This window comes from Topomyia yanbarensis, chromosome 2, assembly GCF_030247195.1.
Source record: "Topomyia yanbarensis strain Yona2022 chromosome 2, ASM3024719v1, whole genome shotgun sequence".
Classification (NCBI taxonomy): Eukaryota; Metazoa; Arthropoda; class Insecta; order Diptera; family Culicidae; genus Topomyia; species Topomyia yanbarensis.
The window spans coordinates 461,734,567-461,872,607 of record NC_080671.1 but is presented as its reverse complement, the minus strand read 5'-3'; the positions used below and the strand labels follow the sequence as shown (position 1 = coordinate 461,872,607).

Genomic DNA, 138,041 nt, shown 5'->3' with positions numbered 1-138,041 from the left:
TCGTTTCCGCTTTTTTATGTTGGAAACAACAAAAGTACAACGGAGAGCCTTTCTAGAGAAGTTTAATGAAAAAAATCTCACTAACATTCATGTTTTTTTTAAATGTAAAGAAAGGCTTAAGCAAGAATGTGCAAGTTTTTCATTATATTGTTGACCAAGTTTTATTGTATCGTAATGGACGATGAAACATACGTCAAGCAGAGTGTATGTAAGGAGAGTGAAGACAACTGTCATGATTATCTGTCAGTAATATTCCAAACGAACAAATGACCTCTCAAAATACATGGATTTGTCTCGTTTGGAATGACACTGACAAATAATCATTGTTCCAATTTTGACAGTGTCGTCACTCTCCTTATATGCACTCAGACGTCAAGGAGGATTTGAAGCAACTCCTAGATTAAAAGTTTTATACGGCTCTCGGCACAGAACAGCAGAAAAATGAAATATTTGTGACAAGTGACACTATCAATCTCGATATTTATGTCAAGGAATGTTTGCAAAAACGCCTTTTTGTTCTGTGCCGTTTTTGACATTTCCACTCATTGATGACGTATGGTTTATGTACACTGAGAAATAAAAATATGCAGCGTTAGCACACTTTCAATTTCTGTCTCCTATTTTGCTGTGATTTCTATGCATTTTCTAGCATATACTTCTAGTAAGCATCCAATGAGTGAATAGACCGAATATGTCCAATGCATAAAATTTACAGCAGAAGAAACAAGAGGCAGATAGAAAAGTATGCTAGCGATGAATAAATAAAGTTTTGCGAGTAGTCATTTTTTCAATACAATCAATTTGGAAGAAAAATGAAGCATAAATTTATAGCAATAATTAGGGAACGATTTAAGCTCAGTAACATTTGTTGGGTAATCACTGATAATGTGCTTCAAATAATCTAGTCCAGTAACAGAAAATTACGAATCAAAATACTTTGAGATTTGCCTTTAAAAGCTACCTCTGAACTATAAGTATCTCTTGCTGCATTCTTCCGTATCTTTTCCAATAATAAAAACATCATCCAGATAGCAAATAACAACTTGTAAACCATTGAGAACTTGGTCAAAAACTTACTGAAAGATTAATGTGAAAGAAGCTCCTTGCGGGAGTCCGTTATATGCAAATAAAACTTTCCATTAATAATCATACATTTAGACAAAGAAAGTTGAGTATAAGACACTTCCAAGTCAAAAAAAAACTTTGCATGCGAAAAGATTTGTTAATAAATATTGAATCAATGATATTAACCACGAAAGCACTAAACAGTTGGAAAATAATTATCAATTTTGTGTTACATTTCGAAGTTTGTATGACTTCTATAAATAACGCAGACACTAATTTTCAGGAAATCTTTCGGAAAAACAGACAGAGCCTTCAATCGAATATTAGGAAGTTATAAAACTTTCGCATGTATTTTTGTGCCTCATATTCGACGATCGGTAATCGAGCGAGAAGCATGTCGCTGTACGTTCAGATGATGTAGTTGGAAGAACGCATGCTGGATTTCCGTCGTCCATATGAGTCTACAACATTCCCAGTACTGATTCCTTTAGGAATTTCACAGTTTATCCACACTGACCCTGTCCGGGAAAGTACCGGCTGCTGTCAGACGACGACACGGTGAAGATGATTCTTGAGGGCGACCCTACAGGAACAAGAAGACGGGGCACACAGCGAGCGCGGTGGATAGACCTACAAGAGGCCTGCGGACCCTTCGAAGACTGCGAGGCTGGCGACAAGCAGCAATGAACCGAGTGGAGTGGAGACGGCTTCTGCATACAGCAAGAGACAACAAGGCTCTAGCCTGAACGGTAAGGTAAGATAAGGTAAGGATGCTCGTAGCACCCAGTCACTTTCCGACTTCGGCGCACACCTACTGATAATCGGAGTTAAAAACTTTGTATATCCATCAGTTCTCTCTCGGATCAAAAACAACAGCCGCTCGTGCAAGGAAAAAGCCCTCTCTCCTGAACCTCAACCTGACTTCGGTTCTACCGGACCCCATCGACGAGAGCAAACGTACGGCCCCGTAATTATTGTGGAAGAGCCACCGCACAACCCATCCAACTTCCAGGCCGCACATCCAATAACAACACCGACACCACCTGAAGCAGCTACACTGCCGAAACAGGAAGCCCCCTCCTCTGCACCGAACATCAATGACATAAGGAACAATGTCGGGGATATGCAGAACATAATCGCTCGCTCCGAGCCTTTCTGCCTCGCCACATAAAAACCCACCTGCACACCCGTGTCGGCCCTTCTTCTTCATGGCTTGACTACAAATACGAGTGGGAGATTACTAGAGGTGTAAAAACCATCGAACCATCGGTCTGGGTATAAAGGCGGAACTACTATTAGCGCACTTCCCCCTCAACACCAAATATCGACCCCTATCCGATTTTCCACCATCTGCCTTTACATCTCAACATACACCCCCTTCGTCGTCATGGGGAACCTCAACGCTCACCACACGGGTTGGAGTTCGCCCAAATGTTGCCACCGAGGCAACGAGGTCATCCAGTTCATCGAAGAAGTCGATGGCATCATACTCAACGACGGCAGCACTACATTCATCCGCAGTAAAACCTCATCTACCCTTGACGTCACCTCCAGCTCCATACGGCCAACAACACCGCTGAGAGCGACCACTGCTTCATCGAAATAAATATCAACCGCCCCCACCCGGCGCAGACGTTGATTATACGACAGGGCCGGCTGGGACGCCTTCGACAAACCCCAAGCGCCGACGAAGCCCTGTCTGCTGCCTTCGTCCAGCGCAAAAGCAGACTACAAACCTCTCCGACAACCTTCACGCCCGACTCAATAGGCAGCTACAACAAACCTTTCACCGAAATGGAACTCGCCGCCGCCCTCAGTAGCGCCCGCGAAAAAACCGACGGCTTCAATGGGGTAGGCTATCCGATGCTCCGGCATCCCTCCGTCGCGGTGAAAAAAGAGCCCTGCTAGATGCATTCATTGTTATCTGGGAAGACGGGTCCTTCCCAGATGAATGGAAATAGGCACACGTAGTACCCATCCCCAAAAAATGACAAGGGACGTGCACCACAGGCGACTTTCGGCCAATCAGTCAATATGCCTTCCGAAAGAGACTCGGAACCGGAGCTCACCTAGGCTCCCTCGGTGAAGTGCTCGAAAAGGTCAAAGTTGAAAACCTTAACGCCGACATCGCCATACTTGATGTGGCAAAAGCCTAGAACACAGTGTGGTGTGAAGGCGTACTCCAGGAGCTCAAACGATGGAATCTGCTGGGAAACCTTGTCTGATTCATCCAGAACTACCTTACCAATCGCCACTTCAGAATCTGCATAGACGGAACCTTATCCCAGGAGTTTTGGGAAACCAACGGGGTGTCGCATGGCTCAGTACTAGCAGTGATGCTATTCATTGTGAGTATAAACTCGCTCTTCGCCGTGCTACCCGGTGGCATCTACGTATTCATCTACGCCGACGACATCATCCTGGTAGCCCTGGGAAAAACGATCCCGGGAACCCGAATGTCACTCCAGGCGGCCGCCAACGCGGTCGGTCACCACTGCGACTCTCACCGCCTAGCGAACTCCATGCCAATCCGCCTTAACAACATCGTCGTTGTTCTAACGGTGACGCCCTACTTCCGTTGACTAAAAAATGATTTCGAAAGCAGAAAGCGGCTGCTCCTGTCATCCCAAAATAACCGCAGAACGGCGCTGAATGTCGGACGATCCCTAATTCCCTGCAATTTTTTTTACGGGATCGAACTAACGTGCTGAAACCTCGAAGGGCTCTCCACTATTCTACGGAGCGGTGCGGTTAGCCTCCGGGCTACTACCAAGCACCCCTGCCGAATCCACCTGCGTTGAGGCCGAAGTGTTAGCCTGCCGCTGCGAAGTGGCGATGACTAAAAGGAACCCTGAAGCACCAACAGTAATCTTTACCGACTCCATATCTGTCTTGAGAGAACTTCCATCGGGCACTCCTTCGCACCCCTTCGTACAGGCCATCGAAGCTCACTCTATAATGAGTCCACGGCCACATCGGCATCATAGGCAACACCGAAGCCGACCGTCTTGCCCTACACGTCCGAACCCGACTCCCAGACGCGATATGAACCTCCGACATCTACTGGGAGTTCAACACAAATCTGCTGTACTGATTCACCAACCACTGGCGGAGATCCCGAGGTCACAAACAAAAGGCCAAGGGATCAACTGATAGGTTGATCGACCGGGTCAACCAAAAGGAACAGAAGATACTCTCCCGAATCCGAGTGGGACACACCAGAGTGACCCAGGCACACATGTTCTCCAAACCTTCCCCACCAGAATGAGAATCGTGTAACACTCACCTCTCCGTCGAGCACTTGATCTGCAACTGCCGGGAACTCGAGAATCTTTGGCAGCAATACAACCTGACGGGATCACTAGGCGACGTGTTAGCCAACCACCTGATTCCTGAAGGACACCTATACGACCGTATATAACCAAAAACATTAACCGAGGGCGACACCCACTAAACTACCGGGAGTTGTGAGGATGTTTCAATTAGTCCTGAGGTCAACGGTACAACATATCCACAACCATCACCATAAATCAATGGGCCTTCTGCCACGCCACCCCGGTCTTAGTTCCGGTGCGTTGGAGGGGTTCATGTCCTTGGGTACGAACTGACCCCGTTGGCTTCGTACTGCTCCAGGACAACATTTGTATAGTGGCATGAAGCTAGATCCGGCCAGAAGATCGTAGGGCTCTCGAGTTGCTTCAACAAAGGAAGCAGACACTTCTATAGACACTCCTTGAGCTAGATATCCCCGTTTACAATCGCGGTTATCACGAACGGCGCACTCCCTTTGTAACATGAGCAGATCGCTGACCAAATCATGTATTTATTGGAAAACTTTGAAAATTTCTGCTCCTGACATCCTCCGGAACAACAAACTTGTGATGGGCGGTGAAGAACAGTAGCCCCGGAAAATCTGCCGCAAGTACACCTTGACGAAAGTCGAATCATCCATGAGGAGACAATGAGGCTTCGTCAGCATCTGGGTGTTCAGCATCCTGGCCCGTGACTTTCCCATCGTATTTTGCCGTTCGTCACGATTTGGAGACTTCTGCGCTTTGTACGTATACAGTCCCACCTGGCAGATTCAAGATGACCTCCCTATCACGATACTGGGTGTCGCAAACCTGGTGGAGTGGCATGTCGAATAAACAACCACACAACCCCGAAAAATGTAATAAAAGATACAGGATGGGATGATCGGCTGATGACATGGAAATGTTCAATGAAATTTGAGCCTGTTAGAACCTGCGAAAGTCACCCTACTTGTTCAGGAGCTGCAAAAAGTGAAGGTGTAGATCGCAGCCCTTCAGGAAGATCTATGACGCGGCAATTGAGAACGATAATTCCGCGCAATAAACCCAATAGTTATGATGGCCACGATATTGAGGTAGTTGATGAGTTCGTGTAACCACCGATAACGACACCAGCAGAGAACTTCACAGAGGCATTCTAGTCCTGTTATCTAGAGAGAAAAAAAGGCTAGCTGACCCACTAACAAAAGCGAACAGAGTTCCTGAGGTAAAATGAGAAATGTGCAGACTTAATGCTCAACCGTCGTGGTTTCTCTTCCGTCCCTTGGGTGCAGAGGTTCCGGCGTTCAGCCAGGGTACAAGATTATCCGCCACCTCCCGCACGTGGCAAATTTGCTGATTTTTCTGCTTGTCACACTTGAGCCGAGAGCAATTCTTGACGTTCGCCGCCTCCCAGATGTTGTCTCGTTCCACAGCAGCACAGACTACAAAAATTTTCTGATGACTTCTCCGATGTCGTCCCGTTGAACTCGTCTCTCGATTACTTTTAGTGCGTGTGTGCACCATAAAACAGAGCGGCCACCTTGAAATTGGGTGAACAAAAACTGGTTTCTCCTGAGATTCGCTCCCCTTCGCCTTTTCTGGCACTAATTTCAAACAAACACAATATCGTTGTTTTAATTAAACCATGGAGAACACAGCACCGTCCTCGCGCACACACTCCTCTTCGATGCACCGACACTGGCGACGAGCGCTCAACCAAAAGAACGAATTTTCACGTGGTGTGCCGTCCGCACTCCACCAGCTCAGAAAATTTTATGACCATGCGGTTTGCTTTTTTGACAGCTCCAGTGCTGCCGTTATTCCGACAACCCAACGCGGGTGTGGTGCGTTCACGCGCGTGCTACACACTCCCGCCTAACACCTCATTTTTGCACTTATAATTACACTTTACCCACTTTAAACGTAACAGCCCTTCGGTCAAACAAAGTACGCTACCACACGAAGTTAACCATCTACAAAACGCTCATTAGACTGGTTGTCCTCTACACCACGACTCCGAGATTATGCTGGCGGAGGACCAACTCGCTCTCAGTGTTTTTGAGTGGAAGGTGTTTCAAACGATCTACGCTAGAGCGTATGGAGGGTACAGGTGGAAGATGGGATGTGTGGACGACGTATGAATCACGAATTGCAACAGTTGCTAGGAGTAGTTCAGTAGTAGTAGAGTAGTTCAACATCAATTTCATGATGAATCAACAATTTGCCTCCACAATACTCGATTTGTAGCTGCAGCTATCCAACGTCGGTCACGCCCAACACTCGCCAAATCACGTTCCACCTGGTCCGCCCATCGTGCTCTCTGCTCTCCTCGCCTTCTTGTACCAACCGGATCATTAGCGAACACCATCTTTGCAGGATTGTTGTCCGGCATTCTTGCAACATGGGGCATGGGCCCACCGTATCCTTCCAGCTTTGGCCACCTTTTGGATACTGGGTTCGCCATAGAGTGCAGCGAGCTCGTAGTTGATCCTTCGCCGCCACACACCGTTCTCTTTCACACCGCCGAAGATCGTCCTTAGCACCCGTCTTCGGATTTCACGGCTCACGTTATTGTCAGCCGTTAATAAGGATCCTAGGTAGACAAAATCCTCCACTACGTTGAAGGTATCCCCGTTGATCGTAACGTTGTTTCCTTGCCCGATACTGTCGTTTTCGGTTCCGCCTACCAGCATATACTTTGTTTTGGTGGTAACCAGTCCGACCTTCGCTGCTTCGCGCTTCAGGCCGGTGTACAGATCACCGTTCCAAATGTTCGGACGATAATGTCCATGTCGTCTGCGAAGCATACAAATTGGCCGGATTTCGTGAAGATCGTGCCCCGGCTGTTAGACCCGGCTCATCGCATCACACCTTCCAGAGCGATGTTGAATAGTAGACACGAGAGTCCATCACCTTGTCTCAGTCTCCGTAGAGATTCGAATGAACTGGAAAGTTCACCCGAAATCCTTACGCTGTTTTATACACCGTCCATCGTTGCTTAGATCAGTCGAGTCAGCTTCCCGGGAAAGCTCTACGCGGTCTATACTGTCGTATGCGCACATTGAACAGGTGATGCGTTGGGACCTGGTATTCACGGCATTTCTGGAGGATTTGCCGTACGGTGAAGATCTGGTCCGTTGTCGACCGGCCATCGATGAAGCCGGCTTGATAACTTCCCACGAACTCATTTACTTTAGGTGATAGACGACGGAAGATGATCTGGGATAGCACTTTGTAGGCGGCATTTAAAATGGTGATCGCCCGGAAGTTCTCACACTCCAAATGATCGCCTTTCTTGTGAATGGGGCAGATCACCCCTTCTTTCCACTCCTCCGGTCCGGTAGCTGTTCGGTTTTCCAGATCTTGACTACTAATCGGTGCAGACAAGTGGCCAACTTTTTCTGGCTCAACTTGATGAGCTCTGCTGCGATACCATCTTTGCCAGCTGCTTTGTTATTCTTGAGCTGTTGGATGGCATCCTTAACTTCCCTCAACGTGGTAGTTGGTTCATTCCCGTCCGTCAAATCCTCCGTTGCCTTGTTCATCTGTACCTACATTCTTCTCGCCGTTCAGGTGCTAGTCGAAGTGCCGCTTCCACCTTTCGATCACCTCACGGTTGTCCGTCAGCAGGCTCCCGTCCTTATCCCTACACATTTCGGCTTGCGGCACAAAGCCTTTGCGGGATGCGTTGAGCCTCTGGTAGAACTTCCGTGTATCTTGAGAACGGCACAGCAGTTCCTCGCACTCCGCTTCTTCCAGGCGACGACCTCCGCTTCTGTTTGTATCGTTCCACATTCTGTCGGGTTCCATGCTGCAGCATGACGGCTCGCGCTGCATTCTTCTCCTCCAAAACCACTCTGCACACCTCGTCGAACCAATCGTTCCGTCGTCTCCGTTCCTCGTACCCGACAATGTCCTCAGCTACGTTGCTGATGCTTGCTTCTACTGTTCTCCAGCAGTCCTCTAGAGGGACCACGTCGAGCTCTCCCTCGTCCGGCAACGCTGCCTCGAGGTGCTGCGCGTACGCAGTGGCGTCATTTGGTTGCTTCAGTCGCTCCAGATCGTACCGAGGCGGCCGTCGGTACCGTACATGATTAACGACGGATAGTTTTGGGCGCAATTTAACCATCACCAGGTAGTGGTCAGAGCCGATATTAACGCCACTTTAGGTCCTGACGTCGATAATGTCGGAGAAGTGCCGTCCATCGATCGAGGCTGTGCTGGAAGAAGGTGCTACGAATGGCCATGTTCCTGGAGGCGGCGAAATCAATGAGTCGAAGGCCGTTCTCATTCGTCAGCTGGTGAGCGCTGAACTTTCCAATCGTCGGTCTAAATTCCTCCTCCTGGCCCACCTGAGCGTTTAAGTCCCCAATGATGATCTTGACGTCGTGGCTTGGGCTGCGGGGTCGTATTCTCGTTCGGGCTGCGCGTAGACACCGTCTTTGTCATCATCGGTGCTTCCGGAGTGAGGGCTGTGCACGTTTATTATGCTGATGTTGAAGAAACGGCCCTTGATCCTCAATATGCACATTCTATCGTCGATCGGCCACCAACCTATCACGCGCCTTTGCATATCGCGCATCACACCTCTTGCAGCGCTACGATTCCGAACCCGGGGTCCTTGAGATCATCGGCGAGTACGCGGGTGCTCCCGATGGAGTTGAGAAATCTGCAGTTCCACTTTTCGAGCTTCCAATCGCTAGTCCCTTTTCGTCGCACTGGTCGTTGCCATTGGTATCGGTTCGCATTCTTATCTTGTTGACTTTTCGCTGCAATTGTTTTTTTACGACTGGCTCGCAGTTCCTGACACCAACCCCCTAACTTTCCGGAGGACCATAGTGCACAGTTGAGCTTAGAGTCCTTCACTGGCACCCGGACGATGATCAGCCGCCCCTAACATGGGGAACAGACGCTGTTTTGAGCCGCTCCTCCTGGAGATCAGACGTTCAGGCGCTCAGGCTTGCAGCAGCAAAGTTCCGACCAAAGTTCCCACCGGGGTTGGTTACCCGATCTTCCCTAAGGTTGCTCGTATGTCCCGGCCAGTACCACGGGGAGGTAGGGATAGAAGTTGCTGGGAAGAGGCTCTGTCTTACACGATTTGGAGGAAACTTTAACTATAGCTCGATCACTGTCTACACGCTTCCCAACGACAAACCCGATGATGAGAAAGATGAATTCGGAGAAAACATGGCGTAAAATCGGTGGCACAAATCCATAAGTCGGATGGGAAGAATTCTTTCATCTGATTCCTGGCATGGAACGCTTCTACTGATCAACCAACAACAACGGCCTAAGATTGATAAATAACGTTGCAACCCGGGGCATAGCGTAGCTTGCAAATCGACCATGTTTTGATGGATGGCTCGCATGTCTCCCACGTCATTGATGTCAGGGCCTTCCAAGATCAGGCTAACGTCGATTCCAACCAATATCTGTTTGCGTATAAAATTCGTGCAAGACTGTCCAGCATAACCCGTTCCAGACGTGAGAGAACCATGCGGCTGAACATGCATCGTCTGTTGGCTGAGGATGTTGTCGAGGATTATGGCCGAAAGCTCGTGGAAACCAGTGAAATGGCTGGTGCGATACTGAGGGTCATAGAGCGACGGACGAGGAAAATCAGGCTAGAAGCCGAATGCTTGCAGCGGCTACACGTCAGAATAGAGATCGATATTGTGAACTGAGGGCAGCTGAGAAACATTGGCATGACGAAATGCTACTCGGGAAGATTTACGAGAAATGACGCGCGGTTGTTTTACGAAATGATCAACAACACGGAACATCACCTCGACCCCGGTCATGATTAACGCCAGACGCAGCCACAAACGAACGCACAAATTAGTAGAGAAAGCACAACCAGAATGTGGATTGGATATGATGATTACATAGTGCGAAAGATTTAATAGGTCATTTAACCGAAAGCTGTTTGGCTGAACGCCGTTTGGCCGAAATACATTTGGCCAAAAGGGCCATCCGGCCGAATGCTGTTTGGCCGAATGCTATTTGACCGAAAGGGTCACTTGGCCGAATGCTATTTGGCCGAATGGGTCACTTGGCCGAATGCTATTTGGCCGAATACTATTTGGCCGAATGGGTCACTTGGCCGAATGCTATTTGGCCGAATACTATTTGGCCGAATGCTCTTTCGTCGAATGTCATTTAGCAATATAATTTTTGGCCCTATACCGTTGACTAACCGATCATTGGTTGTGTGGAATTGAGATAAGTAACTAAAGTTGTGACAGCGAAATTTTAGTCATATTTACGGTATTGAGTCGTAGAGAAAGAGTTTGAAATATTTAACGGAATTTTTCAAATACAAAGATTAATTTCAAATTCAATATAAATTCATTTTTATTAGCCCATATTTAATACAATATATATCAATCCTTAAGCAGATTTGAGGCGATGACTTTTATATAGTCTTCGATAGTATACTTTTCATAATTATCAACTACCTTTAGAAGTCTGGCATCCCTGCGCTGATATTCCTTCTTTTTAATAGTTCCCCCTCCTGCCAAAAATACGTCTTCTCGAGCTACTGAATAGCTTTGCTCTAGTTGTATTTCTGCCATCATTCTGATAGGATTTACATGTTTTTCTCCTACTATCTTTGACCATCGGCTATGCCAACCTTCGATTTGGTTGATTGTCCTGGGCAACCCGACTTTTGCATTTTTGAAGACCGACCATAAAGATGGAGATACAGCGGTTTGCAGCGTTCGGATTTATTGCTCGCTTTTACTCGGCCAAGAACGTAAACTTCTTGAAAATAATCCATCACCGGACGCATAGCCTCCGGAATGCGACTAGATACTATCTCCAAACCTCGGGGTGTATCACGAGCAGGAAGATGCTAGATGCTAGATAGAACTCGCTATCAGATGACCCAAATAGTGGTACCAATTTTTGTTCTTGTACACATTTCCATAAATTTTGTGATAAGTGAAAGAAGCATCCTGCTTGTTTGGCATCTGGGAATACATGGTGAAACGCATTAATGATCGCTTTTTCGAAATCGGTTAGAATAAGAACAAGAGCTAGATCCGTTTTAAGAGTGTTCGCTGTGCTCAACATTTCTTTGAGCACTGGTCGATATAAAATTTACGTTTTTGTGGTCATTAAAGCGTAAAACATTGGAACCGTGTTGACATGATCCGGACCAATACTGGCGTGAACAGTGAACAGCTGCCGAAACAATCCAGGCACAGTATCAAATGTGCCATCTGCAACCCAGTAGCGTGCAAGACCCTAATCTCCGGATATCTTCATCTGACCCGAAAAGAAAAGCTACATTACCTTCACTTTCGATTTTGCCTCTATAGAATTGTGCACCCGCTAGAGTAAGCTTATATTTGTCTGGAACAGTGAAATTGGTCAACGTGTCAGGTGCAAGCTTGCTAGCTACCGGCCGAGATCGCTTTATAATTTTCATTTGCGCGTTTTGCGAGAGTCGGTGCTGCACCTCCGGCGTAAAATTGGCTCCAATTTTCCTTGCAATCCTGGCAGGAGGCCCACTATCTTCCGCTGCTACTCCCCAGTTAAACTCATTCCGGAACCGGTTCGGATTTCTTAATGGAGTCATTATGGATTCCAAATCAAATGCAACAACCGATTCCGACTCAGAATCGGTTGTTGCATTTGATTTGGAATCCATACTGACTCCATTCAGGATTCCGAATCAAATTCCGAATGGTTTGACCGGGTCGTTTCACCGTGATTCGCAACCTCAACTCTTCGATTAAAGTTGGATCAGGCTCATGGGGATGACTATTTTGGCCTTGAGTTACAACAATGTGACCTTCACCGGTGTGCTTGGTTATTATTCTTGCTGATCAGTTTTTGGTGGGATTTGAAGTGTGATTTCTTCGCTTACATTCCCAATAGTGCAGATCATCAACCTAAAGTTTTACATTTTTTAGTATTCGGAATTGCATGAGAAATTAAACAATTCAAACTTACACATTTGTTCCTAATATACCTACAAGTATCCATTAACCAACAGAACGTCTCCACCCCGGGAGCTCTTTAATAGTTCACAGGCACGATTTTCGTCCTCCATCGTCTAGAAATGATCTTCCGTTCGCTATTCAGACCGAACAAATAATTTTTACCTCTTTGCAAACATTGTTTCGTTATTCCATGGCAACCTTAAATGGTTGCTAATGAAAACGGTTGCGTTGATGAAGCGTACGTTGCGTAGTGACGTTAGGTAAAACAAACAATATTTGAAGATTTAATCATAGCAATCTTTGACAATATATTTCAAGCACTTACAACACGTTTGTTTATTATTAGCACAGTAATGAAATTGTCTACTGTTGTTCTACGAAAACCTGTGTTAACATTCATTAAAGAATCATGAAAAACCAATTAGAAAAAATGTCACCTATTTACAGAAACGCTGAAAACTCAAACGATATCCTTTTTACAGTTCAAGATGCGATTGGACCGGTATATTTATGGCCACCATACATACGGAAAATTATCATGTCGCGATTGCTGAACTACAGTGAAAGGTTAAAAATAACGACATTTTTTTGGGTTAATGGATTCAGGAATAGTGAAAGCTGGATTGCCTTCTTCGTAAGAACTAAGGGTACATTTTCTACAAAAAAATGACGATGTCAAAAAAAATATTACTGCGTGCTGCTGAAAAAATATGTATATTTAACCGGCGAGTTACGCTGTGTAAGACAATAAAATATAGGTTTGCATCTATCTGGTGTGTTTATTATCGACTAGAAAAGGAAAACATTGCAGTAAGTTCATGCAGCAAGAACAACTCATGTTAAAAAGAAGGAAGATAACACGATTTTTTAGATGAACTTCACAAATAATACAATACAAATAAATCGAGTACGATGTCAATTAGTGTGATTTTTCCCACTAAAATTATGAGGTCAAACAATCGCGTTGTCATTCGATCATGTTTTATTCAACTAAACACTCGTATGGGCTAAATGGCGTTCGGCCGAATTGTATTCGGACAAAAGGTATTTGGCCAATCGATATTCGGCCGATCGACATTCGGCCAATTGGCATTCGCCCAATTGCCATTCGGCCAATCGGCATTCGGCCAAATGGCATTCGGCAAAATGGCATTCGGCCAATTGACCCGTTCGGCCATTTGACATTCGGCCAAATGACCTCTTCGGCCAAGTGGCCTTCGACCAAATGACATTCGGCCAACCAGCATTCGGCCAAATGACCGGACACCGTGCGATAGGCTATACAACGGTAAGGCTGGAATCGCAGTCGAAAAGTCAGGAGCGAACGACTATAAAAAGCAGTTCTCTGCATAATCGAGGTAATCTGGGTAGAAAAAGAAATGCTTTCGGACTGGTTGGATGGTCTCAGGGCCAGTAACTATCGAGGCATAGCGATCCTCAATGCCGTCTACAAGGTACGCTCTCGTGTTCTGTTTAGCAGACTCGTTTGTATGAAAATATCACAGCGGGTTTTGAGAAGGACGATCACTGACTGATCAAATGTTTATCCCTTGAACAAACTTTGGTTAAATTCCGGGATTACAACTTGCTGACGCTCTTTTTGTGGATTTCAAGGCGACGTACGATTCAGTCAAATAGAACGAAGTGTAGAACTGGAACACTACTGGGCCGTTAATGGTTGGATGAATCTTTTCAGGTTGGTTATCACTTTTATTATCCATTTTATCTTTCTTCTTACGAGTGGTACTGTATGTTTTCCTTGCAAACGGTAGTTTCCGTGTACTAAAAACGAACACATTTAATCACAAGTTCAAGTATCATAAAATTACTACCCAACAATGATTCTTGTTTATGTAGTGGATGTAGTATTATAGTTTTGCGTCATAAAGATTGAGCCGACAAAGTGTGACCACCGCACAAATATGTGATTTATTGACACTTTAGATGCAGTTTACAACCAAAGCCGACGCCAGTCGGTCGGGTCATGCAATTTTGCACGAACATACACGAGGAATGATTGAGCATGCTACTAGTACCTCAAATCAAGTGAAATCCCGCACCAAATAAACAATGCAGAAATAATTCAGCTATTAAAAAACGAAATTGCAACATCATACATAGAGTGAGTATGTATCGTTTTGGCAAACCCAAAATCGATCCGCACCGGTTAACGATTCCGTGCACGTTTCCCAAGCCATCGGACTCTCACAACACATCAGCGTTGATGGGAAACAATAAACCCTCTGCGAAGCAATTACCTGTAAGACGATGACGCCGCCGCACGTGGAGTGTCAATTTCATTTGCAAGCTACGGTCACCGTTAACGGTTGCAACTATGCATGTAGTAAAATAACCAATCTAAACGGGACTCGACATATGTGGTGTAACATTCCAAGCAAGATTTTTTTTTGTTTTGGATCCCAGTTAAACTCAAGCCACTCAAGGTTGAATTCAACCCAGCGAATCTTCCGCACATTCAACCCCAAAACACACGCAGCAGGCCATGGCAGCGGCTCAGTCGGATTATCGCATTTGAGGTCGGTATTATCTTGTCCTACCTACAAAATCTGTAACGCTTAGCCTACTTTGATAGATACCGCCAAGGCGTCGCTTTTTCGGGTGGATCATTGAAGATTCCGGCGAGTAGTGTCAAGCAGGTGCCGCTGCTGATTTCTGGGTTGCGCTTAGATAATATGTTACAAAATCCCTTGCGGCTGACGTACGCGAGAATCCTCTAACGCTCGGCAATGTTTGGCTGTCCGTTAATCTTGGGCATGGACGTAAGCACTGGTCAGCTATCGGCTGATAGCAATCGACGTATTGGCAAAACTGTACCAAGATCCATAACCGAATGAGACTAATCTTTATAATTCCAAGCTGACAAGGCGATTTCTTTGCGATGTTCAGTACCTTTAAATCTTGATGCATTCCTTGGATTAAATTCCATTTTTAGCCATTCAGTAGATTATTCCGAGTTTCGAATGAATTTTTTTTTATGATTGAGACTTGAAATGTGAATGATTGCTTGTGAAACGAGCCCCTTACTTTGTTGACACAGTTGAATGGTCGAACTATCATGATAAATAGTAGTGATTCATCATTTGTTTTGTCATTGTAATAAGCAGTACTCAACATTCAAAAAATAAAAAAACATATTTCCAATGACAGAACCTTAAAATTTAACAACTGTTAAAAGGTCTTATCTAAGAGTGCACAGCTCGGGTGCCCCAAGACCCATCACAGTGTCCTGATGTGTTTTTTGACACTGGAAATGTACGTGAATTGTTGGAATAATGCGATTCGTAAACTGGCTGATGACTTTGTTATCGTTGCGGTCGTGCCGATGAACGACGACGGTCTGATATGCGACTAATTGGAGGTGCTCCGTTTTGATTGATTGTCCAATTGTGCGTCAAAATGGGGCATTTATTTATGGGCACGGAATTAAGTTATTCCTCCCGGGCTGTCAGTATATTGCGAGAAAATAAACGACACGCGGATTTGACAATTTCGGTAATCGATTGGCTTTTTTCGGTGGTGTCCATGAACAGAAAGATACAATCTTATATTTTCGGTAGATTCTGTTAAATCCGATTTCGTGTAAAGATTAATATTTCATCGAACTCACGCGTGTTTATTTTTTAATCGACTCTATGCCAAATTGAAGATATTTCACATCCATGTACAAGAATGAAATGCTTCTGGTTTATTCGCAATCTTCGTAAAATACGAGACATTAAATGAAATCGATTTCTACGTTGCCTCGCAGTAGGCCAGAAATTTCTCCATTAACATTTTCAAACCATAATACCGAACGGTGAAAATATTATTTCGTTTCCAGGCAACCACGCTAGAACAGGTGTGTGGTACATTTCATAGGTGGCGCAGTTGGTAAATTAGCGCGCAGGTAAGAGGGACGAGAAATGCACAACGCTGCTGGATAGATAACAAATACGCTCAGCGGTCAGCACCTGAAGGTTGCTAGTATGATTTACAGGTAGTATGAGCGGCTCATACGGTGACAGAAATATTGATAAGTTTAATTCTTTTTTTGTGTGAACGATAGATCTTCTCGATAGGAGATTGTTTGTTAATGAAGTCACGAGAAATAAGTCATAGGCGACGTAAATCTGTTTTTTAACTACTACATGACATGTTTAAACGATCAATTATCGTCTTGTTAAATGATGCATTTAGAAATACTAGTTTAAACTACTTGTACTTGCTTAAGCACCCTCGCAGCAATTATCGGTTTCAAGCTTTGGATGAAAAAGTAGCGGCGGAAGTCTTGGAGAACTGTGCATTTCCGGTGTCTCTGGTCGACTGAAAGTTAAGTATATAAGAAAAATTAAAGGGCTTAGTACAAGACGTTGATTTTTGAAAGAAATTCTCCAGGAATAGAAGAAGAAATGATAGTTTTTAGTGACAGGGCTGCCAAATATGCATTTTTTTCAATTTTATCAATCAATAAGTGAATTTTCATCGCAATACTTTTTTTTAATTTAAATTTTGTGCCATCATGTTTATCGGACAGTGGTTCATAAAAAAGACCATAAACCTCGATATAATTCGATCCGATTTCGAGATGGCTTTGAAGAAGAAAAAAATCATTCTTTTGCTTTAATAGAAGCCACATCGTGTATCAGATAGCAAGCCATGTGCTTCGACCTAATTATAGAGAGTGATCAGGATCATTTTTTTCGAATAACTTACGAATAAACTACAGCATTGCGATCGGCCGATACGAGTTGTTATTGGAGGCTGGTTTTCTAGGTTTTGGATTGGCAATGATTCTCACCCTCCTCCAATTACGAGGAACAAAGTAACCCTCAAGAAGCTCGTCGAATAAATTCCTGATTGGTCTTCTACGTCACTACAAAGTACGGCAGAAATCGTGAAATCGAACATCCAGCGCGGTTGGAATAGTCCACGCTTGTATTGGTGCAGTTTCGATTGCGCTGTGTGCCACGGAGTGCTCATCGATGTTTGTCTTGATATTTCTCCAAAAACCGGCACCTCCAACCGAATTTTATGGCTTTCATCGTGCTCTTCATATTCAGTGAACATGTAGACAGGCCTTGTCAAAGAGGGTATAATTAAATAAAGCAAACGCGGGAAGTTCATCCGATAATAGCCTGAGTTGACATAGGCGACTGATGCTGAATGAAATCGGTAACCACGCCATCGATCTCGACTTCGTTTGCAGGTATTTAGGCACGGTACTATTTCGTAAAAAAGCCCGTAGCAAGCAATACCATACACCTGCTTTAGACTGGTTACCACCATCCTAAGCTTATCAGGGCGCATCTTTGATATTTCGATCACGCCGAAAACAGTTGCGGGGGGGGTCTTGAAATCTACAACGGATTTTGAATATTTGTCGAATGTGGAAAGACCGATTGAGCCGAGGAGTTGCTTTTGTTTCAAAATCCATTTGACTTTATTTTGCACGGGTATAGAGTCCGGTGAAGGATGGTTGGTTGCATGGATATAGGGAAGGTAATATAATGGTGGTTTAGCTTATATGTTGATAAAGCAAATTATATATTATATGATTTATTTTTCAAGAGCATTTTCTGACAGTAATTCTTCAATTATAAAAAGACAGCTTTTTGAGCGATTTAGTGGAATGTCTCAATTAAGTTAAAATGTACTTGCATTTCGCCATCAATCAGACTAGTATTTCCATTACAACGTATAGTCTTCTTCAGCGTTTATATCAGTTTCAGCGACTTTTTTGTGGTGAAATGTTAGTACATTGTATTATTATTATAGTAAAATCAAGCGGACATCTGTCATAAGAGGATTTATAACCTTTTCTTCATAAGGACGAGAGGTTAAGCGATTCTTATAAAGTTTGAAATAGTTGATATCCACAGAAAATTGCTCCGTGGAAAAGATAGTGTTCCTGAACAAGTTATTTGCTCGAAACTATTGTACAAAACAAATCAGAAAAAATTGGCTCTAATGGCAAGTTCAATATGGACATCACCGATGTTAGCAAAACTGATCATCCTGATTCTCACTTCCTGAAAAAAATATCACGTTGACTCAGCCGGAACATGGGTAGTATATTTCTGTACCGGAAAGGTATCGGCCAATTTATTGGAATTATTTTTCGAATGCTCGATACCCGGCCCTAACCACAAATAACATATGTTTCGAGCAAACAAGATAGATGTTATAGTGAATGACTTCGACCAGGCAAGCAAAAGTGTCCCTGCGACTATTTTATATGGAGTTGTCACTTGTCTACGTGCCTGCCTAGACAGTAGAGATCGACGGTGTAATAATCAATTCGGATCTAAATAAAATCTGGATCTGAAATACGGCGTTGACTATGTTAAGGATCCCTCCATTTAACAGGTTAAAAATTTTGGATATCAAGTAACTACATCTTATTCTCTATCGGATTAGCTTTGGGTGACGTTCACTGGGTTATATTTTCTTTACTATATACTTTTAGAGAAGATTCGACTACCTTTTCTCCCGTTTATGCAGCAGTTTATGAGCTTGGACGACACACAGCCATCTATTGTTGCAATAAGAAACGGTGCGGCAAATGCTTCTAGTAGCACTGAAATTGAAGAGTGTCTTTACTGCGCGAGGACTCCGCGTGATCTTTTGTCATGTTCAATGTTTGAGGCGAATGTGTAGTATCTAATCTGTTGGCAGGGTTGCAATATTCACAGATTTTTCTGTAATGTCACAGATTTTTTTTTCACAATTTTTGCGGATGGCAGATTTTTGGCATATTGATGAAAATTTCAGATTTTTGGAAAAGATATAAAATTGTTTTAGATTCTTGTATATTTATAGTTTCGATATATTATTAAGACTGCTGCATTTGTATGCGTACTTTATGAAAGTTATAATAATGGCAAAATATAACTGGAAAGACATGAAATGTCATTATATTACCTAAAATTTGATTTTTCTTCATCGTTCCGGATTTTTTACCACACAAAATCGAAAATTTTTTACAATTTTTAAAAGCTGAGTTCCAGATATTAGTTCGGTAACGGTTTTCTGACTTCTTTCTTCAGATCTTCTCAAATAAGTTTGATCGGATTTGATCATCTACTACAAATGAAATGACCTGATAACAAGGAAGGTCTATATGTGACATTCGATGTTTATTGGTTGTGCTCAAACTATACGTAAGAAATATATTTGATTTGTTATTACTCTACATGTACTAAGAAAATAAATATTTTACATTATATAGTATAGTCCTACGTCTACAGTTCGTCCAACCTCAAAGGGCTGCCCATTGTAATTTTCTTCACAGTTTGAGATATGATGCAGAACTCAACTTCCACGATTGCAATACTGTTTGACTGGATCTCGGAAAAACCCCACAGCTTCAGGAAGAACAAGACGACAGTGAACAGCTCGATGAAAGTAAAGAAAAATGCAATTATTGGCGCCGGTTTGTTTGATAGGTTAGCAAGAGAAACATCGGTGAGTTCTCTTCGGGTATGATCCGAAGCATGCACAACCGAAACAATACCAACAAGAGCATGGAATATTGAAATCACTGGATTATCACTTCCGCCAAGAAGCTCTGTCCAGAGAACCGCGCCTGGATCAAGGTTTTAAATTATCCATCTGAAACTCGATAAAGGAAATTGCATGGATTCCACTGTTAGAATTAAAACTATGTTGTTGGGTAGGGTCGCCTTTAGACCTTAGATCGATCAAGTAACAATAATATCCTGGTCCCATTGTGTTAGTTAATAGTGCTTGGATAGAAATGAGCGATTCAAAAGAACAAAAGTCTGTGACTGTGGAATATTAACGCAACGGTGTTGGCTTTTCAAAGACCCTTATAACCGCCCGTCGCTGCTACAGATAATGGTACACAAGTTAACTAACAGAAAATCGTTAACTATAAGATTCAAAAACAGAGCAATAGAAGATCAGCATTTTTACTAGACTAAACTATGCTACACATAGAAAAAAATATTTGTAGGTTCAATAAAAATATAAAATTAAATTCAATAAATTAAATTATTGGTCGAGAGACAATAAATTTATTTATTGAACTCAATAAAATTTATTTATTCTTTCAATAAAAAGATTTATTGTCCTCTTTTATAATAATTATTTTATTGAAATTAAAACAAAATTATTGAAATTAATACTGTTTTTATTGAAAGGAAAAGTTTATTATTGTTCTAATAAAAATGTTTTCAGAGCAATAAAATCATTGGTTGAATAGTTAAAAAACAATAAATGATTGGATCCAATAATACGAATTTTTGGTATAAGTAGTCTTAATTTTTCTACGCGAAGAGAAAATTAAATTTTGAACTTCAAATCTCCCAAAAGGTAGCACAATATTATTTCAACATTTACAGCAGGCTGTGACTTTTTCCCGTTTGAAAGTGAATTTCGAAGATATGTGTTTTGTTGCGGCAACGATGGCAGTGAGGAAATTTGAAACACGTGTAAAGTCATGACGTTCTCATGGAAAATTCTTAGTGGATGAACAATATGCAATTTAACCGTTTCAAGAATATTGGAGTAGTTCAAGGGCTATTCAGATGACGAAACTGAGATTAGTGAGACATCTCCTAGCCAGCCTAGGCATTGTGAGGCTGGATATCCCTCAGGTCAGTTCCACCTTTACCAACCCTCTCACACGTACTGTTGCGCTGAACATTTTTAAAGATACCTTCCACTTAGACGCCTGGCACCCCCCGGTACCCTCACCCGGTGAATACCTCAGATACTCTGAAACTCCACCGCCGAAGAAGCAACCGAAGAAAATTACACACGGCCATTTCCCAGTGCCAGTCACTGTCGGTAGTTCTGGAAGTAATCGTGCGGTATTATTGACAGTGTCTGGATGGACTGGATATCTCACAGGATAGGTCCATTTCACCCCATCTACGAACGGAGTTTTTTGCGTCTGATCCCGTTACAAATGAGACCAGCATGCATCGAACTAGTAACCGGTTTGCGGAAGAGAAGAAGAAAGTAGCTGCAGCACGTGTTTCGCCCACTTTGAGCGTAAATATAAGTGCAATAATGAGGCGGTAGACGGAAGTGCGTAGCACGCAGTCAAAAGGCAGGAGGACATGAACGCACCCCACCTGCGATGGCTCAAACAGGAAAACTGCAAGTTCAGAAGTTTTCATCCGTGCTGCGAGAGCAAGGTACGTTTGGCCGGTGACGTGCTTCGTGCGTAGAGAGTAGCAGTGTATTTTCTCATATTCGCTCTTTCAGGACTGTGGCAGAGACAGGGTTACCATATTCACAGATTTTTCTGTAATATCATAGATTTTTTTCACAATTTTTGATCACAGATTCTTTTTCACAGATGACAGATTTTTGGCGTTTTGATAACAATTTCACAGATTTTTGAAAATATTGTGATTTTTTACAGATTTATTGAAAATTTATCACAGATTTTTTTTCCTGTTTTAGTCATCACAGATGGTAAGGAAATTTTCTTGACCGAAACACAGATTTCAATGTGGCAACCCTGGACAGAGATTGCCCACACGGACTCTTTTCCTATGTAGCGGATTACCGTCAGCAAATTCACGACTCCCGTCTTTCGTCGTTTGCCTCGAGGTTGGCGTCAAGAATGAATGACAAGCCACTTTGATAGGAGAAAGAAGAGTTGCGTTGTCGCCGCCATTTTATTTCGGTGCTCACAATTGATACTTCCCCGAAGGGAGTGCAAAATCTAATTTGACCGAGAAGTGAGTTTTTATTTGGTGTTTATAATTACAATAATTTATAATTTATTTATAATTTATTTACATTTATTTATTTATAATTACATTCCCTACCTGCCGTCAAAATTCAATTCACTTTCAAGGAAAAAAAGTTATTGGATAAAAAACTTTTTCTTGTCCAAACTGAATTTTTTTCAGTGTATTTTTATCGAATATTAAACCAATGAAAGTAATAGTTATCTCAGAATCCATTTTTGATATATGCGAGATTTAACTAAATACCACTTGGTCGTGTACGAAGAAGTATCCTGGCTATGTACCCGCCCTGGACAGTAAAGATTGATGGTGTAGTCTCCAACAGGGGTCTTAATTGCGAAGTATGGGGTTCGCTTTATCAAGAACCCTTCGCTTCGGAAAGTGAAAATTCTGGTTCTCAATCGTTGCTAGAATCTACCATATTGCCTGAATGTATCTCGTTCACCTCACGCTTTAATTCTTCTAATTATTTTCATAGCTTACTCCACTTTTGATATGTCGAGCACACGAACGCCAGAAAACTTCTGATCCCTGCGAAGTTTCAGAAGGATGTTTTCTGCCTTCGGTAGCGTAAAATTTTGGCGGTTTTTCGTTAGCTTCTGTGGGCAAGCTTTGGGTGTCTCGCGCTACCATTTTTCGCCTGCCGTATAACAGTTTTTCTCGCGAACATGTTTCCAGTCTTTAAAAAACAAAATAAACGAGACATAAATAACTATTACGGAATAACTTTGTTGAGCGCTGTCTCGAGCTGGTGATTATTGAACCACTTCAACTACTAACCTGCCGTGTCTAACATCATACATAACAGGCAGTATGGAACGTCGCACTAAAGCTGATATTTATTTAGATCCACCTATCTACCGTTTTTTGAAGAACATTTGCAATCGACGGTAATTATTTGCAGTTATTTAGATCCTAGCTCCCATATTAAGAGATAATGGTTATCATTTAAGTTTGCTGGTCACTCACATTTGCTTTTACACCGGGTATAGCCCAGGGTAGTAACTTGGAACCGTTGATGTATCAACTTTATTTCAATAATGTGTATTTAGTGCTGAAGAATCCTCGTCGATGTGTCGCAGACGTTTTGAAAATATTTTGTCGTATTCGCTCAATTGAAGATTGCACATTTCTCCAACAAGTTTATAATCTTCGTTGATTGTGGTGTAGCAAAAACCGCACGTGTGTAAATCCGAATAAGCGCTAGGTAATCAAATTCTCATAGAAGACATTCTGACAGATCTCTGAGCTGAGCTGACTCTGAAGTTTTACTCACTTGATATGGTCATCCTATCCAATCAATCTCTGCTGGATTCCAGATTCCGTTGGCATCCGTTTCGTGGATTATAGGACCTCAAATAATCAGTTATTTTGGGGATTCATATACATTTCGTGGATCAATAAAATCGGAAATCCAGTAATTCAGAGCTTCGGAAATTCCGAAGTTCTATGACTCCGAGGCTAATATATTCAATGATTGAAGATTTATAGAATTCAAATATTGAAATCTTATAGAGATTTGGAGATCCAAATATGCAGAGACTCTGCAATCAAGCAGTTCATGGATTCGGAGATTTGGGGAACGTATGGATTCAGTAATGCATCTATTGATTATTTCAGTTAGTAATATTTTCAGATTTCCTGATTTAAATTATTAAAATTCAATACAGATGTTTAGGGAAAAAATCAATATTGCAAAAATCTCGTGATTCAAAGATCCGAGGTCTCTAGAATTTAAGAAACCTGTTTCATATAAACAAAGCTAAACGAAAGAAGTAGTAGTTCATAGCAAATAAAATCTGATGATTGTGCTAATACAAATCTCATAGTCAATTAAGCTTGAATGAAAAACCTTCTGAATTCGGAAAACAAAACAGACCTCCATCCACCCGAAACTGTCATCCGCCCGATTGGAACATTGTCGCATTTCCTCGAACAAAATACACCTGCTCACGAACTGTATGCGGAGCCATTTAGCAGTTTTGGGCAACGAAAATAATATTATTAAACCATCCTTACCTGGCAAAATATTTGTTCCGCTTCGATTCATCCAAACGATGCGGATTAAATTCATCACGATCAGCACGATAGATGTTGTCGCGGCGTCGCGGTTCCGAATCGGGTTCGTCGGTTGCCAGGGAAACCGATTCAGCACCGCATGTGTGATACATATAAATTAATGTGCTTTTATTAGCAGGTGGCTTACGGTACAAAGGATGAGAAGAAAAACAAGTCTGTGGCTTTTCATCGTTATAATTTGTTTTTATTTTTCACAATATTTTTTAAGATTGGATTTTTGATTCGCAGCTACAATGATCAAACTGGTTTGATTTGTGTAATGCCGGTTCAACTGGCGTTTAAAACTAAATTGTGTGTGTGTGTCTGTAGTTTGCGTATCGTTCATTGTAACAGTTGTATCATAACTTCTTGTTTCGATTATTACTAATGATGAATGTTTTAAATGGTGAACGCGATATTCTGTATACTGCAGCTGTTGTTGTTGTTGTTTGATTCAGAACAAAAATAAACACATCCATTTCTAAGTAACTGAATCGAAGATCATTATATCGACTGCGAACAACTTTGTTTACTTTTCAAGGAAATATGGGTTGGGATTCTTGGTTTGATGAACAACATTCACTATAACTTTGTTAGCTTATTTTCAGAGTAGTTTTGCCCGCGTCAACTAGTGTATATTGTTTGCTTTCGTTCTGTAAAATTTCAGCTTCACTGTGTTCATAAATATTAATACATGTTCTTGTTTTTTCTTCTTTAAGTATATTTAAGGTAATAGCAATAATTTAATAACTTTTTGAAAAGTTCAATGATAACTATACTTTAATTATTGTATCTGATTTCGTTATTTTTAGATTTTTCGTAATAATATGTTTTATAGCATTTGCATTTAGTATTATTTGCTTTCCTTCTTTAAGTATGATCGTAAACTTTATTCGTCTTTGATTTGTATGGATTTCAATCTGCCAGTAGCGCTCTTTAGTTTGTTTTATGTATTATTGCAATAGTAACTTGCTCTCCTTTCGTGTTGCACGTTTTTTTTTGTTCACAACTTTTGTACATAGACCAATACTTTTCATATATATAATATTAATATATCAGTAAAATGCTTACAATTAGTAGGTAATTATTCAATAAAATAATAACACTATTATTGCATTTATCCGCATTTCATATATATATTTAGGTATTTTTCTCTTTAGTCTTTGCTAAAATCTTTTCTGGGTTTTCTCCTCGAGCTTACCCTATGCGTCGTTATTATAATATATATACTATATTCAACAACACGATTTAGCACAAACCATACTTACTAACGGTAACGAAAACACATTTAGTCTTAAAGGAATTATTTTATTGAAATGAAAAACATAAACAGTAACAATGTGAGCATGGCTGTAGGTGTATGATTGCCTTAATAACACTGAAAACGAACAGAATCCGATCAAACGTCACCTCTACAGGGTGGGGAACAAAAAACAATAACGGATTTTGCGTTTCCGCTTCCTACCATTTAAAAACTGAACCGCGACTGTTACTCTCACTGTTTGCTGATTTGTATAAAATCTGTGTTTTTTTTTCTTTGCACGATTATTTTCAATAACAAGTCTGAATTTTTTTTTATTCCTATCCCTCCGGCTAGAACAGCCACCTCAATTCTTACAGTTAATATCTTTTGCTTGCACCCGCCGGCATTCAAGGATGAGTTTGCAGATATGTCATTTCTTCGTTTCTTACTGCGGTTGCTATGTTTTGTTTGTTTGTTTATCGTTGCTGTCTTACTTTGTTTGTTAAGTATGAATATCGCACCAGTGGGGTACGCAATGGGGAATTAGGTGGAATAGTTTTGCTGTAACAGGGTAAAATTTTTGGCTAGTGATACTGGATTAGTAGGCGTTGAAATTTTGAACACTAGGAATTGTCAACTTTTAATCACTGCTGTATAGCAAGAGTTTTCAACCTTTTTCGTTTCATGTATTCCTTTTATATTGATGCTTATGATGTACCCCTTTATTTACCTTTAATTACCCTCTCAGAAAAATATGATTTCCAATTGGATGAACACCATACTTTTCCTATTAGAAACCTTTCCCTGAGCACTCTCAGCAAGCATCTCAATTCTAGACACACTGAATCAATATATAAAGACAAAATTCCTACGACAATACTAGGATAACAAGTTAAAATTTATCCCACATAATTCACCCCCTACAATAGTCTTATTTACCCCTGGGGGTGAATTCACCCCCGGTTGAAAACCACTGGTTTAGGGATTTGTTTGGTGAAGAGCAGAACGGTCAAAGGCGACTTGGGAAGAAAGAGTAGATTTTACTGACCATATTAACGCACGTTCATTGTTTATACTAACTATGAAGACGACCTGAGAACGTACATTTTTGAAATGGATCGTTGGATGTATAATAGAGCTATCACCTTCCTCATCCAAACCAAAACATGTTTGCATCTATCGATAATAGGAAATTATAAGTGAGTGCGGACAGACAAGTTTCTTCCATAAAAGCACTTAGATTGTATAAACACACTACAGTAAAGCGTCGCTTGTGAAGCTTGGCTTTTATTTCCGAACTTTACTGATGGCACAGCCTACTTTAATGTGATGAGTTTGATAGTTTCCTTTCATAAGCTATGTTTATTCCATTGCTGCTCGGACGGAAACTCATAGACCACTTGGTTGACACGATATCAAATGTCAAAAAGGAAACACTTTTGCAATCAGATTGTCACTTTCCGAGAATTGTTCAATCGGAGCACATCACAGTGTGCACCGATCGACGACCTTCAAGCACCTATCATCTTTTCCGCATTTTCCACCCGTCCGTTCGTACAGGAGGAGGAGGAAGGAGGCACACATTCGCATGACTCGCATGTCGCTCATTTTTCATCAATAATCAAGCATAACTATCGTGTGCGGTACCTGTTGTTAGATTCGTCGCTGGAACACCGCCAACCACCAGGTCGCAATTTTCCCGCCTGCCCATAAATCAATCATCTCCCGCTGATGTTCTCACCAGGCGAGGCGGTTGCTATATTAGCGGCGGGTTCGAGCAAAACGCGATTTCCTGCGAACACGTGGAAATCACGGACGGCTGTCACGGGCGGGTATTATCGAATGCAGCTGAAATTACCTCGGCCGAGAGTCGCTGCTGATTGGCGGTAAAAGTTATTAACCTGTTGCGGGTCGGCGGGAAAAATGCAACAATATCCAAGCAATCGGTAAAAAAGTTTGACAGCGACCAAGAAGCGTCGCTTCATTATCACCGACACAAATCGGCGGGGTTACGTTTCACGTGTATCTTTAGAAAAGTCAAATTCTTCCAATCTACGTTTGTTATTCACGATACGGCATCTGGACAACCAAGGGTTAATACCGAATCGTACAGCAACAATGAAAAAGCGGAACCCATTAAACGATGAGTTCGTTGCTTGCTTCCTGCACTGCCCGGCAACAGAAGACGATAATTGAGCCACCCTATTATTTTCAGTTGATACTGACAAATAATAAAAATAAAACGTTCAAGTTACATACAGAGGAGAATCACTTAAAAAATCATGTTTATGATGGCCCGTTGTTACGATATTGCCGCTGTTAGACGCTATCATTATCATCAAACGAAAGTATGCCTATCAGTCAGTAATCTATATTTAATCTGCGCAATTGAACCACCGGGCAGTTCTGCGGTAAAACGTGCGCGATTTCATGCTTATATTATTCAAGTATCATCACAACCGGTGTCATTGACATTTTCTCTTCGATTCAAGTTCCAATGTGTAACGTATAACTCACTGGGACGGGGTAACAACATATATTTTTAAATATATAAGCCCATATGATTTGTTATAAATTTGTTTCCAATTATGACAACAGCGATGGGTATGACAACTCCGTATTTCGACCGCTACGAACCAAATCCCTCAAACTCGCTACCCTATTTCTAAAGGCGATGTATCTCTACAGGAAACTAAGCAGGCGTTGCAAAATTGCATCGGAAAAGATGACATCACTCTTTACGCGTTGCTTGTTGATAGTTGTCGGCCGGTGCCATTTGAATATCTTTTGTCAAATTCGTGCGATTTTCATGTTTTTCCTAACAAATCCTCGACTAGTGGAAGTATGCATGAGAATTTGGTTTACGCGGTGATTTTGAGTTCGGTAAATCTTGAAAGATTTAGTGAAGTGAGTGAAGAAATAATAACTCAGTGTTTTCGGGTTATGTGATAAACGTGAAAGTTTTGGAAGATCATTAAATGCCAATAATTGTGCAAAAGCATGGCAAAACCTGTTCTGAGTCGTCGCAGAGAAGTCCAAGGTAAACTATTTAACCATAACGCAATTTACAAGCTGAAAAAGAGCATTGGTTGGAAAATGCCGTCTGTCAGTAGCCCTTTTCATTTGACAGCTGTTGCTCCATCCATTTCGAATCAATTTCTCAAAGCTTGCTGCCATCCCAGCAATCTACTATAGATTACACGTGTCGTTACACCTGTTATGTTTGTGAATTTTCTTAAGCTTCCAAGCCTTGAAGCATGACCGATAAAAGGATGTTAGCAAACTCGAACGCTGGATGACGGTACAAATTGAAGAAAAGAAACTCAAACCGCGCGGGGGCCAGTTGCACAAGTTCTCCACACGCTTTGACCTCATCTGTCATCATTCGTTATACTTCTGAAAACAGATTCCATTCTTCAACAACCTAATTTACAATCAACAGTCAACAATGGAGTACTTATCTTGCACTGCGTGTGTGTGTGTGTGTGTGTGTGTATCATGGTGCCAGGGAGGAGGAAGGTATTCTTTCAAAACGAAACCTTCACGCATGTCAGCCAAGTGATAAGAGCGAACAGAACTGGAACTATACGGGCTGGATGCTAATTTTCAAATACCTGATCTCTTGTAGAATATATCATAGTAGGCGCATTCGTCAAGTTTTTTTTAAATTCACAACAGTACACGCGCTGGCAAAATGACATTTGCAATCTTCACTAACTTTCATTAATACTGAACAATGAGTGACCGACAACTGATTCTTTATCGGATCATCACGGCATTCACCAGTGCAGCGTGTTACGTTTCATTCATATGACTTGTGTGACGCGTCCGCTATGTTATCACCTACATTTTTTATGACTGACCTGACGAAGGTACTTGAAAATGAGAGGGTGTGTACATTCCGTCAGGTTCTTTGTGTGTTCTTGTTAGTATTTTAACTTAGCAACTGTGTATCGGAAATCGGGATTAGTTTTTCCACATGATAAAAAAGGGAAGCCATTTCGCTGAGTTCATAATTCCAGTGGAAACATTTGCTCAAACATTACTAAATAGATGGAACATCCCAAATCCCTCTTATCGTGAAGGTATTTTTGGAGTAGTAGGCTTTATCTAATCAACAGCCATCCAAGACAGTTACCGGGGGAACGCTAATAGAAGATAAACAAACCGCGTGCGTTTCTTAAGATCCGGCATTTTCTGTTTGACTCTTCCAGTCATGGCATGCTAGATATTTTCCATCAACTTCCCATCGCTAAACTAGCTCAAATGTCAAACTGTTCAAATACCCCCGGAGAGAAGTGTTTATCACCTCAAGGTACTGGGGGAGTACAAAACAACAACATCAGCAATTACTACTTTTCAGATGAATTGTAAATATTTTTTCCATAGCGCACCGCATCTTAATCACTTCATTGATCGGCTGCCGGCGCTGACCGGCCTGGTCGCGTCACGTTTTTCCAATATTTCCCCGTAGGTAATTTGGCCGCCGCTATAGCATGATCGATGCGATTCTATGGAACTGTCGCTGTCTCCAGTCGTCTGCCGAGAAAAAAGCCGACTGCCGATCACAGGCCGACCGAATAAGTTAAGATCTTATAATAGCATGTGTATGCACCGCACCCGCCACATGCCACATCAGGGTTTCGTATTTACTGGCATAGGTATTACCAGTAAAGCTGACTAAAAAGCTCCGTCATAACCGTTAATTGCTTGCAAATTGTAACAATTGATTATAGAGCTAATGCGATTGATTGGAGTTTATTGAGGTCTTTGATCGAGGTGATACACCTTGTCTTGTCTGAGGCGATTGTCATTTGCGTCGGTTGGGCTTATCGTTTACACGGATGCGAAGGTCATAGTAACCCGGTAGTTTGAGGAAATATTCGAACTTTATCGGCGAGAATTGGGATTTGAGTTTCCGCAGCTTTTCTCATGTAGCCAGTGATTTGCTTTTTCCGTTCGCGAACGAGGGAAATTCCGCGAGTGAGAGTTTAATATCGAATGGTAGGTGCATTATTCAGCATTTTTGTTGTACACAATGTAGACCGGTTAGTGATTGGTTGATACATGGTAAGTGATTTGAAGTGATTTGGTACTAAGTATACTGGAGTGTTTTGACAACAAATCATCGAGATGTTTGCCGAACCACAAGTGTTCGCAGTCGTAGGCACAATATTCGTCTTTCAATTTAGTTCAGTATCAGTTTCTTGTTTTCAATCAAAAGTAGTTCTGGAATGTTCTGAGAAATCATCGTTGATTTTCAGTGACATGATGCCATTTCAGGCCAATCAATGCTCATGATATGATGAGGCTTTGTGTAAGCCAAGCATGATGTCTGGATACTCCTTTCATTGTAGATTTATCCGTTGATAGTACCAGATTCGAAATGTACCCCAATTTTGCATTATCCGCAAATCATTTAGACGTTCTTTTAAGAAATTATTTTGTAAATTAAAGTATATTAACTGGTTAACCAATCCCGGTGGAATCTTTAATGAAAGAGAACCAAAGAGTGTCTGTTCTTGATATGCAATTACAGCGTTTTTGCAATTTTCTTCAAAGTAATGTAAACAAGATAACAAGGTATGTAAAAAATTTGCAAATACATATATCCCATTGATTATAATTTAATGCTGTATTTTTTAGCAATGGCTACTAACGGAAATATTGCGTAATTCAATTCACGTAATCACGCGATCGCACTGAAAACTGTATTGCAAATGAGTGCTACCGTTGAAAGTTCATCAGTCTCATGGAAGTGGGTAAAATCACCTGTAACAACACCAGCATTAATCAGATTCTATCAAATTATAGTGATCCGAAATCCTGTAAAAATGAAAAATCGCAAATATATCCGAAAAAGTATTCTGATGCGATATTAGGCGTTAGGCTGAAGCTTAGTAAAGCAACCCTAAGCGATTTGAAAAAGGTGCGTCCGTCATTTTGTTTTCAGGTGAGAAACAGCGTTTTCAGAAACCGTACTAATATTTATATTTTTCCAGGAGAGCCTCTGATGTTCCAGATACGGCTAAGTTCACATTCCAAACCAAGCAACCAATCGGTGTGATTGTATTTCGAATAGTATAGGTTCCGATGGCAAAAATGATGTGTATCATATTTGAAGATATTAATCTTGCGTTGGTCTTCTGGTCTGACGATTCAGAGGATAAGGCGCTGGTCTCATAAGGCACTTGTCCGATTTTGACTGTAACCTTATCGATCAGCTTTTGAACTCACTCTCATTGATAACAAATCGAATGACTTTGAATGATAAGATCATTGTGTTTGGCGGCGTCCAGCTTTCTGACATTAATCGAATCAGCTGCTCACCTAATTAACAGTATCCATGTATGTATGAACATGTAGCTTGTTTTTCAACAATTCACAACATTTGAAAACTTATGGATGACTATGACCGGTTCAGTTCTGTTGAATAACTATTGTGATAGCAGCAATCCTCTGCTTTTGCAGTTAATATTTGTTCATTAGGCTGATAATAGCTGATGCCCTACATTCGCTTGTAAAAGCTCGTCACCATCATCCACTTCAAACAACTATTTTAAACTTCGTATCCTTATTTTCAGACCTTTTTTCTGCATTTGTGGACAGACAAAGTGCACCAAAATCAAACGGTAGCGTGCGCCGTCGATGGTATCTCTCTCTGAAAAAATAAGGACAAATTTTATGTTTTTTGTAGCACACTCCGGCCCAAACAATTACTTTCTGGTCGTGCAGTAGTGTTTGATCGTTTTTAATGTAAAGCACTACGAATTCAGCGCGTTCCTTTGGTGTCAATCGACTTATAGCTAAAATAGCACTTAATAACGTTTCATAATTGTATTTTTCTGGCAAAATCGGTTGGAAAATGGCGGAGTTGTTCAATGTTTAAATAGGATACATCCAGATGACGTACCCTGTATTTTCAGTGACACACAGTATATTTAACAAAGAGTCAAAACCGAATGTGCGGTTGATTCGCTGTCATTGGATAAACAATAGAGCTAACACCTACTACGTCCCAAGAAGAAATTGATTGCACGGTGTGACCAGACCATATGCAAAATTTTGTTTTTCATAATACCACTGCTTGACATATATGCTTATAAAGGAAGTAGCTGCAATATGTGCAGTGTGTCAGCGATTCGGATTTATGGTGTTGGATTTTATCACTCATAACTGCCGTATGTCCGAGACCCAACGACCAACTACTACAAACTTAGCCTCCTACACATCTAGCGTTATTCAATTCTCTTCACAAGTACGCCTTCAAATAGTTACCCTACCAAGTAGCATTTAAAGTTTTATAGCATGCTACAAGTGCAATCTAAGTTTTAAGAGGCTCTTTAAGAGTACCTTAAAATCACAATTGTTACTTGGGCTATACACTGCCTTCTGCGTGGTTCTTAAGTTAAGTAGGCTTGGATTCAATGGTTCTTTTTCTAAATTGGCTACGTTCGTATCTGACCGAATGGGAAATAACAGTAAGAATGACAGTAGAGACTGCATGACATGTCTAATTACTAGTAGTCAAGGTAGTCATCTCGGACCACTTATATTTTAACGTTATCTAAACAACCTTTTGTTGAAATATACAAAACATTCATTTGCTGATGACTTCAAACTCGTCCGTTTTGAAGCAAAGACGCAGAATTCAAATGGGTTGTATGCCAATAAGATGACCTCCAAATTTCGCCCACAAACTATCGAAAATAAATTCGACTGTTCTCAAACGGGAATTTGGATTTGGGACTCCAAAGTGAATTTCAAGCACCATATTCAACTCACGATATTCAACTCATTAAAGTTAATCAGCGCAAATTTGTTCATATCGCTTTTCAACGACTTCCTTGAAGGACCCCCTGTAACCATCGCACTTGGCATAAGTGGCTGATACTGTTGAATATTTTTAATCAATAATATAATACTTGGCCATGTCCTTATGATCGCCAGAAGTTGGATACTAGCTTATTGTCGCGCTTACAATAAAATCTCACATTGCGGGCGTCTGAAAGGCGCATCAAATATAGCCGCAGTTGCTCCGCAAGCCGATTTCAGTGGAGCCACTAGACAATGAAACAGTCGAACATAAGCGAACTATAGGAGGGATAATTAGTCTCTATTGCAAATGAATGTAGAGGATCTTCTCATGCAATGTTTGTTTATTTTTCTGGAGGCTTGGTGCTTTTAGGCGATTTTCGAGATGCAAATATAATTGCCGTTAAACCATCAACTACAAAGTCCTTAGCATAATCTGCGTTGCGAGGGAACATTCTAGTTTCGACCCACTAGCGGGTTTGTGGAGATTTGGAGTTGTTTCGAGGAATCCATTGGAGTTGTCACAGTAGCTCTACTGATGCGTACACCGTACTTCTTGAGGAATCCATTGGAGGTATCACAGTAGCTCTACTGATGCGTACACCATACTTCTTGCAGCAAAAAAGACGTATATTGTGGACAGAAAATCTTCCATTTACGATCTTCTGCTCCTCGTTCGTGAACAATTCCTGTACCCCTATGTGGACTTTTTAGGTTTATAAATGGAACCAAATCTTTTCAATTGTATAATATCCCATCACCATGCTAACGATTTACGCTTTTAGTGTGTTATGTACACTTCCAGGTGGTTTTTTCATCAATTGAAAGAATAATTCAAGTGTATAGGTATATTAAGTACTTCAAAAATTGATTTTAAAGCACACCCTCAAAATTACTCGAATCTATTAATGCGTGTGGAGCAATTCATTTAAGCGTCATCTTTACATGAACACTGGGGAAAATAAACACCAAGTGCGCGTAGCTTTTCGTTTTTAATTTGTCTGCGCACACAACTGCACATGTTTAAATCAGGGTATAATAGGATGTCAATTGAATAAGTCGGTGCTCGATACTGGCACAGCACGATACAATAAGTCCTTCGACCAAGAATAACCAGCTTTTTAGTATTGCTTCATCAATTTCAGGATGAAGTTTTAGGTGATATAAAAGCATTAAAATCATTACAGAAAAAGTGGTCTTTTTCAGGTCGATTATATTTTTGAATAAAATTGGTAATTGAAATTTATTACAGTGAAACGCACGGTTGTAATGTCAGAGCACCTTAATACCATTATAAATGAAAATGATGAAAAAAAATCTCTCATTAACCATGCTATTGGATCATGGTATCTATTGTCAATTCAAGGAACGTTCAGTTCATTCGTCGCTTCACGCAACATATTCGGTGGTGTCCCTGTTCAACCACACTACACAAGTTTAATATTTGAAAAAGTAGCACAAAAATGTTCGCACTTTTCCTACAAAAAAAAATTATGGGATGAGTTCACGTAAACATTTGTCATATTCCCATCTCACTTCCCATAGACAGGCGTTGACCTTTTCTGAAACCCTCTAAATTATCCATGTGGTATATGGATGGCCCCTTATATACCACATCACAAACGAACATTCTAACGCGATTATAAAAAAAAACTCGGACAATCTTAATTGACACACCTCAACATGGGCCTTTTCAAACCGTAACGTGGGTGGCGTCGTGAAAACTGTCGAATAGGAGTTGATAACATAATGAATTCTGGTGCTTAAAATTCAAAAGCTTCCGGAGCTCTGGCTAGTTCTCTATATTAACAATTTCAGATTCGGGTTTGGTTTCTCAAATTTAAAGTTTTTGAGTTCGAATTTTTCAATTTAAACTCTTCGTCCCCAACTCCCATTTCATTGTAAATGTTTGGTGTATAGAACACTAGGCGTACGACCAGACAACATGTTTAATGTCGCGATAACCGTCACCGCAAGTGCAGAGAACGCTCTCCACGACCCCAATACGCCGGAGATACACATTCAACGTATTGGACGCAATTATTAGGCATGTCCCGAGATGCCACCCGAAGGAAGTCACGACGTTCATCCTTCTTTTTACCCAAGGTTGGTTGATACCTTTGGGATTCCTAAACTTCCATTATCCCCCAAAATTTGCCAATTTTCGAGTGTCCTCTAACAAGAAATACTGAAAAATGTGAATCTACGTGGAATGCTGTTGTCACCGAAAAAGGATTCTTAGTTCCGTGTATTCCGATCAAAGGTCGAATCGAGTACACAACGCTACTAGACGAAATATTGTTTCTCTCGATAATCCGTTGACGAACCGGTGCCAATAACCGCGTTTTTCAGTAATAAAAAAAATAATAGGACTGAAATATAGAGACACTTGAAGTTTTGGATGTCCCATGTGGACTTTCCGAGACTTACTTCGGTTTTGTAACAGCACCCATCAAGGTACACTTTCAGGTCTTTACGATTAAATCTTGCGGAGGACATGATTCTCATCTTTCGAAAACTATTAGGCACATTAAAAAATGTTTCCTCAACGGAATTGTCGCTCTTTAGTTGAACAAGGAAGCGTAGAAATTAGTCGTGGCCGGTGCTTTCTTTAACATTTCTTACCACCGTTTCGCAATAAAATGCTTCAATTTTTCTCCGTATAATTTATATGCGGGATATGTCGATAGTTCATTCGAAGTCTCTCCACAGACGAAAAAGTTTTCTTGATACTCTCCGCATTTTTCACACCGCGCCTTATTTCTACAATGGGCTCATTGTTTGCAACGACAGCAGTTCATGCCCCACGGTACAAAAAGGCGAACAAGTAGACGAGCCCCGTTCAAAAGAACAAATTTTGGAAGAACAAATCCGGGAAAGGATCAAAACGAGGCTGTTGAAAAATAAGTTTTCTAATACTGCTCTTTTTTTGCTTGTCTGAAGCACAGGGATCTAGAAAAAACCTTATTTCGCAATTAAAGCCCTTATAGGAGACTACACCATCAATCTCTACTTCCTGGTCGGATACGTAGACAAAATACTTGTTCGTACACGGTCGAGTGTTGTTTAGTTAGATCACGCGATATATCGATGACGTTAAATGGCTTGTCTTTGGTCCGGAAGTAGACCATCCTTATTTCGCAATTAAAGCCTTTATAGGGTCGGTTGTATTAGATATAATTTGTATCGAAAATGAGATTTACCGTTATTATTTTTGCCATCGGAGAAATATTCAAATCGACCTCCACTAAGCCTGAAAGGATGTGGGTCGCCGGAGAGTCAGCACAGTTAGAAAAAAACCGACACGGAATAATGGTGAGGTATTTCCGTCGGAGTTAAATTGAATTTTTTTCTATCACGGACGTCAACAGCAAGGTAGCCACTGCACAAAACATTAACAGTCCTTTCCGTCTTGTACGGAAAGCAAGACCTATAGTTCCGCCTATTCTTCCTGAATTCGGGAAGAAATCCGCCGTAATTTTGGCTGGTTTGAATCGATACTAATACTATTACTGGAATCGTCAGTACGAGGAGAAATCACTTCGAACCTTACTACCTACTCGGGAAAGAGGTGTTTCGCTGGCCCTGCCTGGTTTTCCGGCAAAGAGGACACTTTTCAACCGAAATTCAAAAAGGGCCAAAAGTGTCCACTTTACGGATGAACCCTATTCCCGCAATACCCCGGAGGGTGACCATTTCATCCAAATGCTCTCAAAATGGCCTTCAATTTGCTTGTTTTGCGAAATCATGAAGTTTGAAGTGCTGCAAGATGAGTTTTGAAATTAGTAGAAAATCGACCCTTTTTACCGGTGGAACCAGGTTCCCAGAAAATCCCGGGTCCAATTTGACCAAAAGCCCTCAAAATGGTCTCCAGTGCCCTTATTTTGCAAAATTATAAAAATATAATTCTAAAACTAGACCAATTTTGTGGTCGTTTCACCGCAAAACCGCATCAAATTTGGTTGAAACGCGGCTGAGAAGCATTATTTCGAAATTGAACATTTTCAAGGAAATGGGGGCTGGGGACGTAAGAGTTGAAATTCTCGGGTTCGGGATGGGGTTTCCCAAATTTTGTATTCTCACGTTCGGGTCGAATTCGGTTCCCATTTTCAAATTCTTCGATTAGGGTTCGAGATAAAATGAAGCCATGCTAAAACGGACTTTTTTCGTCGGACCTAACACCGAGATATTTTATTAACGAGAATAATTAGCAAAAATCCAAATGGCTTTCGTTTGTTAGCGGTTTATCATATAATAGATTAATAAAAGTGAATGAGTGGCGAATTCATGTTATATTAACCATTAAGGTGAAGATATGTGGAAGCCAGCAACGCACGCTTGTTGCTAGGCACCGACGTGCTTGTTTACATTGAGAAAAAATGGAATTCGAAGTGAAAATTCAAACGCACAAATAAGAGTTTTCGGACATTTTCCTTCGGTAATCTGCAATTGGCAGAAAATTTGAAGTTTAGTTAGTAAACGACTAAAGTTTCGCGGGTGTTTTTTCAGTGGTGTGTGATTAAAGTGCATTTGAAAAAGTGTTCTGAAAATGAGAAGAAAAATAAAAGAGTTTCGATAAGAAACCCCAAGTGAAGAGGGGTGATATTTTCGCACAAAATAAGAGCTATAGCTAGAATTCCGTCAAAAACTCGGGTTGATTGTATAGGAAAATGTTCTAGCTTCCTTAAGTAGCAGTTTCGTGGTACACCGGCAAGGTTAGTGTATTGAAAAACGTATTTTTATATTTGCTCATGTCAGATACATGGTTAGGCAGGGGAGAGGGATGTGTGCGGCGTAGAAGCTATGTTGTGGCGCGCATGTATAATGTCCTTAATTGAAACGTATTTACATAAAATTTTAAAAAACCCATTGAAAGTACTGTTACGGAAACATTTTAAGGTTTCCGTTAAAAAAATGAGAAACATTTCCACACGAAGGACCTACTCAAATCTGTTGACATGCCGGCAGTTGCCATGGGACTAAAGTAAATATGATCGTTAAAAATTAGACCAAGTTCCGTACGGCCAATCGAAAAGCTATAAACGATATTTGTGAAACTAAGCCGGCTGTGTCAGTTTTTTTCCTAAATGGAATTTTCGAATCCGCTCCAGTACCCGTAAAATGCCCTAGACTGCGAATAAACAAATATTGGTACTGCCGTAGTTACTCAGACCCGATGCTCTGCTCGACAAATCTTGAGGGTGCACCAATTATCACCATTGGCCGGTCGCGATCACTTCAGAGCTCAGTCAAAATTGACACTCGCAGAGAAATCGATCACGAAAAGCAGCGCTTGCTGTGTGTTTATTTCGTCAAAATAATACTCCCGTTCAGACCACTAGTCACTGACTGACTGACTATGCAGAACAAATAATAGTGATCGAGTTAGCACCTTCTTCCCCGCTTCGCTCGGTTGACGATAACTTTTGCGAAGATGCGACCAAATATCGTCATCGCAATCCGTCACGCCGGGTTAAGTGATACTGTACACAAGCGCCTTCGCATCGCGGTGTGGCTTGTCAGCCAAAAAGCAGAAGATTAGACCGTTTGCCTAAACCACCATACGCTTTGTGCAATCATTCACGATAATTGAGACTGAATACGTGGAGGGAGGTAAACTGGATTAAATTTTCAACAAAACCTCTATTTGAACATGATATAAATGTAACCTTCAACGTGTGACAACGTCTTCGACGTCGTTGACGACGACGATGGTGGTAAAGAGAATTATTTGCAGTTTGAGTGATGAATCGACAAGTAGCAAAACTATTCCACCTTCATTCCCCCCTATCGGAACATTCTTACGTTCGACGCGACTTCTACAACTAATCAAACAATAACGGTAGCTACAAAGAGGATCGATGAAATAATCAACGACCGCCAAATACGAGTTTATGTATGTATGTATGTACATAGAAACATTAGGACCTATATTAAACTTAGGCAGGAATTTCGTAGCGAAACAAGAACCGAAGGACGAACAGAAAGCGCTGAGATATGGGGAAATCCAGCAATAGACAACCAAACGTGGTGGTGGTATATTGTTCTGGTTCTGATGGGACACGGTAACTGATTGACTATTATTTTGAGCGATTGATTACTCTGTGGGTAGGTTAACGCCTATTATTATAGGTTTTGCCAACATACGGGCGACTGACTAACTATTTTCACTTTCCTTTTGCTATGCGCTTTGCATTCATCTGTTGTTGTTGTTTCTGGCTTGTCTCGTTCATATGTACACTTGGGAGTCTTCCGTTCAGTGCAATTCAACAAATAACGCTATATGGTAAATTGATCGATTAATTAATAATGACGAATACTTACATTACTGATTCTCTGCTTTGTATGTTTGTGTATGTATATATATATGGGTGTGTGTGTTTTACGATCGCACAGCGTTCTTTAAACAGCACCTTCACAACTAGTTAGTTATCTCTCTTTCTCTCACTTTCGTTCAAACGGCTAATACCTACAGTGCAGTACCTTCCTAGACTATGATAAAGTGATAATGACTTTTTGACGATGGCTACGACTCGATCTTGACGTTGGTGGCGAGGGCGAACTGCAGCTCCGACTGTAGCCGCTTGTTCTCCGTCAGCAGCTGGTTGATGCTTTCCTTCAGCTGCAGGTTCTCCAGCAGTATCTGATCCTTCTCGGCAAGGCACTCGGTCAGTTTGTCGCTGGTGTCTTTCAGCCGGGTAATGTACTCGCAAGCCTTCGCCAGGATGCCCCCCTTGGACAGGTTATCACCCGTGCCACCGTTCTGTTTGTTTGCCTGCGGATCCTGCGGCGGGCTGTTCATGTGCTCCGCGGGGATGATCTTGTTCAGCTCGTGGATCCAGTTATTGATCTTGTCCCGCCGCCGCCGCTCGATTTCGTTGTGATTCGCCCGACGCCGGTCATCGCGCTGCTACGAGGTTGGGGGAGGAGAAGATAAAATCACCATTTAGTTACATTGAAATTAGTAGTTAGTTGAGAGCATCAAAAAAGTACAATCATATTCTCGGGTAAAAATGTAGCACAACGATCCATAGAACAAGACACGATTGGAACATAAAAAATATGAAACCACTTAGGAGTTAACAGGGAAAATGGACTTGATCCTCGGCATATTCAATCAAATAAGTGATTATCTACTTCATCGATATTAACACTCACAGATCAACACATTAACAAGTTGAATGCGACTTATAGCGTTTTTCAGTGTTCATCTCATTGTACGAAGACTGAATACTGTTAAAAGACTACAAGTCGTAATCAGGTTAATATTATTATTATATATTATTATATACACAGAAAAATTGAAGCGACAGACTTTGTCTTGAGTGTTTTAAAAACTTTAATGTAAAGAATTTACGAGGCTCTTCCTGCCAGACAAAACAAAAAATCACTAATGCCACCCGCTACGATGGTAATTAACCCTTTTAGTGACATCATGTTCATTTTCTGTCATACATTTTTAACTAAATTTAAACACGGCAAATCAATCATCACTTCATAGAGTACATAAAAAATTTAATGAGCTTAGTTTATTTTTACGAGTCCAGCTTCTGTTTATTTTTACAATGCAGCTTCTGTTATAAGTTGAAATTAATTGCCTGATTCTAATTCGAAATGTGTGTTCCTAATATTAATAATTATGTATTATTAAAAAAACACAAAATAGTCGAAAAGAGTTACACCGACGTATCATTCAGTGCAGATTTTTAAATTTATTCAGTTTTTCAAGTGATTTATTCACATTTTTAGCATAAATATAGATTCAAAATAATCAACCGTTTCATGTTTATATTTTTCTATAAACGTAAACGTAAAGCAACTATGACTCTATCCCGCCCTGTGCAGGAAGAAAAGTTTCCATAGCTTTGGTTAAAGAGCTGTATTTCCACAAAGAAAAATTCGATAAAGAAAACTTCTATGTTGGAGAGCTACTCGTAACTCGTATTCGTAGCTTTTAACAAAAATGACATGACAAATCCACGTGAAATGTCTCGGGCGTGCATAATATCGGACGTAAACAATGTGCCAAAACCTACAATTACACTTTTTACAAATAATTTAACTATTCAATTTTTTTTTGTTTATTTTTTCTGAAAGTAAAATTTAAAATAAAGACATATCTAGCCAAACATGTCAAATGGTCCTAAGTGCAAATGACAGTTTCTCTTTGTTTACTTTCTCTTTTGCTAGTAACTCGGCTGTTTATACGTTTGTTACTCAACTCTTAACATAATTAGATAGTCGAAATCAGAGTTTTTCGATGTATCCTGAAACAATATTGAAAAGCTTTAAGATGACGCCGTAATAATCGAAAGAGAAAGTAAACAAAGAGAGGCTCTCATTAGCACTTAGGACCAATTGAAATGTTTTGTCGAGATATGTTGACAGTCTTTATTTGGCACTATCAGAAGCATTTGACATATCGAATTTCAAATGATGCCCTGTCAGAAAAAAATGAATACATGTTTTCCCGCAGGGTTATTTTTATTGGACATAAGCACCCTCCAATGCATATAGTTTTTTCATTCTGGGTGTTGTCTTGATAAGCCAGATGTAAACAACCGCAGTTTTCCTGTGTATGGTTGTCTATGTTTACATAAGATTTATTTAAAAAAAAACAAAAAAATCGTTTTTACGTATTACAACGAATTTTTTTTTTGAAATAATGTTATATTATGAATATATATATTATGATGGCTGTTCGGCCATCTATGGAAGTTGTCCTTCAATGTCAGCTTCTTTCTCCGAACAGCCTAGATAAGCCGTGTAGTATCGGTAGTGGTTGTTTCAACCGGCTAAGAATTACACTATGGACTACCTGTTCCAGTGGTAAAAATCCACCAAACAGGGAACCCCAATTCCATAGTGTCATGCGAGCCGCGCTATGGGTAGAATTGTTGAGGGGGCTAAAATATTCTCAATGGCGAACGGAGCCTCGGAAGAGTTGGGCGAACTCCCCAGTATGCTGCATTACGCAGCGGAACGTTCACTCCACGCACCGAAGTTTTTTCACCGATGATCCGCTTAATTTTGCCGAATTTTTGTTGGCTGGGGGTTTACTGAGACTCTCGGCTGATGGTAGTTCGGTGAAGTTTTGTTGAGTTTCGATTATCAAATATCGATGTGTACAGATGAACCTGCCCAGAGGCCGTGTGGTATCCGGCCAAGAATTGAGCCACTGGGGTCCTGCTCCCATGTCGTAGGAGGCGACTGAAAGGAGGAGACCCTAAGTCAAGGTGTAGTTCCGTGCCGAGGACTTGACGACTGGAGGGTCTAAAATATACCAGACGCGCACGGGGCATTTTGGGTTTTGCCCTTACTGTGTTATGCGAATCTCTGACACAGTGGACCATTATTTTCTTCGCAAATCGTGGGAATCAGATGATCGTGTCCCATTTAAACCTGATATGGCTCGCTATATGCGTTAACATCCCAACTCGCTTGGTGTCCTCTAGTTGTTGTGCAATTTATGTTGAAAATGAAGTGTACAGTTCTCTAATCAACAATGATTAGAATAGCACAAATCATCTCCAGCATAAACGTACAGCAACTATGAATTTATCTCGACTCATACAGGAAGGTAAAGCTTCCATAGCATTGGTTCAAGAAAAGTATTTCCATAAAGGAAACTTCTATTTTGGAAAGTTACTTAACACTGCCTTTATTGCTTACAACAAGACAGGCATGACTAACCCACGTGAAATGCCTCGTGCTTGCATTCTTGCAAATAAGGTTATTGACGCGTGTCTCATATCGGAGCTCACAACTCGCGATATCTGTGTTGTCACAGTTACACTGACTGTCGGAAACGTAGACAAAAAATATATATATTGCTCAGCATATCTACCGCATAACGAGTCATCTCCTTCTGATGGTTTCAAAAGCGTTGTATCATATTGTAGCAGAAATGAGCTTCCGCTCATTATCGGCAGTGATGCGAATTCTCGTCACATCATTTGGGGCAGCTCAGACATCAATCTGAGAGGCTCTGAACTGATGGAGTACATAAGTAGTACAAATCTCCATATTCTGAATGTGGGAAACCGACCAACTTTTGCGAGATCTCGGAGGGAGGAGGTGTTAGACAGAACACTTTGCTCTGATAGAATTTTGCATGAGCTGGGAAATTGGCAGGTTCCAAAAGAAACTGAACCGTCTCTATCCGATCATAAATATATATTTTTCGATCATTTTGATGTCACCTTCAGTGTGGTAACATATCGTAATCCTAAATCTACAAAGTGGGACCTCTTTTTGGAAATTTCATGGATATTTTCCAACAATTAGTCAACTAGACGACTTAGATGACGTCGTGGATACGACGAACTCATTCATATTAGCATCCTACGAAGAAGCTTGTCCACTTCGTACTGTTAAATTGACTAGGAGAACCCCTTGGTGGAGGGCTGAGCTTGTAAGAATGAAGAAAGTTATGAGAAGAGCTTCGAATCGGCGTCAGCGTGATGACTCCAGGGCTTTCAGGTCAGCTCGTAGCGCATATAAGAAATGTCTTAGATCTGCAGAACGGGCTGACTGACAAAACCTATGCACTAATGTCTCTAGTCTGAACGAGGCTAGCAGGTTAAATAAAATTCTCTCCAAATCGAATGATTTTCAGATGAACTCCTTAAAAACCAGAGATGGTGTTTACGTGACGGACGAAAAGATGTTCTTAATTGTCTCTTCGACACACACTTTCAAGGTTGTATCGATTCGGAGCTGAACAATGTTCACAGATCTCATTCTGGTGATTCGGACTCGTGGGCGTTAGCACGCACATTGTTTTCCACTGAATCGGTCAAGTGGGCAGTTGATAGCTTTGCTTCTTTTGATTAAAGACCTCGAAAAAAATAACAGTTGTGGTCCTGATAAGATCCCCGCTAGTGTTCTTAAGAGTAACTGTACTACTTTTGCAAACATCCTAACCAAAGCTTTTAATTTAATAATTCAAGCCGGTAGGTACCCAGACTGTTTAAAAATAGCCCGAGTAATTCCAATTTTCAAAGCTGGTGATCCAAACCAACCTTGCAACTATAGACCAATTTCAACATTGTGCGTTTTCAATAAAATTCTTGAGAAATTGCTCATCACTCGACACAACGTAATTTACAACTACCAATATGGGTTCAGACAGGGCTGCAGCACTTTAATTGCAATGACCGAACTAATTGACTCCATCATTAGTCAAATTGATAGCAAAAGAATTGTTGGTGCCCTTTTTCTGGACCTAAAAAAAGCATTCGATACTCTGGATCACTCAATCCTGCTTAAGAAGTTAGAATGCTATGGTATCAGGGGATTAGCAAATCATATTATTCGTAGCTATCTGTCGCATAGGAACCAATTCGTATCTATTGGAGACTCGTGTAGCTCTTATAGACCAATAGAAATAGGAGTGCCCCAAGGCAGTAATATTGGGCCACTGTTATTTTTATTGTATATCAATGACCTAGGTAGACTCGGGTTAAAAGGGACTCCTCGTCTTTTCGCGGATGACACCGCGTTGTTCTACCCGAACAACAACTGCCTGGATATTGTACGCGACATTGAATCGGATTTAAAAACACTACCGACGTATTTCAACGAAAACCTTCTTTCCTTGAACCTATCAAAAACTATATATATGCTGTTTCGTTCATCTAGAAGAGCTATAGGGTCTGGATGCACCAAGAATGGGACAGTCTGTAATTCAGGAAACTAACTGCTTCAAATATTTAGGACTTCACTTAGACCCCACACTCTCCTGGATTGAGCATATAACATCTATAGAGAGAAAAGTTGCATCGTTATGTGGGGCTATGCGTAAAGTATGCTCTTTTGTTCCCCAGCATGTACTTCTAAAATTTTATTATGCGCACATCCACTCATTGCTGAACTACCTTGTATCTGTGTGGGGCCGTGCCAGTATTTCGAACCTGAAAAAGTTACAAACGCTTCAAAACAGATGTCTTAAAATTATTTATAAAAAACCATTTATGTACCCTACTATTTTGTTATACAATAATAATGCCCATAACATTTTACCTTTGCTTGGGTTGACTAACTACCAAACAATAATGTACATCCACAATGCTTTGCATAATACTATTGCTCATAATAATCTAGAATTTACGACAGGAATTCGAGCTCACAGCACCAGACAAGCCAATCATTTATTATACTCCAGAGTATCCACGAACCTTGGTCAAAGACGCATTTCTTTCATCGGACCTAAGTTATTCAACCAGCTTCCTACTGATTTAAAGCAAATAACATGTCGCACTCGTTTCCAAGCAAAATTGAAACTAATTTTAAAAAATAAAATAGGAGAATTTTTAATATAAACTTCGTTCACCACCAATCGAGCTTATTCCTTTAGTTATAATTGGTTAACATTTTTTTTAATAAAAACAATTGATAAATGCATTTTTTCTAGCAATAAGTAATAAATAAATTCAAATTATTATGAGCTTCCTGAAAAGCTACGATGGGACCCTTAAAAGGATTCTTTTCCGCTGGGTACTCGCCGTAGCTTCTTGTCAAATTTTGTGTTTTGTCGGTCTCGTATTGTTTTTTTTTGTTCTCAGCGTTTCCGCGATTCGTAACTTTGTTTTGTTGTGCTGACCTTTTTTTTGTACGCTGAGAACTGATGTGTCCACTACCAGGGGGCTCCGTTTGTGAGCTTTTTGGTGTGGGGGTAAGAGGCGGGCTATTAAAAAAAAAGTTGAAATTAATTGCCTGATTCTAATTCGAAAAGGGTGTTCCTAATTTTAATAATCATGTATTATTAAAAAAACACAAAACAGTCGAACAGAATTACACCGACGTATCATTTAGTGCAGATTTTAAAATTTATTCAGTTTTTCATGCGATTTGTTCACATTTTTAGCATGAATATAGATTCAAAGTAATCAACCGTTTCATGTTTTTATTTTTCTATAAACGTAAACGTAAAGCAACTATGACTTTATCCCGCCCTGTGCAGGAAGAAAAGTTTCCATAGCTTTGGTCAAAGAGCCGTATTTCCATAAAGAAAAAATCGATAAAGAAATATTGGAGAGCTACTCGTAACTCGTATTCGTAGCTTTTAACAAAAATGACATGACAAATCCACGTGAAATGCCTCGGGCATGCATAGTATCGGACGTAAACAATGTACCAAAACCTGCAATTACACTTTTTGTAAATAATTTAACTATTCAATGATTTTTTTCGTTTATTTTTTCTGAAATTTAACTGATAATAATGTTACAGATTCCGGTCGAACATCGCGGCGAAAATATAATGGGTTGGGGTAAATCTATAAAATATTTCAATTTTACGATTTTAATAACAGTTATATAAATAATGATAACCAAACACTTTAAACAATCTCTCTAAATTTGATGAAATTTTGCAAACCCTTGACAGTTGTAAGACTTCCACGACCTCGAAGAAATCCATTGGAAAAAACTCTTAAAGACTGTATTCCCATCTTGGGCGAGAATCTCACTCGTTTTAAAGTTTCAAACCCCATCTTACCCCGAATAAAGTAGCTCCCAAAAGTTCACAAACCCGGAAATGAAATCAGGGAAATTATTTCATCAATGGTTGCCCCAACCCAAAAAATTGCAAAATGGCTAGTACAAGAATTTCAAAATATGCCAAAAAAGTTTTCCAGCCGGTCCATCACCACGAGAATTCACTCTCCAACTTCAAAGCTCAGGTGAAATCAAAGACGATGAGATTATGGTATCCTTTGACGTGACCGTACTATTCACAAGTGTCCCTGTAAAAGATTCGATTAACTTACTAGAGGATTGGTTATTACAACAAAATAGCAACAGTATATGGAAAAGCAAAGTAGGATCTTATATCAAACTTACTCGCCTTTGCACGGAAGAAAATTATTTCACATTTCGAGGTGTCTTCTATAAACAAACCAATGGTGCTCCGATGGGTAACTCACTCTCTCCATTTCTTTGTGAACTTTTTATGGCAAATTTAGGAGAATGTTTAAAAGAAGAAGGTGAGCTACCAGAACGCTGGTGGCGATACGTTGACGATATCTTCTGCATAATCAAACGTAAAAATTTATCCCGGATGTTGGAAACCATTAACAACATCCATAAAAATATCAATTTTACCCATGAAGAAGAGAAATTGCCCTTTTTGGATGTGCTTGTAAAAAGAGAGGTGGGGTCCTTGACTTTCGAAATATATAGGAAACCTACAAATACCAAGAGAATTATACCAAATACTTCAAATCTGCAAATCGGGGATATACAAAATATCATGTTCACATTGCGATAAAGTTTATATTGGAAAAACCAGGAGAACATTAGAAATTCGATTCAAAGAGCATATTGCGGAAATAGCAAAAGTTTCTAGAGAATTTGATAAAGATTTACCATTTCACTTCAAATCCAAGGTAGCAGAACACGCTTTTTAAGAAAAAACATAACTTAACTATAGGAGATATTTAAAAATTCAGCGTCAAGTCTCTAATCCTTGGAAATAAGACGTAGCTGTAAGCCTGGAAATTTTCAAACATTCGTATCCTGCCTTACTAAATCGAGACCAAGGTAACGAATATTCATGGCTCTTCGAAATTTTATCTACATGCAAAAAACGGTCAACTTCATGCATCTAGGTGCCCACCGACCACAGCCTAACCGGTTCCCTAGATAAAACGACTTTACAATCCCGTAATTTCCTATAGACTAATACAAACACTTAAGAAGATTACAAGTAGTAATCGAAATACCGGTATCTGTTAAATAGTGAAGTGCAAGTGCATTTAACTAACATCCATTTAATACCACTATGTTTAAAACACAGTGGAGTTGAATGGATGAAAACTTTTGAAATATTACTTCCATAGATGTTATTGTGATTGGTGATGGTTAAAATACGACGATACCACATTTTAAAGCATTTATCGCTTACAGCTGTGTATGTGTATGCTGTATCAAACATAGAATAGTACAAAACTACACCGCAGATGAGTTTCATCACATCAACATCGTAGTTTATCAAAGGACAGTTTTATGATGTGCATGGAATGTACCGTCCTCCTAGCTTTGATTGCAATGATTTCTCAGCCTATCTAGAAAATTTGATGTGTTCAGTCCAACCGAAGCACTCATGTAAATATCTCAATTATTCTTGTTAATAACACTATTGTTACTAGTTTTAAAACACTCCTGGAATCTTCACTTGTGCAATATTTTTACTACCAGACCAATTGGCCTTTTTTATTACATTCATCGTTAAAGTTGATTTTCGTGATTACAACAACGTTGTTTTCCAACTCAGGAAACGTGAAAATAAAATTTAAAATAAAAATATATGTTGACAGCCTTGATTTGACACTATCAGAAGCATTTGACATATCGAATTTCAAATGATGCCCTGGCAGAAAAAATGAATACATGTTTTCCCGCAGTGTTATTTTTATTTGACATAAACACCATCCAATGCAGATAGTTTTTTTTTTCATTCTGGGTGTTGTCTTGATAGGCCAGATGTAAACAATCGCAGTTTTCCTGTGTATCGTTGTCTATGTTTACATAAGATTTATTTAAAAAAAAAACAAAAAAAATCGTTTTTACGTATTACAACGAATTTTTTGTGAAATAATGTTATATTATGAATATTGGACCTAAAATTTAGCGGATGGAACGGAAAACTATATATAGCTTAATGACCCAATTAGCGAAAATATACTTTATTTTGTGCTATGTAAAATGGATGATGTAAATCGAGTACGAAATGATACAATATTTAACAATCTAAGTGACCGTCCACTCCCAGATTATATCAACTAAAAATTACAACTTAAAAGGATCCAATATTATTAAAAAAAGGTTACCCATCGCCAACTTAATCACGAGTTTTCCAGCTTCAGTTGGCGCTGAAGCCACTCTTCAATCTTGAAACTACGTACAACTCATTACTTAAACGTCATACGAAAACAATAAATAAAATAGTTAAAGTAAAAGATACTCACTGTGCTTGGATAGCTTTGGATTTGTAGACTCTAGTAAAAATAAAAAGCAATTACCTTCAGCGTTTCAAAAGTAATCCCGCGGAACAACATCTCAAGCAAATGCTATTGCATGTATCCAAAAAGGTCGATACCACATAACGACAGGTAAATATTTTTTTCTATGAGAACCTTCCTACTAACACAACTCATGCAAAACTATGGAAAACTCCAAAAGCACTTTTAGTTTAGCAAGAAAACACGACCAAATAAACCTAATCATCCTTGGTAAAAAAAAACCAACGTGTCTTCTTCCTAGTAAACTGTCAAATGATATCCCCACCACCTCTAACATTTGTCCTTTCATGCCCAACTTTTGTCTAGTGCATGTAAGGTTTTTATTTTCCTTGGTTGGATCAAGAAATATGAAAAGTTTTTTTCATAACGATAGATGCTTCCCTCGCAGTGCTAGAAGCTGCTCAATTTTTTCCTTCCAATGCTAGTTACAATTGTCCTAGAATATTTACATTTAGTCCAATTGCGTGGAAAAAGTTGCCAATGACAGTTTAAATTGATAAGATTAATCAGTTTTCAATAATATTGTAATATAATGAAGATATTTAAAAAAAATCATTTTCCGTCGTCAAGGTAAACTGTCCCTGGCAGCACTGCTCCACTGGAATCCACTCAGACTAATTGCAATAACTTCAGGTCTAGAGCTGATTCTTGTAACTGTTAATACTTTATTTGCCTTACTTATTTTTGTGAGCAAATCTTGCCTCATTCAAAAATTATAGTTGTTTAAAAATATTGTTGTCCACAAACAACATGGGAATAAATTTTCGTCGCATTCATAAGTAAATGTTTTTGCGTCCTTCTTCAACAAACGAAGTGTTTATGCTGATACATAGCCTAGATAATAAGAGTAGTGGCTCTGATAACATGTTAAAAGGAAATTGTAGCACCTTCGCTAGAATCCTTTCTCAATATTTCAACGAAATTGTTCAATCCGGGTTGTTACCCTGACTGTCAAAGTGGACTCCCTATTGTTAATTCAGGTGACTTTTGTGATTGTAATAATTATCGTTCTATATCTACACTGTCCGTTTTCAACAAAATTCTCGAAAAACTATTTGTTGCTAGACTATTAAAATTTTTGAACAAACACAGCGTTCTCTGTAAATTTTAGTGCTGGTTAAGACAAGGCTCTAGCACCTAAACTGATATAATAGAACTAGTTGATCTAATAATAAGCGCAATCGATCGTAAAAATATTGTTGGTGCCTTATTCCTAGATTTTAAACAAGCATTTGACACATTGGACCACACAATACTCCTGGCCATGCTTGGATGTTACGGTATCAGGGGCATTGCTTATTCTATTATTCGTAGCTACTTGAGGAAAAGAAAGCAATCTGTATTTGTGGATGGTGAACGTAATACCCTTGCTCCCATTGGAATCGGTGTCCCTCAAGGTAATAATGTAGGACGTTCGTTATTTCTGTTGTATATTAATGACCTAGGTAACTTGAGGCTTAACGAAACTCCCAGACTGTTTGCTGACGACACAGCTCTGTATTATCTCAAAAACGATGTCAATACTATTATTAGCACGGTTAATAACAATCTAAGTGCTATCGACCAACATTTTAATGCAAATTTATAATTACTATATTAAAACTAAGTACATAATCTTCCGTTCTATACGAATAACTTTTCCAGATACATCACCGTCCCAAACTTAGGAGTTGTACAATTGAAAATGTGGACTGTTTCAAATATTTGGGTATATACAAAACAGATCCCTGAAAATTATATTTAGAAAACCACTGTTCGACTTTGTTGTTATACTCTGAAAGTACCCATCATATTTAACCCATAGTCTGGTTATGTGACGTCCAAACACTATTATAAGCATAATTTACATTTTACAACTTTAACACATTCTCACGCCGAAATAGTACCTTGCAACACAGTCGTGCAGTCACAAACATTGGCATGCAGAAAATCAACAATCGTACCATACCTTTAAGATTGAAACAGTACCCCAAACATACCCGAAGGCTAGTCAAATCAAAGTTTCCGAACCAAAAAGTGTCTGTTTTAGAGTAACCATCAAAATCAACGGATCTCAATCCGATCGAGTACTTATGGGAGGATCTCGAGCAATGAATATCATACCGGATGATCGTACGGAAGAAATGGTGTAAGAATGAGCGAAAATACCAATTGATCAATCTAACCATATTTTTACCATTTTTTTGTTAACCATTTTTGTTAACGACCTATTGAGTTAATTTGTCAACAGTTTTTTCGGCATTTAATTAGCAAGGGACTGGAAGGTGAAGTATATTTTTCAGTATTTAGAGCCATAGTACTCAAGGGAGAGCAAGGTGTTGAAAGGAGAAAGTTTAGAAAAGCGTGGAAGGATCATATATGCAAGCTTAGAGCTCACCGGCGACTTAACCCTTTGTCTGCTACCGTAGTGGTCAGGGTCTTTTGGCATTAGAAATGCGAATCACCTGAGTCTACGGCATGTCCGAACAAGCGTAAAGTAACTTGTTACTTCATGCTGTCGGAACCGACAAAAAGTTAAGTCACGGTAAACTTCCACACTAAGCATTTGCGGCGTTGAAACTCATTGAATGAGCCAGTTTTGTTTGTTCCCTCACCAATTGCCTGTCTGAGTGATTTTATTTTATCGACTATTGTGACTGTCTCAGCGTGTGTGACAATATGGTCACATGTGTTGCTGATTTGCACGGTGTCGGCAGCTTTCACCCAACGCTGCAACGATGAATCCCCATCACGGTAAGTTCTATTTTTACCATTTTTTTGTTAACCATTTTTGTTAACGACCTATTGAGTTAATTTGTCAACAGTTTTTTCGGCTTGTTCGGACATGCCGTAGACTCAGGTGATTCGCATTTCTAATGCCAAAAGACCCTGACCACTACGGTAGCAGACAAAGGGTTAAGTCGCCGGTGAGCTCTAAGCTTGCATATATGATCCTTCCACGCTTTTCTAAACTTTCTCCTTTCAACACCTTGCTCTCCCTTGAGTACTATGGCTCTAAATATTGAAAAATATACTTCACCTTCCAGTCCCTTGCTAACTAAATGCCGAAAAAACTGTTGTCAATCTAACCACTCTGCTCAATTCTATGCCAGCCCGCTACGCAACAGCCATCAAATCAAATGGCTACGCAACAAAGTACTAAGCTTAAATGATGGAATTCTTAAATAAAAGAACTTATGGTTAAATTCTTAATTTTTTAAATTAAATTTTGCATAACATAAACAGGAAATATGTCTACGTAATGAATCATCCCCTTCTGATGATTTCAAAAGGGTTGTATCATACTGTAGCAGAAATCGGTTTCCCCTCATAATTGATGGTGATGCAAATGCCCACCACATAATTTGGGGCAGGCATGGAATTGACGGAATACTTAAGAGATTACATATGTTGAGGTCGGTTAAACTATTGAATTATTTTTTATTCTTCTATCGTAAGGTTCAGATTGGCAAGAATGTTATGTCTAATGTTTATAGATATCGGAGAAGTAGGCGCAAAGTTATAGCGTTTTTCATCTTGCGGAGGCATGGCTTGTGCTTGAAACTTTAAATGCGACTATCTCGGAGTTATGTTTTCCCAAAAACATCTTTGCGGTGACTACGTTTGCCGAAAAAGTTTTCAACTGATCTCAAAACTTTTTTTTAGCTTGTTCGTAAATTAACTGCCGTGTCCTTGTACGATCGTATTTTTTCGTTAAAATTTTCATGATAATGTTATGAATTTCGTAATTATTTTTTTCAGGTGAAAATAGTGTTTTACATTTCTTAAAAAAGAAATGTATCGGATTCGCTCAAACTTTGTAATTTTTTTCTGAGGCTCGGAGGGCCGAGTCTCATGTACCAATCGACTCAGCTCGACAAATTGTGGCAATGTCTATGTGTGTGTATGTATGTACAAAATGTCATGTAATTATCTCAGCAATGGCTGAACCGATTTTAACCAACTAGTTTCAAATGAAAGGCCTAACGTTACCATTTGACACTATTATTTTTGTTTTTCGATATGTTGTTTACTTTCTGAGATATGAGTCATTTTGTCAAAACATTACAGGTTTTTAGCAAATAACTTTTGAACACAGCCATGTTGTCCTACAACCTGCGCATAATCAGAAATCTTGTAAAAATACCTTTCGAGCAAGCTGTATATTGTCAAAATCCGTTCACGAGCGACGGAGATATTAAACATTTTGTATTTTGATTCCTCTCTTATCAATTTTCACCAATTAAAAAGGAGACCGTTTCATGCAGAGTATTGCTTTACCGGTACTTTAGGGGCAAAACTAAACCGATTTTGAATATCAGTGAATGAAAACACATCTACGTGGTTCAAGGAATTCGATGGTGAAAACATTTTGTGAATTATCTCTATAATAACTGAACTATTTCTCAAACATCAATATGTAAGTTCACTTCAAAAACAAAATAATGTGCTCATAGTGAAATTTGTTCTAGAGTTAATGTATTTATCCCTTGGAATAGGTGTTGCGTTCAATCGTGAAGTAAATGTTGGATGGTATATTAATAAACAGATTAGCAAGTAATTCACCTAGTAGTGAGATAAAAGATTTCTCAAATAATTATACTCGTGCATCACCGAAAGAAACTTGTGAAGGTTTGAGAAAACAAGACTATTTTTAGTCTGCTGTTACCCTATTATTTTCTTTGCATTTTAGTGTAGAAGAGACTACACGGACACAAGTTTAATAATCCATCCTACACGACAAATAAAATATTTGTAGTCCTGAGAAAATTTGCAAAATTTTTGCATTATGGGAAAACTATAGTTATATATAACTATTTTCAAAATGAAATAGGTATCCCTTCGACACGTTGCACTATGGGTAGACAGGTGACCATAGAAAACTACATCAACTCAAATTTAATTCCGTTCTATTCAAAGCTACACAAATTCATGGCTTTCTCAGAAAAATATAATATGTATGTTTGACGATGAAAATTTTCAAAAGAGACGTGCGATATTTCAACTCTTCGTATCTCTATTGAATTTTGAATGAAACATATGCTCCAGTATGTCATGTGAAAACTAAGAACACCTTTTCCGTGATTATATTATTGAAAATGCACATACATTGTATTGGTATGAAATTTCATGAAAAATAACGTATCAAAGCCAAAAAATATCCACGAATTAGATCCGGGAAAAGAAGTCTCCCACAGTCCCCGCTCTCGATAGGGGATGCAAGTACAATGTGTCTTCTAATTTATCTTCGTCCATTTCTGCTCTATACTGAGTACACTTCAATTGATGTTTCAATGGCCATCACAATTATCAGAGGCATTGGATAATTCAGCACAGATTCGTTCGAGTTTTTGGTTTGTATAGGACTTATTTTACCATATTTCCTGAACGAGAATTCCGAACGAAACAATATGCAAGCTATAAGGATGACTGGAATTTGACTGCATTGTAATCACATTATTTATTTTAATGCAAATGGAAACTTTGAAATATCTACTTGTCTCTTTTACGAATCCCATTCTTCTTCTTTCGCTCATGTGACCTTGTCTCACTTTACTATATTCAAAAAGGAAACTTTGATTTCCAAAGTAAATTGAACGTTCCAGGTTCCTGATAACTAATTAAAGTCCATCAATAATGTAGAAACACCAGATAATCTTAACACGACACCGTCAAGTAAAGAAGCGTGAAAACGAGAAGACAAAACAAAAAAGGGATGGAAGCCCTAGAAAACCCACTGTATATTAATTACCCTTTTCTCAGAAGATAAGATTTTCAAAAACATTTCATACCTTTCTGATGCAATAGTTCTCAAATTCAAAATTGGGTTATCTATTTTCAAAAATGCTTTTAAACTTGAACTTTAAATGGTCATTGCATTTTAATTAATTATTTCATTCAGCATCTTTTTAATAATTTTGTTCATCTGCGTTCATTTTATCTACTTTATTCTTTTCATCATTTGGATTCACTCTGACCAGTTTATTCTTTTCTTACATTTTACTCATATTATTCATTTAACTTATTTTATTCATTGTTTTAATTCAATGCATTCTATACATTTTTTCTTCAATTTATTAATCTGAGTATTTTTTCAATTCATCCAAATAATTTATTTGACACAATTTATTTTTTTCTATTAATTTATAATATTTCAAATCCTTTAATTTTTCATTTCAATCAATGCAATTTATTCTGTCGATTTCCTTTTTTATTCATTTTATCAATTCAGCTCATTTTGTTTATTTGATTCGTTTGTTTTATTTATTCATTTCATTTATTTTTTATACATTTATTTTCTTTGTTCATTCCATTCTTTTTATTCATTTGATCCATTACATTCATTTGATCTCCATTGTATTCACTGCATTTATTAAATTAAATTGATTCATTTAATTCATTTGATTCATTTGTCTCATTTGATTAATTTAATTAATTTGATTTATTTGATTCATATGATTCATTTGATTCATTTTGATTTTTTGATTTCTCAGAAAATAGCAACACTATCTGACTATCGAAGATATTCGTGGAACTGCTATTCTGAAGCATTAATTTTGAGAATTTAAGTTGTTTCTTTGTTCTTTGTAGAAAGGAGATATAACGTGTTTCGTTGTTTTGCCATTCTCAAAACAAAAATCATTATAATGGAAAAACCGTGACTAAAGCAACAAATAAAATAAAAAAAATAAAAGATAAGTGTTTTGGAAAGCTTGAGGCTCCTATTTTATGGAATAATTTTTGTTTGGGTGAAAACACAGATATTTTCGAGACGCTCACCACTTTTGTGCGATATGAACGTACGGGGCTATTCGGACTCCTTATTCCGTCAACCGCCGTTCAGCGGCTTGCGGCTGCGCATACCATTGCACACGCCACAGCAAAGAAAATACATGGCCCGCCAATCGACAGCAGGGATATACCAGATTAAGTTTTTGTAAAGCAATTTATTTTTTTTTTTGCTTCTTAAGGAGTGTCTCTTGTAACTAAGTCACAGGTAAACATAATTCCATTGTAAAAAAAAATTAAGAAAAATGACGGTCTGAATTACCCCTACACTGTAAAAGGATGGAAAAACGTAGAGGTTTGCAAATCTTCGCCTAGCGCTGCCATTGAGTGGTGCAAATGAACTTTTTATGGCACCAAAATGTAGCTGAGGTTTCAAACTAACAATTTTGACCGGTAACTTTTTTCACATCTATCCACCTAAAAGGACGATTTGCTTAAGTAGGTCCGAATAGCCCCGGGTTCCCCTATGCTTTCAGTTGAGCTGTTGGACTGGAATCGTAGTCACGGCAAACCGCTTTAAAAAACGCGTTTTGCGGAAATTACTATAACTTCGACAATTATTAATATTTGTTATGTTCTTAAGTAGATTTTGCAAATTGGACATATCATAAAAATTTGGCTACATAAATTTATTAAAATTCAAAATTTTTCCCTTTTTTCCCGCATCTCAACAACCCCTTAATTACTCAAACTGTGTAAATTTATTTTTTTTCGAAATTCTCTGATTTATATAAATTCTCTAAATTCTATTGGCTTTATTCTATAAGCTCCCTAAATTTTATCAATTTTCTAAACTTCCAAAATAATCAGAAGAAGCAGCGAAAATGACAAACATACTGAGGATCCAACCCACGCTATACAAAGTGAGGTTATTCGAGAGCAGAAAATTGTGAGGCGGCAGAGAAGGATAGAAATTTCGAGAAATCGAAAATCTGGGATGGAATAAAAAATTTTCTGGATGGGAGCATATGTTATTTAATGCTGCCTATAAAATACTCTTCCGCCTTCTGTTTAGCATATTGCGCCTGTCGACAGAATTCTCTGTCGACAAATACCAATGCAGCTTTTAATAGCGGACAATGCGACAAATCCTTGATCATATCTTTCAGATTCATTATTTATTTTTTAGATAGCCAGACAGCATAAGTCCCAATCCGACAGTGTTAAAAGATCGTATTGAAGAAATTTGGGAAAAATTTAAAAAATATATTAAAAATGTATCTTGTTTTTCCGAGAAAACAACCCGATAGTTTATAAACAAATATTTAGTCCGGTAATGCTGTATGCAGTGCAGATTTGGTTGTTTTGCTATCAGGAAAAAATGCTCCAATTAATTTAGAATAGGGTAAGTTGGGGCAAATCCGACCGTTGGGTAAACCCGACCCCCCTCTGTTACCGAAAATCAGAAGCACTACGCGAACTAATATCAATGGTGTCGTGTAGAGCATCGAAAATAATAATAATGGTGGCATGACAGCATTTTATTAATCTACATTGAGATGCTCAAACGACAAAAAGTGTGTTTTTACAACTTTTGATTTGACTTTTGTGCATTATTGTCTACAGGATATTTCTGATTGTTAAAGTGATTGCAGAAAAAATGTAAGTGGATTTAAATTATTTGATTAAAGTCCTACAAAGTGCTTAGATGAATTTGGTTCAACATTTTTCATAACTTTTTTTAATTGCATCGTAATGAAAAATGACGCGGTGGGGCAAATCCGACCGCTTTTTTGCTAAGAAAAGGTTTATTTATCAAATTGAAATATTTTTTATTATTGTACATTATTTTTATGAAAAATGGTTCATAATTACAAACGAAAGACACAAAAACGTGATGATTATAGTATTTGTCAAGCAATTGCTCCAATGCAAATGGGAATATCATTACGTGCTACTGCTCCTGATTTTAGCATTCCAAGACTGACATTGAACTCCATTTTCTTCATGTTACAATTCAATAACACAACATTCATTGATTTATCATTGAAAAACCATAAAATTTAGGTAATATCTGCACTAAATCAACCAAAAATATAGGGGGTCGGGTTTACCCCACTATTTTTGAAAACAGCAAAAATGAACATTTTCGTAAAACGCTTGTATCTCAAAATATTCCCAAGATCCGAATAAAATGCTATATATAGAAAGTTGCCCAGGAGTCTAACCTTTAATTTGCTATATAAAACGATGTCCGATGATCCTATGTAAAATGAGCATTTTACAGCCAAAACCATTTACTAGGTCGGATTTACCCCACCTTACCCTAATATTCTGAAAATTATTTGTTGGTGTCCTCCCTGATTTTCTTACTACAACATCCAAATTATGACGAATCGTATTATGAACAATTATTATATTTCGCTTAATTTTAAACACGTACCTCGTGGAATTTCTATATCCAAAAAAACTTCCGCAAACCCATACCCATTAGCAGTACCCGCAGTCGGCTTCCTATCAAAACAAAGTTGCATATATCCCCGGCTTAAAAGGCGCTTAGTATTATCAATGTCACATCAATCGTCTGCGCTCGCCCAACTCGTATGCAGAAAGATACCGGAGCTGACCAGAGTTGCGCATTAGATATGCTATCAGGTCAAAGCCACCGGACCGAAGGCAAACTTCGATACACCGTGAGGAGTGTCGTCGTACTCAGATACGTTGCATTGTGAGATGAATGGGGTTCCTTGCAAAGCCTCAATCAGGTCACCGATGATAGCGAAGAACTTTCGCTGTTCGATTCAAAGGAAATGGGTACTTAAAAATCGGTATCACCTCGGGCGAGTCCCTCAAGTATCGGATCGAATTGGTTCGAGTAGCAGCTTTCAATGACCGTCGGAAACCGAAAACATTTATCATATTATAGTCGCGCGTATTTTGTTACTCCTAACCTCATTCCCGGCATGTGTACGCAGTGTCTGGCCCATGCAAGTGCCACCGTGATAGAGGTATTTCAAAACTTCGCTTCGATTAATTTTTTTATCATTGCAGAACAGTATCGATTAGTAATTAATGATATTCCCTCAACCCGTCCACGATGACCGGTTCCCACGCACAGTTTGTCTGTCAGCTTAAACCCAATGGCTCCCTCTAATGGCGGTGTTCCCATAGCCCCGGCTACCGTCATCATGGGTGTATGAGTCAGTATGACTACAGGACAAGTATAACATGATGAATGTGTTGCAAGACAAGACTGACTGTCTATGTCCTCATATCACTCCGCAATAACCGACGGCGAGTTGACGTTGCACGACCGGCAAAAAGCATTATTTCGCGCTAATTTACAACACAAATTACTGCAAGGTTATCATAATTTTATAAAGCCAATTACATAATTTATTGTTCACGCGCCCGCTGTCATTTGGCCATGTGCGGATCCGTCACACAGTCGGCAATGCAGACATTCGAGCTGGATCCGCTCCAATGACGACATCAGGCAGGGGTCTCGCTTTGAACGCATTAGAATAATACCGCTAAAAGGCGAAAGCGTTCTATAGCAGGCCATGAGCTAGCTGACCACGAAGGTTCTGATTTTGATTGATTTTCTGTCATTTCGATGCAACTAAATCGCGAAAGCGTATGATCAGATCGAGTCAAGTACAACAACAAAGTTAAACGCCACTATCAAAGTGCACTTTGCGCAGGGGTTTGAACAAAAGGTAAACCCCAGGACGGCGCGCGACGGTCTTGAAACAACAATTATATTGTTCGGCGCCTAACCCAGGGAGAATTTAATTAAAAGCTTTTTTTTCGATGATAAGTCACCGGTGGAAAGTGCGTTCTAGCTAGCTAAGCCGTAAAAACTAAAATTACACCACCATCACTCCAAGTCCGCCCGTGAGGGTAAGCTCCGCGGTGTGATGGGCACCTTAGGGGCGCTAATTTTTCAGTTTCGAAACCTGATCGTCGTACTCACTTTCGATGGCTGCGCCATTATCACTCTTCTGATGTGTCGCGCATTTAAGTAGTAGGCATGGACGCACGCGCGAATGGCTCTAGCAAATTATCGTCTATTATCGGGACATGATGGTAGAGGAGTCACAGGCACACTTTCCAGCAGCACACGTTGCCTCCGAATAATGATAGGCGAGCACTTGCCAAGTCGGTGTGTTTGTGTGTTCGCCATTATAGGCTCTCAAAAAGTGGCAAATGGTATCGTTTAGCTACGCTCCAGTGAACGTTTGATGCGGTGTCAAAATGTGCTTAATGTTTCGTCTTCTAGCTAGAGGGTAATTGGTAGAGATAAAATAGTTTCACTGATGGATTTTGGTTGAATAAGCGGATCTAAGAAGGCTGTGGGATGTTTGTGTGGTTTTCAAATGAGAATTTATATATTTTTTTTATCTCGCCAGTCGATTTTTTGCACATTTAGCTTTTTTTTTGTTTTGTTTAGAGCTCCGGACATTTTGGAACATTGGATCCTAACAAACGATTGTGGCCCCATTTTACATTTCTTACAAAAGAAATGTATAGGATTCGCTCAAACTTTGAAAACTTTTTCCGAGGCCCGGAGGGCCGAGTCTCATATACCAATCGACTCAGCTCGACAAATTGAGACAATGTCTGTATGTGTGTGTGTGTGTGTATGTGTGTATGTATGTATGTACAAATTGTCATGTAATTATCTCAGCAATGGCTGAACCGATCTTAATGAAATAAGTTGCATATAAAAGGCCTAACGTTGCCATTTGACACTATTATTTTTGATTTTCGATATGTTGTTCACTTTCTAAGATATGGGCGATTTTGTCAAAACACAGCAGGTTCTTCGCAAATAACTTTCGAACAATACAGTACTGTCCCACAAACTGCACATAAATAGAAAGCTTGTAAAAAAACCTTTCTAACAAGCTATATATTGTCCAAATCTGTGCACGAGCGGCAGAGATATTAAACATTTTGTATTTTTAGTCCTCGATTGCCATTTTCCACTAATTTAAAATGAGATTGTTTCATACAGAGTATTGCTTTACTGGTGTTTTAGGGGCAAAACTAAACCGATTTTGAATGTCGGGGTATTAGATGTTAAGAACATTTTGTGAATTACCTTTATAACAAATGAACTATTTCTCAAAAATCAATATATAAGTTCACTTCAAAGACAAAATAATGTGTTGATAAAGAAACATTGAGTTCTAGTATTTATTCCTTGGATTAGGCATTGCGTTCAATCATGAGGTAAATGTTGGATGGTATATTAATACACAGATCAACAAGTAATTCACCTAGTAGTGAGATAAAAGATTTCTAATATAATTATACTTGTGGCGTCACCGAAAGCAACAGTATGTTTGAAGCCCAAAAATCTAGCGAAAATTTAGCTCTTTTGCAAGATTTAGGTTATACTGGTTATGGCGCAAAAATTACTACTTACATTATTTATGATAAGAATGTAAGAATCAATATATCATAATAATATACCTATAAAAATAATGTCACTACATTAACCATCATTTGACATTCCTCACACGCCCTCCATCTCTCTCTCTCTCTCTCTCTCTCTCTCTCTCTCTCTCTCGCATCTATCTAGCTATTTCTGTATCCATTTCTAAGTTGTGTGATAAGATCTTCTGCCAATCTGAAATATTTATTAATTGTAATTGCCAAGGTTTGAGAAAACAAAACTATTTTTTGTCTGCTGCTACATCAACTCAACTTTAATTCAATTGTATTCAAAGCCTGTATCTACACTATAATTAAGGAAATTCATGGCTATATCATCAGTTTGACGATGAAAATTTTCAAAAAAGACATTCCACGTGCGATATTTAAACTATTCGTATCTCTATTGAATTTTGAATGAAATATATGCTCAAAGACTGAAAGCTGAAGCCAGCAGGATTGGAATTGCCATCAACGTTTCGAAGACAAAATACATGGAGGAAGAGGTTCTAGAGACGACAATGTGAACCTCCCACCCGAGTTCGGATTGACGGTGACGAAATCGAGATGGTCGACGAATTCATGTATTTGGGCTCACTGGTAACTGACGACAATGATAACAGCAGAGAAATTCAGAGACAGATCTTAGCGGGAAATCGTGCCTACTTTGGACTTCAGAGGACGCTCCGGTCGAACAAAATTCGGCGCCGCACGAAGTTGATTATCTTCAAGACGCTGATTAGATCGGTGGTCCTCTACGGCCACGAGACCTAGACTATGCTCGTGGAGGACCAACGCGCCCTTGGAGTTTTCGAACGAAAAGTGTTGCGTACCATCTATGGTGGCGTGCAGATGGAAGACAGAACGTTGCGCAGGCGAATGAACCATGAGTTGTATCAGCTGCACATTCGTTGTATTGGTACGAACTTTCATGAAAAATAACGGATCAAAGACTAAAAATATCCACAAATTAGATCCAGGAAAAGAAGTCTCCCAAAGTACCCACTCTCGATGGGGGATGCAACTACAATGTGTCTTCTAACTTATCGTCGTCCATATTTGGATATACTGAGTAGTTTGAACCATTTCTCTTTCACAGTATTGGTCTGTATAGGACTTATTTATCCATATTTCCTGCACGAGAATTCCGAACGAAACAATATCATCAGCTAGCTGTTGAAAAGTTGAGCGAATCGGATTTCCGGACTGGCTGACCAATTTGATCTTCTCGTACCTTACAAACCGCAGTGCATCTGTGCGACTTGGAACTATACTTTCAGACCCATTCGACATCACATCGGGTGTACCTCAAGGGAGTCACCTTGGACCTCTTCTCTGCGTGCTCTTTGTGAATGACATTTGCAGCGAATTGACATCGTGTAAGGTGATGTACGCAGATGATCTGAAAATTTATCGCATCATAACAACTCTGGTAGATTGTTGTGCACTTCAGATGGACATAGATAGGATCATGAGTTGGTGTGATAGAAACGGAATGACTATAAACATTCATTAATGCAACCTTATCACATTCACACGAATACTCTCGGCAATTAAGTTTGAGTATGCAGTTTGCGCTGCCCCAGTAGAACGAGTTTCATCAATCAAGGACCTTGGTGTTATACTTGACCGTAAGCTACGTTTCATCGAACACTTCAATGCAGTAACTGCTAAAGCCTATGCAGTACTAGGACTCATCAAACGAAACACCCAAGATTTCAACGACGTCTACTGCCTGAAGGCACTGTACATCAGTCTGGTACGCAGCATTCTAGAGTATGGAGTTATCGTTTGGGCCCCGTATCACATCGTACACATTAATCGCATAGAACGGGTGCAAAAGAGCTTCGTCCGGTATGCCCTTCGACGGCTTCCCTGGCGAAATCGATTTGAACTACCACCGTATGAGCATCGTTGTGCTCTTATCAACCTGCCTACGCTACGAAACAAGAGAGTTTTTCTGCAGCTACTTTTTGTGTTCGATCTTCTCGATGACAACATTGACTCTCTGCTTCTCGCTAAGCTAGACTTCAACGTTCCTGATAGGTCTCTGCGGAGAATGGATTTCTTTCGGCGCTTTACTCATCGCACGCAGTACGGCCAGAATAACCCGGTAGATGTTTGCTGTCAGCTCTTCAATAGCGTTTTTTATCATTTTGACTTTAATTTAAGTAGGGAAATGTTCAAATTGAAAATAAGTTTAAGTTAGTACAGTATTTCAATCTGTACGAAAATTATTAATTCGAAGATAATCTAATCTAATCATATAATCTAATCTAATATGAAAGCTATAAGGATGAATGGAAAGAGACTGCATTGCAATCAACTGAAAGCACGGCTTTTATGCTATCGACATAGCCTAGACACTTCACACTATTTACTTCAATGTAAATAAAAACTTTGAAATATCTACCTGTCTCATTTACGAATCGCATTCTCCCTGTCGTTCTCTGTTTAAGGGGCTTGAAAGCACATGTGACCTTGTCTAATTTTACTATATTCAATTGCACGTTAATTTTAATTATTTCATTCCGCATCTTTTTATTCGCTTTGTTCATCTGCGTTCATTTTACTTATATTATATTTGGATTCACTCTGATCAGTTTATTCTTTTTGTGCATTTTACTCATATCATTCATTGTTTTCATTGTACGCATTTTATTCATTTTTTTCCAGTATATTCATTTTGTTCAGTTTCTTCATTTTAATAACCTGACTACTTTTTCAGTTTCAATCATTTCAACCAAATAATTTTTTTGATTCAATTTATTTCTTTATATTAATTTATAACCTTATACCATGGTTCAGTTTTTCATTTTAATCAATGCATTTAATTCTGCTCATTTTCTTCTTTTTATTCATTTTATCACTTCAGCTCATTTTGTTTATTTGATTCGTTTGTTTTATTTATGCATTTCATTTATTTTTTGCTTTATTCATTTTGTTCATCCATTATTTTTATTCATATGATCCATTTCATTAATTTGATTCATTGTATTCACTGGATGAATTAAATCAATTTGATTCATTTAATTCATTTGATTCATTTAATTAATTTGATTAATTTGATTCATGTGATTCATGTGATTCATGTGATTCATGTGATTCATGTGATTCATGTGATTCATGTGATTCATTTGATTCATTTGATTCATTTGGTTCATTTGATTGATTTGATTCATTTGATTTATTTGATTTATTTGATTCATTTGATTCATTTGATTCATTTGATTCATTTGAGTGATTTGATTGATTTGACTGATTTGATTGATTTGATTGATTTGATTGATTTGATTGATTTGATTGATTTGATTGATTTGATTGATTTGATTGATTTGATTGATTTGATTGATTTGATTGATTTGATTGATTTGATTGATTTGATTGATTTGATTGATTTGATTGATTTGATTGATTTGATTGATTTGATTGATTTGATTGATTTGATTGATTTGATTGATTTGATTGATTTGATTGATTTGATTGATTTGATTGATTTGATTGATTTGATTGATTTGATTGATTTGATTGATTTGATTGATTTGATTGATTTGATTGATTTGATTGATTTGATTGATTTGATTGATTTGATTGATTTGATTGATTTGATTGATTTGATCGATTTGATTGATTTGATTGATTTGATTGATTTGATTGATTTGATTGATTTGATTGATTTGATTGATTTGATTGATTTGATTGATTTGATTGATTTGATTGATTTGATTGATTTGATTGATTTGATTGATTTGATTGATTTGATTGATTTGATTGATTTGATTGATTTGATTGATTTGATTGATTTGATTGATTTGATTGATTTGATTGATTTGATTGATTTGATTGATTTGATTGATTTGATTGATTTGATTGATTTGATTGATTTGATTGATTTGATTGATTTGATTGATTTGATTGATTTGATTGATTTGATTGATTTAATTGATTTGATTGATTTGATTGATTTGATTGATTTGATTGATTTGATTGATTTGATTGATTTGATTGATTTGATTGATTTGATTGATTTGATTGATTTGATTGATTTGATTGATTTGATTGATTTGATTGATTTGATTGATTTGATTGATTTGATTGATTTGATTGATTTGATTGATTTGATTGATTTGATTGATTTGATTGATTTGATTGATTTGATTGATTTGATTGATTTGATTGATTTGATTGATTTGATTGATTTGATTGATTTGATTGATTTGATTGATTTGATTGATTTGATTGATTTGATTGATTTGATTGATTTGATTGATTTGATTGATTTGATTGATTTGATTGATTTGATCGATTTGATTGATTTGATTGATTTGATTGATTTGATTGATTTGATTGATTTGATTGATTTGATTGATTTGATTGATTTGATTGATTTGATTGATTTGATTGATTTGATTGATTTGATTGATTTGATTGATTTGATTGATTTGATCGATTTGATTGATTTGATTGATTTGATTGATTTGATTGATTTGATTGATTTGATTGATTTGATTGATTTGATTGATTTGATTGATTTGATTGATTTGATTGATTTGATTGATTTGATTGATTTGATTGATTTGATTGATTTGATTGATTTGATTGATTTGATTGATTTGATTGATTTGATTGATTTGATTGATTTGATTGATTTGATTGATTTGATTGATTTGATTGATTTGATTGATTTGATTGATTTGATTGATTTGATTGATTTGATTGATTTGATTGATTTGATTGATTTGATTGATTTGATTGATTTGATTGATTTGATTGATTTGATTGATTTGATTGATTTGATTGATTTGATTTATTTGATTCATTTGATTCATTTGATTGATTTAATTAATATCTTTAATTTTATGCATTTCATGTTCAGTCATAGTTTTATTTCATTCAATTTGTTAGTATGAGTCAATTTATTCTATTAATCTTATAGCTATTTCTAAGTATAATCTTAATTTTTATGTAATAACCTAATCTAATTTGATTCGTGTATATTATAATGTTGATTTCCATTAATTTTTCTACTCATTTTATGAATTTAAAAACCTATTGTTTCATTTTTTGCTTTACTTTTTTATTTCGGTCGTTTTGTTGATTTCTATAATTTAATCAATTTATTCGAGATTTTATTCGTGCATGACTAGAAACTGTTTTCGTCCTACCTCTAGTTGGGTGCTAACTTCTCGTGAGTTCCCAATAGTGAAATGTGTAAGAAATGTCTCATCTCACTGCTAGGTGGATTAAATCGGTTTTTTACTTTCGGTTACATTCAAATTTTCGTAATATCACATGTATTTCAAAATGAATTTGAATTAAAGCAAAGTGTAATTAAAAGTGTAAACAAATTTACCCTACCCTAGCCTTATAAACCTGTTAAAAGTAACCAAGGCAAAATCGCTGGAGGATCGGTTTGGAAAAGGAGGTTCAATAAAGTAATAACGACAAAACATAACAATATAGGAAGTTTGAATGGAATGCTAGTTAAGGATAATTATCTGGTAATTTATATTTTGTGTCCATCTTTGCACCAGTGGTGTCAAGATAACTGAAAAAACAGTGACCGCATATTTTTGTCACCAAAAATATTTTTATATATGTGCATTCTTGGATTATGGAGAATTCACAAACGAAATCAGAACATTCCTTAAAAGAAAATAACTTGAATTTTAGAATTCAGTTTACCGTCTATCTTAAATGACTGTTGTTTTTAACGAATGATACTGCTCATATTAGTAGGTTCGAGTGATTTGGACGTTACGTATCAATGAAAGAATTGAATGTTTTTTCTTGCGATTTTTAAACATTCTCTTTTTAATTCGTAATTATTTTCCGTTGGTTTCGGTTTACACTGGGCCGATTTAATCGACAGTCAAAATAAAAAAAGTAAAAACGAAGTTCAATTCTTCACATCCTGGTAATGAATGAGTACACAAAACGTTCATCGCAAATATCTACCGATAGACGCCACTGGCATGTGCACAAGTACATGGAGGACATTATACAGGGTGTTTGGTTCATGGTTAAGAATCTCTCGGGGGGTGATAGACTGCCATATTTGGAGAAAAAAATTGTTCTACACATACCATCAAATCTCAACCGTTACAGAGTTATTGAACTTTTAGTGTAAAAAACTTATTTGTCTTAAAATACCTCTAACTTTAAAAGTATACTTTGTATTTTAAATGTTTTAGTTCCATTCGAAAGGTGAGAAAATTTCGCATTGAGTGATGCCCTCACATGTTTCAGCTAATGAGTTTAAATAGCCTTTTCAAAGTAATTTATTGAAAATTAAACAATTTCAGACGATTTTTTGTTCATTTCTTGAAAATCATAATAGTTAACCTCATCATTTTAATAATTCAGATTGTTAGTCTTGATGAGCTGCTTAATTTGTTCTTTGACATGATACACTTACCTTTTCTTATTTTCATGATTTTGGGTTATTCAACTTGGATATTTTTATGTTATTTTCACTAGTACCAGCTCTAATTGAAAAATTACGGCACTTATTGTACTTTTTTTCTTTTTATTCGAAAGCCAGGAAAATTTTACAGTGAAAAATGTATTAATACCTTTCAATTAGGTGAATTTAGTATTCTTTTAAAAGTAAATTAGTTTAAAGTTAGTGCTATTATTAGCATTTTCGTTAATTTTCTTAAAATAGTAAATTATAAACATCACCATTATTATCATGGAAATAATGCATCTCAGCAAGCTCTACAGTTCTTTCTTTGACTCCATTCAATTATCTCTTTTGGTTTCGACGCAAAATCGTTTTTATCACATCGTTTCATATGCAAAAATAACGATTTCGAACCCACTACATTTGTGGCGAGCTCATGCTGTGTTAACTATTAAATAGCAGCAAAATGAAAAGAGATGTAGACAAAGTGTCAAATTAAAAGTTATAGAGAACATTAAGGGGCATCAAATGAACAATAGTAACGATAAATTTTGTTGATTAATAATTAGAATAATTAAAAAACTCTCCAAAAAACACAAATTTTGAGTTATTTCGTTAGTAAAAAATCATTTAGTACTCTTAACTAAAAGACATTTGTACATACATTGATAGGAAATTTTCTCAGCTTTCCAATGAAATCTTGTAAATAATGATATAAAGCATATTTTTTAGATTAGAGTCTTTTAAGCACTTGCAAGTCGGTTACGGGAAAAGTATAGTAATGAAATTACTAAGAAATGAGAAGAGATAGAAATATGACGTCCAAGAACAAATTATGAATCGTCCCAAAACTCAACTTTTGGATACTGGATATTGCTATAATCATACTTCATTATTTCGAGAAAATTAGCAAAAACCTCCTCAAAAACACTAACTTTTAACTACTTTACAGTTAAAACGTAATTAAAACTAATTACTTAAAAGATATGAGAACACAATTCAATAGGAAATTTTCTCACCTTTCAAATGGAACTGAAACATTTAAAATACAAAGTATACTTTCAAAGTTAGAGGTATTTTAAGACAAATAAGTTTTTTACACAAAAAGTTCAATAACTCTGTAACGGTTGAGATTTGATGGTATGTGTAGAACAATTTTTTTCTCCAAATATGGCAGTCTATCACCCCCCGAGAGATTCTTAACCATGAACCAAACACCCTGTATAGGGAATTCTACTAAGTAACTGATACCAACTTAGGGCCAAGTAGACGATGAATCCAGACCAAATCCAAATTGGTGCAAGTTAGACAATAACATATCGCACACTCAACATGTGTGATCGTCTGGTCACGGGTGATGTTTCGGTTAGCCAAGCTCAGAAGCTCCAGACTGCCGACGAGAAATCGAAAACTACGGAATCTATAGAATTTAGAATTTATAGAATTTATAGAATTTATAGAATTTATAGAATTTATAGAATTTATAGAATTTATAGAATTTATAGAATTTATAGAATTTATAGAATTTATAGAATTTATAGAATTTATAGAATTTATAGAATTTATAGAATTTATAGAATTTATAGAATTTATAGAATTTATAGAATTTATAGAATTTATAGAATTTATAGAATTTATAGAATTTATAGAATTTATAGAATTTATAGAATTTATAGAATTTATAGAATTTATAGAATTTATAGAATTTATAGAATTTATAGAATTTATAGAATTTATAGAATTTATAGAATTTATAGAATTTATAGAATTTATAGAATTTATAGAATTTATAGAATTTATAGAATTTACAGAATTTATAGAATTTATAGAATTTATAGAATTTATAGAATTTATAGAATTTATAGAATTTATAGAATTTATAGAATTTATAGAATTTATAGAATTTATAGAATTTATAGAATTTATAGAATTTATAGAATTTATAGAATTTATAGAATTTATAGAATTTATAGAATTTATAGAATTTATAGAATTTATAGAATTTATAGAATTTATAGAATTTATAGAATTTATAGAATTTATAGAATTTATAGAATTTATAGAATTTATAGAATTTATAGAATTTATAGAATTTATAGAATTTATAGAATTTATAGAATTTATAGAATTTATAGAATTTATAGAATTTATAGAATTTATAGAATTTATAGAATTTATAGAATTTATAGAATTTATAGAATTTATAGAATTTATAGAATTTATAGAATTTATAGAATTTATAGAATTTATAGAATTTATAGAATTTATAGAATTTATAGAATTTATAGAATTTATAGAATTTATAGAATTTATAGAATTTATAGAATTTATAGAATTTATAGAATTTATAGAATTTATAGAATTTATAGAATTTATAGAATTTATAGAATTTATAGAATTTATAGAATTTATAGAATTGAGAAAATTGAAAAAAAAATGAAAAAATTGAGAAAATTGAGAAAATTGAAAAAATTGAGACAATTAAGAAAATTGAGAAAATTGCAAAAATTGAGAAAATTTAAAAAATGGAGAAAATTGAGAAAATTGAGAAAATTGAGAAGATTGAGAAGATTGAGAAAATTGAGAAAATTGAGAAAATTGAGAAAATTGAGAAAATTGAGAAAATTGAGAAAATTGAGAAAATTGAGAAAATTGAGAAAATTGAGAAAATTGAGAAAATTGAGAAAATTGAGAAAATTGAGAAAATTGAGAAAATTAAGAAAATTGAGAAAATTGAGGAAATTGAGAAAATTGAGAAAATTGAGAAAATTGAGAAAATTGAGAAAATTGAGAAAATTGAGAAAATTGAGAAAATTGAGAAAATTGAGAAAATTGAGAAAATTGAGAAAATTAAGAAAATTGAGAAAATTGAGAAAATTGAGAAAATTGAGAAAATTGAGAAAATTGAGAAAATTGAGAAAATTGAGAAAATTGAGAAAATTGAGAAAATTAAGAAAATTGAGAAAATCGAGAAAATTGAGAAAATTGAAAAAAATTAAAAAATCGAGAAAATTGAGAAAATTGAGAAAATTGAGAAAATTGAGAAAATTGAGAAAATTGAGAAAATTGAGAAAATTGAGAAAATTGAGAAAATTGAGAAAATTGAAAAAATTGAGAATATTAAAAAAAATTGAGAAAATTGAAAAAATTGAAAAAATTGAGAAAATTGAGAAAACTGAGAAAATTGAGAAAATTGAGAAAATTGAGAAAATTGAGAAAATTGAGAAAATTGAGAAAATTGAGAAAATTGAGAAAATTGAGAAAATTGAGAAAATTGAGAAAATTGAAAAAATTGAGAAAATTGAGAAAATTGAGAAAATTGAGAAAATTGAGAAAATTGAGAAAATTGAGAAAATTGAGAAAATTGAGAAAATTGAGAAAATTGAGAAAATTGAGAAAATTGAGAAAATTGAGAAAATTGAGAAAATTGAGAAAATTGAGAAAATTGAGAAAATTGAGAAAATTGAGAAAATTGAGAAAATTGAGAAAATTGAGAAAATTGAGAAAATTGAGAAAATTGAGAAAATTGAGAAAATTGAGAAAATTGAGAAAATTGAGAAAATTGAGAAAATTGAGAAAATTGAGAAAATTGAGAAAATTGAAAAAATTGAGAAAATTGAGAAAATTGAGAAAATTGAGAAAATTGAGAAAATTGAGAAAATTGAGAAAACTGAGAAAATTGAGAAAATTGAGAAAATTGAAAAAATTGAGAAAATTCAGAAAATTGAGAAAATTGAGAAAATTGAGAAAATTGAGAAAATTGAAAAAATTGAGAATATTAAAAAAATTGAGAAAATTGAAAAAATTGAGAAAATTGAGAAAACTGAGAAAATTGAGAAAATTGAGAAAATTGAGAAAATTGAGAAAATTGAGAAAATGGAGAAAATCGAGAAAATTGAGAAAATTGAGAAAATTTAGAAAATTTAGAAAATTGAGAAAATTGAGAACATTGAGAAAATTGAGAAAATTGAGAAAATTGAGAAAATTGAGAAAATTGAGAAAATTGAGAAAATTGAGAAAACTGAGAAAATTGAGAAAATTGAGAACATTGAGAACATTGAGAAAATTGAGAAAATTGAGAATATTGAGAAAATTGAGAAAATTGAGAAAATTGAGAAAATTAAGAAAATTGAAAAAATTGAGAAAATTTAGAAAATTGAGAAAATTGAGAAAATTGAGAAAATTGAGAAAATTGAGAAAATTGAGAAAATTGAGAAAATTGAGAAAATTGAGAAAATTGAGAAAATTGAAAAATTCAGAAAATTGAGAAAATTGAAAAAATTGAGAAAATTGAGAAAATTGAGAAAATTGAGAAAATTGAGAAAATTGAGAAAATTGAGAAAATTGAGAAAATTGAGAGAATTGAGAAAATTGAGAAAATTGAGAAAATTGAGAACATTGAGAAAATTGAGAAAATTAAGAAAATTGAAAAAATTGAGAAAATTGAAAAAAATGAGAAAATTCAAAAAAAAATTGAGAAAATTGCGAAAATTGAGGATTGAGAAAATTGAGAGAATTGAGAGAATTGAGAGAAATGAGAGAATTGAGAGAATTGAGAGAATTGAGAGAATTGAGAGAATTGAGAGAATTGAGAGAATTGAGAGAATTGAGAGAATTGAGAGAATTGAGAGAATTGAGAGAATTGAGAGAATTGAGAGAATTGAGAGAATTGAGAGAATTGAGAGAATTGAGAGAATTGAGAGAATTGAGAGAATTGAGAGAATTGAGAGAATTGAGAGAATTGAGAAAATTGAGAAAATTGAGAAAATTGAGAAAATTGAAAAATTGAGAAAATTGAGAAAATTGAAAAAAAGGAGAAAATTGAGTAAATTAAGAAAATTGAGAAAATTGAAAAAATTGAGAAAATTGAAAAAAATTAGAAAATTTAAAAAAATTGAGAAAATTGAGTAAATTGAGTAAATTGAGTAAATTGAGTAAATTGAGTAAATTGAGTAAATTGAGTAAATTGAGTAAATTGAGTAAATTGAGTAAATTGAGAGAATTGAGTGAATTGAGTGAATTGAGTGAATTGAGTGAATTGAGTGAATTGAGTGAATTGAGTAAATTGAGTAAATTGAGTAAATTGAGTAAATTGAGTAAATTGAGTAAATTGAGTAAATTGAGTAAATTGAGTAAATTGAGTAAATTGAGTAAATTGAGTAAATTGAGTAAATTGAGTAAATTGAGTAAATTGAGTAAATTGAGTAAATTGAGTAAATTGAGTAAATTGAGTAAATTGAGTAAATTGAGTAAATTGAGTAAATTGAGTAAATTGAGTAAATTGAGTAAATTGAGTAAATTGAGTAAATTGAGTAAATTGAGTAAATTGAGTAAATTGAGTAAATTGAGTAAATTGAGTAAATTGAGTAAATTGAGTAAATTGAGTAAATTGAGTAAATTGAGTAAATTGAGTAAATTGAGTAAATTGAGTAAATTGAGTAAATTGAGTAAATTGAGTAAATTGAGTAAATTGAGTAAATTGAGTAAATTGAGTAAATTGAGTAAATTGAGTAAATTGAGTAAATTGAGTAAATTGAGTAAATTGAGTAAATTGAGTAAATTGAGTAAATTGAGTAAATTGAGTAAATTGAGTAAATTGAGTAAATTGAGTAAATTGAGTAAATTGAGTAAATTGAGTAAATTGAGTAAATTGAGTAAATTGAGTAAATTGAGTAAATTGAGTAAATTGAGTAAATTGAGTAAATTGAGTAAATTGAGTAAATTGAGTAAATTGAGTAAATTGAGTAAATTGAGTAAATTGAGTAAATTGAGTAAATTGAGTAAATTGAGTAAATTGAGTAAATTGAGTAAATTGAGTAAATTGAGTAAATTGAGTAAATTGAGTAAATTGAGTAAATTGAGTAAATTGAGTAAATTGAGTAAATTGAGTAAATTGAGTAAATTGAGTAAATTGAGTAAATTGGGTAAATTGGGTAAATTGAGTAAATTGAGTAAATTGAGTAAATTGAGTAAATTGAGTAAATTGAGTAAATTGAGTAAATTAAGAGAATTGAGAGAATTGAGAGAATTGGGAGGATTGAGAGAATTGAGAGAATTAAGAGAATTAAGAGAATTAAGAGAATTGAGAGAATTAAGAGAATTAAGAGAATTAAGAGAATTAAGAGAATTAAGAGAATTAAGAGAATTAAGAGAATTAAGAGAATTAAGAGAATTAAGAGAATTAAGAGAATTGAGAGAACTGATAAAATTGAGAGAATTGAGTAAATTGAGAGAATTGAGAGGATTGAAAGGATTGAGAGAATTGAGATAATTGAAAGAATTGATAAAATTGAGACAGTTTAAGGAGTTTAGAGAATTTAGAGTTTATAGAGAATACAGAGAAACGTAAAAAACAGATTTTAAAGAAAATAGAGAAATCAGCAGACTTAAGATATCAGAGAATTAAGATAATTTAAAAATTTAAGGTATATAGATATTTAAGAGAATTAAGGGTATTTAAAGAAGTTAGAGGATTTAAAGAATTTTGAGAATCTAGACCTCATTAATGAAAATCAGTGAAAAAACTTGTTTGCAATGATTTCGGGTTTGAAACTCTTTTAAAATTTTTTCAACAAGTTTAAAATTTTCAGTAAGGGGAGGGGGTACGCCCCTGTTCGCAGTATTTGAGTAATGTTGAGAATTCAGATAATTTAGACAACTGAGATTTAAGAGAATTTAGGAAACTGAATGGATTAGAAGACTTCAAGGAATTTGAATATCAAAAATTTGGAAACTGTAGATAGTTTACCTAATTTGGGGATTTTAGAGAAATTAGAGCATTTCAGAAATTTAGAAAGATTGGAAGATTTAGAGAATTTCGAGGATATAGAGGATTCATAGAATTTGGAGAATATAAAGAATCCGACTCGCTTTGAAGAATTTGGACAGCCAAGAATTTAGCAATCGTAAAAAATGAACAAAAAAATTGAACTTTAGAAGAATTTAGTGCATTAAGAGAAGACAATCTTCCCAGTCGCTGAAACTTTCTGAGGTGAAAAATTTCTGCCGATAATAGACACTCAGTGCGCACATAGGCCGACGGAAAATAAAATATGACGATGATACATAGGAACCCGCTATCTGCAGATGCCTTTAACAGCAAAGACAAAACTCTGTTATCAAATGACGTTCATACTATAACCGTATGAAGGGTTGAAAAGAAGCGGATCCATAAACAGAATCATTTATGTGCGATCCCACTGGATGGTTATTTTTATAATTGATAATACAAGAAATTCAAATGTTCATAAAAACCGATTCAGATATACTAGAGACAAACAGAAGGTCATTTTTCAATATTTTCCTTCTTCTTTCCGAAAAACTGTGTGCTTGTTGCTTTTTTGTCGAGCAGTGTAATCGTTTGCTGATATCTTAGTGATTATCATCATCATCGTTACTGAACTGCCCCGAAGTCAACGACATCTTCCAGGTTCTCCGATGAGCATAACTTATGCTGGTCTTTGTTCCGGTTTCGCGCTACATGCACAGCTTACTGTAGTGTACCTTGTTCCGTAATTTTCGATTAGAACTGTGTTAGTAAGCTTTACGGAGACACTGGATTTTTTTTTTCGATTTGCGGAGATAAAAATAGAATAAACTATTGTCGGGTTAATATATTAGATCTATGGAGTAAAACAATGATTCAAAGTATTTTCATAGTTTCATACACATTAAAAGTACCAAAACACCATTTTCATTTGATATTTGGTTTCAATTTTCTCATGAACCGAGTTCCATTTAATACATTTTGCTTTTCTACGACCATCGATCTTTGATCAACTCGTTCCGAGAGCCCAACCCATTGAGCCTGTTACAGAAGGTAGTACTTCCATAAACATCTTCTTACATTGTCTCCTCATGGGTCATTTTCCAGTGATTTTTTCCTATCTCACATACCATAATCTCAACAACATTGGAACGCTGGACCAAACTGAAAACCACAAAGCCAATCTAACTGCCCCAACCAAATCCTTTCGCGCCTAATTAAAGTACTCAACCAAACAACTAAGGTAAGCCGGTTGGTATGGCATGCGAGTATCAAAAGCACACAATCTTTTTATTTCGATCTGCGCTAAAGCCTCCCAAAGTGTAGATCGTACATACTAGGTGCGTGTGCATAGATTTGTACTCTCAACTCAATTAACCCTAGAGCGCCCATTTCGCTTACTGCTATTGGTAGGCATCGAAATCTCAAAATCAAAAGTCACGGTACAAATGCGAGAAAAGAAAAAACCCACAACCGCTAAAGGGTTAAATCCGCCTTACCAACACAACGCAGCGACTTAAGCTCGCGATCAAATCGACGGCGTCGGCGGTGGCGAGCGTCTGCGTACAAAAAATTCTAAGCAGCGCGTCTAATTGATCAACATTCGCGGTGCGCGCTATTTTTTTTCTAAGCTTGTCAGTTTATTATTTGTTTAGGAGGCCTTGACATCGATTAAGGTAACAGTGGAGCGCTCACGAAAAAGTCGGTAAGAGCAGCCCGCAGGCGAAATAAGTGTTGCTATAGGGTACTAGATAAAAGGGGTGCAAAACGCACTCCCAGATGAAATGTGTATTAGTATCACTGTGTTATACCGAAAAATCTTTTTCTATGAAGTATTTGAATGGCTTCATGCATGAATTTGGCGTTTGATTTATTTTGATGAAAATGAAAATCTTGTACTCTCCGGTAAAGTACATTTTACCCCATGTAACCTTTAAATATTAAAGAATTGGCGTGAAACACCTTCTGTGCCGAGACTGGTACAATTAATTAAGATGTACAAGAGGTATCTTTCCTATCGTACGGCTCGTGTACCGGCAAGCATCGCGTTAAACCGGCTTAATCCCGCCATTAGCGTGTTCCGACTCGATGCCGGTACATTAGATTCTAACACTATAGAGGCCATCATGTTACGGTTTTCGCACGGTGCTTAGCTTAGGCCATCCGTGTGCAAAACCTTTCTTCGAGTCTGTTTTGCTTTCCATACAAACACGCATCCGCTGGCTGACACGGCATCAGGTAAAACACAGGGTAATACCGCCCGAGCGTCCTAGGCCGGAGGCGTTCGCTGTGTGAGAAACCCAAAACAGTCGCCAGAGGCAGTCAGCGACGCCGCTGCCAACAACTGACTGTCTGTCTGCCTTGCAAATTAGGTGATTTACGTCGATGGTGTGGAAGTTCGAACACTAAGCGCCTCCGTCGCAGAAGCAGATTTCTGAAATTGGGGCAAATTTTGCATTGATTTATGGTTGGAATGGCAAACGATAGCAGCCAATTTCGAGGCGATTAAGTTTGAACGTAAGGCATCGATGGGTTGCCTTTGGAGTTTCTGCTGAAATTTTTAACCACACTAACTTTACTTTCAATTGCTTCTTTTATTGTTGAGATATTAGACGTATATCTCACGCATGCTGAGGTCTCGCTTTATCACAGTACCACTTTCTTTTTAAGCTTTATTTCCCTACAAATTCGCCATATAAACAATCCGTATTCCATTTCCATATTAGAACGTCAAAACGGGACAATACAAAAAGAGTTTGTTAAGACTCTATACACATAGTATACATCGCCTACTTATTTTTCTATCAGTAAGCGACGGCTGCAATCTAGCCCAATTTGTTTTTTTCATTTGTGTCAGAGAAAATGAAAATGTTATAAATGTTAACTACGATTTACACGATAAAATAACTTCTGTCAACGGAAAAAACGTCAACGTCACCTCGCCGTTTTATTAGAATAATTTCAATACTCTCTTCATAGAAAATGTATGCAACTAATTTTGATGCCCCGTTGACGTGCTGTACCGGCGACAGAACACTGACATATGGTGTAAATTGCACTTTAGTCTCGCCTGCGACCATTTCGGTTCTAATGCCATAGGTAGTTATAATAAAACTTAGCTATAGCACTATTCGTCTCATCTCAATAAAAAGGCTAAATTTTGCATTTAACGAACTACCCTGAAGATATTCTTGTGTGGATTATTGGGAAACCCACTGTCCGACGAATTTACAACTTAAGTAATCACTCAAGTCATTGGAAACGCCCACAATATGACCAGCTTAACACGGATTGATCCGAGAGGGCCGGTAATTCCACCCAGCACCCGTACGTAAAGTCCAATAGAAAAAATTACAAATCTTATAAATGAAAATAAAATGCATAACTGAACTTCCATAAATTAACACTTTTTTACGTAACGTAACAGGTTACAAGGTGTTTTATATACAAATGATAATCGATCTTGTCTCGCTGCTCGTCAGCTAAGCTGACGCGATAGTTATAAGCTCTGTAAAGTACAATAAAACCTGTTTACCACTTTGGCCCCAATTCGTGTAGGTACATCGATTTAACCTAAAAGGCTAAATCGATATCATCACCACTATCGAACACGAGTACAGTGAACATATTCTAATCTAAGCAAGCTGTGCCAGAAGTGACAGATTGGCAACACGTGTAAGTTTTGCTTCGTTTGCAGTGGCAACATTACAGTGCAATGTTGCTTTGCTATTAAGGTTGCTATTGCCTGTCTCATAAGATCGATAGATCTTGTTTATAGCTTATATCAATAAATATATTCTTATATTTTATCTTAGAATATATCACTGATTTGCTATTTGAAAGCTTTATTGTGAGTTATTAACTGTGTTAGGAGTAATATAAATTGCTTTGTTTGAACTTCAACAAATATTTCATTCGTGTTAGAGGGAAAACATTTTACGTGCGTCCGTTTGTGTTCAATTTGGGGTTGTTCCCTAACACGGCGTTTGCCCTACACACTAAGCCAGCCAAAAGTTGTTCGGTAATTTCTTTTGACGACTACCACAGTAAAGTGATATTTTTACGGAGCTGTCAGCAAATTATTTTAAAAATTGCGGTAAAGTTTTCATTTTTTAACGATTTTCAGTAATTTTTCGAATAATTTGCTGAAACCCGCAATATTTTTCACTGAATTTATCAGCACTTCTGTTTTTTTCGGTACATAAACATTATCCAGTAAAAAACTGACTGATTGTTCGGCAAAATTGTACCAACATTACCGAACCTCGTCAAAAACTTACAAAACAGGTACAGCAAATCATCTGTCAAATCACCATTTTCAGAGGAAACTACTGACTGACCAGTATTTTTTGATGTTTGGATAAAACGGATTGCGGAGAGTTCGGTAACCGAATTGTTTTACTGAATTGATTACCGAACGGTTTGCTGTTCAAAAACTCAGTAAAATTTTACTGTACCCAGTAATTAAGTGTGTAATCATGAAAAAAATTAATGGTAAAATCGTAAAACATGTACTAGGAATCATGAGCCAGTTCACGAGTACATGAATATTATTTTCTGATTACATGAACTAATTCACTAGCACGAATTGTAAGTCTTGATTATTGTACTGGCAATCATGAACCCGTTTACGTATACATGAACAACATTTGCTGACCTAGTGAACTATTTCATGAGCAAGAATATTGAATCATGACTAATATATTAGGAATCATAAATTAGTTCACGAGGTTTAATGGATTCATAAACAAAATTCCGAGTTTCGTGAAATAGTTCACGGGAAAATTTTCAGAATTTGTTTTGAATTTTGTGAACTAATGTTCCTAAATATATAAATAAACTCATGAGTCAACTTTAGGTTTTAATGAATAGTGTTCACAAAGTTGTGAACTAGTCCACCTACCAAAAATCTATTTGGTGGCGAAAAAGCAAAAATCGAAAACGAAAAAAGCAGTTTTTTTCCACACCGAGTGTTTGATCTTTATAAAAATCAATCAGCTTATGCAGAATGTTGTTACAGTACTGCTGATTGATTTTTTTTTTGAAGATCTAACACATAATGTGGAAAAAAACTGCTTTTTTCGTTTTCGATTTTTGTCCAATCTCTGTCCAACCTTAATCTGCATCGTTCAGGAATAATCGCCTACGATTGCTTGTTAATCACGCTGCCGAAAAAAACTTCCTAATTTCGGTAAAACACCTGCTGCTCGAACTTTACCGTTACAAAATGGCGAAATCTGCTCCCTAAGGACTAAACCAGATAATCGGTCGTTCGGTCAAATCGGTTGTTTGACCGAAATTGTCGTTTGACCGAATCGGTCGTTTGGCCCAATCGATCGTTTGGCCGAATCAGTTGTTTGGCCGAATCGGTCATTTTGCCGAATCGGTCATTTGACCGAATCGGGTCATTTGACCGAATCGGGTCATTTGACCGAATCGGGTCATTTGACCGAATCTGGTAATTTGACCGAATCGGGTCATTTGACCGAATCGGGTCATTTGACCGAATCTGGTAATTTGACCGAATCGGGTCATTTGGCCGAATCGGGTCATTCCACCCAATTCGGATTATTCGACCGAATCGGGTCATTTGACCGAATCGGGTCATTTGACCGAATCGGGTCATTTGACCGAATCGGGTCATTTGACCGAATCGGGTCATTTGACCGAATCGGGTCATTTGACCGAATCTGGTAATTTGACCGAATCGGGTCATTTGGCCGAATCGGGTCATTCCACCCAATTCGGGTCATTCGACCGAATCGGGTCATTTGGCCGAATCGGTCATTTGGCCGAATCGGTCATTTGGCTGAATCGGTCATTTGGCCGAATCGGTCCTTCATTCGACAGAAAGGGTCAGAAAGCTGATAAAATCGGGGGTAGATAAAATCGGGGACTGATAAAATCGGAAGCTGATAAAATCGGGTCTTCACTGTATTATTCAATTTTTTAGAATGTATTCGCAGTATCGTTTTATTGATTGTATTGCAGCGTATCACTTCTCCAGATCATGAAAACTCCTGCCTAATTAAGTTTCTTCCTACGTCCGCTTTTCAAAGCAGAGTTTCATTAACTAAAATTATTTGCGTAATACCCTTCTTTATATGATGAGCTTTTCTCCCGAATTATATAATGTGAAAAATACTATCAAACCAGCCAAATCACAGTATCCTTTGACCTTTACGATAATGAACAGTTTTATCATTACAGGGTTTCGCCAAATTTATGTACTTATACCTACTGAACTACAATATTATTTATTTATTCCATACAGCATTTATCCAAAGAAACGCCGGTGTAATCAATAATTTCATTAACAAATGCACCTATGCCAAACGACCATTATGCTAAATTAGTGTTTTGCTGAACATAACATAATTATACCAAAACATCCGCAGCGGTAGCACGTCCTAAAATGCTAAATAACCTTGCGCTTCGACAAGTTCTGAAAGTAAGATAAAGATAACAAAATTATGTCAAATGCCCTCCATTTCTCAAAATTATGCCAAATGTCTATTATGCTAAATGACCTTTACTCACGATTAGAAATTATGCCAAATGACCATTATTCTAGACAAAAAAGAATTATGCCAAATATCCGTTATGCCAAATGACCTTCAGTGTGATCATTGGTCAAAATTATGCCAAATGATAATTATGCCCAATAATCGTTATGCCAAATGACCTGAACCCGTTGTATAGTGTTACTTCATTCCTTCTTAATTTCAACATTTTACTCTGAAGTGATCGTTATTTGATAAAGATTTCTCATTTTATTATTTCATATTTCTAACATAACCTCCGATCGGTTTTAGTTATTATTTACCACACGAAAATCTATCATCATATTCCCCTGGTGACATTTAGAACCGTTTTTGGAGTGACCAAATGAATCCGGAAAATCTCCAGTGCACAGTGGCTAAAAACAGCGTTTTGAGGTACTTAATTGATTGGAGTCAAAACTGTTCATATTAGCGATTTCACATATTCTATTTCACATTTTACACACACAAGTGTGTAAAAAGCGTAATCTTTTGGCAATATTATTTTTGCAAAGAGTTGATCATAGTGGGCTGTAGAAAATTTAACTTCTGAACCAGAGAGATAGCGCTCGGCAGTCTTCGACAAAGTTGTAGAGGAAAGTATTTTATAAATTTTGCAGAAGACATGACACGTCTCTGTCACTCATAGTAATTGAGTTATGAGATGTTTTCTATGATGAACTCCTTCAATTTTTATTTTTGCTTATAACTTTTTTGTTTGTGATTTTGCGCGTTAACAATGTTCGAAGGCATTTTTTATCATTACAAAACACACAACTGTGAATGTTGTGTAAAGATTGGGGAAGATTCATTGAGGCTGTGAATGGTCATTGGTCATAAATCGATTTGAACAGATCTCTAGCAGTGCGAGTGTCAAAATTCTTAGAATTGCCAAACATGTATGTTTCTTTCATGTTTGGGGGATTATACGGTGCAGTGACGGACGTTCGGGAACATGTTTCAGTGTTGGTCATATACTGATTTGCATGCAGCTTAGTAATGTGATTGCCAAAATTCGTGAAATTGGCCCAGGAAATCGCTTCGTATCGTTTTGGGATAATTTTTAACCCATAACCTGGAAAAGCTATTTCCAAATATAGGGCAATTCACGTGATCTGTGGAGAAACATTTTGACAAATATTTTACTGGAGTTCTACTTAAATCAGTTTCTGATTACCCACAGATTTTCAGGATTGATCGTTACTCGATCAAGTTTTCCAAAGAAATGAAACAATCTTACAAGAGAAATCCACTCATTTACAGATCGGTTTTTTGCTATTCTTTTCCACGCGAAAACCTAATCTGGCCAAAATGACCCCGATAACATACATATCCAATGTTAGAATGATTAAATAAAATCGGCCAGTTTCCGGTATATCTCCCTTGAATTTAACGCAGGATATGTATTATTCTATGGTTCGGATATTTCTGCAGAAAATTATTAGCTAAAGAACGCTAAATGTAAGTTTCAGATGTAGCGGTTCACCAGAATTTCACGAGCTTTTATTTCGTGATCTTAAACATTAAAGAATAAACTCTCAAATGCCACCTAAAATGTTAAGGTTCGGTAACCGGTTTCCCATATATAGATGGGTAAAGTTGAGGTCTAAAAAAGACTTTTTTGCATTTGTAATAGGCAACAGAGGAATCTTGATTTACTCTTTTAATTGTACACTTTTTATAGTACAAGGTGTCCTAAATAGAACGGGTTTATGTTTTTAAAACTGTTATTCAGGGTAAGGGGTCCTTGAAAAACTCAAACTAATCCTCAAACCCGTCAACTTATTCTGCAAACAGTTTGAAAATAATATTGGACTGTTTATGATTTCTCTTTACTAAACTCAAAAACATCAATGAAAAAGTAGACAAACGCCAGTAAAATGTTCGATTGAGATCAATAAATCAATTAAACTCGTAAGCCCACCCCACCTAATAAAACCATCAACAAGACTGCCTTCGAATTAAACTAAGCCACTTAATCGATCGTCCGTTCGGTTCAGTCTGCTTCACTTCCATCGATGCATTGCCCCTGTCCACTTGTCCTATCCAGTAGAAGAGAGAAAAAAAAAAACACAAACATAATGGTGCCCATTCGAAGAGGAGAACTCAAAAATCGCAGTGCACAATAACATGACTCCAGGGTTTATGATAGAGATACCATTCGTCAAGTTCACACAACCTGTTTGCAGTCACAACAACGGTCACCGCGGCGGCAACTATTTCTTCCACCTCCGTCCCTCCGTGCAGTCCTGTGGATCAATGGAAGGGGGTACGAGAGGCACACTCTTGACCGACTCACTGACTCAGTTCCATCAGTTCGAAGTGCTGCGCGAGACAGACATGGCCATCGAATACTACGGCGGCGCGGCGTTGCTTGCTCGATCAGAACTTGGTTTAACTGCCAGCAATCAGCCGCACCACCAGCAACAGACGGACTGTCTGATCAATGTCTATACGCGCGCGAAATATTACCTGCCTGTATGCCCGTTTCCTTCACCCCGGCTGACAAGTACCTTTTACCCCCTCGGAAAGTTCAACCAGCAGCGACCAACCCCAAAACGAACGAACGAACGAACGATCGATCGCCGCTTTCAACCAGCAGCAATTGCAGTCTCATTCTGAGCCAGCAGCACCTCGGAATAGGCGCATTTCGACATAATTAATTACCGACTCAACTCCTCGCTTAGTGATCGGGTCGGAGAGTCGGTGAGATAAGCTTCAATTGCGGGGTACCTATAGATATTATAGGTGTACTTTTAGACGCACCGCACATCGGAGGACAAGACAAGGCTTGCTGCAATGCAGCATGCGTGTCGCTGCTGCCGTGACGTGACGTAAAGTGATCTTGTTCAGATCTCCACATCCACCGCCGACCGGTCGAACGTTTGCTATAGAAACGCGCGTGTCACTTTGCGGTATTGTTGGTTGATCTATCCAGCAGCACAAAACGCGAAAGTGCAAAAGGTCACCACTTTGCGCCGGCAGTCTGATTTCTCTTGGCGCGATGAAGGGGTGATAGCGAATGGAGGACATACCATGGATCACCGCACAGGTGGCGTGCGCTTCGATTCCGATTGGGTTGACTTTACAAATGAGTGGCCTATAATTAAAGCCTTCCCCTCCCTCTGTAGCAGATATGAGATTGCTGTTTTGAAATGTCTGAAGGAAGCGGCATTTAATAAGGGCGAATCACCGGTGATCTTGGAGAAATCCGGGCAAAATATTACGTGCATAAATTGAATAATTTTTTTCATAGTAGGCTCTACTCAAGGCCCAATCTAGCATAACGGATTCGCTGGATTTTTAGTAGATTTCAGTTTTTAACTAAATAATCAATAAAAGTCAAAAATTTAACAGCTGTCATAAAGGAAATATTATCTAGAGACCCCACAGTTTTCATTTCACAAAGAAATATCGGTGACACCATAAGCGCTATATATCGGTAAATGGGTGTGCAAATGAGCCCGTAAGGCGAACGAAGTCTCTGTTCTTTTCAGAAATGTGTAGTTTCAAAATGTGTAGCGTCGGCATGGTTACCTTTTCGGTTTGTTATTTTTCATTTCGGCATCGTAAACACATGTTATGTTTTGAACTTTCCATATCGCTTGATAAGAGAAGTGGATTTTTTACCGGTGTCTCGATACTCATCATTTGTGTAAAGTACATATTCTCCATTGCTCACGTGAACGAGAAAACGTAGTCCAATTCTAGCTGTACATATATCAGTTTAATTATCCAAAATTGCTTACCATTAACGGGCTTGCTCATGCTAAGGTAATGTAAAACGTCCAAAACGCCGATCTTACGTACTGTTTGCTTAAGAAATGCTGATTTAATATCAGGATATTATTTTCAGGTAGTTTAAAGCAATTGTACAGGACATTGAAAAGGCTGGTGCGGCGGTTTTACTGATAGTAATTCTTCGAGTCATTTCGGTACCATTCGACACGGTTTCGAATAGTTGAAAAAATCAATTTTAGTTATATTCAAATACTTTAATAAGTTGAACATGGAGATGGTGACGCATTTATATGATAAATCGCAGTAGAGTGAATTTATAAACCAACCAACATTACAATTTATCTTAATGTAAACTCTGGTCTGATGATATCGAGAAAAGGCGATCAGAAATATTTTTGATGTCCATAGAATCATTGAACTGGTCTTGTAATTGTGCTGTATGTACGAGTATCAAGACTATGATGTGTCTTCACAACCAATTCAGCGCTCGACTCGTATCTACCAAAGATGACAGTAAATTAATGTATTTGCAAATGATTTCAAATATCTTGGAATTTATTAAAGTTATTTATTCAAATAAATAAATCTTCAAATGATTTTGTTATTGTACGAACATTTAATACGACATTCGAACTTCAAGGAAAAGGCCTGCAACAAATTTTGAAATAAATTACCAATGGAAATGCTAGAGACTGCGACCGTACTTTCTCCTTTAAAAGCTTGATTTTTATCAGGCTGTAGTTCCTGATTATTATTGAAATGTTTAGCTTTTTAGATTTTTCATTTTTCTTAGATTTTTTCTTTGTGTCACTACTAGCTTGGAAACCGCTGTTAATTTGTCCGAGTTTGCAGGAAATGAGCATGTTTAAATACTTATCAGTTATAAGTATTGCACACGGGACACAGAGAACATCCATGATTAGTACATTGTCTGCTTCAATTTCATCCGCTTCATGACACACTGAATCTGTGGATACTTCCACATTTGGATATTTGAAAAGGGCTTGAATGATATCAATGAGTTCTTCTTTGACTCCGACAGTATCTAGTGCAAGTAATTCTTCGAAATTGTGTTCAAATATTTTGCACACGGCTTGAAAATATTTGAAAATTTCTTCACCAGGTGTTTTTATTCGTACTCGATCGTTATAACGTTTAAAATCAGCCAAAGCGGAATGGGAAGAGGAAATGTTTTCGTTGCTGCTGGTTACCCTTTGAAGGCAAACGCTGTGTTTTAATTTGCTGCAAGCCCATCCGGTTGTCCAGTGTATGCTTGATAACTGATTTGTATCAAATATATCTTCTTCTACGTTGACCATTTCCTTGTCAGATTGCACGAGTAAATATTTTTTCCCGCACAATCTTTAACTTGCGAATATCGTCATTTGCCAGAATATATTTGCTTATATCTGGCTCTACATTTCCGATTCTTTTAGGTGCAAGAAGTTGGTTAATCACTATCGATTTATAGGCTGACGCGAATTCCGAGCAATCGGGGTGATTATTGTTTCCGTTTCACCAACGAATGATTGAAAAAAAATGTTCGAGACAATCTTGAGAAAGATTTCTGGTTCTTAAAAATTTGAACTTATGGATTGTACTAAGCTCAACCCACAGTTCTCTTAATGCTGATATATACATGAGCCAGCCTTGAATAAAATAGGGTTGTCTTGAATGTTTAATCAATCTCTTGAATTCACTTTCCTGTTAAAAAATTAATTGTTAATTTTTCAAAAATACACATATTTACAAAATATTATTATGTTTGGGCATATCAACTGCGGTATTTTAATCAGCTACTGTAGATACTTGTGCCGAATTTGTACGAACCCTATTGCAAACCTCTAGTTCGGGCAATCAATTTAGCTCTAAACTCGTTTTTTGACTATTAATTCAGACCTAAAGTAGCAGATTAATCAGTAGACACAAAACATGCAGGTTGAGACATTTGGCACATATCGCGCAATTTGAAGCGATATTACAACATAAAATTTAACAAAAAAAAAAGATTTTAATGTGCAAACATATATATTCAAAAGTTTGTGCTCAAGATTTGAAGTTGAAGCTTGAAGAAATACGAAAGTTGCAGAACTTTAAACGATGTTTGCGATAACTAATTAGGACTCTCTCTTCATAAACTATAGGGAAATTGCTTTTGAGTATTAGCGACGTTTCATATAGAAAGCTAAAAACGCTACTGACGGATTGTGTATGAGAGAATGCAGTTTTTGTGAAAAGTGAAGCCGATTGTAGAATGTAATTTAAATGTATTTTTTGATTAGTGTGTAAATTTTTATAGAGTATATAACGCCGTTTAAAGTCTACTCAATATATCTTACTTGCGTGATGTTTGTACATTCTTGATGGACAAAGTAAAGTGCTTGCAATTTTTGTTCGATTTTGTTTAAGAAATTCCACTGAGCAGAGTTTGATGTAATTGCACGTTTGAATTCCTACAAAATAATTGAACATATTTGAACATAAATTATGGCAATTCCATCCATTACCTTTTTCTCGTACAAACTCAATGAATTTGCTAAATCGAATAGTTGGTCAAAATCCTCACAAAATTCGGCCGTATTCAAAGCCTCTTCTGGTAATTTACCAGTACTAACATAATCCTTCAGCCCAGCTGTCACGGAGTGACTGAGCGTTTGGGCTGCTAATCCTACGTTCATTTCAGTAAATTGGGCTAGTCTAATATGTTCGTATTTCAATCCTGGGACTGCTCGTGGAACATTTTTCACGTCTTCCCAATACAGATCCACGATATGTTTAACAGAGCAGTTTTCCATTCCATACTGCGTTGTGCTTCAGTAGATTATTTCTACATGATTTGTGAAGATGAAGTGCGTCATACATGCAATAAATTTTATTCGTTCTATGATCGCTATTCTCAAGGACCTGTGAAATGATCAAATCAAAATATGGTTTCTTCTCTGTAATGCCAAACTCTTTCGTGAAAAGCGCTCTATTAGTCGAATTTTGATCACATGTTATAACTTTTGGGATAAATCCAGTTTTGAAAATCAGTGAAATTGCCTCATCAACGATTCTTTTCAATTCGGCTGATGTGAGATTGTTGCAGAAAAAATATCCTATAGCCTGCTTAAAACTACTTTTAAGTGTCTTTATCATCAATGTTAAAGACGATTTCGCTCTAGTGTTGACATTTAGCGTCTTCTGACCAGGTATTTTGGTTGGAAACCCGGTGAAATAATCTGGCTTAGCATTGGGAATATAGCCAACTCGTTCGGTTATAGCCATCTCATCCAAGAATAGCGTTACCAATTTTTCGTCTTCTGGTAGGACAGATGATTTGATTTTAAGAAGCTCTAATACCGTCAAAGAAAATCCTTGCCTAATATCAATTTTTGATAGCCATCTTTGGATTGTGCTTAGTCCTGGGAAAGCAAAAAAATTCCGCATGTGCCTGTAAGCTTTAGTTGAACAGTACTGAAGAACTAGCGCCATATTCTTCATTGCTTCCGAGTATCTCGCCCCACGACACTTTCTGTTTTTATTCCGCTGTAATTCAACTAATATTAAGTCGTTCAATGAACTCATCATATCCCCTGTTACTTTTTTCAAAACTGTCAGTTCTTCGCGAAGCTTTCTCATAGCTATTTTCTTCCTGCTCATATTTTGTTTTTGCTTTCGTAATTCCGCCTTCATTTTCACATTTTCCTCGGTTAGCTCAAGGAGTTTCCCCGCCATGTACACATACCGCGCAGGATTAAAGGGGTAGTCGTGTTCGTTCTTTATCTGCTGTGTTGCTGAACTAGTTCCTTGTCTTTTAGCGTGGATTTCCAGTACAGCATCAGCCTGCACTGCTGAATCATCGATCGTTATTTCACCTGCAACTTCCATCTCGTCCCCATTGAACATAATGGGCTCAGTTTCCATCGGTGTGTCTCGAACACAGGTATTCACCACAGAATAATCTATATGAATGGAAGGAACTGCCGATTCTTTCAATCTATCACAAAGTTTAGGATATATTAATATAGTCATAGTGTAAATTGCATTTTGTGTTCAAACCCTTGGTTTCTATTCATCGAATTTTTGTAATCTTTCTCTGTGAAATGAGCAGAGCACACGTAGTCCTCCGGGGTGAAATGTGTTACACCACACAACGTTTTCCATAACGCGATATTCCGTGTTCTGCAGAACCAAATCCTTGTAACTCGGGAAAACAATAAATACAAATTATACCTATTTTTCAGCAACACTTTATGGAAAGATATCGATGAGGGGCCGGATGTAACGCTACTACAATTACGCACTGCGCATCGTCTGTAAACCATTGTGGAAACAACAACCGAAAATATTTTCGTTTTGATTTCAGATTGTCAACTTCTTCAACAGACACGAAAATAATTGTAGTAGGCGCGTGTTTTGTTGGACGTTGGAAACGTTTATTGTGAAATGCGCACGGTATGTCATGCGTAGTACACCCAAACGCCGCAGTCACAAAAGGATTGTGCTGATATAATGTAATTACCAATTCCCCACAGTGCAGTGGGGTCTCTAGATAATATTTACTTTATGCAGCTGTGTAGCATAATTCATATTTCGAATGAATCAGATATGGTAGGTATATTCTCTGTTATATCCAGGAACATCTTTGCTTTCTTCACTAGTAACTTCGTAACATCATTTCTCAGCCTACTAATGTTCGTGAATTAAACTATTATTTTAAATTTTTGGAAACACAGTGTGGGGTCCTAATAGCTTTGAAGATTTCATGGGTCCCTCCAAGTGAGACGATGAAGAGCGCAGCGAACAGTAGCATACTCAAGCGTAGAGTGTGTTTTGACAAAGTTCTTTGCAACACGAACACTAAAACTCAACAGTTTAGAGGTCTTCGAAATAGTATTTTTCAAATTGCCTTTTAAATCTAGTTTGGAGTCTAGCAGAACTCGCAGGCCTTTCCCAGACGATTCTCACATGAGTACAGTATTCAAGTGAAATTTGCGAGAGAACGAAACAATGGTGCATTTCGAGGAATTTATTACCATCCTATTAGCACTTAGTCAGATCGAAAAGGTGTCCAACTGTAAGTAGCTAGTGTCTTTGAAATCTTTTAAAGGAAGAAACAATTTAAAATCATCGGTGAATAATAGCTTCAAGCATTCAAGATTTTAACAGTCTTGATCCACCATTGAGATATCGCAGAAATATAAGCTGCCGCATGTGACTGCCCTGAGGGATTCCAGTGTTAATAGATATGACTGAAGCCAATCCTGAAAGGAACTACTGCAGCCACGTCTATCTAGCTGGGCAACTGCTACCTGGTAGTGGATCTTGTCCAAAGCAGCGGAGAAATTAGTTTATATAGCATAGATCTGTCGCCGTGCTTGTAAGGAGCTAGTGATGCAAGATGTGTACGATTCAAGATTTGTAGAATTTGATCGTTTAGGTACAAACTGAAAACTGAAAGACACAACAGGAAATTTTTTTTAGCTTTCTGATGGTATAAAAGAATGAAAAAAACTATGAAGTAAAGCTACTGCACTATGGTCCCAAAGCTGTATTTAGGAAGTCAAAACTGTTTGCGCCTAAACCGTTGGTTTTAGATATATAGTATCTTCGGCAAACTTTCTTACAACTTTCTTGCCGATTTTTTTGATATTAATTGAATTAGGGTGGTCCTTGTGGTTAGGGTGTTCAAAGTATCAACTTCTTAGATATGTAAAATTCAGCTACAAAGCGTTCTACAAAGTTATAAATCAATCAAATTGAAGCAACTTTTCTGAAGAAACTATGTGGCTATCTCTAATGGTTCATGTCCTATGATTTTTGAAATATTTAAGGTAGGGTGGCTCTTTAAAAATTGGTTTTCTAATAATATCTCTTTATGTGTTAATTTCTCGCTAATACTTTGTTCTAGAGGTTTTTAGAACTTTTTTACCATAAGATATTGAGCGATGTAAACGTGACCTCTTAAAATCACTATTTTTCATTTGTCACTTCATACATTGATTTATCGTAAATAGTTTGTTTGCAGCACTTTTAGAACTTTGTATGGCGAATATTTTTGCTGAAGTTATAAAGTTATTATCTCGTCTATTTGAAAAGTTATGAACGATTTTTGTTGAAAAATACACCATTTTTAAAAATTAATTATTTATTTTACAGAAATAACGCTTCCGCAGTTTTTTCACCAAAAACTACAAAAGTTTCATACTATGTTGCGTTTCGGCTTCGCCTCATCAGAAACCGACACTAACACATTGTCGGAATAGATTTGCGCCGGCTTGACGCAAATCCCTTAAAACTAAAACACACTATGTGTTTCAATCAAACGACTGATCAAACGTGATGTCCCGTTCGAGCAGAAGTTCTGTTTATGCCGATGAGACACAAGTGAAGCCGAAACTTGTCTTGGCTTAGCAGGCCTATGCGAAAAATATAGCATAGTACAAAAGTTTCGATTTTCAAACGAAATTAAAAGATTGACAATCAATTTGCAATGTTGGAAGATATATAGCTTTGAAAAAAACCATTTTTGTTTTGAAAATCGCCTGTAACTATGTAAACAAAAGAGATAGAAACTTCATTGCTTCTGCAAAAATGTGTATTTTTAAAAGTTCTAAAAACCTCTAGAACAAAGTATTAGAGAGAAATTAACCCATAGAAAGATATTAATAGAAAACTAATTTTCAAAGAGCCACCCTATCTTAAATATTGCAAAAATCTTAGCACATGAACCATTAGAGATAGCCACATAGTTTCTTAAGAAAAGTTGCTTCAATTTGGTTGATTTATAACTTTGTAGAACGCTTTGTAGCTGAATTTTACATATCTTAGAATTTGATACTTTGAACACCCTAACCACAAGGACCACCCTAATTCAACTAATATAAAAAAAAATCGGCAAGAAAGTACTAACAAAGTTTGCCGAAGATACTATATATCTAAAACCAACGGTTTTGGCGCAAACAGTTTTGTCTTCCTAAATACAGCTTTGGGACCATAGTGCAGTGGTCGGAAACGCCAAAAACGTGAACTTAATTCACTTGAGGCCAAACCATCGCATATATTCACAGGGTGTCTTTGGAGGAATTGTTCGTATGAATAATCCCCTCAATCTGATAACAGTTGAAATTTGGCATGGCTTACTATGATCGCACTAAAAAAATAGCTTTTTATACTGACGAGATAGAAAGTTGGTATCTTCGACAAAGTTTTAGAAATGCTCATAGTAAAGAATTTAGTTGAAGAACTTGAGCTTGTAAAACTAAAGGTTATTTATAAGGCGTTTTCTATGGTAACCCCCTTATATCTAGTTTTTTTTTAATATAACTTTTTTGATTGTGACTTTTCGTGCAAACTATGTTCAAGACAAATGTGTTGGTATCAAAACTACATAATATTGTCGAAGATACTCATTCGTTTCAAAGTTATTCAAGATTTTTACATTTTTTAACACCAACTTCAACTACGTATAAGAAAGAAAGATGCAAACCAAAATGCACGAACAGGCACTTTTTTCACTGTCTAAACTATGTACAATAAAGGCAAGAAGGTTTAGTGCGTGGCACTCTAGAACCCTATGAATAGGGTAAGCTTACTTTATCATGTTTTCTGACTTTTTCAATACAAAAATCAACAAATTGAGTATTTTTACATGCAGTCTTCGACAATATTATGTAATTTTGATACCTACACATTTGTCTTCAACACAGTCTTGAAAATCACAATAAAAAAAGTTATATTAAAAAACTAGACTTAAGGGGGTTGCCATAGAAAACGCCTTATAAATCGATAACCTTTAGTCCTACAAGCTCAAGTTCTTCAACAAAATTCTTCACTATAACCTTTTTTAAAACTTTGTCGAAGATACCAACTTTCTACCTCGTCAGTATAAAAAGTTGATTTTTTTAGTTCGATCATAGTAAGCCATGCCTAATTTCAATTGTTATCAGATTGTGGGGAATATTCATACGAACAATTCCTCCAAAGACACCCTGTGAATATATTCGATGGTTTGGCATCTAGTGAATTAAGTTCACGTTTTTGGCGTTTCCGACCACTGTGCACTGGCTTCCTCACGCCCTTATGTTTCCGTGAATCAGTCGTGGAATACACACTTGTGTAACCTGTTCGTATAATTATTTCGCACTAAAAATACACAAATAATGGGACTATTGCTACGACGGTGACCGACGATTTACCCTAGTGGACAATACGCCAAATTGACATTAAACCGGCAGATAGGGCTTACGTAAAATTAAAAATATTATTGTATTTCAAAACCACTTCCTAATAAATACTATTAAAAGAATCAACGAATACTTATTCTAGAATGAGAAGAATCAGAAAATCTGTGAGTTGTCATAAACTGATTTAAATAGAATATGGTGGTCAAAATTCTTTACGTAGAGATCACACATGTTTCAACAAGATTTCCAGATTTAATCTTCCGATTCTTCCATAACAATTCTTCCATAACAATAAGATTCTTCCATAACAATAAGAAGCAGAAAAGTTGGAGTTGAATGTTTCGTGTTCCACTCGTTAGTAACTGACTGCCAACTAGACGATATCTCCAAGCTAACACCAAAATTGGCGCCAGTTGGACACTAAATCCACACAGTTCACACTACGCCTAAAGCAATTGGCTGGTACGGAGTGATGTTTCGGCTAGCCAAGCACAGAAGCTCTGGGTCGCTGTCGAGTATAGGGAAACAAACTGTCTTTTTGCATGATAGACAAACGTCTGCAAGTATGCAACATTTTTTTAAAGGAAAAATTGGATAAACCAATTTGCGTATGAGAGCACAAGACCTAACTTAGAAGAAGCAATTTCTTAAGACAATTTCACAAATTTTGGCAATCATATTACCGAGTTCCATTCCACCACCAGAACCTGTTCCAGAAGGTCCATTTCGGTGTTACTTCACCACATGATCCCCAACAAGAAACATTCAACTGAGGCAGAGATTGTAATAAGATTAAAGTTACCCAACTACGAAAAATCGGAGATATACTTTTGAGATTAAGTTAGATTTTTGCACACCGTAGCGCATTAGCTAGGATGTCGATCAGGTGATTTGACATGTAGATGGCCAAATGAGCGAATCTTTGCTAACTTCGTAGAGCAATAGCCTACTAGTAGCATTTTAACTTTTTCAATGGCCGATGAAGGAGTGTTATCAACGGAAAATATTGAAGCTTAGTACCTTTCTCTTTATTAATATCTTGGACTGAGACCATTCCAAGAATTTTGACATTCGTATTACTAGAGATCTGCTCAAATCGATTTATGACCATTCACAGCTCAATGAGTCTTAATCAATCCGTTCCTGGGTTACGACATTCAATGGTAAGATAACGAGAGGAAGCAATGTTTTGAGAAATTCCAAAAATGTTTGTTTACACTTATACTTCTTAGATTTGTGGCCCACGAGATTCCACCGATTCTCTCGGTGATATCCAGAAGCGATATCGGAGTGGTTTTGGTTTGTTGTGGCGCTACAGAGAGTGTTAGAACTTTCATTCAATTTTCATATAATAATGCCACAATTGATCAATACTTTCTCAAAATTTTATTGCAAAATACTGAAAAGTGATCCAATGACAGTGAATCTGCGAAGATGCCTCGCCGAAAAATTGTCTTGCGGAGTACATCATAACTCAAAATCTACTGGACCAATAGTTTTGAAATTTTGCACAGTTTTTCTTCGCTCATTGCCCAGGTAACTACAGGAGCCTTCATTTTTTGCTCTAGCTCTATACTTTTCGTAGAATTTCGAAAAGAAAAAGATAAAGCTTCACTGTCACTTACCCAATTCTCAATATTCTGCAATGGAAATTTACGAAAAGGTTGTTCAAATGTCGATTTATTGTATGTTAATTGACTGAATACGCTAACCCTTTCTTTATCGTCAAAAAAATTTCTTTGAGAACGATATTTTTCTTCAGAGAAAATATCTGACAATCCATTAAAGAACCTATTGAAATCGGCTATTCAAACCCTTTTTTCCCGCAAAAAGTGAATAGATCCGACAATTGGCTTCGGATATATAGAACCATAAATTTGACGCAGGACTAGGCCGTTTTGATGTAGGACTACACCATTGTTTTCGGTGCACTTTGCGATTTCAACAGAAATTATACAATACGTTAGGTTGTGAGCGTTTGTAATAGGACATTGCCATATTTATTGATTTTATTATTTTCCGAAGCTAGTAGCAATTTTAAAAGTCTCAGTCGATGTGGGTGGGGAACAAAATTGTCATATAAAATGGGACATCTAGGGAACAAAATTGTCCATATAATGTGCAATTTAGTATTTAAGGTTACTTTGAGACTTGCCATAAGATGAAAAAGGGGGTATTAGATTTTTTACCATAGCTTAGCGATTCTCAACCTGGTTTCCGTGGACACAGAAGTATTGTGAAGTAGTTGTTAGTGGTAAGCGAAAAAGAATATCTTTTCCGGACAGATAATGTTTCAAGCCTTTTTTGTAACAGACTGAAAATATTATATTAATAGCATACAAAAGCGATGCGAGTTCTTGAGCATCTGCAAAAACCCAGCGTGATTTCAAAGGAGTCCGTAATACGAAACAAGTTGAGAACCGTTTCCATAGTATATAATTGAGCTCAGTAGCATCAGTTAATAGCTGTTATCCTCCTTCTATCACCTTCTCAGACAAAATAGTAATGCAACACTAACTTAAACTAGAATGATTTAATCTCAGTTACTTAATGATGATGCGCCAAGCTGATTTGATAGAAAATCAAGAAATATGCTGGTGGGCAAGGATGCAAAATGCCTACCTTTTCTACGGCTGTAATATTTCTGCCTACATTTTCCTTTCTCATACGACGCTGCTGTCGTTCGCTAGTGCAGGACGCCCTGCGCTCTACGGCAGCCTGTGTGCAAAGCAGTAACATGACAAAAAATATTGTCCCCAGTACAGCCAACAGATGCGAGCGGTACAGCTTCTCTTTCCTTATTTTACCTTTTTTAATATTTTCAATTTATTTAATGTTCTTAATCACAAACGACGACAATGAATGCGGTTCTTTTACGGCATCAACGCTTTCGTGAACGGGCCTCTCCCTTTGACTAGGCAGAGAAAAGTGCACAAAGCGAGAGAGCAAACTTTACTGCGCCACACTCTCACCGAGCAGTCGGAGTACGGCAGCAAAACAAAAATGTATTTTACTGCTGTACGGAAAAATGTACTCGGTTTGGGTACCGTTCTGGCAAGAGCAGTAGTGATGCGTCGCTATAGCGGGCTGTACGGCTTATGCAAATGTAAATCTACCGGAAAAAAATGTAGTTTACCGGTACCGTTCGCATCCCTGATGGTGGATAAGCCACAGTTGGTAAATCGATTGCCTTATACGCAACTGACCTGGCTTCAATTCCCGACCCTGCACCTAGGGTTAGAAATTAATCTAGCCCTAAAAAAGAGGCTGACTCTGCGGTTAAAACCTCTACAATCGAACCAATGTTTGATCAATGTTCAAAAAAACGTTGGATCAATGTCGAACCAATGGCGAACCAATGTCAGACCAATATCGAACCAATGTCCGACCATTGTTAGACCAAGGTTGAATCAATGTTGGACCAATGTCGAAATGATATCGAACCAATGTCGGACTAATAAGGGGCAAATGTTACATCAATGTTGGACAAATGTTAAACCAATGTCGTACCAACGTCGTAGTAATATTGAACCAGTGTTGGACCAAGTTGAACCAATGCCGGACCAATATCGGTTTGATGTCAGACGAAAGTTAGACAAAAGTTGAGCCAATGTTGGGCAAACTTTGAACGAAAGTTGTAAACGATGTGATGATAGTTCATGGTAATTCCAATCAACCAGGTCTCATGTGGGGTTCTTATGGACGTGGATACGCTAATCCCCCTATCCACTTCAACAAATCCTGCCAGCCGCTTACTTCTGGACGGGAGGATGCATCAAAGTCGAGATAATGTCAGAATAATATAGCGATCATTGTCGGATCAATGTGGGACCAAATTCGGACCAACGTCGGACTAATATTGAACTAATGTTGGACAAATATTGAAACTATAGCGAACCCATTTCGGACCAGCGTCGGACCGAGGTTGGACCAATGTCGCTCATCTGGGTTCGAATGCCAACGCACGCACATTGGGTTCGGAATTTTCTAGCCCGAAAAAAGTGTCAAACACTGCTTACTACGTTATAATTGCGCAAAATGCCAACTCGGGCTGCCAGCTTCGGTGTCTGAGACCCATTCGGCAGGGATGTAATGCATCTCAGAGCAAAGAAAGAGAAGAATAAAAACACTCTTTGCACTTCTCATGCGAACCACTGCTCTTCTCTTTCACAATAAACCTCTTCACTTCGATGTGTGTTGCTCCCATGCGTGCATTCTACTCCATGGCTGCACACCTCAAAGAGTAGAAATAAAGAGGCTCTTTAGTGTGACCAAAAAAATATTTTAAGAACGTTCTTCCGATCAAACTTTATCTTAACTGTAGTTTGATACGCTTTCCTACCTGCTTGCCAGTGGGGGAGGCCCAAAAAAGTGGCTCTTCAAGGTGACTCTGCGCGAAATTATGCAGCTCTTGGAGCACAGATCTTTCTCTTTGTCGTTTTCAAGTTTCTCTTTGTGGGGTCGTTCTGCACATCGCAGTGTTTTTGCGCTGCTCTATTGGTGTATTTCGCTCTTTGTGCACATTGTGCGAACAAATAACAAGCCTGCCATTCGAAATTGTTGTTGTTTGAAAGAAGGTCTACGCCTACTTTGGCCCAGTTGATGATTGCGAGAAACCTAATAGCGCAGTATCCTTTTCTACCTTTGACATCTTTGACAACCGATTTCGATTTCTCTTTCTCGCTAGCAAACCAGAGCTCCTATGCTTGGTTCCCCGAGACATCACTGGAGATCAACCAGTTGTTTACGCATTTACACAAAACGTGTGGCTATTTGGGTTTAGTATCTTACTGGTTGCCAAGACGATGCCAATTACGGATGAGATGAATTCGACACGCAAGATCCAACTTTTTTTTACCAATAGAATATAAACCTTAAAAATCACGAAACAAAATTAAGGTTCGCCCGGCGTAAATGGTTACCACTAGAGATCCCTTCCAATAATTCGCATAGCTTTTAACCAGTCTTTTCCAAATTGTGTAACCGGAAGTTTAGATCGGACACGACATGGATCAAATTTTCATTAGCAATGAACTTTTCAGCAGTTGACAACAAATAGGTTATAAATTTTGTTGTTTCCAACAGGAATGTGTGTGTGTTTTTTGTGTCGCGCATAACATCTCCCAATTGTGAGTTCATAGACTACTGAACTTTAGTTGACCACGTAAACCATTTAAAAACCCATACGCATCTCTATAGCGCATCTTTTTACACCGTTGTTGGCATTGCTTTTACATCGAATAACCCCAGTCCGAATACTACTCTTGAAATGTAGAACCAACTTTTAATGTAGAATACATTTAAGCTTTCAATATAGGGGTCCCGTTTCAAAATATCGGCTGCGGCGCCGCGTCAGATTTTGAACGTTAATAACTTTTATCATACTTAACAGAATGATTTGATTTTTAGGCCAATTTGTTGAAAATATGTTCCTCTATGCTGTATTAAAATTTGAAGTATGTATAACATGCACTAATAACAAAAAATTGTTTTTGAAAAATCTTTCGAAAACTACTCGGAAAAGTGAAAATTTTCAGCCCATCCCGCACAGAGCCGTCAAAATGGTGGACCAACCGAACAATAAAATAATGAAAAGTTTATATATAGGTCCACTACATGTTTGTTTTATGATTATTCGCATTGGGTTGCTTGACGAGAGCAGTTGGTGGGGGAAAGACGGCATATTCCTTTGGTTAGGCCATTAGAAGCCGGACGGAAAGAAAAGGCTCATACACGGCACGAGAACGAGCGAGAAAGCGATAGTAGTGCATATTAGCGCGATTATATAAATATCTATCGGTCGGTTTTTCTCATCATTCGTATTCGTTCAAGCACTAGCAAGCAGCCAGTCCACCGAAGGAAAGCAGTTGGCGATGACGACGGCGGAAAAAGTGCCCCAGCTACTGGTGACTCATCGCAACCCGATCAGGAACTGTCGCCCTGCAAGAATTTCGCCCCAACTAAAGGGCAACAGAGTAGGCTATCGTTCCAGCGTCTGGGTCGTGAGATTGTGCAGGACTGCAAAATCGAGCCACGCTTACAAAGCTCAGTCGTAATGATGCCCCGAGAAGCCAACGATGCCTACTTGGTCGGTTTGTTCGAGGATGCAAAATAGTGCTTTGTGGCTCACCGTGTCCGCGGGGAGTGCGTCTGAATTATGCTCCCGCAATAAAACAATAAACGGTTCTTTACAGGACCAATTAATTGTGTTGTAATAAGAGTTAAACTGAAATTTACATTTTATGGTGTATAACAAATAATTTTCAGAAAGCTATATAAAAAATACGATGTGTGGAAAGAAAGAGAATTTAAATTATCCTCTCGCTCGTTTTCGTGCACTGCTTTTCCATTCCTTTCTGCTGCTACTACCATCATAACTAAAACGAATGTGCGTGTTCCCCCACCATCTCATGACCAGTGTTGCCACAATTGCATGTCGCTATTACAATTTGAATTATTTTATTGATCCTCTCTAGTATTGATAAAATATAGAACATGCAAAGTACACTAGTCGCATGCTTTTATTCGAACTTTTTGGCAGCCTCCGTTGATTAACTGCATAAATCGATTTGTTTGTGTAGCTCCTTGCTAGTAGCAAACAAAATAGCCTTTATCAGCGCTAACAAATAACACGAAAGAATTTAAATTTGTGAAAATCTTTTCCTTCCTTCTTTTCAAATCTGCAACATTCTTTGAAAATATTGTTTGAATGTTGTTATTGAAAAACTGAACATGCAAGTTTGCTAGCACTGGCCACTAGATTGAAGGCGATGGAAAGACAGAATTTCGTTTTGGTTATGCTAGTATTGGTAGCCGAACGGAAAGGAAAGGCGCAGGAATGGCACGAAAACGAGCGAGAGAGCGATAGTAGTGCTTTCTCGTGTTTTCATATATGAATATTGGTCGGTCGGTTTTTCTCATCATTCGTATTCGTTCAAGCACTAGCAAGCAGCCAGTCCACCGGAGGAAAGCAGTTGGCGATGATGACGGTCCGCAAAAGTGCCCCAGCTACTGGTGGCCCATCGCAACCAACTACCGATCAGGAACTGTCGCCGTGCTAGTATTTCGCCCCAACTAAAGGGCAACGGAGCAACTAATCCGCTGGCTAACATTCCAGCGTCTGGTTCGTAAGGTTGTGTATTACTTCAAAGTCGAGCTACGCTTACAAAACTCAGCCGTAATGAAGCCAGTGATGCCTACTTGGTCGGTTTGTGGGAGTGGGCGTAAATTACAATAAAAGCAACGGTTCTTTTCAGGACCAATCAATTGTGTTCTAGTGAAAGTTAAACTGAAACTTTCATTTTAAGGTGTGTAGCAAATTTTCAACAAGCAACATAATACGTTGTGTGGAAAGAAGTAGCTTGCACACGGAACAAAAATTTAAATTATCCTCTCGCTCGTTTCGTGCACTGCTTTTCCATTCCTTTCTACTGTTATTATCAGTATTACCAAAACGAATGTGTTGTTGCATGTGTTTAAGAGAAACGTTGAAGTCGCATGCTTCTATTCAAGCTTTTTGGCAGCCCCCGTGAACTAACTGCATTAAATGGTTTTTTTGTGCAGCTCCGTGCTAGTAGCAAACAAAATGGCCCTACTAGTGTCTGATTCGTGAGATTGTGCAGGATTTCAAAGTCGAGCTAAGCTTATAAAGTTCAGCCGTAATGGTACCCGAAGAAGCCAGTCTTGTCGTTTTGTTCGAGGCTACAAAACAGTTCGCCAGGCACGTAACTATCATGCCAAAAATATCCAACGATCCAGCGCATCACCATCAACACCAACGCCGATACCAAAGGTTCTTTTCAGAACCACCATTATTACCATAGAGAATTATTTGAAAATTTCCCATTCAAACGTGATTCTGTTGAATATTATTAGATTTAAATTAACGTCTCGAATTGAAATCACGACGCTCCGGTTATGTGACAGACATTACCCACCCATCTTTTTTTATTGTGACCACGACTAACGGTTTAATATAGACACCCCATTTCAATATTTCTGAAGGAACAGAAGGTCGAGTTTGGAAAGTTTGTAACTTTCATTGTACTTAACCAAATTACACAATGTTCGCACTAATGATTCAGAAATATGATCAGGAATCTTCTGTTAGATTTGTAAGTATGTATAATTTACATGAATCAAGAAAAATTGATTTTCAGGAATCAATTATTATCTGTTCTTCCATTGGCCAGTACTACGCGACTTCCTCATGCTAACAATTAATTTCATCGTTAGCCATCTCCCTCACCAAGGCCAACAACGCCAACAAAACCGGTCCTTTTCAGGACCACCATCATTTTTGTAAAGAATAATTTGAAATATTCCTCGCCCAAATCACCTTTTGTCCGAAAATTCCAATGAGTATCAAAATATTTAAAGAACGTGTTCCTTATGTATTCTACATCTCTCCGGTTATGTCGCAGACATTACCCACCCATCCTTTTTTTTATATTCTAATATTATTGAAGACTTGCGACTTCAATACAATTAATGTGTTTAAATAAGATTTGTTACAATACCGGAACTGTATGCAATGAAAAACCAATATTCGTAAATTACAAGGTTTGAACATTTTATTGCCTTTCTCCGATTGAAGAAAAAACACATTTAGTCCGGCAAGCAATTTGCAGTTGCGGCAAATAACGAAAATTGTTGATGTATTGCACTATCAATAAGCCTATTCATGTCATTTTTAATCAATATGAGTTAGGGATAGATATTGTATAACATAACACGTCGTCGCTGTTGTGCTATCTTATGACAAGCGCCATTTAGCACATTTCGAGAAAAACGATTTTTAAAGTTTGAGATTGAATATTTTGAAACTTATAAATGGTATAAACAATCCAAGGAAGACAATTGATGCTTCTATCTATTCTGCATTAATCTCTCAAATATTACGAAGATCGGTTGACTATGTTGCGAGTTTTTACTATGAATGTAAACAAAAGTCGCACTCACACGTGTCATAGGCGTGTATTGATGACAAAATTTGTAGAAAGTGTCATAATCGTGCATGGAAAATTCTCCATAGAAAAAAATCATCAATTTTTAACTTTTATTCATATCTTTGCGTTCATATAATCGATAAACAATCGGTGAAATGAATTTCGAAGGAAATGACTCAGGGAATCTAGAAAAAATTGTTATTTTTGGTTACAGTGTTGCCAAATATCCTTTATTTCTAGTTTAAAACTAAACCTGTGTTTTTCTCACAACTCGTGTAATTTTCTTTTGAAAATGTTTATACCATTGTGTTCCTCAAACATTTTCACACATAAAACATCTAAAACTTCAATATAACTTGAGCAAATCCCTAGATACAGTGATTTGAAGCAAAAAACTCACAATTTCTCATCATGTTTCTCGCTATATCTAACTAACCAAGTAGAATTTCAAAATTCTGAAAACGCCACTTTGTAGAGATGTTTCAAACAAGTAATGTGGCATATCTAACTCAGTTTACCCCAAAATGGCGTTTGTCATAAGATAGCACAACAGCGACGAAGTATCGTTTAACAGTATTACGAGCCTACAAAGTCGCTTGTTTCCGAAAAAGGCATAAATCAGCGACGGAAATTATTTTCGCTGAGCTTGACCGACATATCACCCAAGCCAACCGGGGAACAACCCTATCAACAGAGCGAGAAAAAAATCCCCCTTCCGAGTCTCAACAAAACCGCAACGCCCAGAATAACACGTTCCAGGCTTATACACATGTGTTCAATTAAGATAGTTTAACCCTTTCAGTGCCTTGTTGGTTCTGCAGAGGTAATTTCCAGAATCAGTTTCATTGAACATTCGAGAAAACTATGCACACTGAACGTGTTACTGTACCTAACATTCCTACCCTGAAAATAAGTTGAAGCTTAAGGGTTAAGAACTTCGCTGGCGTCTCGTGTGCGTTCGGCTGACTGTTCAGGCACTAGTGTGATATGAGAAGGGGGTTACAAACCGGTGAAACGCGTGAATACTATTTGTACGCCGCCTGCTGTGTCGAAGTTTAATTGCATTGCATGGGAACAACTTAGTGATGGCCTGCTGGGATGATGGTGGGTTTAGCTATAGGAGTATCACAAATGTCAAACCAAGGTTTAGGCCCCAAAACGAAGGTAAACCTTCAAACCGGAACGTGAGGGGTGCCATTCGGGATGCAGAAACCCTTATCGGCCATCGATCACTGTTTGTGGTTGCGCTAGTGTTGGTGCAGAACGACGGAAGCTGATAAGTAATTTACAGTAGATGACTAATTGGTTGTTAAAGCTGATAATGTTTCCCCATACAAAGTAATAGTAAACAATCTCGGAGGCATATTATTTCTGGTTCGAAATTTCGGTCGGTCATCTTTTTGAGATGAGGCGCTTGAATTGAAACAATCGTGCGTTTTATTCCCAGTATCAGTTATCTAAGCTGTAATTAACCCAGTTATTTGTTCTTTTTTTTTAATGCCAGAATAACGTCGTAACGGCTTCTCGAATGGATGCTCATCGAATCGGAGGTGATAAAATTCAACAGTTCAATGTTATGTTATGTGTTTCCACTACCGCGTGTAATATGTATTCAAGTCGTTTTAGACATGCTAACTGTGGCGGATGACTCGTGCATGAAGCGCTAAACGCTAACGTTTCCAGTCTAATAGAGATTGTTGCTCGCAAGTGTCGATCGAAAATTTATTCAAGGAATCTCACACGACAACCCCACATTCGGCGTGTCGCGTCAGCGATGGTGAAGGAATGACCGAGATCGAATTAATTTCGAACCCATAATATGTGATGTTGTGCACTTCGTGCAATCAATATCGGTACAGAGTTAGAGTGGTATCTATTATGGACACTTTGCTGCATAGAAAAAAAAATCTTCGCTAGTCTTTAATTTTCTGAAGCTGTGCCCCAAAAAACGTTATGTTCTCGTTTCTCACAAAAATAACTAATTTACTACATTCAGTGATTTGGTTTCGAGATAAACTAAATATTTGAACCACCCTGCTACAGCATACCATTCGGATCGATTATGCTACCTCGAGAATTCCCCACAAACAAAAAATAAACAGCTCCCATCAATCGAAAAAAAGGAAACAACAAATTACATATAAATAAAAAAATAACTTACCTTTCTATTCAGGTTCGTGTCACTGGGGCAGTCACTGGCCGACCTTGGACCCGTTCTGCTGATGTTGACGGTAGGCCTGCTTTGCTTTACGTTGTCGTTGTTTTTCTTGATCACAAAGAACGAGCCTGCCGGCGATGATCGAAGGGTGCGGCGTTTTCAAATTTTCACATGCGTATAATTGGCACACGATGCGAGGGGTGGATTGGACGGGGGGTGAAGTAAACGATGTTATTAATTGGTGGATTCGTTTTCGTGCCGTTTTCGGCGGCACTAGGACGCAACGAACGTTTCAAAGCGAATGTAGCTTTTCTGTCATTGACATCAGTTTTTTTTTTTCTGTTATCACTCATTTGGTCGCTTAGATTTCTCTAAAGTGAAAAAAGTGCTATGTAATTTTCATGACTACTAAACAAGTGATAACAACCAAAACTACACACGTTCGTTGCGTCTCTAGTTGGTAAATTGATACAGAAATACGAAGAAAAATAAAACAATTACATTGATTAGGATCGCTGCTCGAGTTGGTTAGCGTTGGGTAGGAATTAGCTGGTGATCCTGTGAGAAAGTTTGGTGAGTCTAAACTATCTGCCACTTGAATTAATCTTAGTGCTAGCATTCCTGTGTGAATGGTTGTAGTTGTTGTTGATGTTGTTGTAGTTGTTGAAGTTGGGTAAATAGAGAGAGATATATAGAGGAAGAGAAAGAAAAACAAAATTTAAATCAAATACAACTAGTGCCGAAGTCATTTTTCACGCATTTACTGCAGCAGGCGGGTGCATTGTGGGAGAACTGTTACCTCCGTGTGGTCAAAATCATAAACAAATTAGGTTGATTTAAATTGAATATTTCCCTTTTTATCTCCAAATTTAAACAAAAATTAAGTTGAAATATTACTATCACTAGTCAAGACGATGAATTCTTATGCAGTTACCATTATGTAATTTTTATGTTCTACTATTGGAGCTTGATATGTAACTATCCAAGCAACAATTAGAATTATACAATTCGCTCTAAGGGCAATTCACAAATTTTAAAAAAAATTAGTAGCTAAATATGTATATTATGTAATATAATCGACTAACAAAAAAACACAACATTTCCTAAATTATTTCCAATTCTACATATCAATGAATTTCCAAAAAGAAATGATTTAAAATGAAAAATGAAAATATTCTCATTGGTAGACTCGTTCACAGTACACTTAAACAAGGCATAACCCACTAAACCAAATGTTCCATTGTTTCCTAATAAGAAGCAAACTTGAGAAACAATTTAAATTTGCTTAGCAGCTGGTCGTATAGCTCACCGGTACGAATTTCGATATGTTTGTTCTGCTTTCAAATCCGAATCGGATATTGTGCTAGCTTGGAAGGAACACTGTACTGTCCCCTGCAAACAACTATGGAACATATTTCAATTACAAAAACGCCTGACTAACATGCTTTACTCAGTTGAGTGTTGGTGTGATGCTGTTCAATGTGATTTATGCAACCCAAGAAACGCTTGTTCAGGTCCAGTTCTGCATCAGGTAACAACAGAAACAATTGTTTAGCTATTAAGAAACACATTTTTATGCATTAAGAAAATAAAATAAAATTTTGCTTGCGTTCAAGTATATTTTAAATGGTACATTTTTAATATTTTATGTGACTCTAAATAGTTTCCACAAATTTGATTTTTGAGTTATCACCACAATTATTTTTTCACACCTTCTATTGTTGCCGACATTAACAAAATATTATTATACACATGCTTTCGAATTGTGCACTAAATGTTCGGTTTAATCATTTACTATTCGCCGTGTAGTTTGCAGGGCCGGCGGAAAGCGTGGGTAGTATGGGTACTACTACCCACTCGAAAATTACCGAGGGGGGAATTACCCACTCGAAAGTTTGGAACAAATCAAAACCTGAGATTAACCATTTTATGTGTCTTGTGCATAAAATTCTTGCGTTGGAAATCCTCGATGTACACCAATTGCACATTTTTATTCAGATACTAATTTCTGTGCTTTACAATTTAAATTTCTTGAGAAAATTTAGAATATGTTTTAAATTTGGCATTATTTATTATATTTATACTCAGGGGAATACATTTTGACACATCTACATCTTAAAACAAGGGATTCAGATCGATAGACAAAAAATATTAATACATACAATTTTATTCAGACTATGGGAATATTTTTAAGAACAATATAATTTGTAATTTTTTAACATGAATAATCATTTGATTAAGAATTGAAGCAAGGAGAAACAATCACTAGACAATCAGTAGATTTTGTATAAGGAAGGCAAAAGATTGTTGATCCCAACATCACTAGCAGAAACCGTATCAGAGAACAATCAGAGAAAAATGACAAGGAAAAAAAGAAATTAAACTTGTAGCTTTGTGACAAACGGAAGATCACTATCAGGATATCATAAACCGGATCGCCAACTGGCCTCCTTGGATCCGCTGGGAACTCTTGGGATCTCATTTGCGGTTGGCTGTTAGTAAGTCAACCAAAAGAGTAGATATAAATAAATTTGGAGGATAGCCAGCATATCTCGGACTAAAACCAGGTCCAAAGGATTCGTTTAACGCAGATCTGGCGCTACTCAACTAGAAAAAATCTTGTAAATTTATGTCTCTTGACCATGACATATACGAGCATCAAAAATGATATAGTTTTACGTTGGATTTTAATTTTACATGTTGTTGAATTTTGCGAGTCACGTTATTTTACTCCACATATGGCGTTTGTTTAAAATGTGTCATTTTATGGCGCTTGGAAAGTACATCTTTCATGTAAAATTAAACAGATCACGGTTATGTTTCGTCATTTCGTCAATTACTGTTTGTTAGATTGTGGCAAGTTCCGAAATACCTCAACGGTAAAATTCAGTTTTGTTTGGTATGTAGAACACTAGGCGTACGACCAGACAACATGTTTAATGTCGCGATAACCGTCACCGCAAGCGCAGAGAACGCTCTCCACGACCCCAATACGCCGGAGATACACATTCAATGTATTGGACGCAATTATTGGACATGATCTGAGATGCCACCCGAAGGAAGTCACGACGTTCATTCTTCTTTTTACCCAAGGTTGGTTGATGCCTTTGGGATTACTAAACTTCCATTATCCCCCAAAATTTGCCAATTTTCGAGTGTCCTCTAACAAGAAATACTGAAAAATTCTATAAAACTGCGCGATCTTTCACAAATTACCTTTCACAAATATTACCTTCTAATGCCTAAGTGTCCGCCTTCTTATTACCATTCAAATCGAAGTGTCACTTTTCTTATTACCCGGAATCGAACAATGCCAAAGAACTCAAACTAATATTTATATCAGGCAATCAAGAGCGATTTTAATATAAAGAATCTTTCTCCAGGAAAATTAGAAGTGCTTTCCGTGCTCCATCGATCGAAGTGCCTACTTGAAAAAGTAACGATGTGGACATGGTCGTAGGTAAATATAAAACCATATATTTTGTGGGGAAAATGCTTAGCGCGAGTATCTTTAGTGTCAGATAAATTTGTGTGTTTGAAGAACAATTATTACGTTTATATACATTATTATAATTTCATCGCGAAACATCTATCATTTGAATGTGAATCTACGTGGAATGCTGTTGTCACCGAAAAAGGATTCTTAGTTCCGTGTATTCCGATCAAAGGTCGAATCGAGTACACAACGCTACTAGACGAAATATTGTTTCTCTCGATAATCCGTTGACGAATCGGTGCCAATAACCGCGTTTTTCAATAATAAAAAAATAATATGACTGAAATATAGAGACACTTGAAGTTTTGGATGTCCCATGTGGACTTTCCGAGACTTACTTCGGTTTTGTAACAGCACCCATCAAGGTACACTTTCAGGTCTTTGCGATTAAATCTTGCGGAGGAAATGATTCTCCTCTTTCGAAAACTATTAGGCACATTAAAAAATGTTTCCTCAACGGAATTGTCGCTCTTTAGTGAACAAGGAAGCGTAGAAATTAGTCGTGGCCGGTGCTTTCTTTGACATTTCTTACCACCGTTTCTCAATAAAATGCTTCAATTTTTCTCCGTATATATGCGGGATATGTCGATAGTTCATTCGAAGTCTCTCCACTGACAAAAAAGTTTTCTTGATCCTCTCCGCATTTTTCACACCGCGCCTTAGGCAGTTCATGCCTCGCGGTACAAAAAGGCGAACAAGTAGACGAGCCCCGTTCAAAAGAACAAATTTTGGAAGAACAAATCCGGGAAAGGATCAAAACGAGGCTGATGGAAAATAAGTTTTCTAATACTCCTCAATTTTTGCTAAACACAATTGCTTGCATACCAGAATTGTCTGAAGCACAGGGATCTAGAAAAAACCCTATTTCGCAATTAAGGTCCATATAGGAGACTACACCATCAATCTCTACTTCCTGGTCGGATACGTAGACAAAATACTTGTTTGTACACGGTCGAGTGTTGTTTAGTTAGATCACGCGATATATCGATGACGTTAAATGGCTTGTCTTTGGTCCGGAAGTAGATCATCCAGGGGTCGGTTGTATTAGATATAATTTGTATCGAAAATGAGATTTACCGTTATTATTTTTGCCATCGGAGAAATATTCAAATCGACCTCCACTAAGCCTGAAAGGATGTCGGTCGCCGGAGAGTCAGCACAGTCAGAAAAAAAACCGACACGGAATAGTGGTGAGGTATTTCCGTCGGAGTTAAATTGAAATTTTTTCTATCACGGACGTCAACAGCAAGGTAGCCACTGCACAAAACATTAACAGTCCTTCCCGCCATGTACGGACAGCAAGACCTATAGTTTGGATCCACGCATCCGAACCGAGGGTCCGGATCTAGACACTTGTCTGGATCTAAGCACCAGGTTCAGGTCCGGGCCTGGTAAGGGGAAAAGAGGATGGGCTAGATCCAGGGACTGGTCCATTTGCGGGTACTGGTAAAGATTCGGGAACTGGTCCGGATCCGGAAACTGCCTACAATTTTTATTTCACTGTCCAACTTATCCTGTAAGAAAATCCGTAATTCCGCCTATTCTGCCTGAATTCGGGAAGAAATCCGCCGTAATTTTGGCTGGTTTGAATCGATACTAATACATTCAAGTTTTTTTTACGCGGTTTTTTTTTGCGCGGTATTTTTTTACGCGGTTTTTTTACGCGGATTTTGAAATTTACGCGGTTTTCATTTACGCGGATTTTGAAATTTACGCGGTTTTCATTTACGCGGTTTTTGAAATTTACGCGGTTTTCATTTACGCGGATTTTGGAATTTACGCGGTATCCATCAATGAGGTTCCCTTTATCGCAGATTCTTAAATTTAAGTGGTCTTCATTTACGCGGATTTTGAAATTTACGCGGTTTTCATTTACGCGGATTTTGAAATTTACGCGGTTTTCATTTACGCGGATTTTGAAATTTACGCGGTTTTCATTTACGCGGATTTTGAAATTTACGCGGTTTTCATTTACGCGGTTTTCATTTACGCGGCTCGTATCCCCCGCGTAAAAAAACCTGAGTGTACTATTATTGGAATCGTCAGTACGAGGAGAAATCACTTCGAATCTTACTACCCACTCGGGAAAGAGGTGTTTCGCCGGCCCTGGTAGTTTGGCACGAGAAGATTCATTTTCAGAGCTGTCTGTATGCACAGATTATCCTATCTTGTTGTTTTTCTTGATATGAAACGATCTAGTCGGTCGTATATAAGCAGCGGATCAACACAGAAAATGTTGATTTTAGAAGCAGTAAGGTTCGTCCCTCTTCAAAGAGTGGAACGAGTAATAAATTAGATGAACCGTTTGAAAATATTCAATTATATGAAACAATTAAACAGGGGTAAGATGACTCACTTTTGACGGAAAAAGAGCGCCCTTCTTATTTTGTAAAAGCAGAAAGTATATGTTTGATACTATTTTCCCTTAATCTAGACTCATAAGGTGATGACGACACTGTAGTTTCCTGACGACCTCCTAACCGAGTGTAGTATAGCCAACATATTCAGAATTATTTTAACCAAACTGATTTTTTTATGTTACAGATCGCTTCACCCTTTAGGCCCCGTGTTACTTTTGAAATCTATATGCTCGAAGTCTCAAAGTTTCAACATTTTTCGACCCTCTCGAAAAAAACTTCAATAAATTTGGAACACATGTTAATATGATCCAATTTCACTAAGATTTTAACTGTTTACAAACACAAAAACGAAATATAAGAAAAGGATCGCATTGCAATTTCTGAAACTAGACGTTATTCTGCGGGCAAGCAACGACCAGTTTGGTTGCGTTGAAAATGCGGTTTTTTGTGTCCCTGAATCATATCTTGCTCAGACTACGCTTATTATGTATGACAAGCAAATGATTAAATGTCGGCTCGTTAAACCAACTGCCAACTACGAAAACGGAGCGGCGGGAATACCTGATTCCCGATAAGTTTAAAACCTCTATAATCAAAATTTAAAAAAAAAATAATAAAAAACTACGAAAGCGGTGCATATTTTTAAGTATAACAGTACAATATTACTACAATGCTTAACAGTAATCTACAATGCCAAGGCAAAAATTCAGAATTAAGATTCGAATTGGTTTTACATAAATAGGAGAAATATATTTACAATTGATAAATAATTTTCCGGACATTTTTAACGCGATCTATTAACAAATTCGACCTAAACGCAGTGCGGGTTGAAAATATTAATATATTCTTATTGTTGATGATGCCGAAGCAATCTGTAGATGCAGATGAACATGATCGAAATCGGTTTCTACTTAGAGTACTACATAACAACTGTTATTGATTCGATTTACTTTTAATATCTTAATAAGGATACAGAACGATAAACAACATGTATGTAGAACCAGAGCCGTAGCGTGCGGTTGGCCAGGTTGGCTCTCGCCAATGGCACCAGCCTTAGGGAGGCGCTAAATCTTGGTCTGCTTTATAAAATAAGTGAGTTTAAGTCATAAAATAAGTCTGGATAGGAGTATCATTCCCAGGTACACACAAAATTATTGTTTGAAAGACGAACCGAAACAGAAAACCAAAGCAGACAAAGCGCCAGAAGACTGCGCTACGGTCCCATTACTCCAGAATAAACAACGAACAAGACAAAGACTTCAAATTTCAACAAAAATAGCGAAAGTTATTGCAAACATTTTCCGCTCGTTTTCTCAGTTTCATAGGAACAAGGGGAACGGAAATGTGGTCATAGGCATTAAAGCAGGCCGCCTTTACAAAGCTGTAGCAAACATCGTAGAGTAAGCTAAACCCATTCCGTACCATGAAAATTGAAGTCTCCTCGATGCCGGAAGGAGTTCCGCAATATCACAAAGTTGCCAGTTCCCAACCTAGGTCCAACCAATCCTGCACCAAGTTGAATCTCTGGTTGAAATGTCACATGAGATTTCTAGTGTTCCTGGAAGCGTTGGGAACACTTTGTTTCTTCTGAGTTGCCTAAGACCAGGTGCTGTTTGCTTCGGATTTGTAGCAGAGCTTTTTCTTGCTGGTATATTCAGCGACCTTTCATGAAAGAGAAAGAAATTATTCTTGCGAAGACCCATTTGCTTGTAATTAGTGTAATACTGCATGTATAACGCGGAGCACAAACAACCGACTATACAGACGATCCTTGTCGAAGAAGACACGAAGTAATCTCCCAAGAGATCACCCGACACCAGTTTGAAAGGACACCCCATTTTGTCCCGTCCAGTGCGATCACTCAAAATCTTCGCTCACTAGAGCAATAAGTCATTGAAACAGACAATCCCGTCCTTCAGTAGATCCACGCATGCCAAATCGATTCGACCTACACCATCGATCTCAACTTTGTGAACGGGCATGTAAACGCGTTAGTTCTTCGTGAAAGTCTTGTCGCCAGTAACGTCATTTGTTTGCTTTAGACAAAATATCACAATTCTAAACTTATCTAGGCGAACTTTCGAGATATCTGGCACAGCTGAATATTTATGCGTCTTTTAAAATATAAGAATACTTTGCGGACTATCTTTGATTCTATAGAAGATCGGATACGGACGAACCCAGTTCAATGTGTTTGATTTTAAATGGAAGCTCGGAGTCTTTGGCGACGAATCTTGTTCGACATATATTTTAGGATTATTTGGGTCAATTCAGAAGAGTTTATTTATGCACGAGCCTAGAGCCAGATGCAAAGTGAAACTGAAGAATAGGAAGGAAGAGACGTAAATCGTGGGGGATATAATTTGAACAACCATCTGAATTTGATAGTAAAGGAATAACGTCATCTATCTTCACACGATATATGGCTGGCTGCAACCAATTTTATTAGAAACTGGAACGAAGAATATGTAAAAAAAAACTTAATCAGCAATAGATAGTAAAAGCATCTTTGTTTAATTTGCTTGTGCAAAAAGGTGGGGATGGTGCTGTCTGAAATATAACCAGAATGCCGTGACTACACTTGAACTGGTAATTCAAATCAAATGATATGCACCGTAATCAACAATCCACCAATCAATTCAAAGTTCCTAAAATTTACTCCTCAGTATACTTGAAATACGGTAGAGTGCCAATATTTATGATTTTCCTGAATTTTCAAATCTGACACGCCTCAAAAGTATTGGTACATCGAAAAAAGTCCCCATGCAAAAATGGAGCGCAATTGAAAAACAATGTCATGAAGCGTCGGTATCTTGTGTACTGCTGAAAAAAATGTCTATGGTGCAAGAAAAATTCTTGAATTGAGCTAGGACTTGAGTTTGGAAATGCAGTTGTATGCCAAATGTTTTAAAAATCGATGAAATGTCAAAATCTGGTGTCGATTCAATTTTTTGATTTTTATATGTAAATCTCAGTTAAAAATTAAAAGTACCAGAGAGGCAACTTTGTCAAAACAATTTTTTATGGGAAGATGCAAGATCCGTTGTTTCGTGCATTTCTAAGACATTTGGAATAGAAAATAAACTAAAAACAGCCTTTTCAAACCCAACCCAGTATCAACTCAAATCCAGAATTCTGCCAGTTCCATAAAAGCTATCTTGAAAAAAAAATCAGGGGGGCAGTAGATCTCGATATTTCATTACATCCTAGGCCATTTAGCATCAAAACTTCGAACTCAATTTTTGAATATTATATGTGTCTTTTTATGTTTTTTCATGGCCGAAACTTGAGTTAAACTTTTGCAAAGAGACTATTTACGAGGTGCTAATGCTGGTTATTAAATTCGATGATGACCTGTTTTCCATATATGCCATTGGCACCCTAAATTACAATCTTCTGAATAGATGCTCCCTCCGTCGCCTTCAAACACCTAGCGTCAACTGATTTCATAAATATACAGTAAAAAATTTGTGGCTGGAATTTACACGAAATAAACGACAGTCAAACATGAATTAAGTAGGGAGTAGGAGTGCCATTTCCATGTACACAAATTATTGCGGTTCTGTGTAGAACACCTTTATAATAAATTAAAAAAAAATGTTTTAAGTTTGGAGGGGGGTATATGAAAAAGCAATTGTTTCCAAACAGGGTGTTAAAATTTTATCACGACTGCTGATACAATCCTGCTCATGTTTTTAATGGATTTAATGAAAATTTCGACGGTAATCTCAGTAATCCAACGAAATTCTGCCTATCATGCTGATGGCACCATGCTCAATATATTGACGTATTCATGTTCAATTAGAATTCGGAGGATTACAATTAGAATTCGGAGGATTCAAAGAAGATGCTATCAGAACCCTGGTCAGGATAACCTAAAAAATAAAAAAGGATTCAAAATCCTGAAAAAGATCAACCCATGATGCATAACAAACTGTTAGAGTCTAGATCAGAATATTCTCGGAAAACGTTGCCTGAATTACTTCGTAATATTTTGGCAGATTCCATCGGAATTCTGAACTTCCCACAACATCAGTTGTGAATACTGCGAGAGTCGTACTCCTAATCCTTTAAAATGGGTAAAAATGTTAGAAAAAAATCAAAGAAGAAAAGCTCAATCACATAGATGCTCTCTCGAACAATACTTCGGCTCATTGTACAAAGTTTTCGAATCTCAATACTTAACCAGTGCAAGCAGGGTTGGAGAAAGGTCATTTTTCGGTTGCACTGAGGGATGATCTGGTTTATAAACTTAAATCGGTTCAACCCACATTTGAATGCCAATATCTCTTCGGAAGTGTTATCGTTTTGTTGTCTCAATATCCTCTCGGGGGTTTTGATGTATCCGTTCGTCAAGAAGTGTTTTTTATTCGCTTGAGAGAGAAGAATACTTGCGTATTGTCTATGTCCTCTGTGTCATTATTTTCCTTATCCCTTTCCTATCAGGAAGTGATGAAAAGACAAATCACAGCAAGCCACAAATCCCCGTTCAATATGGAGAACGTGCCACTTGAGCCAGTCCTAGCTGATTGCTGATTCCATTAGCATTCTGGGAAATCCATCAGAATCATAACAGGGACTCCATCAGAATTCTTTAAAGGATTCCATCAGCATTCTGAAAACCTCATTTCATCAGAATTTTGAAAACATTCTGAAAAAGTTCCAAATTAGGTGATATCGCAATTTCGATGAAAGATACATTTTTTTGGTAGTATGTGGCATTGCAAAACCAAATCCAGATGGGTTCCGCGACAAAAATGTTTTTTGTAATTTTTTTTAAGCTGCGTACAAGGTCATCGATCTCCACATACGCTATGCTCGTCCCCACAGTTAATTTAGAATAATGTAAATGGCGGACCATCTTTTTTATCGACGGCATGTTGTTAGGTACAAAAAGTAGTATATGTGACATTTTTTTCGAACGAAAAAGATTTATTCCATTTTTACATTTCTTATAAAAGAAATATATAGAATTCGCTCAAACTTTCAAGATTTTTCCGAGGCCCGGAGGGCCGAGTCTTATATACCACTCGACTCAGCTCGACGATTTGGGACAATGTCTGTGTGTGTGTGTCTGTGTGTGTATGTAACGGACAAACTCTCATTCGTGTTTCTCAGCAATGGCTGAACCGATCTTATCCAAACCAATTTTAAATGAAAGAACTAAAAAACAGTAAGAACGCTATTAATTTGTTTTTGATTCTGGTGTTTACTTTCCAAGATATGAATGTTTCAATGCGTAAAAATGGCGTTTTTGCAGTTTTTTTGAATTATCTGCCGAAATTGACTATACAGATTAACAATTTATATGTTTTTAGACAGCTTTAACGAATACCTTTCGAACAAGCTATAGATTGTTGAAATCGGACTATTATCAAAAGAGATATTTAACATTAAATGCGGACCAAATTTTTTTATCATTTCCCATTGCCAGAAATATGACTAAAAACATGTAATCTATTATTAACGCCAAAACAGGTTATTTTAGGTCAATAGTATCTTCGGAGAATTTAATGGAAGCAATATGCCCTTTCTTTTGGTATTATGCTTTTGCTGATTAATCCCCCTATGAATGAGATATTTTCACAAATTTTCTTGGAAGTGATTATATCGAAATGATGCCTTCAGCAAATTTGTAGCTCTTACTTTTGCGAATAACTTTACTGAAGACCTCAAATATCTATTTTGAATACTTTAAAAGTTATGGCTTGTTGTTTGTGGATTACTCTTTGTCGCCTATTTATTGTTAAATATAGTAATAATCTATTGAACTAAGCCAAACATTATTTCGATAAAACGAATTTTGTATTTCATTTTTCTATCTACAACCGCTAGAAATAATCACCGAACACTTCCAAGTTGTCTGGAAGGAACTTGATAACTTATCAATGCAAAAATGTTCATTTGTGCGAACCTTCTGGCTGCAATTTTTCTAACTTATAACCATCGGATCGATCTGAAACATATCGGAAAATGAGAAGCGAAATAAATAACTCCAAGCAACGGCGTAGCCAAGAGAAGGTTTTGGGGTTTAACACCATACAACTCCCCCCCCCCCATCACACAAAAAAAATTGGATTGAAGTTGAAAATTTATTGATGCTGACTGATTTAATTCAATATTACAATAACAATTATCTGATCCGTACATTGATAACCTGTTGTTGTAAACATCATGAGGACTTTTGATAAATTGTCGGAATGGGGTCCTGATATGTAACTGATCTATTGGTCTTGATTTCACAGTTGTCTAATAGCAATAGCATCAATATCTAATTCCTGCCTGAAAACATTCCAATAGAAAATTCCAGAGTTCTGTAATCAATCATAATCCTCAGATTTATTTTCAAATTGATCTCGTTTTTGTAGAGATGTACTGTAATAAGTCTTTATTTAATAGGAAGCGAAGTTAAAATTGATTTAATGTCTATGAACCATAGAACTGCTCACCAAAAAAATGCATAACTTTCAACATTTGCTAAAAATGTTTTTGTCTTTCTCATTCACTCTAAAATTCGTCAATCTAATCCCGACCCGGAGGGCCGAGTGTCATATGCCAATCGACTGAGTTTGTCGAGATCGGAAAATTCTGTGTGTATGTATGTGTGTATGTGGAAAAAATGTGACCTCTGTTTCTCAGAGATGGCTGGACCGATTTGCACAAAGTTAGTCTAAAAATGAAAGGTACAACCTTCCCATCGGCTGCTATTGAATTTTTTATTGATTGAACTTCCGGTTCCGGAGTTACGAGTTGAAGAGTGCACTCGCACAGCAAATTCCCACATAAACTGAAATAAAAAAAATTCAAAATCAAATTTGTATTTTTGATGCCAAATGACTTTAAAATGCATGAAACATTGAGATGTTTGACAAAAATTGACTTTTTTGGACTTTGGTACATTTTTGCCTTTCTCATATAGAAAGGTTATGCAATCACTCTAAAAATCGTCAATCATACCGGCCCGGAGGGAATATGCAGTGATGGGTTGCTACTTTAAAATTAAAACTAGTTTAAAATTTCTTAACAAGTAACAATTATATGTATAGGTCAAATGTTAAAAAACAGTAATTTAAAGTCAAGATAGCATCATTTTAAAACCACCAATTTCGGAGGTTTAGTATCTTCGATGAGTTTTACAAACGTTAAACAGCGCATCATTTGATAAAATAATTTTGACGGTATATCGTCCAAGAAGTATTTATGGTGAATTTTCTCAGGTTAATATTCATGACTACAATAAAGTCTCAACAAATTCGCTAAAGACACGAACTCTGCTACTATTTTCTGAAAAATCAATTCTGAATAATTTTAAAACTTCAAAAATTACGGTTTCAGAATTATGCCGTTTGGACAGTAAGATCAATTTTCACCAAACCCCCACCAAACCGAATTTCTGGCTACGCCGCTGACTTCAAGTAAGTAGAAACAAAGTCGTTCTACACTCGTTCACAAGAAACTTCTTTGAATGCTGAATATCTATTATAATACATTGAAACCCCGATTGAACATATGTTTGCTGGGCTCTAGCAGACGAACAAGACTGAATTCGAGTAAATCTTTTCTTGAGCATGTTTTCCTTATCATGAAGATGGAAATATGCAAAAATAAAAAGTTCATCATAATCAGAAATAGTTATCAGACTACATCAAGGGACGGGAAGAATATTTTAACAGCTTCAGTTTATTATAAAGAAAAAAAATTGCCCGATTTAGGCAATGTCCCCATTTTGACAGCCTAAAATACACCATGAGACTGATAAAAATGGGTCTTTTGTTGTATGTATTATTCACTGTGTTTCACATTAATCGGTACATTTCATTTTTGGGGATTTTTTTATTGCATCGAACTACAACAATTTTTAGGTAACTTTCAAGGGGTTATTTTATAGACTTCTTCCAAAATTTGGGGAACTTATTCCATTTCGTATACCAATTAATTGGTATACTTAAGGGTTTATATGTTGCAGATAGAGAAAATACTTAAATTTTCAGCTGTTTTCCTACACAATATTACGAAAGCTTATTAAACAATTTTTCCTAATAAATTTCTGAAAATTATAAACTAATTGAAATTTTTTAATAGTTTAATTTTTTATTTAACCGTGATTTTTTTAATAAATAGTGACCATCGCTTCACAACGTAGTCTATTTTTCATGGCTTGCGGTGAGCACGATCTCTCGAATCGCTGAACTGAAAATTATGGAATAGAAATTAATTTTTAGTATTCTTTACAGATTTAACTCGCCGCGCAGATAGCTCTAAATTAGACCCGCTGGTCGATCTAGCGATAGCGATTTCACTAGATTTTCAGAGCACTGTGCACCCAGTGCATTAACGTAAGTGACGGAACGTTATCGAAAAGTTTCGTGAAAATGAAAATTCCAGTAATGATGATGATTTTCCCAAACGGTTCGTTTTCGAGAGGTTTTTATTTGTTCTTTGGCATTAGGATTAGCGATAATAATTCAAATCAAGGATACTACTGGGAAGTCACCTTTAGAAAAAGTTGATGTCGAAGTAAAATTTGAACTATGCGCGCATGCACTTCAGAGATAGCGTGATATCAGGAACTGCGATTTCATTTCAACGCTTTTTTTGTGAAAAGGGCGATACTTACAAATGTAAACATAAGGCTTTTTTCATACATGCGAATGAAGGCTTTAAAACGCAACAAATTAACCTAAAAATTTGGATTCTACGATATTGCTTTCTTAAACTACAGCAAAAAATACAACGCGCGAAACTGTATTTTTGTTTGTTTATTTAAAGTTTCGCCCCCCACGCTCCCTGCAAACAAACAGGGCGATACTTTTTTTGCTAGCAGCTTAGAGGCGAAACTGTTTTTTTCGTATTTTTTAGGACTATCAAGCTGATACCAGCTGTAAATAGTAACAATGATCGCTATTGAAAAAACCCGGACGAAATCGGTGGTGTAAAACGGTAGTTATTGTAAAAAAACGTAAGGGCGATACTTCAATGCTGATAAGTGGGACCGAAAAAGTAAACAATCGCCAAAGGGGCGACACTATCATTTTGTCAATTTCAATAGCAAAAACAAATTTTAATTTAATAATTTCAAATACTTTATGAAGTTTTGGATTTCGATCACTGAATCATGCAATCTAGGATGTAAAAAACATAATAGTTCTTAAATAGGAAATAAAACCAAGTCTGGAAATATTCTCTGTTGATTCTTTTTGAATGGTGTCACTGCTAGTATCGCCCTTTTCTAGAAAAAGCGTTGATTTCTTAGTTCTCAGTCGCGTTGGAAATTTGAGTAAAGTATAAACTTCAAATCGATTCAAAAAAAAAAATCAATTTTTTTGGCTCAGTACAATTTATAACCCCTTTAGGAAAATTCAGTTTTCCCACCACAATTGAGGAATTTAGATATTTTATTAACAGAGCATTAGCAATAATTTGTTTGTATGTCTATTTTATGGGCCACTTTTTCGCTTTCCCATTGATTTGGTTTGAGATTTCTAGCACTGATGTTGTCCTATGCTGATTTGAGCGATTCTCTGAGTCCTGCCACTATTCCATGTAGTATGTGTTATCAAAAACATCGCGAAACATCAAGTTCTAAATGTTCTCAAACGATATAATATCCGAAGAGAGTGATATGAGTTATAAGAAATGTCTCATCACACTGTTAGGTGGATTAAAAGTGTTTTTACGTTGCGAAAACAGGACCATGACCAAAAATCAAGTGTTTTATGTTGTTCAATATGTTCAATTTCCCTTCGATAACGCCCGCATAACGCTTTTATTAGTGAAAATATTTGTTTTTATTTTGTGAACTTTAGTCACGGTTTCCGCTAGGTCATTACCAAGTAGATTTTCTGTACGTAAACTAGTTCACAGCTTTGTGAAATTTATTCAAAAAACCAAAGGTTGATTCATGATGCTGTTCTTAGATTTAGGAACATAAGTTCACAAAATCCAAGCATCCAGGAAATTTTCTCGTGAACTATTTCACTTAACTCGGAATTTTATTCAAGAATTCATTCAATCCTCGTGAACTAATTCATGATTCCTAATATATCGTTTACGATCCAATGTCCGTGTTCTCGTGCATTAGTTCACAAAATCATGAAATATTATTCATGTATTCGTGACCTCGTTCATGCTTGCTAGTATAATAGTCACGTCAAAATTATAAAATATTTTTCATGCATACGTGAACTAGTGACGACTTACCATTCATGCTCGTGAAATAGTTCACAGAATCACCAAAAATTACTCATGTATTTGTGAACAGGTTCATGGTTCCTAATATATTATTCACGATCCAATATCCGTGTTCATGAAATAGTTCACAAAATCATGAAATATTTTCGGTACTGGTTCATGATTCTGAACTGGTTCATGATTCCTAGTATAATAGTCACGTCTAACCATTCGTGCTCGTCAAATAATTCGTAGATTCATGAAATATTATTCATGAATTTGTGAACTAGTTAATGATTCCTAGTACATGATTTACGATCTGTTTTGTGTGCTTGTAATATTTAGCGTATATTCCTAATCATTTTCAATTTCATGCAACATGGAAATGAAATCTTCACGTGAACTATTTCACAAAATTTGGGGTATTCTTCGTGGAATAATTTTTGTTCCATACACTTTTTCATTCCTATTCATCGACGAGGTAACCAGCCAATCACTCCCTTTGGAAAGTAAGTACACACGGATCTACGTTGGCATCGCCGTTTCATCAACACTGTGGCAGCGCTGGACTTGCTGTCTCTAAATCGGTAAAGAATTGTAACTTTCTCTCCTCGTTGTTTCACAGTGTATTGGACAGATACGGCGTTCTGTAGTCCTTTTCAATCAAATTGAAATGCCCGAAATGCAAAATTGTATGTATAATTCATATAATAAAATTGATATTACAATTCCAGTATAACACATTGGGTGAAATGTGCATTCGATGAATGGACCAAATAGCGTTTCCGTTAAGCACTATAGCTTTACAAACCATCCCAAGTTTTGAAACTAAAGCTAATCAATTTTTTAAATAAATCAGCACAATTTCCTTAACTAATCTTTATTTGCAAACACTTTCATTGGAGATCTAGTTCCTAAAATAAGAAAGAACTATTTAAAAATCCATAAATTGGTTCATCGGTTGCGGAGATATCGTAAGGTAGAGACTTGCGTAACGTTTGGACACAATACCATAAAAATCACAAAAAATGTCTTCATATTACCGAGTTCAAAGATATGTCGCCCATTGATCTGCGAACCACTTGAAAAAGTATAATTTACAATTACTACCAACTTCAAGTGTTTTCCGGTCGAGATATTACCTGCCGATTTTTTTGCAGAAGGTAAGTTTTTTGGAATAAATTAAAAACAAATTTCCCGGGATTCCCGAATCTCGGGAATGAGAAAACACAATTATCCGGGACTCGGTAATCCAGGGAAATCCAAAAATCCCGGAATTCCGGGGAGATAAATCCCCGAAATGGTACCTCCAGATGCGAAGCAAAAGACCCAACTTTACGTTCTAACTCGCAAAATCAAAACTAAAGGTCTCCAAACTACATTTTACACACATCAAGGACGGATTCCACCAGTTTCAGCTCTGGATTCAGCCATTAAAAACTATTAAGAGAAATGCATCTACTACAATCAAACCTACCCGACAATCTTTAATATCCTCAGCTAAATCACAAACGACTGTTCATGCAGCAAAAAATAACTACTCAACAAAGACTGTTCCTAGTTCCTCAAAACGGACAAACAGCACCACCAGTGAACAACAGCAGATGCCAAACAAAACGGTGCCTATACATCAACGACGACGACACAAGAACGAACACGGTAGCTCGACAGAGAGCGTAATCATAATTTCGTAGGCCAAATGACCCATCGAGGTTAAAGCCTCAATAAATAATACAATACAATACAGAATTTAGTGACGCTGCAAATGGTTCCACTCCAAGAAAGAAGATCTCCAAAAGAAATAGAAACTAGCGCGCCTGAGATCCAACGAGCATTGACTTTTTTATATTCATGTCTTGTAAATACGGATCAGTTAAGGGAACGATAAGGGAGTCGAGTCATGTCAATAAACGATTTAATTACTGATAATAAAAAATCAAGTTTGATTTTTGATGTTCGTCCTAAAAAAATTTAAAGAGCCCAAAATATAGCATGTATAAGCTTTTAAAGTATCTAGAAACACAGCTTTGATTGTTGATATTCTTGAACAACAAAAAAAAATATTTTTATAACTTTATGGAATGTAGAATTTTATGAATCAGATCATTGACTCTTGTTTGAATTTGTAGGTTCCGTTTAATGCCAGAAGCAGCCAGCAATTAGATGAAGGCAGCATCTTCCTCTGCCGCTAAAACCCTATTTTTTCCCTGACAGCCAGAGCCCATCGCAAAGTTGACATAAGACAAGCTGAAGGATATGTTTGAATATTCCTTCCATTACATTTGCTTAAGATGGTAGGACCTTCGTGATTGGTTGCTAGTTCACGGTAAAAAATTGATTCTAAAATCATGAATAAAGTGCCATGAATTCTGGAACAATCACGTTTTTACGTTGCGAAAACAGGACCATAACCAAAAATCATGTATTTTATAAATATGTTCAATTTCCTGTCGGTAATGCCCGCATAAAGCTTTTATTAGTGAAAATATTTGTTTTTATTTTGTGAACTTTAGTCACGGTTTCAGCCAGGTCATTACCAAGTAGATTTTCTGTACGTAAACTAGTTCACAGCTTTGTGAACATTATTCAAAAAACCAAAGGTTGATTCATGATGCTGTTCTTAGATTTAGGAACATAAGTTCACAAAATCCAAGCATCCAGGAAATTTTCTCGTGAACTATTTCACTTAACTCGGAATTTTATTCAAGAATTCATTCAATCCTCGTGAACTAATTCATGATTCCTAATATATCGTTTACGATCCAATGTCCGTGTTCTCGTGCATTAGTTCACAAAATCATGAAATATTATTCATGTATTCGTGACCTCGTTCATGCTTGCTAGTATAATAGTCACGTCAAAATTATAAAATATTTTTCATGCATACGTGAACTAGTGACGACTTACCATTCATGCTCGTGAAATAGTTCACAGAATCACCAAAAATTACTCATGTATTTGTGAACAGGTTCATGGTTCCTAATATATTATTCACGATCCAATATCCGTGTTCATGAAATAGTTCACAAAATCATGAAATATTTTCGGTACTGGTTCATGATTCTGAACTGGTTCATGATTCCTAGTATAATAGTCACGTCTAACCATTCGTGCTCGTCAAATAATTCGTAGATTCATGAAATATTATTCATGAATTTGTGAACTAGTTAATGATTCCTAGTACATGATTTACGATCTGTTTTGTGTGCTTGTAATATTTAGCGTATATTCCTAATCATTTTCAATTTCATGCAACATGGAAATGAAATCTTCACGTGAACTATTTCACAAAATTTGGGGTATTCTTCGTGGAATAATTTTTGTTCCATACACTTTTTCATTAAATGTCCAGCTGCTAGCGACCAGTAAGTAAGTACGAGCAGTAGATATAAGAAAACTATTAGACCCTCGAACATCGTTATTAATTTGATAAGGTGCAGTGTGATGTCTTGACAGAAAACGAAAACTGCGTTGAGTACCACAAATCGTGTTCATGATATAGTTCACAGAATAAAACTGCTGATATTATGAACATGAGTCACATTACTCCACGTGTCAAATTAGAAAGAGAGCTCTAGAATAAAATATCACGATAACGCGAACAGAAATTACGAAAACCGTGACTAAGATCCTGAAATCAAGAACATAAATAAACATAAATCTCTACTCGTGATTAAAATATCACGACAACGTGAATAGAAATCATGACAAAGTTCCTGAAATCATATTACTCGTGATAAAAATATCAAAAATCGCGACTAAGATCCTGAGATCATGAACATGAATCACTCTATTCATGACTAAAATATGACGATAACGTGAATAGAAATTGCGAAATTCGCGACTAAGATCCTGAAATCATGAACATAAATCCCGCCAGTCTGACAGAAAAACCCGCAAGTAAATTCATGAACAAAATAGCACGGTTAACGTGATGAGAAATAACAATCGCGAAAAAAACTCCTGAAATCTTGAACATCGTGTGACTGTCGGCTGTGTATTATGAACAAGAAATATAACAAAAACTAAACATGTCCAGGGAATAGCAACAGTAACGCAATCGAATGTAACGGCATGTATATAATCGGGGCGAACTAGTTTTTTGGAAACACAAATAGTTTCATGAAACGGAGGTTTATTATTCACAATTTCAGGACTTGACAGTTCACGAAATGAACGGATTTTTTTCCGTGTAGTACAAATTGTATTCGGTGAGGCAATCAACACATAAATTCTATGACTTATTTTGACTCAATACGATAATGAACAGAAAGATTCCATCAGAACTTATGAACTTCCGGGATGTCAGTCCCGACCAATCGTTTCAACTGTACACAAAAGTTGTACGTCATTATTGACTTTACGAACATCGTTATTAATTTGATAAGGTGCAGTGTGATGTCTTGACAGAAAACGAAAACTGCGTTGAGTACCACAAATCGTGTTCATGATATAGTTCACAGAATAAAACTGCTGATATTATGAACATGAGTCACATTACTCCACGTGTCAAATTAGAAAGAGAGCTCTAGAATAAAATATCACGATAACGCGAACAGAAATTACGAAAACCGTGACTAAGATCCTGAAATCAAGAACATAAATAAACATAAATCTCTACTCGTGATTAAAATATCACGACAACGTGAATAGAAATCATGACAAAGTTCCTGAAATCATATTACTCGTGATAAAAATATCAAAAATCGCGACTAAGATCCTGAGATCATGAACATGAATCACTCTATTCATGACTAAAATATGACGATAACGTGAATAGAAATTGCGAAATTCGCGACTAAGATCCTGAAATCATGAACATAAATCCCGCCAGTCTGACAGAAAAACCCGCAAGTAAATTCATGAACAAAATAGCACGGTTAACGTGATGAGAAATAACAACAATCGCGAAAAAAACTCCTGAAATCTTGAACATCGTGTGACTGTCGGCTGTGTATTATGAACAAGAAATATAACAAAAACTAAACATGTCCAGGGAATAGCAACAGTAACGCAATCGAATGTAACGGCATGTATATAATCGGGGCGAACTAGTTTTTTGGAAACACAAATAGTTTCATGAAACGGAGGTTTATTATTCACAATTTCAGGACTTGACAGTTCACGAAATGAACGGATTTTTTTCCGTGTAGTACAAATTGTATTCGGTGAGGCAATCAACACATAAATTCTATGACTTATTTTGACTCAATACGATAATGAACAGAAAGATTCCATCAGAACTTATGAACTTCCGGGATGTCAGTCCCGACCAATCGTTTCAACTGTACACAAAAGTTGTACGTCATTATTGACTTTAGTGTCAGATAAGAGACTGGAAGGTGAAGTATTTTTCAAATATTAAGAGCCAAAGTACTCAAGGAAGAACAAGGATTTGAAGTAAGAAAGTTTAGAAAAGCGTGGAATAGGGTCAATGAACAAGCTTAGAGTTTCCCGGCTACTTAACTCTTTGTCTTCTGCAACGCAGGAGCCAGGATCTTTTGGCATTAAATGCGAATCATCTAGGTCTGCGGCACGTCCGGACAAGCGTAAAGTCAATTTAATGACTTATGCTGTCGGTTCCGACTCCTGCGTTGCAGAAGACAAAGAGTTAAGTAGCCGGGAAACTCTAAGCTTGTTCATTGACCCTACTCCACACTTTTCTGAACTTTCTTACTTTAAATCCTTGCTCTTCCTTGAATACTATGGCTCTTAATATTTGAAAAATATTTGACCTTCCAGTCCCTTACTAATTATATGTCGTTATAATATAAAAAAGGAAAAAGATTGACTCACTATAAGTCGTTAATTAAAAAATGAAAAAAAAAATGTCAAGCTAACATCCAAGTTGGCCTGTTAGCTACTGATGAGACGAATTAGAAACACAATAACAGTTTTATCAAAGTTAGATAGGATTCAATTCCATTAGCTCCCTAGGAGGAACAGCATATTGTCACATTGACTTGCTACAGAAAAAAAGTTCGATTTCGCTTTAGTCTTATTGATGATTAAAACAGAATTTCTTATGTGCTTCCCAGACGGTAGTCGTATCAATAGATCTCTCAATTTGTGTATACTAGCTAACGGCCAAGTCGGTTTGCTAATTACTGATGAGATGAATTGGAAACAGAAAATCTAACAGTTCAGACGCTACCAACTTGTCGTTTTTAATCAATCATACAAGAGTGGCTTAAATCAAAAGTCGGAAGGACAGATCGTGCTTCACAAAACCTCTTTGAATTTTATTAGAGTGCAACAGTTGACCCAAAACGGTAAGCGTAGAACCTTCAAAAATGTCAGCTATCAGACTTAAAATAGGTTAAGATGATTTATTCATATTCAGAAAAATTCGTAGACAGTTGACTATCTAACTCTACTTAGTCTTAAACGATTCCTACACTAAAGGAACTTGAAGAAATTTTACAATGCAGAATCTGTCCTTCCGACTTTTACTTTCAAATAAAATCTGAACGAACTAAACCGAAAAAAAATGAATAATTTCAACCATTTTCACCCAAAATTTCTTCCACAACGCACATCCCGCCCGCTAAAGCATCACTCATGTGTACAATGTAAATGTCACTGACGAGTTGCAACGGTAATATAACAATAAAAAATAATCTATTTTCGAAAAATAAAGGAACATGCACTGTTACTTCATTGTGCAAACAGACAAACACACAGCCACACACACACATTCCGTTGGTCATCATCGCAGGAGACTGTGTTCTGCACACTCATTCGCGCGTCGCGACACACACGGTGGTATCTACGGCCGATTGGATCCCACAGCACACTTGACAGAAGAGTCTAGTAGGCGCACATTTCGAATGTGGGGGAGAAAATGCGTTCTAGATAGAGAGATTTTCACTTGTTTTTCTACCACTTGCACTTTAAGTGTACAGTGTACCTACACAGCAGTTAAATAGTTTGCCTTGGGTTTGATAATGCGTTATCTCGTTCGTGCAGTCAGAACACATTGACAGACTTGGTTCTGTTCGCTTCTTTCCCTGTTCGGTAACACAAAACATACGACAGTAACTTTCACTTTCATGCTTTCGTTTTTCCAAGAATTATGCTTCCTAGCTCAAACACTTGATAAGGTAACAGTATACTACAGTTGCACACGCCTACCAATAGCAGTAAGGTCGGAGGAAAAATGTTGAATATATTACCGTCATTTTTCACAAACTGCAGCTCATCGTCGATATGTGAGAAGTCACCTGCGAGAAAAAAAAGTGGGTGGTAAGTGGGCGAAACTGGGCTGCAGTGGGGTTGTTGGTTCGGTACCCTAAAGAAAAGCACAAAACTTACCTAGTGTATTGTCCTCGGCCATGCTTATCAGGTCGTCACTGCGAAGAGGCGAAGAAGAGAAAGAGGGAACAGAGATCAGAAAAAAATGCAGATTGCAATTCGAGGTTTTGCGTTCTAATGTGGGATCGTTGGGTACTTTGTCTTTTGACAGACGAAAAAAGAAAGGGATTGAGAAACGTCAACTGCGCTACGGCTCGTTGTCATGCTTTTCCTTGAGAACAGAAGATAAGAAGAGAAAGTAGTACGCTTTCTATGACACTTGCCAAAAAGGTAATTCACACTTTCGAGCACTACTTAAAAATGCACTAACTGCTCCCATCGATAGTACAAACAATGATGATGCACAGCAAACAGCAGACGATGTGCGATGGGCGGAAAAAGAGGGGTGGTATCGGTCAGTGTGCGAGGAAAAATTAAACACTATATAGCAGAAAATTAAGGGGCTAGTCTCGTATAATCAATAATCTTATGCTGGCGGGTTAATTACCTTATTTCTAAGCAATCTACATCGTAGTCTAGCTTATTCATCTTGATTTACGTTGGATGTACTCCCGGATCCAACGAAAACTATTGTCTCACTAGATTTCGCTGATTTCAACTATATAAACACTAAATAACACTTGAGCTACGTTTCTGTTCCAATGAAACACTTCTCTGCTCCTTTTTTTCCTTTCTTTCAGCAGGTACTATCCTTGCGTTTCCTTTTTGGTGCGTACGGTTCTCCCTTCTTTCTCCTGGCGAGTGTCAAATCCGCTCCGATTCACTCCGAAACAACAAAAAAAATGCTCACTCTCTTTTCGATTCCGAATTCGAACGCACATTCATTCACAGTGTGTGTCGATTCGCGAACTCTGGTTCAAAACAAACAAGGTCAGAATGACAGCAGACAATTTACACCAGGCAGGCGCAGACAGAGAAATGTATGCCATAAATGTGGTGTTGCCAGATGCAATGTTGTCAGCGATGGGAACGTTTCACTGAAAATATCTTTCCGTTTTGTGATGGGAAAATTTTTTGCGATTCACTAAATTTCCTTTACTTGCACCTTAATCGAGTTAGCACGAGTACCGAACAACATGACATTAAACCGGTGGGTTTTCTCCAGTATGATTAATCATAGAACTAATTAACATTAACAACCTAATAAACAAGCGAACCGTAATGGGCTCTTAGTTGATACGTGTTCGGAATGTTGAGGAGACCAGATCCCGTACGATGTGCGCAGCGCGACGGTTGTCTTACTACTGACTGCGATAGTTGACTGGGCGACGGTTCAGCTGTCGGCGCGCTTCCAGTTGACTACATCACATCACATCAGCGCCAGCCAGATAAATACCTCTACTAAGTGATTAGGCCGGTCTCGCCGGTTCTCTTTCTCTTTCGAATCGTCGGTTTGGAAGATTCATTCAAGCGGCTCCGGTGAACTGGCCGGTTTTTTGTGAGTGACTTCTACCTGGGAGTAAACCAATTCAATAGGATCACTGTACAGTTTGACTGTGTTTCACGTGTAGTGGTTCCACTAGCGGCATTGTTTTCCTTTGCAATTATACTGGTTTTAAGCGGACAGCAAACAAACTCCGATAAGTGCAACTTTTAACACATTTGAACTACATATATCGGGCCGATGGAAACGTTTTATCACTTATGTACTCGATTGCGTCTCAAGGACTGACTACTGGATGATTTGGAGGGTTATTGTGATTATTTTAATCCTACTAATCGGGGTGGTACACTTTAGTTACCGGACCTACAATCGTTGGATTGCGTGAAAAACGATGTCAACATCTTTGCTTAGTTCTTTAGTGGTAGTATAGTAAGAAAACTTACGTCATTCCCTTTATGCCACTTTGTTGAACAGATAAAGAAAACGCCGCTTGAAGTCGTAGAGATGAAAATAAGTTCAGCCACCCAAAAATTTTATAAATATTCAAGGCGAGTTTTTGATTGATCTAAAAAATAAACAAATTACATTATGCAACTAAAAATAACTCAGCTTACGTAGCCCAAATCTGATGTCCTGAAAGAAAACGGTTCTTGTACATAGAACAAACTCAACCACTGATGATTCATGCGCTAAAATTTTAACCATTTATTGCGCTCGAAAGTACGCTGTCCTGTGATGCAAGACTAAGATGACACCGAATTCGTAGATTTTATCACTCCATCATCCACTAAGATTAGAGAAGATAGGATTCGCTTGGTGACATGTCATCTGAGTTCTCGTACAACCGTATGTTTGGACAGATTACAATAAATGATAACGCCATGAAAATATGATGTATCTGTTTGCAATATCACGGCACAATGTTTTGTATAGTAGAAACAGAGCTAATCTATGATCGAAGAAACAAAGACACCTTTTCCACGGTCTTTTATCAATATAATCTCACTGAGTTATCCAGAGATTTGTAAAAAATATTCGAGCGTGATGAAGATGAAAAACTCTCATCCCCAATTTTCGCTCATTTTGCATCGATAATACGTACACTTACTAGTAATATTCATTATGTGTGATATTATAGACTTCAAGGATATTATAGACTTCAAGGACGAGTCGAAGGTTATGAAAAGGAGACATATACGATTTCAAAAAAGATTGGTTTATATGTTTTATTATTCCTTAGGGGTGGGCGTAGTGTAGTTGGTAAATCGATTGCCTTGTACGCAGCGCACTTGGGTTCGAGTCCCGACCCCGCACATAAAGTTAGAAATTTTTCATAAGAGATTTTTCTAACCCGAAGAGGCGAATGACCTTAAGGTTAAAACCTCTATAATCGAAATAAAAAAAAAATATTCCTTGACCACTTCGATTCACTAGGCTATAACTGGTTCACTGTTATGCAATATTCGCATTGGTTATAATATCACAAATGTAACTAAACACGTTTCCTTTAACAGTTCTGTGAATTATACTGATTAGGCTAAATTTATTTAATAATTAAGTTCATATTCTATTATATTATAGTATAATGATTTCTTTTTCATGTACGAAAACTTCAGAGTTGGAACGAGTTTCGTAGCTCACTGCAATATAAAAGGATATGATGGACATAATTATTAGATGAAGTCACTGCATCATCCAAAGCTCCGGACATTGAAAGATAAACACCAGATCTCGACAAACATATGATTACGGCCTAAAAGCCAACTGTCAAAATCCGCTTTGAATGGAAATTCCAAACAAACCGTTACTAGTCGAACACAGTTCACAACAGTCTATGAAAGAGAAAATTTTTCTCTTTCGTTTACTACCAACATCTGTGATTGGCGTGTAACGGTTTGTCCGGAATTTCCATTCAAAGTGGATTTTGACAGTTGGCTTTTAGGCCGTAATCATATGCAATGTTGCTTCAGAATCTTCATCGCGACGAAGCACGGTGAATATGAATCACCTGCATTCGTCCCACATCGTTCTTCGCTGTTATATTCAACTTGCTGTTGATATTCACCCACGAATGAAGCCGACTGCCAATCCATGTTCATCCGAATGCCTTATCCATGCACTCGTGCCTTGCTACTCATCGAGCGACCGAATGACTTGCAAGAGGAAGCTAGGAAGTGAATGACGAATAAATCTTCAGCAAACCATTCTTCACCATAGCGATGATCGCTTACAACTATTGGCGAAGATGACTTCAATTTTATCTTCGCAGAATGATGGCTCGCGAAGAACTATATTTGTATTCTGATGCTTCTTCAGTATAAAACTATGGGTTAAATTAACAGCCGAATCAATGCAATATTTGTTAAATATAGTACAATCTTAATAGAAGTCTTGTGTGTCAAGTATTCAAAGGAGATTGAACCCATGTTTGGTGATAAAACTCGCAAAACAAAACTCTTTTGGATGTATCACGAAGAAATCGCTTAATCAGCACGGTTGTTTAAAAATAAATTAGCTGTAGAATGAACAGTGTGTTGTGGGTGTAATATGGACAATACAAATATTACTTCTTGTTCATCCATCGGGAAAGACTTGGCATAAAAAAACGTGCTGTAATTATTTTACTCCATATTGTCGAGATCCTTAGATACCAACAAAAATATAAAATGGTTGAATTTCGATTTTTTAATGCATTCCCTTTTAGGGATTAGCTATAATGATTACATTCACGAATTCAACCATGACTGCTAACTTTGTTAACTAGTGCTATAAAGATAGATTGATGTTTAAGGTGAGATTTTTGTGACGTTGTTAACATTAACAGTAGGTACCACAGCTTGATAAAAAAAATCATTTAACGCAAATTTATTAATTAGGGGTCATACACTAATTACGTAAGGACATATGGGGGGAGTGGGTGTTTCAAAATATCTTACCAATTCTCACCTGGGGGAGGGAAGGTTTGTCCTTTCTTAAGTAATATCATAAAACATGCATGAAAAATGCAATCGATAAGAAAAATATTCTTCTCGTAAAAAAAGAAACTATTTCTTATTTGTGCCATGAACATTTTATATTTCAAACAAAATGAGCACATACTGTACATCATGGTCATGGAAACGCAGACCTCAAATTGAAATGTTTTGCAGCGACAGAATATGATTGTTAAATTAGTTATGGATTTTATTGTTGCCAACGTAAGGGGCGGCTTAATTGTCAATGATTTTGGAGCAACTACAGAAATTTCTTGACTCTTGGTGGTACATTGTTCTGATCGGGAACTGGAGTCACAATCTGCTTTACTAGTTAAGAAGTGCTGAGACCCTTCGTGTTGTTAGGCCAACATCCTTCTTTTCAAACTTTCGCTTCAAACCCGCAAGGTATATGAAAAATTTTCTGTCATGTGATTGTCAAAGAACTTGTTGGCCGTATAGTTCCAGAGTGTGAACTGTATTTTACTTCAAGAAAATCGAAGATAGCCATGTCGGAACTATGCGTACGATAAGCGTTATAGTTGGAACTCCGACCAAATTCACACCAGAAGAGGTAATAAATTCTTTTGAGTTCTACATCACAAAGAAATAGATTCAAAGGAAGTGGAATATAGCGAAGCAAATTATGTGGAACAAATCGGAGTTCTAAACATCTCCCAAAATTTATTCTGAAATTGCTACTGGGCGAGAGGATGCAAATGAAATTTCAGCAGATGATTATACACACACTTAGAAAAAATCGTATAAATTTAGGTCTCCTGATCCTGACATATACGTGCATCAAAAATGACTTAGTTTTAATTTCGTAAATCATGTAATTTTGCTCCATTGTTCTGAATGACAGTAAGTGTAATTTTATGTCATTGCGCATGGAAAATATGTTTCATGTAAAATTAAACGGAACACGGTAATGTTTAATGTTTAGTCATTTTGTGAATTATGGTTTGTTAAATTGTGTCATGTTTGCAATTACGTCAATGATAAAATTTATAATTTTTTGGTGTGTAGTTAAATTTTGTCCTGAGTTCTCTTTTAATAATTCAATAAGTATCGTTTTCGCTATCGAATAATTTAATGAATTAACAATATGATTTTTAATTACACAAAGCATGATAAAATCTTATGTAGGGGGAGAGGGAGTTCACCAAAATCATACGAACTCTTATCTGGGGGGAGGGGGAGGTTGAATAGTTCAAAAAAAGCCTTACGTAATTAGTGTACGGCGGCCCCGAGCAGAATATTTTCTATGATGAAAGGATTTTTCATTTCAAACATTTATAATTACCTTAAGCCGTTATAGCCAAATGTAGAATCTTACGCTTGGTCAAGTCTCCCCATGTTCCCCTACTCTATCGTCGGAGCAATTAAATTTACGTACATTTTCGAAATATGCTAGAAGTACCAAGTTCCAATCAATCTTACATTTAAGATTCACCCACTTAAAATAAACAACTTGATCAAATTTAGTAACTCAAGCTTCAAGATAATCAACACATTTCTGATCAAAACTAGTCGATTAAAAAAAAGCATTTCGCGGAACGCATTTTCACGCTAAACATTTTGCATTGATTTATAAAACTGTTATGAACACTTTTTCATTAAAAATATTTCTGTTTAATATTCCAGTGGTACTGATTATGGCAAGCAAAGCTTATTTCCGTTCAACTTCATAGTATGTCATGACTTGTAGAACACTTGAGCGATATTGGAAAATATTGATATTTTTAATGTCCATTTCTCAAATTATTTAGGCGCTTCTCCACAAAAGAAATTTTGAAGTTTTAGAAGAAAACTTTTGCCTTTAAAAATCTGGCCTAGAGGATTGATATGTCTTGACAATTGTTTGTTTAAAAAAATTGTTTTGGCATTTTCAGGCCATGTTTTTCTAAAAAGTTGTATATTCTTTATGGAAAAAACAGTTTTCACTTTCAGGCACTTTATTCGAAGATGACGAAGTTCTTATAACTTTCCAATGAAAATAGTTTAGTGGTTGGTGTCCTTGAACATCTCATGCGCTCTAAAATATTTTTTAATATGTCCAGAGATTACATTTATGTTAAATAATAATTACTAAATTTATCTAAAAACGATTTTAAAGTGTCACAGCACTGTAGAATAAAAAAAAGTCGATTTTCAATATATTAATCAAAAATGGCTTTAGAATGTTAAAAATCATATACCAAAACATGGAAGACGAAAACAATACATAAATATTCAGATTTTCAATTCTACCACAATGCCTCTTATGTATATCTCGTGTGTACTGAAAACTTTAACCGCGTTTTTCTCGAAGCCACTTTTTTTGAGCTGGCCGCAAATGTAACTCGAACAAATGATTTTTGAACGCTTGGGAAATTTTCACAGTATATTCAAAATTGATTTCTCCAGCGACGTACGTAGGATTTTTTTTATTGCTTAGCTTTTTTAATTAATTTTGTGTCGATTTTTATGGCATGTTTGGCGTGCTCTACAGTGGTGTAGCCCCTTAATAGAATATATCCAAATTTTATTTCTTGATGTCATGTCAAGTGAGATATAAATATTCAGCATTTTTTTTGTAATGCTTTGTTGTACAACTTTATTGAAAACATGCTAGATTTTGCTGAAATTAAAACCATATTAGCTGCTATTTAAGCTAAAGAATAGTATTTCATGGTACAAAAACTCATGTTTACAAGCAACAATTGAAATTTTATAGCACGCTGCAAGTGCAATTTAAATGTTATGAGTGGCTATAAAAGTACGATAAAACCTCAATTGATACTAGGGTATAAGACTAACCGGTTCAGTTTTGGCAAAAAGTTTAATATTTGCTAAATTTGGTTGAAATCGGAATGCATCGATTTGTCAAAAACTTGTGGCTTGATTATACTTCTATAAATATAGAAATTATATTATATAAGAGTATATCGTTTTAAGGTTGCTATTTGTTGTCATTAAACGTAGATTCAAGGAAACTATCACCCAGTGTTAATTCATCATTAGAAAAAAAAGTTATTTGAAGTACCAATAGTCTAGTATGTAGATTCATAATTGTGTTGATTCGGTTTTCGCCCGCGAGACATCCGCAGAGTTACAAATGTAATTGATTTGTTTTGCTTTGCTTACGCAGTTTTCCGTTTCAAATCTGATAAAAAACATCAGCAAATAATCATTATGTACTACTAATTGTTTATAGCAAAAGTCATCCTATTACGAACATAGCAAGCATTTCTGCACCACTTCAGTCATGAAGCTCTGACCCTTCAATCAATGAACAAGAAATTTGTTTTTGCAGGAGGAATGAAGAACGAAGAATCCTTAGCGAAGAATGGCTAGTGGCGATTATCACCTAAGCCATTCGTGTGCCGATCCGAACGATGCGTGAAGATGAACATTGCATGAATGGCTAAATTCAACAAACAACGATGCGAACCAGCAGCGAACAGCAGTCATCAGATTCGGATTTTTTGTTTGTTTGTATTATTCATTTTCGCTGATTCTGTGCTTTCGTGTGACGAACGGCGCAGCGTTATTCGAGGCATGGGTGAATGACACGACGAATATCGCATCGATGATGAACGAATGAACTAGTTCGGTGAAGAATATTTGCAACATTGATCATATGTTTGTCGAGAGATGATTCACGACTGAAAGAGTTTCATTGATAAGCCGGTGATCGAGGCAGTACCGTCTTTACGCATGGGAACACTGGGCTGTGGCCTATAACTGGCCCAGCGATGAGGATGGGAACATTATATCATACATCGTCGCTGTTGTGCTATCTTATGACAAGCGCCATTTTGCACATTTCGAGAAAAACGATTTTTAAAGTTTGATATTGAATATGTTGAAACTTATAAATGGTATAAACAATTCAAAGAAGACAATTGATGCCTCTATCTATTCTGTATTCATTTCCCAAATATTACGAGGATCAGTTGACTATGTTGCGAGTTTTCACTATAAATGTAAACAAAAGTCACACTCACACGTGTCATAGGTGTGTATTGATGACAAAATTTATATGGCGTGTCATAATCGTGCATGGAAAATTTTCCATAGAAAAAATCATCAATTATTAACTTTTATTCATAACTTTGGCTTCAGTTGGTCTATAAACAATCGGTGAGATGCATTTTGAAGGAAATGAGTCAGGGAATCTAGAAAAAATAGTTATTTTTGGTTACGATGTTTTCAAATATGACATATTTCCAGTTTAAAACTTAAATTGCATTTTTCTCACAATTCGTGCATTTTTGTTTTGAAAATGATTATGCCATTGTGTTTCTCAGATAGTTTTACATATAGAAACATCTTATACATCAAGGTAATTTGAGCCAATCCCCAGATACAGTCATTTGAAACAAAAAATTAGAAAATTCTTAGCGCGTTTCTAGCTATATCTCAATAACCAAGCATAATGTCAAAATTCTGTAAACGCCACTTTGTAGAGATTATTTAGTTAAGTAATGTGGCATATCTAGCTCAGTTTACCCCAAAATGGCGTTTGTCATAAGATAGCACAACAGCGACGACATGCTGTCTGCATTGCTGGTGATATGAAAACTTCAAAAGAAAAGAGCGACCGAAATCTTTATGTGCTCGAAAAGACTTTCCTTGGATTAATATACCGATTACAAGTAGAACATTATTGAGCTGCTGATTTCAGTTTTGGTTAAATCGGAATAATGTCAAACTTAAAGATATGAATCACTGGGACAGACACTCGACCAACCAAAGAATTATTATTCCTTATCCTGAAGAAAAAACGCTAGGCTCGAATATGAATCATGCTGATTCTAAATCGTCTGAAGGCGATTCGCCAACACAAAATTTTGTGCTACACTGCGTCCAGTTTCAACACAACAGGAACGAGGTACTGCTCACGTTTAATATGTTAAGGGGTTATATACAAAGTTGGAGCTCAAATAATCGAAAAAACATTTATTGAATATTCTACTTTTGAAAATATCTATGCAAAATTTCATCAATATCCACGCACAAGATTTTAAATTACAGCGCGCTGGTTCTTCTACGCATGAAGTTAACACAAAACTTTAAACGCAATTATCTCGGAATGAAGTTTTTTTAAAAGCACCGTTGCGGTGAACGTTATATCAAAAACTAATCATCCGATTTCTATAATTATTTTTTTTGAATTGTTTGTATTTACATTCTTGAACGGTTCCTTTTTCATCAAAAAATTTTGGACACTGCAATGAATTTTCGTTTAAAATTTTGAGCACCGAAAAACTCAATTTTTTAGTCAACGTGTTTTTTATTGTAAGAAAAAAAAATATTGGGAAGCCGATCCGTTCAAGTACACCACAATTCATTTTTCTTCAATAATCTTTTTAGTTTTTAGATTTTAGTTGAGCGGTTCGCCGTGGAGAGCATTCACCGCAAACCTCTGCCAAAACACGCTTGAGGGGATGGGCCATCACTCCGACAACATTGAATAGTTTTTTAACCCTTAAATGCGCAATGTTGTTTTAAAACAACATCCTGAAAATCGTCTAAAAATTATTGTATTAACGTGATATAGCTGTTAGACGATTTTCACAAAATTCTAAAAAAATTGATTTGCGCCTTTAAGGGTTAAATTCAACTTGTTTTTTTTTCTATCTTCGATGCTTCGAACAAATTACATGAAACACTTTAAAAAATCACGATTTTAGCTCACTTTTTCGCCACAACTTTGTATATAACCCCTTAACTGTTATGTGTCCAACAAAAAAAAACACCTTTAACAGGCCAACGTGGGTACCCGGGTACCCACAAACTGAAATGCTCATAACTTTGGCTTCCTTTATCCGATTTGAACACTTTTAGATTTTTTGGACTCAGGAACTCGTCCACTTTTTGATTCGTGAAATTGAACCGGACGAATGTATGTGGTTCTTGGTAATCCGGATTTTCCGGAGTAGTGTTCCAGTACTAGGGTATGATTTGTAAATTTTAATAATGTCCTAGAAATATGAGTATCAAAACTCTTCAAATTGTCTCGGAAGTCTGTTATTTATTGTTAAGGGACCCTATGGCAATTTGAAAAGTGGAATTGGAATGAATGGCCACTTACGGCCCCAAGGGAACCTGCTATGGAATGTCCGTTCCGGGGTCAAATCACCAAATGGTTCCAAAACCGCGAGATACAGCCTACTGATGCAATTCCAAGAATTTTGATACCCATATTGCTAGTATTTCATTGAAATTCACAAACAGTATCCCAACACCGGAACAAGCTTCCGGAAATCCGGATTCCCGGGAACCGAATCAAGTAACAAT

The 138,041-nt window shown here is 37.2% G+C and overlaps 1 protein-coding gene across 5 annotated transcripts; it reads right to left on the bottom strand.

The window, feature by feature from the left end:
* Positions 1-24,275: 24,275 nt before the first annotated feature.
* Positions 24,276-128,675, bottom strand: LOC131686019 (upstream stimulatory factor 2-like). 5 transcript variants are annotated; one of them, XM_058970128.1, is made up of 6 exons: positions 127,885-128,669; positions 127,398-127,435; positions 127,259-127,306; positions 104,559-104,678; positions 104,061-104,185; positions 24,276-40,064 (listed from the first exon to the last, which is right to left on the bottom strand). In XM_058970128.1, the coding sequence occupies exons 1-6, from the start codon at positions 127,923-127,925 to the stop codon at positions 39,681-39,683; spliced, it is 756 nt and encodes a 251-aa protein (XP_058826111.1). In that variant the 5' UTR covers positions 127,926-128,669; the 3' UTR covers positions 24,276-39,680. The 5 variants fall into 5 exon arrangements, with proteins under 5 accessions (XP_058826111.1, XP_058826109.1, XP_058826110.1 ...); XM_058970126.1 differs by lacking the exon at positions 127,885-128,669 and adding an exon at positions 127,661-127,777; XM_058970127.1 differs by lacking the exon at positions 127,885-128,669 and adding an exon at positions 127,661-127,777 and having other exon boundaries at positions 24,276-40,061.
* Between the last annotated feature and the right edge of the window lie 9,366 nt (positions 128,676-138,041).

Bases quoted from the DNA above. Each gene is read 5' to 3' on its own strand.
- LOC131686019 (XM_058970126.1), bottom strand. From the start codon at position 127,716: ATGGGAGCAGTTAGTGCATTTTTAAGTAGTGCTCGAAAGTGTGAATTA. The intron at 127,307-127,397 runs GTAAGTTTTGTG...TTTTTCTCGCAG, and splicing joins GGCCGAGGACAATACACTAG to GTGACTTCTCACATATCGAC. The intron at 104,186-104,558 runs GTAATTGTTTTA...CATCGCCGGCAG, and splicing joins GAGCAGCGATCCTAATCAAT to GCTCGTTCTTTGTGATCAAG.